We start from the raw sequence: 126780 nt of genomic DNA on the forward strand, positions 1-126780 counted from the left end.
TGTAACACATGAGTTTACCTGTGGGTCAAGTGGGTTTGGGCCAAAACTCGTACAATGTATTCAGGTCACGGTAGGGTTTTGGCGGAGCTCTTCCTGCTGCCCTTCCCACCTGCGACCTAACTGTGACCCACTTCCGCATCCAGTGGTGTCTATTTATAGATGTGGTACTTGCCCTGCCCCCTCCATGACATCAGAGATGGGGTAGGGCGGGTTTGCAGCGGGCAGTTAGGGTCGGACAGGGTTCATTTAGGGTTGTGACACATGGGGAGATTAGTCGCGGGTGACTAATCTCCCCGAAATGCCATCCCACCAACTAGAATGTAAGTCGCTGGTGGGATGACTTAGGCGGCGCCGCAATTTGCCGGAGTCGCGGAAGTTGCCTTGAGAAGAAACTTTGGCAAGTCGCGGCGCCACGTATGCCATCCCACCAGCGATTTACACAGGGTCAGACTGGGGGGTGTGGGGCCCACCAGGGCTCCCGCCCCGGGGGGCCCACACCCCCAAGGTACGTGCCCCCTGCAGGGGCCCCTGCTGCGCACCCCTAACTCCCCCCCGGACACCCTCCCCTGAATGCGTGTTTGTGAACGCATTCAGGGGAGGACATCGGCGGCAAGAGAAGCGCCAACAGGGTCGGGTCTGGGTCGCTGGGGCCCACAACTCCCCCCCAGACACCCTCCCCTGAATGCGTGTTTGTGAACGCATTCAGGGGAGGACATCGGCGGCAAGAGAATCGCCAACAGGGTCGGGTCTGGGTCGCTGGGGCCCACCGGGTCTATTCCCGGTGTCCTGGTGGCCCAGTCCGACCCTGGATTTACATTCTAGCCGGTGGGATGGCATTTCGGGGAGATTAGTTGCCCACGACAAGGGAGATTTGTCGCGCGGCGACTAATCTCCCCATGTGTCACAGCCCTTATCAACATTGGGCAAATTTGCACATGGGCAGTAGACCATAGCAACCAATCGGTGACTTTTTTTTCAGGCAGTTGCAGGTTGAAGAGTGAAGGCAAACATCTGATTGGTTGCCGTGGGTTACTGCCTAGGTGCAAGTGTTTATAAATGAGCCCCAGTATGTCTATTGCACATTCCCTCTTGTTTGTTACACAGGGCAAGTAGCCCAAACTAACACCCTTAGTTCTTTTTATTGAATTATTTTTCATTTGAAACTGTTTTAATATCTCGGTTGCCCCTAAGCTGGGGCTTAACTGGAATAATAGCGACCACTTTGGGAAGAAGTAACACCAAAACAGTGAGATCGGTATTTATATTGGGAAACGTACGATGCCTTCAGCCTTAACGGTCAAATGTTCTGTTTTGCTTCCAAATAAACCCTGAACTGTGTTCTTTTTGTCTGTCTTTTTAATTGTTTTTTAAAAAAGAATCATCCAAGTGCCATTATGGGAAGAAGAAACCACTTGAAAACACCCTGTTGGGATGAACCTATTATTCTCTCAATATTTGATTGATTCTATCTGATCATTTGGAAACTGGTGAAGAAACTTGGAGGACATTTGATCCTGGGAGCTCCTTGTTGCTGGCTGCTCCCTCTAACAACTAGGCCAGGAGAGCAGCCAGCAAGTTCTCAGCTCCCTTTCATGTGGATCCCAGGCTATATCACCCAAACAACCTTATTGGTGGGGTGGAGTCAGCCAATCAGTGCTGCCCTATATAAGCCTAGCCCTCCTTACATCCTGTGCCTGCGCATTGGCCTTGGTTTCCTAAGGACTGGGGCACAATCCTGGCTCTCTATTTCTTATCCTGGCTCTTCTATTTGTCCTGCCGTTGTTCTCAACCCTGTTCCTGCTAAGTTCCTTTGCCTGCTCCGCCCTATTCCTGCTCAGTTCCTTTGCCTGCTCCGCCCTATTCCTGCTCAGTTCCTTTGCCTGCTCCGCCCTATTCCTGCTCAGTTCCTTTGCCTGCTCTGCCCTATTCCTGCTCAGTTCCTTTGCCTGCTGCGCCCTATTCCTGCTCAGTTCCTTTGACTGCTCCGCCATATTCCTGCTCATTTCCTTTGCCTGCTCCGCCCTATTCCTGCTCATTTCCTTTGCCTGCTCCGCCCTATTCCTGCTTGGAATCATTTATAGAAAACACATAATTATAAATACAAGAACATTCACCAATGAGAATTCTACTTCATTATAGATGCAAGAGAGCTGACCAATGAGGATGCTGATTCCCAGCACTGTGTCAGGCCCCTTGCTGGTACCTTACATATAGAGATAATGATGTCATTTTCCCGTCATTATATGGCACAGGAATCAGACATGGGGATAAAGGGACAGACTTGTTCAGTGCTGGGAAACTGTGTTTAATGCTCCCAACTAGTGATGGGCGAAATGTTTCACCAGGCATGGATTCGCAGCGAATTTCCATGTTTCGCCATTGGTGGATTGTTTTGCGAAATGGATGAAAAAATTTGCCGCAGAAAAATTTGCTACACGTCCAAAAATTGTCGCCGGCGTCAGAAAAGAATAGTCGCGCGTGGCGAAATAATAGCTGCGGGCGACAAAAGAATGGCCGTGCGACAAAATAATAGCTGTGGGCGACGAAATAATAGACGCGCGACAAAAGAATAGCCGCGGGCAACAAAAGAATAGCCGTAGGAGACAAAAGAATAGCCGTGCGACAAAAGAATAGCCGTTGGAGACAAAAGAATAGCCGTGCGACAAAAAAATAGCCGTGAGCAACAAAATAATAGCCGTGGGCGACAAAATAATAGCCGCGGGCGCCAAAATAATAGCCGTGGGCGACAAAAGAATGGCTGTGCGACAAAATAATAGCTGTGGGCGACAAAATAATAGCCGCGCGACAAAAGAATAGCCATATTAGACAAAAGAATAGCCATGCGACAAAAGAATAGCCTAGGGGACAAAAGAATAGCCGTGCGACAAAAGAATAGCTGTAGGAGACAAAAGAATAGCCGTGCGACAAAATAATAGCCGTGGGCGACAAAATAATAGCCATGGGCGACAAAATAATAGCCGAGGGAGACAAAATAATAGCCGCGGGCGACAAAAGAATAGTCGCAGGCAACAATTTTTTTTGCCGCACGACATTTTCACTGTTTCGCTTCGCCGAAAAATTCACAAATCTTTCAAAAGATCCGTGAAATGGTGAAAATGTCGTGCAGCAAAAAAAATTATTGCCTGCGACTATTCTTTTGTTGCCCGCGGCTATTATTTTGTCGCCCTCGGCTATTATTTTGTCGCCCACAGATTCGCTCATCACTACTCCCAATTCCAATTGCAGGAACAGAGAACAGGGAGCCAGATTTATACAGATCAGCTGGGATTCTCATTGGAGGATTCTTTTGCATTTCAATGCTGCCAATGCGGGCCCTAGAGAGCTGGGAAAGTTTTATTGTGCAATATTGCTTTAAGAATACAACCCCGATGTTGCTGGACTACAATAATATCAATCTAATGAATGAATTGAAGAGGATTAATGAGTTGAGTCGGGGAGACCCAGAATTAGATGTATGGGCAGCCCAGGCCTGACTATATGAATCACCGGTACCGGTATCAGTACTGATATGAACCCTCAGCACCGCCGACATTACTAACATAATATTTACATTGCTTCTTCGGAAAAAACTCACAACCACAACCGAGTGTGCCGCTTTGTCTCGGAAGTAGAGAAATGAACACACGTCGGACTTTCCATTGTAGAAGAAAATATTGAGTTTACTGGGTTTAAATGGGGAGAACTTTACGTCTATGAAGGGGATCGTTGCCGTGTAGTTGTACAGAGCCGTGTAGTTGTACAGAGCCGTGTGGTTGTGCGGAGCCGTGTAGTTGTACAGAGCCGTGTAGTTGTACAGAGCCGTGTAGTTGTACAGAGCCGTGTGGTTGTGCGGAGCCGTGTAGTTGTACAGAGCCGTGTAGTTGTACAGAGCCGTGTAGTTGTACAGAGCCGTGTAGTTGTACAGAGCCGTGTAGTTGTACAGAGCCGTGTGGTTGTGCGGAGCCGTGTAGTTGTACAGAGCCGTGTAGTTGTGCGGAGCCGTGTAGTTGTACAGAGCCGTGTAGTTGTACAGAGCCGTGTGGTTGTACAGAGCCGTGTGGTTGTGCGGAGCCGCTGTAGTTGTACAGAGCCGTGTAGTTTACAGGAGCCGTGTAGTTGTACAGAGCCGTGTAGTTGTACAGAGCCGTGTAGTTGTACAGAGCCGTGTGGTTGTGCGGAGCCGTGTAGTTGTACAGAGCCGTGTAGTTGTGCGGAGCCGTGTAGTTGTACAGAGCCGTGTAGTTGTACAGAGCCGTGTGGTTGTACAGAGCCGTGTGGTTGTACAGAGCCGTGTAGTTGTACAGAGCTTGGCAGAGAGATGAATGAAGAATATTAATAGACGTTTCACACATGGAATTTAATGGAATTTTTGGTGCCAAGTTCCGGGTCAATGGAATGCCAGTCTGACTGAAGCAACCTGCCCTGGGTGTGTGGCAACTAAAGGGGGTGGAGTCAGAAAAAAAAAAAAAAAGGGGAAATAAAGGATTCATTCACAATTTTAGATTTGTATTTAAAGGGACACTAAACCCAACCGTAAAGCTGTCCCACTGCGCCCCCTAGTTCTCTATTAAAAACGTAATTACACACACTGGGGTTTTTAGGGCTCACTGGGCAGTGTCGGACTGGCCCACAGGGATACCAGGAAAACTCCCGGTGGGCCCAGGTGTCAGTGGGTCCCCCTGCCTCTTACCATTTGGCCTAATTCATAGTCATTTCCTATTTCGGAACAAAGATACTAAATATAAAGAATAGATTATAGAATGTAAAGAAAAAAAACTAGGAGAATATAGAGGTTGAGTGAGAAATGGATGAAAAATAGTTTGTAGAGTGGCCCCACGCTCAAAGGCTTTCTGGTGGGCCCCTGGGGTCCCAGTCCCACACTGCCACTGGGGCTGCCATCCCCCGTTGTGGCCCCCACATCACCAACGGGACCCATACTGCTCACCCAAACCCCTTACCCCCTCCGAGTGTGCATCCATTATCCTTATTTTCTGCGCAGTGATTGGGTGAGGGAGATCAGCTGGGGGGGGGTCAAATTTTGGGTGGGCAGGGCCCACAAGGGCCGGGGCCCACAGGGTCTTTACCAGGTGCCCCTCTGGCTCAGTCCAACCCTGAACTTTAATGAACACCATGTGGAATAATTTCTGGCCCCCACTGCAGAAAGTACGGGGCGCAACTGGGACTGCTTTGATTTCAAGAGGGTGGCATATAGGGCGGGGGGTTTTATTTAGGGGTGAGGGTAAACAACCATTCACATGTCCCAATAGCAGCCAATCCCACGCCTTCAAATTGCACGGCAGTTAGAAAACTCTATTCCAATGTCAAACATGACTGGGTTTCATCCAACTAAAACACATGTACTTGCCCTAGTACTTGCCCTTGTACTTGCCCCTGCTATTCACACAGTTCCCTCCGCCCCCGCCGATATATTTGTGTGTGTGTCCCGCCCCTCCGACACTTCCTCTGCACCGGTTCCTACTCACTTCAGTCTGGTTTGACGAGTCTGAGTTATTGTGGAAATTCCCAGGGCAGGTTTTTCTCCCTGAATAGCATTGTATGGACATAATATCTGAGCACCTCAGGCTTGTGTCAATATGCAGGGATGGTTATAGGTCTGGGCAAGGACTAGTCCCCCACCCCTAGCCAACACTTCTTGGCAAGTTCAGATTTGATCAAACCCACAGAGCCGAACAGAATCCCAACCCTAAAAGTTATGTGATGTTAAAGCTCCTCAGATGTGAAGGCCACACATGTCTTTTAAAGCATCCAATGGGCCCCATTGCTTATGGTTGGACAACTGGTGGGTGATAAAACAACAGATACTGGATTTATTGGTGGGACTTGGTGGTAGAGATGTTACAGATCTTGATTTTTTCAAATTGTTCAACCTCAGATAGGAGAGCCCTTACAGACAGTCGTACTCACTCAGTGGTCACAGCCCCAATGTCCTCCAAGGTGCAGTCTAAGGAATTATTCTCCACTCACACTTGAGTTCCTACACTAATGGACCTTACAATGTCTCTAGTCCTTCTACTGAGCATAAGGTCCACCAGGGAGAGTAGAAGGACTAGAAACATTGTAAGGTCCATTAGTGTAGGAACTCAAGTGTGAGTGGAGAATAATTCCTTAGACTGCACCTTGGAGGACAATGAGGCTTTGACCAATGGGGCTGTTTACCCCAATGTATAGCTAGCCACTTGGTTTCTTCCCTTCCCAATAATAGCTAGCCACTTGGTTTCTTCCCTCCATTCAGAGAGACCTCTACCTCAATGGGCTTCACTAAGTCCTGGAATTATCCACCCTCCCCCATTAGTATATTTCAAGAGGCCTAACATGGTTATCCCAACCTTAACTGCCACTAGGAGGAAACCAAAAACCAACCACGTACCAGTGTAGCCCTTTGGTCAGGCTGCTAAGCTTCAAATAGGTGTGCTGTGTGCTATCCTAAATGCACCTTGAAGCCCAGCTTGAAGGTCATTTAGGCTAATTTGCTGTCCTAGATATTTTTGAACAATTATCTGTTAGTTATTAATTAGCAGCTATTTATATCGGCACTTTACTGAGATTATACACCATCGACATCTGGCTCATAGGGATTCCCCTGTACTAAGCACAATTCAGCAGGAACAGCCCCCTAAGTTTGCTCATAGCCTGTACAGAGAGATACCATAAAACTATGGCACATAGGGATTCCCCTGTACTAAGCACAATTCAGCAGGAACAGCCCCCTAAGTTTGCTCATAGCCTGTACAGAGAGATACCATAAAACTATGGCACATAGGAATTCCCCTGTACTAAGCACAATTCAGCAGGAACAGCCCCCTGGGTTTGCTCATAGCCTGTACAGAGAGATACCATAAAACTATGGCACATAGGGATTCCCCTGTACTAAGCACAATTCAGCAGGAACAGCCCCCTAAGTTTGCTCATAGCCTGTACAGAGAGATACCATAAAACTATGGCACATAGGGATTCCCCTGTACTAAGCACAATTCAGCAGGAACAGCCCCCTAAGTTTGCTCATAGCCTGTACAGAGAGATACCATAAAACTATGGCACATAGGAATTCCCCTGTACTAAGCACAATTCAGCAGGAACAGCCCCCTGGGTTTGCTCATAGCCTGTACAGAGAGATACCATAAAACTATGGCACATAGGGATTCCCCTGTACTAAGCACAATTCAGCAGGAACAGCCCCCTAAGTTTGCTCATAGCCTGTACAGAGAGATACCATAAAACTATGGCACATAGGGATTCCCCTGTACTAAGCACAATTCAGCAGGAACAGCCCCCTAAGTTTGCTCATAGCCTGTACAGAGCGATACCATAAAACTATGGCACATAGGGATTCCCCTGTACTAAGCACAATTCAGCAGGAACAGCCCCCTAAGTTTGCTCATAGCCTGTACAGAGAGATACCATAAAACTATGGCACATAGGAATTCCCCTGTACTAAGCACAATTCAGCAGGAACAGCCCCCTGGGTTTGCTCATAGCCTGTACAGAGAGATACCATAAAACTATGGCACATAGGGATTCCCCTGTACTAAGCACAATTCAGCAGGAACAGCCCCCTGGGTTTGCTCATAGCCTGTACAGAGAGATACCATAAAACTATGGCACATAGGGATTCCCCTGTACTAAGCACAATTCAGCAGGAACAGCCCCCTGGGTTTGCTCATAGCCCAGGTAGAGCTGATCACAAGTGTTTGAAAGATCTTTATAAAACCCAGGGAAACCCTGACACAAATATCACTGAAATCATAAATATTTCCTTTCCAATGCAAAAAAAATTTTTTTTTTCAAATGTCAGCGACTGCCGCTTTATCTGTTGCCATTTAACCTCCCCCCACGTCTTTAATAGAAGAGGTAATTTCCCATGTGACGAAAAAAACCCAGCTGACTGCATTCTCTGGGGCTAAAGATTTCCAGAGCTCACTTCCTGCTAGAGACTGAGAAAGGGAAGGGACTGCATGTGACAGAGAGAGACAGACGCTGAGAGAGACGCCACCGGAGGGGCTGCCTGGGAGAACTACAAAAAGAGACGGTGACTGAGACTGGAAGGGACAGCGGAGGGCAATGAGACAGGACTTACAGAAGAGCAGAAGGTACAACACTATGTAATTACATAAAGGAGACAGCCAGGGAGGAAAGAAGACTGTCTGTGCAGCGTCTCATCCAGGTGAGTCTCTCTAAGGTAGATTAAACCGGCAACAAGTCTCCTACTGTCATATTACTGTCGTTAGCTCATTGCCCTCTGTCTGTTGTTGAACTAAAACTCCCAGTAGATGGAGCCCAAGTACAGAAGCAGATTTAGACCTAGACTAGACTCAGACCTAGACCAAGACCTAGACTAGACTCAGACCTAGACCGAGACTAGACTCAGACCTAGACTCAGACCTAGACCAAGACCTAGACTAGACTCAGACCTAGACCTAGACTAGACTCAGACCTAGACTCAGACCTAGACTCAAACCTAGACTCAGACCTAAACCTAGACCAAGACCTAGACCAAGACCTAGTCCTAGTCAGGGGCTGCATTGTGCAGCTATGTGGGTCTAGCACATTTACAGCCAGGTTCTTTAGGTTTAAAATGGATCATCTACTGGGATTGGGCTCCAACAGAACAGCAGGGGGGGCTAAATATATTTGGCTATGAGTGTTGGCAGCTCCCAGGGGCAGGCCAAGCCGACTGGGTGCCCTAGGTAACTCCTCCCCCTCCGTGTGTGTGTACAGTGCAATTGCGGGGAGGGGGGTCATAGCCCCTCTGGGCAATGAAAAGTGCCCGGGGCAATGACAGGGGAGTGCAAACAAGGGGTAGGCAGAAAATGTATCTGTGTTCCCCGCCCCCATTGCACCCTAGGCAGGTTCCTCTTCTACCTACCCCTAGTTCTTGCCCTGCCAGCTCCTACCTGGGACCATCCAAGGGCAGGTACTCAGAGTAGGGCAACCCTAGTTACCCTGGAGGCGGAGCAATAACAAAGGGGGTGTGATCAGGCAATCTGTGGGGCTGCTGTAAGATGCCATAGACACTATTATGTGCCATAGTCTCTATTGGGCCCCTATGTAGGATCTATTTTGAATGCCAGTCCAGACATGGGTGTGATTTGGGTTGTAAAGTTAGAATGAAAGAGGGGGGTATGAGTTTGGGGGAAGGGGTGGGTCCAACCTTTGTTACTGAGCCAATCAATCAAATGATCGTAAACCAGTTACGATAAAGGCTCCAGTGATACCAAAATGGAGAAGTACAGGGGCCACTGGCCCAACTGTCATTGTATTTATCTTCTCCACGGCCCAGTCCAACCCTGCCCAAGCCAACTTCTCCTTTGGCTACTATGTACATGATATAGACCAGCAACTCCACAAGGGGGCAATATGGGAGGTTCTGGTTCCAAGTGATTGCTCCATATGTACAATCATGTACTAAACTTCCGCATCCAACGCAATAAACCACAAGCTTCTTCTACTTCCCATCATGTCTACTGACCCCTACTGACTCCTTGTGTGACTCATGAAACCACTCTCACTTCCCTGTAGTATCAGCCAGTTACTGGGTCACAACCTAAATCCCCTGTGTACATCCCAAGCCCCCCCGGGGTAAATCTCTCAACCCCAGGGAACAGCCACACCTTGAGGACCCTATAAGAGATCCCATAAGGCTTGGCCTCCTAGGAGACCCTGGAGTGTTGGGTTCAAAGGACATCTTCAAGAAAGGTTGAAGGCAACGTCTTCTTTTTCCCATTGTGCCTCACTGTCACTTTTATCTGTGTAACTGCCAGGCATCTGGGGCCAATTATGGAGAGCGACATCCTAGATTATTCCCTTTCCGAACTGGATGATGTGGACAAGGACTTTGAATCGGACTGGATCGGAAATGGAGAGTCTCCTTATGAAATGGACCAGTGAGTGTTGAGGGAGGGAACGTGAGCCAATGAGAAGATCTGGATCAATGGAATCAGTGGCCATGTTTAATCCATAGATGATTAAGAAGGTTCTATGGGCAGTTACCCTTGAAATGAATGTTTGGTGGGGGCGTATTTATAAACATTGGAGAGAAACATGTTGCCCATAACAACCAATCAGATTTTTGCTTTCGTTTTCAAAGTTGTAGGTGACCATTAAAATCTAATTGCTGATTGGTGACGTTTGTCTCCAATGGTAATAAATACACCCCTGAGAGATCTTAGTAGACAGTGTTAATGTCACCATATAAGCTTCATTTGATTGGCCAATCACTTTCTCCTCCCCGGCGTATGCAGGGTTCATGGCACCGCCCCTGAGGTTCCCCTGGCAGGGGATAGGCTGGATTCCGAGGGTCAGAGGACTGTGATTACGGAGAGTATGTCTGTCACTGAGTCCGACGAGGAGAAACTCCAACTGCTGAACAAGAACACGGAGCTGCGCCGACTCAACGCAGAGGTGGCTCCCTGTCTGTGTGCAATGCCCAGGCCTCTGTATGAAACTGTGTTTGCAGCAGTCCTGCCCTGCTTTATGGCTGGGATCAATATCAATATCTAATTTTCCTTTGCAGCTGATGAAACTGAATCAACAATGGGATGAGATTTATCGCTCCACCACGCAGAACCTGCAGCACACAGCGCGGGCCCTGCAGAGCGAGGCGCACAGCCTGAGGCAGCACATTGACAAGCTCAGTGTGAAGCTGGAACATGAACAGGTGACTATGGGCCCAGTTGGCCAACTTATCTCCCTGGTTCCAAGGATCTAGGCAGTTTGGCCAGTAGATGTGTTTGTGCCTCCTTGGGGGGTAATGGGTCACTCAAACAGAAGAAACCAAGGGGCACAAACACAAATCTACTGGCCAAGCTGCCTAGATCCTTGGAACCAGGCAGATAAGTTGGCCAACTGGGCCTTGTATGATGTAGACCTTGATATTCTCAGACTATTGCAGATGTCCCCCATGTAGAAAATGGTATGGCTCATTTGTTAACACTTTAATAACATTATTGCTGGATAAACAATCCATGCAGCTATCGGATTGGTTACCAGTGAGTTATCCACGTGTGGCAATAGGCCAATTGCATTGGGTGATGGACCCTATGGTTTCTGCTCATGTAGAAGGTCCAAGACAGTTGCCCCTGGGCCCAACCATGAGAAAGAAGGGGGCGACTAGTTGCCAATGTCTCTGATTTCTTCACAGCACAAACGGGAGTTCTACGAGAGTTCGCTGCTTCAGGAGATGAAGAGGAACCAGAAGCTTCAGGAAGACGTTCGGCGCCTGGAGAGGGCTCTGCACTACAAGGTCCTATCCCAGCAGCAGCCGGGGCCCCACAGTGTAAGCAGCTCAGCATCTCCTGGAACCTCAGGGGCATTGGGGCATATTGGCATTGGTGCATATTGGCATTGGTGCATATTGGCATTGGTGCATATTGGTGGTATGACGTGGTCCCATCAATCTATGGAAGCCTCTCTCCTACACCAGCAAATGTGTAGAAAGAGCTACAGAGCCCCACCTAGTGCCAGGGGCCGGTATTGCAGATATGGTGACCTGTTAATGTAACTATCGTGTATCTCTTTCTTATTCCCCACCAGGCTGCCAGTATCTCCAGAGCCCACAGCCAATCAGATCTTTCCAGTGCCACCCACACTGCCTTCATGCCGCCACACCCCACCTATAAAAGGAGCCCGTCTCAGCCCGAAGATAAAATAGGGCAGGTTTCCAAAAGTCACAAACCTGCAAGAAACACACAGTCTACGAGCAACATCTCCCGGGGCCACAACAGTCTCGGCCTGAGCCTGGAAATCACCGACACCGAGCAGGATGTCAATCAGCTGAAGGACCAGCTCAAAGCTCTGAAATGTCAGGTACGAGACACCTTCAGCTCTACTGCCTGATACCATTGTGTAGTAATGATGTCATCAATACCTGTGTGATATCATGTGGGCTCCTAGCAACATGTAGAACCTTCCCAGAGGCTATTATCCCCCCACTGCTACTATAGGCACCATCTCTCCCTACTATACCTGCTATCCCACAGCCCCAGTCCCTTCCCAGAGGCTATTATCCCACTGCTACTATAGGCACCATCTCTCCCTACTATACCTGCTATCCCACAGCCCCAGTCCCTTCCCAGAGGCTATTATCCCCCCACTGCTACTATAGGCACCATCTCTCCCTACTATACCTGCTATCCCACAGCCCCAGTCCCTTCCCAGAGGCTATTATCCCCCACTGCTACTATAGGCACCATCTCTCCCTACTATACCTACTATCCCACAGCCCCAGTCCCTTCCCAGAGGCTATTATCCCCCCACTGCTACTATAGGCACCATCTCTCCCTACTATACCTGCTATCCCACAGCCCCAGTCCCTTCCCAGAGGCTATTATCCCCCCACTGCTACTATAGGCACCATCTCTCCCTACTATACCTGCTATCCCACAGCCCCAGTCCCTTCCCAGAGGCTATTATCCCCCCACTGCTACTATAGGCACCATCTCTCCCTACTATACCTGCTATCCCACAGCCCCAGTCCCTTCCCAGAGGCTATTATCCCCCCACTGCTACTATAGGCACCATCTCTCCCTACTATACCTGCTATCCCACAGCCCCAGTCCCTTCCCAGAGGTTATTATCCCCCCACTGCTACTATAGGCACCATCTCTCCCTACTATACCTGCTATCCCACAGCCCCAGTCCCTTCCCAGAGGCTATTATCCCCCCACTGCTACTATAGGCACCATCTCTCCCTACTATACCTGCTATCCCACAGCCCCAGTCCCTTCCCAGAGGCTATTATCCCCCCACTGCTACTATAGGCACCATCTCTCCCTACTATACCTGCTATCCCACAGCCCCAGCCCCTTCCCAGAGGCTATTATCCCCCCACTGCTACTATAGGCACCATCTCTCCCTACTATACCTGCTATCCCACAGCCCCAGTCCCTTCCCAGAGGCTATTATCCCCCCACTGCTACTATAGGCACCATCTCTCCCTACTATACCTGCTATCCCACAGCCCCAGTCCCTTCCCAGAGGCTATTATCCCCCCACTGCTACTATAGGCACCATCTCTCCCTACTATACCTGCTATCCCACAGCCCCAGTCCCTTCCCAGAGGTTATTATCCCCCCACTGCTACTATAGGCACCATCTCTCCCTACTATACCTGCTATCCCACAGCCCCAGTCCCTTCCCAGAGGCTATTATCCCCCCACTGCTACTATAGGCACCATCTCTCCCTACTATACCTGCTATCCCACAGCCCCAGTCCCTTCCCAGAGGCTATTATCCCCCCACTGCTACTATAGGCACCATCTCTCCCTACTATACCTGCTATCCCACAGCCCCAGTCCCTTCCCAGAGGCTATTATCCCCCCACTGCTACTATAGGCACCATCTCTCCCTACTATACCTGCTATCCCACAGCCACATACATATGGTCTATGAATAAAGTGCTCTCGGTTTGTTATGGAGGTACAGAGAGAATTAGTTGCACACTCACACACAGACACAACTGCTCTTGCCCCCCCACACAGACAGAGATATACGCAGCCGATTACAAGACGGAACACTCAGACCGCGAGAGAATGAAAACAGAGAATAACAAGTTGAGGCAAAAGGAGAAGGAAATGAGGGAGCAGATGCTGATCCTGCAGGAACAGGTAGGGGGCGCATTTGTGACATTTGACACTGACATTTCATCTATCATTTATCTATCTATCTATCTCTATCTGTCTGTCTGTCTATCTATTATCTATTCATCGGTCTGTCTATATCTATCTATCTATCATCTATATATCTGTCTGTCTATCTATCTGTCTATCTATCTGTCTATTATTTATGTCTGTCTGTCTGTCATATATCTCTCTATCTATCTCTGTCTGTCTATCTGTCTGTCTGTCTGTTATCTATGCATTTGTCTGTCTATATCTATCTATCTCTGTCTGTCTGTCTATCTATTATCTATGTCTGTCTGTCTGTCATCTATCTCTCTATCTATCTATCTATCTGTCTGTCTGTCTGTCTATCTATCTCTGTCTATCTATCTGTCTATCTATTATCTATGTCTGTCTGTCTGTCTATCTATCTATTATCTATTCATCGGTCTGTCTATATCTATCTATCTATCATCTATATATCTGTCTGTCTATCTATCTATTATTTATGTCTGTCTGTCTGTCATATATCTCTCTATCTATCTCTGTCTGTCTATCTGTCTGTCTGTCTATTATCTATGCATTTGTCTGTCTATATCTATCTATCTCTGTCTGTCTGTCTATCTATTATCTATGTCTGTCTGTCTGTCTGTCATCTATCTCTCTATCTATCTATCTGTCTGTCTGTCTGTCTATCTATCTCTGTCTATCTATCTATCTGTCTATCTATTATCTATGTCTGTCTGTCTGTCTATCTATCTATTATCTATTCATCTGTCTGTCTATATCTATCTATCATCTATCTATCTATTTATCTGTCTGTCTATCTATCTGTCTATTATTTATGTCTGTCTGTCATTTATCTCTCTATCTATCTCTGTCTGTCTATCTGTCTATTATCTATGCATTTGTCTGTCTATATCTATCTATCTGACTATCTATCTATCTATCTCTGTCTGTCTATCTATTATCTATGTCTGTCTGTCATCTATCTATCTATCTATCTATCTATCTGTCTGTCTGTCTGTCTGTCTATCTATTATCTATGTCTGTCTGTCTATCTATCTATTTATTATCTATTAATCTGTCTGTCTATATCTATCTATCTATCATCTATCTATCTATCTATCTATCTCTCTCTGTATCTCTGTATGTATGTGGGAGTATAATGGCTGGCTCTCCCCCTGTAGCTGAAGGTATACGAGGATGATTTCCGGAAGGAGCGCTCGGATAAGCAGGTGCTGCAGCGGCTCCTGAAGACGCGGGGTTCGGCCCGGGACCCAGTACTGGTGCATCGCTGCAATACCGGGAGCCAAGCTAAGGGGGCGCTATCGGGCGATACTGTATCTGGCACCAGGGGAAACAGAAGGGAGCAGAGGGGGGCGGATGGGGAGGGGCAGCAGTCACAGTACTGTATAGGGTACTAGGGGGGGCTATTATTTTTTGCCTAATTTATAGAGTAAATACAGTATATAAATATATATTGGTACAAGGTGATCCCTTATGTCTAATATTATTACATAGCGGCCTCAGTGAAACTGTTGGCAAAGATATAATAAACTTCTTTTTTTTTAAATTTTACTTTTTATTTCCCCTTTGGGAATCATAAAATTTCATAGAATGATCCCGGAGACAATCAGAAAGGAGATCTCACCATCAGCAAAGGAAGGGTGTTGTTACTGCAAGGGCAGGCAGGTTATGGGATACTACAGGGAAGAAGGAAGCGCCCCCTAGTGTACATTATATATATACTATACCAGTCTGAGGGAGTTTATAACAACCCCGGTGCATGATGGGAGAGCTGGGTCCTACAGAGACTCAGTACCACTCTGCTGTAAAATATAGGGACTTTATTACAAAATGCCATAGAAAAGGGAATGGTACTGTAACAGCGGGTAGTAACGTATCAGGCACTCGAGGTAAAGTCCATATCTGCCCCACAGGCAGGGTTAGAATTTGTTCTCTTCACATCGGCAGCATAGAAACGGGCTCAGATTTTGCACTTGGGGGCGGGACAAAGCGGCAGGTGGGCCCCTCCCCCTTGGGGGTGATGATAAATGCCCTGATAGGAACCTAATAACAACGGGCACCTTGGGTAACGGCTGCAGAACTATGGGAGACTGAACTGGGTGGATTTAGTGCAAAATTCAAGGGGAAGTTTACCTATAAATTAACTTTTTAACATGATGCAGGCGGTGATATTCTGAGACAATTAGAAACTGGTGTTGCTAGGGTCCGGTTTACCCTGGCAACTGGGCAGTGGTTTGAATGAGAGACTGGAAGCTATGAATTAGGGATGCACCGAATCCAGGATTCACTTCGGTATTCGTCCGAATATGTTGGGGTGGGTTTGGGGGTTCAGCTGAACCCAAAAAAGTGGGTTTGGCGCATCCCTACTAAGAATCGGCCATTCTGAAAAGTTAATCTACAGGTGAACTTCCCCTTTAAACATTAAAGGCAGATACATCTGGACATGTTTAATGTTATGTGCTTTCAGCCATGTTGGTTCCTTCGAGCACAGGCCCATAGGGGGGAGACTCAGATCCATTAACTCCTGCTTTGCCGTTGCACCGAAAAGGCAAACAACGATACCAAAGTGCGTCCGTAAACGCCCTTGGGGGGGGGGTTATGTAATCAAAGGCACTAAGTTTGCCCAGGAGCAGTAACACCATAGCAACCAATCAGCAGGTAGCATTTACCGGTCATCTTATTGGTTGCTATGGGTTAATGCTACAGGGGTAAGTGTTCTACGATGAAGGCAAAGTTTGTTGCTTGTAGTGTAAATCTCTATTATGGGATGTCGGTTGCTGCTGGGTAGGGGGGTAAGGCAGATGGTGGTATAAGGGTGTCCGGCCCACTGTGATTGGTTCGTTGGCCACCTCACGTCCCAGTTAGTTCTTCTTGCGCTTGTTCTTTTGCTTCTTGGGGGGCGCTCGGAGGGAGGCCAGGCGCTTGAGGTTGAGCAGCAGGAGGCAGAAGTTCAGGGCGTAGGTGGTGACGCAGATGACGCAGAAGTCCTCCAACACGTAGAAGAGGATGTAGGCCAAGTACAGCGAGCCGGCGATGGACACCAGCGACGTCCCCAGCAGCGCGGCGGCAGCGCCCACCGATCCGCTGAAACCTGATTGGGCAAAGATCCCTCGTTAGTGTCATATGGGCAGGAGGAGTCCCCCCATAATGCCTTGCACAAAACGCGCAGGGGATTGTGGGAACCATTTAGAGAGTAACTGACCATGACTACTGACTGACTAGTAGGTTTAAGTTGCCCTTTAAAGGAAGATGCCCAGGACAGCAGGCCCAGTAGAGCGTTTCTCTTACCCAGCAGGACCTGCAGGCCGTAGAAGAGGATCCCAAACACGCTGTTGGGCTGATTCAGGAAGCTCTGCCGGCCCAGTATCTGCTCCACCAGCCCAAAGCCTCGGCCCCACCTGAAATACAGAGCAGGAGTTAGAATGGGATTCACAGGTATTGCCCCCTAGGGACCCCCATCCCTTCCAATGCCCAGAGCCACTGGTCTCTTAGAGCTTTACTTGTCCTTTAAAGCCCTCATGTGATCACAGTGCAGCAAGTGGACAAGAAACATGGCCGCCCCCATAGAAAAGACTTTGAGGTGGACCCTTAGGCTGGGGCCATAAACTGCTACTGGTTTCTCCAGCACTGAAAGGGTAAATAGCAAATCAGTGGGGGAATCATTGGAACTGGTATGTCTGGCACTGAAAGGGTGAACTGTCCCATTCATTCCCCTGGTGCCAATCAGACAGGCAGTGTCCCATTCATTCCCCTGGTGCCAATCAGACAGGCAGTGTCCCATTCCTTTGGTGCCAATCAGACAGGCAGTGTCCCATTCATTCCCCTGGTGCCAATCAGACAGGCAGTGTCCCATTCATTCCCCTGGTGCCAATCAGACAGGCAGTGTCCCATTCCTTTGGTGCCAATCAGACAGGCAGTGTCCCATTCATTCCCCTGGTGCCAATCAGACAGGCAGTGTCCCATTCATTCCCCTGGTGCCAATCAGACAGGCAGTGTCCCATTCAGTTCCCTGGTGCCAATCAGACAGGCAGTGTCCCATTCAGTTCCCCTGGTGCCAATCAGACAGGCAGTGTCCCATTCATTCCCCTGGTGCCAATCAGACAGGCAGTGTCCCATTCATTCCCCTGGTGCCAATCAGACAGGCAGTGTCCCATTCAGTTCCTGGTGCCAATCAGACAGGCAGTGTCCCATTCAGTTCCCTGGTGCCAATCAGACAGGCAGTGTCCCATTCAGTTTCCCTGGTGCCAATCAGACAGGCAGTGTCCCATTCAGTTCCCTGGTGCCAATCAGACAGGCAGTGTCCCATTCAGTTCCCTGGTGCCAATCAGACAGGCAGTGTCCCATTCATTCCCCTGGTGCCAATCAGACAGGCAGTGTCCCATTCATTCCCCTGGTGCCAATCAGACAGGCAGTGTCCCATTCATTCCCCTGGTGCCAATCAGACAGGCAGTGTCCCATTCAGTTCCCTGGTGCCAATCAGACAGGCAGTGTCCCCATTCAGTTCCCTGGTGCCAATCAGACAGGCAGTGTCCCATTCAGTTCCCTGGTGCCAATCAGACAGGCAGTGTCCCATTCATTCCCCTGGTGCCAATCGACAGGCAGTGTCCCATTCCTTTTGGTGCCAATCAGACAGGCAGTGTCCCATTCATTCCCCTGGTGCCAATCAGACAGGCAGTGTCCCATTCATTCCCCTGGTGCCAATCAGACAGGCAGTGTCCCATTCCTTTGGTGCCAATCAGACAGGCAGTGTCCCATTCCTTTGGTGCCAATCAGACAGCAGTGTCCCATTCCTTTGGTGCCAATCAGACAGGCAGTGTCCCATTCATTCCCCTGGTGCCAATCAGACAGGCAGTGTCCCATTCATTCCCCTGGTGCCAATCAGACAGGCAGTGTCCCATTCATTCCCCTGGTGCCAATCAGACAGGCAGTGTCCCATTCATTCCTCTGGTGCCAATCAGACAGGCAGTGTCCCATTCATTCCCCTGGTGCCAATCAGACAGGCAGTGTCCCATTCATTCCCCTGGTGCCAATCAGACAGGCAGTGTCCCATTCATTCCCCTGGTGCCAATCAGACAGGCAGTGTCCCATTCATTCCCCTGGTGCCAATCAGACAGGCAGTGTCCCATTCAGTTCCCTGGTGCCAATCAGACAGGCAGTGTCCCATTCAGTTCCCTGGTGCCAATCAGACAGGCAGTGTCCCATTCAGTTCCCTGGTGCCAATCAGACAGGCAGTGTCCCATTCATTCCCCTGGTGCCAATCAGACAGGCAGTGTCCCATTCCTTGGTGCCAATCATACAGGCAGTGTCCCATTCATTCCCCTGGTGCCAATCAGACAGGCAGTGTCCATTCATTCCCCTGGTGCCAATCAGACAGGCAGTGTCCCATTCATTCCCCTGGTGCCAATCAGACAGGCAGTGTCCCATTCATTCCCCTGGTGCCAATCAGACAGGCAGTGTCCCATTCAGTCCCCTGGTGCCAATCAGGCAGGCAGTGTCCCATTCATTCCCCTGGTGCCAATCAGACAGGCAGTGTCCCATTCATTCCCCTGGTGCCAATCAGACAGGCAGTGTCCCATTCAGTCCCCTGGTGCCAATCAGGCAGGCAGTGTCCCATTCATTCCCCTGGTGCCAATCAGACAGGCAGTGTCCCATTCATTCCCCTGGTGCCAATCAGACAGGCAGTGTCCCATTCCTTTGGTGCCAATCAGACAGGCAGTGTCCCATTCCTTTGGTGCCAATCAGACAGGCAGTGTCCCATTCAGTCCCCTGGTGCCAATCAGACAGGCAGTGTCCCATTCATTCCCCTGGTGCCAATCAGACAGGCAGTGTCCCATTCAGTTCCCTGGTGCCAATCAGACAGGCAGTGTCCCATTCCTTTGGTGCCAATCAGACAGGCAGTGTCCCATTCCTTTGGTGCCAATCAGACAGGCAGTGTCCCATTCCTTTGGTGCCAATCAGACAGGCAGTGTCCCATTCCTTTGGTGCCAATCAGACAGGCAGTGTCCCATTCATTCCCCTGGTGCCAATCAGACAGGCAGTGTCCCATTCATTCCCCTGGTGCCAATCAGACAGGCAGTGTCCCATTCATTCCCCTGGTGCCAATCAGACAGGCAGTGTCCCATTCATTCCCCTGGTGCCAATCAGACAGGCAGTGTCCCATTCATTCCCCTGGTGCCAATCAGACAGGCAGTGTCCCATTCATTCCCCTGGTGCCAATCAGACAGGCAGTGTACCATTCCCCTGGTGCCAATCAGACAGGCAGTGTCCCATTCATTCCCCTGGTGCCAATCAGACAGGCAGTGTCCCATTCAGTTCCCTGGTGCCAATCAGACAGGCAGTGTCCCATTCAGTTCCCTGGTGCCAATCAGACAGGCAGTGTCCCATTCATTCCCCTGGTGCCAATCAGACAGGCAGTGTACCATTCCCCTGGTGCCAATCAGACAGGCAGTGTCCCATTCATTCCCCTGGTGCCAATCAGACGGCAGTGTCCCATTCATTCCCCTGCTGCCAATCAGACAGGCAGTGTCCCATTCCTTTGGTGCCAATCAGACAGGCAGTGTCCCATTCCTTTGGTGCCAATCAGACAGGCAGTGTCCCATTCATTCCCCTGCTGCCAATCAGACAGGCAGTGTCCCATTCCTTTGGTGCCAATCAGACAGGCAGTGTCCCATTCATTCCCCTGGTGCCAATCAGACAGGCCCATCATCCCTGGTGCCATCAACAGCCATTCATTCCCCTGGTGCCAATCAGACAGGCAGTGTCCCATTCATTCCCCTGGTGCCAATCAGACAGGCAGTGTCCCATTCATTCCCCTGGTGCCAATCAGACAGGCAGTGTCCCATTCATTCCCCTGGTGCCAATCAGACAGGGCAGTGTCCCATTCATTCCCCTGGTGCCAATCAGACAGGCAGTGTCCCATTCATTCCCCTGGTGCCAATCAGACAGGCAGTGTCCCATTCATTCCCCTGGTGCCAATCAGACAGGCAGTGTCCCATTCAGTCCCCTGGTGCCAATCAGACAGGCAGTGTCCCATTCAGTTCCCCTGGTGCCAATCAGACAGGCAGTGTCCCATTCATTCCCCTGGTGCCAATCAGACAGGCAGTGTCCCATTCATTCCCCTGGTGCCAATCAGACAGGCAGTGTCCCATTCCTTTGGTGCCAATCAGACAGGCAGTGTCCCATTCCTTTGGTGCCAATCAGACAGGCAGTGTCCCATTCCTTTGGTGCCAATCAGACAGGCAGTGTCCCATTCCTTTGGTGCCAATCAGACAGGCAGTGTCCCATTCATTCCCCTGGTGCCAATCAGACAGGCAGTGTCCCATTCATTCCCCTGGTGCCAATCAGACAGGCAGTGTCCCATTCATTCCCCTGGTGCCAATCAGACAGGCAGTGTCCCATTCATTCCCCTGGTGCCGATCAGACAGGCAGTGTCCCATTCATTCCCCTGGTGCCAATCAGACAGGCAGTGTCCCATTCATTCCCCTGGTGCCAATCAGACAGGCAGTGTACCATTCCCCTGGTGCCAATCAGACAGGCAGTGTCCCATTCATTCCCCTGGTGCCAATCAGACAGGCAGTGTCCCATTCAGTTCCCTGGTGCCAATCAGACAGGCAGTGTCCCATTCAGTTCCCTGGTGCCAATCAGACAGGCAGTGTCCCATTCATTCCCCTGGTGCCAATCAGACAGGCAGTGTACCATTCCCCTGGTGCCAATCAGACAGGCAGTGTCCCATTCATTCCCCTGGTGCCAATCAGACAGGCAGTGTCCCATTCATTCCCCTGCTGCCAATCAGACAGGCAGTGTCCCATTCCTTTGGTGCCAATCAGACAGGCAGTGTCCCATTCCTTTGGTGCCAATCAGACAGGCAGTGTCCCATTCCTTTGGTGCCAATCAGACAGGCAGTGTCCCATTCATTCCCCTGCTGCCAATCAGACAGGCAGTGTCCCATTCCTTTGGTGCCAATCAGACAGGCAGTGTCCCATTCATTCCCCTGGTGCCAATCAGACAGGCAGTGTCCCATTCATTCCCCTGGTGCCAATCAGACAGGCAGTGTCCCATTCATTCCCCTGGTGCCAATCAGACAGGCAGTGTCCCATTCATTCCCCTGGTGCCAATCAGACAGGCAGTGTCCCATTCATTCCCCTGGTGCCAATCAGACAGGCAGTGTCCCATTCATTTCCCTGGTGCCAATCAGACAGGCAGTGTCCCATTCATTCCCCTGGTGCCAATCAGACAGGCAGTGTCCCATTCATTCCCCTGGTGCCAATCAGACAGGCAGTGTCCCATTCAGTCCCCTGGTGCCAATCAGACAGGCAGTGTCCCATTCATTCCCCTGGTGCCAATCAGACAGGCAGTGTCCCATTCATTCCCCTGCTGCCAATCAGACAGGCAGTGTCCCATTCCTTTGGTGCCAATCAGACAGGCAGTGTCCCATTCCTTTGGTGCCAATCAGACAGGCAGTGTCCCATTCAGTCCCCTGGTGCCAATCAGACAGGCAGTGTCCCATTCCTTTGGTGCCAATCAGACAGGCAGTGTCCCATTCCTTTGGTGCCAATCAGACAGGCAGTGTCCCATTCATTCCCCTGGTGCCAATCAGACAGGCAGTGTCCCATTCCTTTGGTGCCAATCAGACAGGCAGTGTCCCATTCAGTCCCCTGGTGCCAATCAGACAGGCAGTGTCCCATTCCTTTGGTGCCAATCAGACAGGCAGTGTCCCATTCATTCCCCTGGTGCCAATCAGACAGGCAGTGTCCCATTCCTTTGGTGCCAATCAGACAGGCAGTGTCCCATTCATTCCCCTGGTGCCAATCAGACAGGCAGTGTCCCATTCATTCCCCTGGTGCCAATCAGACAGGCAGTGTCCCATTCAGTTCCCTGGTGCCAATCAGACAGGCAGTGTCCCATTCATTCCCCTGGTGCCAATCAGACAGGCAGTGTCCCATTCATCCCCTGGTGCCAATCAGACAGGCAGTGTCCCATTCCTTTGGTGCCAATCAGACAGGCAGTGTCCCATTCCTTTGGTGCCAATCAGACAGGCAGTGTCCCATTCCTTTGGTGCCAGACAGGCAGTGTCCCATTCCTTTGGTGCCAATCAGACAGGCAGTGTCCCATTCCTTTGGTGCCAATCAGACAGGCAGTGTCCCATTCCTTTGGTGCCAATCAGACAGGCAGTGTCCCATTCCTTTGGTGCCAATCAGACAGGCAGTGTCCCATTCCTTTGGTGCCAATCAGACAGGCAGTGTCCCATTCATTCCCCTGGTGCCAATCAGACAGGCAGTGTCCCATTCCTTTGGTGCCAATCAGACAGGCAGTGTCCCATTCCTTTGGTGCCAATCAGACAGGCAGTGTCCCATTCCTTTGGTGCCAATCAGACAGGCAGTGTCCCATTCCTTTGGTGCCAATCAGACAGGCAGTGTCCCATTCAGTTCCCTGGTGCCAATCAGACAGGCAGTGTCCCATTCATTCCCCTGGTGCCAATCAGACAGGCAGTGTCCCATTCATTCCCCTGGTGCCAATCAGACAGGGCAGTGTCCCATTCATTCCCCTGGTGCCAATCAGACAGGCAGTGTCCCATTCATTCCCCTGGTGCCAATCAGACAGGCAGTGTCCCATTCATTCCCTGGTGCCAATCAGACAGGCAGTGTCCCATTCATTCCCCTGGTGCCAATCAGACAGGCAGTGTCCCATTCAGTCCCCTGGTGCCAATCAGACAGGCAGTGTCCCATTCATTCCCCTGCTGCCAATCAGACAGGCAGTGTCCCATTCCTTTGGTGCCAATCAGACAGGCAGTGTCCCATTCCTTTGGTGCCAATCAGACAGGCAGTGTCCCATTCAGTCCCCTGGTGCCAATCAGACAGGCAGTGTCCCATTCCTTTGGTGCCAATCAGACAGGCAGTGTCCCATTCATTCCCCTGGTGCCAATCAGACAGGCAGTGTCCCATTCCTTTGGTGCCAATCAGACAGGCAGTGTCCCATTCAGTCCCTGGTGCCAATCAGACAGGCAGTGTCCCATTCCTTTGGTGCCAATCAGACAGGCAGTGTCCCATTCAGTCCCCTGGTGCCAATCAGACAGGCAGTGTCCCATTCCTTTGGTGCCAATCAGACAGGCAGTGTCCCATTCATTCCCCTGGTGCCAATCAGACAGGCAGTGTCCCATTCCTTTTGGTGCCAATCAGACAGGCAGTGTCCCATTCAGTCCCCTGGTGCCAATCAGACAGGCAGTGTCCCATTCCTTTGGTGCCAATCAGACAGGCAGTTACCCATTCATTCCCCTGGTGCCAATCAGACAGGCAGTGTCCCATTCCTTTGGTGCCAATCAGACAGGCAGTGTCCCATTCATTCCCCTGGTGCCAATCAGACAGGCAGTGTCCCATTCATTCCCCTGGTGCCAATCAGACAGGCAGTGTCCCATTCCTTTGGTGCCAATCAGACAGGCAGTGTCCCATTCATTCCCCTGGTGCCAATCAGACAGGCAGTGTCCCATTCCTTTGGTGCCAATCAGACAGGCAGTGTCCCATTCAGTCCCCTGGTGCCAATCAGACAGGCAGTGTCCCATTCCTTTGGTGCCAATCAGACAGGCAGTGTCCCATTCAGTCCCCTGGTGCCAATCAGACAGGCAGTGTCCCATTCCTTTGGTGCCAATCAGACAGGCAGTGTCCCATTCATTCCCCTGGTGCCAATCAGACAGGCAGTGTCCCATTCCTTTGGTGCCAATCAGACAGGCAGTGTCCCATTCAGTCCCCTGGTGCCAATCAGACAGGCAGTGTCCCATTCCTTTGGTGCCAATCAGACAGGCAGTTACCCATTCATTCCCCTGGTGCCAATCAGACAGGCAGTGTCCCATTCCTTTGGTGCCAATCAGACAGGCAGTGTCCCATTCATTCCCCTGGTGCCAATCAGACAGGCAGTGTCCCATTCATTCCCCTGGTGCCAATCAGACAGGCAGTGTCCCATTCAGTTCCCTGGTGCCAATCAGACAGGCAGTGTCCCATTCATTCCCTGGTGCCAATCAGACAGGCAGTGTCCCATTCATCCCCCTGGTGCCAATCAGACAGGCAGTGTCCCATTCCTTTGGTGCCAATCAGACAGGCAGTGTCCCATTCCTTTGGTGCCAATCAGACAGGCAGTGTCCCATTCCTTTGGTGCCAGACAGGCAGTGTCCCATTCCTTTGGTGCCAATCAGACAGGCAGTGTCCCATTCCTTTGGTGCCAATCAGACAGGCAGTGTCCCATTCCTTTGGTGCCAATCAGACAGGCAGTGTCCCATTCCTTTGGTGCCAATCAGACAGGCAGTGTCCCATTCCTTTGGTGCCAATCAGACAGGCAGTGTCCCATTCCTTTGGTGCCAATCAGACAGGCAGTGTCCCATTCATTCCCCTGGTGCCAATCAGACAGGCAGTGTCCCATTCCTTTGGTGCCAATCAGACAGGCAGTGTCCCATTCCTTTGGTGCCAATCAGACAGGCAGTGTCCCATTCCTTTGGTGCCAATCAGACAGGCAGTGTCCCATTCCTTTGGTGCCAATCAGACAGGCAGTGTCCCATTCAGTTCCCTGGTGCCAATCAGACAGGCAGTGTCCCATTCATTCCCCTGGTGCCAATCAGACAGGCAGTGTCCCATTCATTCCCCTGGTGCCAATCAGACAGGCAGTGTCCCATTCATTCCCCTGGTGCCAATCAGACAGGCAGTGTCCCATTCATTCCCCTGGTGCCAATCAGACAGGCAGTGTCCCATTCATTCCCCTGGTGCCAATCAGACAGGCAGTGTCCCATTCAGTTCCCTGGTGCCAATCAGACAGGCAGTGTCCCATTCATTCCCCTGGTGCCAATCAGACAGGCAGTGTCCCATTCATTCCCCTGGTGCCAATCAGACAGGCAGTGTCCCATTCATTCCCCTGGTGCCAATCAGACAGACAAGATGCCCCCTTAGCCCAATTAACCCCCAAGTACGCACCTGGAAGTGAAGACCTTGGAGCAGCTGATGGAGGGGTTAATATCGCACAGGGCAGTGTAGTTGGCATCTCTCTCCCTGGAAGTCTCCACATGGTAGGCATAGACTGACAGGGCAATACCCACACCGCACAGCAGCAGCCGCACTGCCCTCTCCCAGCCTGGCACAGCCATCAGGTAGTGAGGTATTAGCAGCACCCAGGCAGGTAGGTATATGCAGCAGCACCCAGGCAGGTAGGTATATGCAGCAGCACCCAGGCAGGTAGGTATATGCAGCAGCACCCAGGCAGGTAGGTATATGCAGCAGCACCCAGGCAGGTAGGTATATGCAGCAGCACCCAGGCAGGTAGGTATATGCAGCAGCACCCAGGCAGGTAGGTATATGCAGCAGCACCCAGGTAGGTAGGTATATGCAGCAGCACCCAGGTAGGTAGGTATATGCAGCAGCACCCAGGTAGGTAGGTATATGCAGCAGCACCCAGGTAGGTAGGTATATGCAGCAGCACCCAGGCAGGTAGGTATATGCAGCAGCACCCAGGCAGGTAGTTATATGAAGGGATCAGCAGCACCCAGGCAGGTAGGTATATGCAGGGATCAGCAGCACCCAGGTAGGTAGGTATATGCAGGGATCAGCAGCACCCAGCACCCAGCACCCAGCGATAGCCACGTATAGCACCCAGGGGCGGACACCGCTCGGAATGACCACTCAGCAGCCACAGAGCCCTTATCCCACCGGGAGAGCTGACGTGGGCATCACAGAGAGACCAGCTGCCCATTTAAACGGGGAGCTATGCCATTGGGTGGGAGATCCGGGGAGCTATGCCATTGGGTGGGAGACCCGGAAGAGGCGGGACGCTATGGAACAATGCATGCTGGGAATTGTAGTTTGTGCCGTTAGGATGGAACTAATCAGCAGTAGGGAGAGCGCAGAATACAAGGGGCAGCCTCTGTACAGCGAGCTGGGGGCTGGGGGGTATTTCATTCAGATCCCCCCATGGGGCTACTCCTCTAGCTTATTCCCCTCTACCCCTGTGCCAGTTAGATTGTAAGCTCTTCTGCCCCCCATGGGGCTACTCCTCTAGCTTATTCCCCTCTACCCCTGTGCCAGTTAGATTGTAAGCTCTTCTGCCCCCCATGGGGCTACTCCTCTAGCTTATTCCCCTCTACCGCTGTGCCAGTTAGATTGTAAGCTCTTCTGCCCCCCATGGGGCTACTCCTCTAGCTTATTCCCCTCTACCCCTGTGCCAGTTAGATTGTAAGCTCTTCTGCCCCCCATGGGACTACTCCTCTAGCTTATTCCCCTCTACCCCTGTGCCAGTTAGATTGTAAGCTCTTCTGCCCCCATGGGGCTACCCCTCTAGCTTATTCCCCTCTACCCCTGTGCCAGTTAGATTGTAAGCTCTTCTGCCCCCCATGGGGCTACCCCTCTAGCTTATTCCCCTCTACCGCTGTGCCAGTTAGATTGTAAGCTCTTCTGCCCCCCATGGGGCTACTCCTCTAGCTTATTCCCCTCTACCCTGTGCCAGTAGATTGTAAGCTCTTCTGCCCCCCATGGACTACTCCTCTAGCTTATTCCCCTCTACCCCTGTGCCAGTTAGATTGTAAGCTCTTCTGCCCCCCATGGGGCTACCCCTCTAGCTTATTCCCCTCTACCGCTGTGCCAGTTAGATTGTAAGCTCTTCTGCCCCCCATGGGGCTACCCCTCTAGCTTATTCCCCTCTACCCTGTGCCAGTTAGATTGTAAGCTCTTCTGTCCCCCATGGGGCTACTCCTCTAGCTTATTCCCCTCTACCCCTGTGCCAGTTAGATTGTAAGCTCTTCTGCCCCCCATGGGACTACTCCTCTAGCTTATTCCCCTCTACCCCTGTGCCAGTTAGATTGTAAGCTCTTCTGCCCCCCATGGGGCTTACTCCTCTAGCTTATTCCCCTCTACCCCTGTGCCAGTTAGATTGTAAGCTCTTCTGCCCCCCATGGGGCTACTCCTCTAGCTTATTCCCCTCTACCCCTGTGCCAGTTAGATTGTAAGCTCTTCTGCCCCCCATGGGGCTACCCCTCTAGCTTATTCCCCTCTACCCCTGTGCCAGTTAGATTGTAAGCTCTTCTGCCCCCATGGGGCTACTCCTCTAGCTTATTCCCCTCTACCCCTGTGCCAGTTAGATTGTAAGCTCTTCTGCCCCCCATGGGGCTACCCCTCTAGCTTATTCCCCTCTACCCCTGTGCCAGTTAGATTGTAAGCTCTTCTGCCCCCCATGGGGCTACCCCTCTAGCTTATTCCCCTCTACCCCTGTGCCAGTTAGATTGTAAGCTCTTCTGCCCCCCATGGGGCTACCCCTCTAGCTTATTCCCCTCTACCCCTGTGCCAGTTAGATTGTAAGCTCTTCTGCCCCCCCATGGGGCTACCCCTCTAGCTTATTCCCCTCTACCCCTGTGCCAGTTAGATTGTAAGCTCTTCTGCCCCCCATGGGGCTACTCCTCTAGCTTATTCCCCTCTACCCCTGTGCCAGTTAGATTGTAAGCTCTTCTGCCCCCCATGGGGCTACTCCTCTAGCTTATTCCCCTCTACCCCTGTGCCAGTTAGATTGTAAGCTCTTCTGCCCCCCATGGGGCTACCCCTCTAGCTTATTCCCCTCTACCCCTGTGCCAGTTAGATTGTAAGCTCTTCTGCCCCCCATGGGGCTACTCCTCTAGCTTATTCCCCTCTACCCCTGTGCCAGTTAGATTGTAAGCTCTTCTGCCCCCCATGGGGCTACCCCTCTAGCTTATTCCCCTCTACCCCTGTGCCAGTTAGATTGTAAGCTCTTCTGCCCCCCATGGGACTACTCCTCTAGCTTATTCCCCTCTACCCCTGTGCCAGTTAGATTGTAAGCTCTTCTGCCCCCCATGGGACTACTCCTCTAGCTTATTCCCCTCTACCCCTGTGCCAGTTAGATTGTAAGCTCTTCTGCCCCCCATGGGGCTACCCCTCTAGCTTATTCCCCTCTACCCCTGTGCCAGTTAGATTGTAAGCTCTTCTGCCCCCCATGGGGCTACCCCTCTAGCTTATTCCCCTCTACCCCTGTGCCAGTTAGATTGTAAGCTCTTCTGCCCCCCATGGGGCTACCCCTCTAGCTTATTCCCCTCTACCCCTGTGCCAGTTAGATTGTAAGCTCTTCTGCCCCCCATGGGGCTACCCCTCTAGCTTATTCCCCTCTACCCCTGTGCCAGTTAGATTGTAAGCTCTTCTGCCCCCCATGGGGCTACTCCTCTAGCTTATTCCCCTCTACCCCTGTGCCAGTTAGATTGTAAGCTCTTCTGCCCCCCATGGGGCTACTCCTCTAGCTTATTCCCCTCTACCCCTGTGCCAGTTAGATTGTAAGCTCTTCTGCCCCCATGGGGCTACCCCTCTAGCTTATTCCCCTCTACCCCTGTGCCAGTTAGATTGTAAGCTCTTCTGCCCCCCATGGGGCTACTCCTCTAGCTTATTCCCCTCTACCCCTGTGCCAGTTAGATTGTAAGCTCTTCTGCCCCCCATGGGGCTACCCCTCTAGCTTATTCCCCTCTACCCCTGTGCCAGTTAGATTGTAAGCTCTTCTGCCCCCCATGGGACTACTCCTCTAGCTTATTCCCCTCTACCCCTGTGCCAGTTAGATTGTAAGCTCTTCTGCCCCCCATGGGGCTACCCCTCTAGCTTATTCCCCTCTACCCCTGTGCCAGTTAGATTGTAAGCTCTTCTGCCCCCCATGGGGCTACCCCTCTAGCTTATTCCCCTCTACCGCTGTGCCAGTTAGATTGTAAGCTCTTCTGCCCCCCATGGGGCTACTCCTCTAGCTTATTCCCCTCTACCGCTGTGCCAGTTAGATTGTAAGCTCTTCTGCCCCCCATGGGGCTACTCCTCTAGCTTATTCCCCTCTACCCCTGTGCCAGTTAGAGTGTAAGCTCTTCTGCCCCCCATGGGGCTACCCCTCTAGCTTATTCCCCTCTACCCCTGTGCCAGTTAGATTGTAAGCTCTTCTGCCCCCCATGGGGCTACCCCTCTAGCTTATTCCCCTCTACCCCTGTGCCAGTTAGATTGTAAGCTCTTCTGCCCCCCATGGGGCTACCCCTCTAGCTTATTCCCCTCTACCCCTGTGCCAGTTAGAGTGTAAGCTCTTCTGCTAGGCCGGGCCTTACAACTGTCACATCTACTTCCCTTTTACTATCCATAGCCATTATTGTTCATTAACACTTTCAGTGCCAGAGATACCGGTAGCAGTTTGCCTTTAACCACTTCAGTGCCAGATACCAGAATTAATTTGCCATTCACTCTTTCACTGCCAATGGTACCAGTATCAGTTTGCTGTTAACCCTCTCAGTGCCAATGGTACCAATATCAGTTTGCCATTAACCCTCTCAGTGCCAATGGTACCAATATCAGTTTGCTGTTAACCCTCTCAGTGCCAATGGTACCAATATCAGTTTGCTGTTAACCCTCTCACTGCCAAAGGCACCAGTATGTTTGCCGTTAACCCTCTCAGTGCCCGTGGTACCAGTATCAGTTTGCTGCTAACCCTCTCACTGCTAAAGGCACCAGTATCAGTTTGCCAGTTAACCCCCTCAGTGCCAGAGATACCGCGCCTACTGGAGATCAGACCGGGGGTGAATCTGACCCGTTGATATGAGCAAACGCAGTGGGACGGAGGCCACGATACCACAGGAATATAAAACAGACATTTATTGGCAGTAATTACAAACTTACATTATAAAAGAGAAGTGACCGCCCACGAGTCTCCGCCCCTTCCTGCCCCACGGGTTGCCCCTCCCCTGCTCTCATCCTTCCCAGGTCACATTGCTGTTTCCTCCATAGTCCCTGACCCCCAGCCCGTATGTTCTCTCTCTCTGTGCCAGGCCCGCTGCTTTGTGCTGGCAGGAAATGGGCATCATTACAAGGAATGCTGGGATGGGAAAACATGTTTGTTACAAACCCGTCAGTTAATCGAGTTTCCCCAGCAGAATCCTGCAGTGTAAACTGCTCCCGCACTCATCTAGAATGGCTGCCGTAAAGCAAAATGGCACTGCTGTTTGCGATAAAGGAAGTGACTCATTTTCTAAAACAAAAATGAAATCACTAAAACTAAACTAAACTGCATATTGGGACCGTATCCCTTTAACCGACGGTGCATTGAGTGCGCCACGTGCATTAAAGGGGCGGTTCACCTTTAAGTTAACTTTTAGTTACTTTGCAATTGGTCTTCATTATTTATTATTCGCCTTCTTCTTCTTCTCTTTGCAGCTTTCAAATGGGGGTCACTGACCCCGGCAGCCAGAAAACTATTGCTTTGTGAGGCTCCAGTTTTATTGTTGCTGCTATATATGACTTATCTTTCTATGTAGGCCCTTCTCTATTCCTATCCCTGTTCCCTTTACAAGCCGCTGCCTGGTTACTAGGTTAAACAGAGCCCTAGCAACCACGAGGCTGCTGCGATTCCAAACTGGAGAGCTGCTGTAATATTTCAAAATAAAAAATGACGACCAATTGCAAGTTGTCTCGGCAGAGGCACTCTCTACATCATACTAAACGTTCATTCAAAGGGTTAATAGGGTTCTGCCCCATCCATGAATAAGATGCACTGCAAGGTCAGTACATGAAGCCCATTGGGTGGGTGGGATTATGGGCTGTCGGGTCGGTATCGGTACCAAGTAAGAAAAGGACAAGAGCATCGTGTTTTCTCCAATATCGATCTAACCAATGACGATGAAGCGCAGAGGTCACATGATCCTTTTATTACAGAACTGGGAGCCAATCCCAGGCTGGTTCTGTTTCACTCACATCCAGCGCCGACACGGACTAACGGACAAGTTGGATTTTGGCACTTACAGGGTTACAAAACACTGGCAAGTCTTTTCCGACTGTTTATTGGCAAGTTCTGGAAGACGCTGTATGATTGGCCCAAACATCCACACGCTCTCCGGGTCCAACCAAGTGACTGAGAGTGCAGGGGTTCCTTGTATTCCCCCCGTGTTAGGTGTCCTGTAGGTCGGGGATGTCGGAGAGACTCATGGGGGAGCCCAGCTGCAGATCCTCCTGTAGGGAAGCCATGTCCGCCGGGTTCATGCTGTGAATGTCCAGCCAGTCGGCCAGTAGCGACGCAGAAAGGGGGGCGGAGTCCACGTGGCTGAAAAGGGATAAAGCGGGAGTTTATTAGAGAAGACAGAGAAGGCACTACTGCTGTGCGTCGGCTCAATGTCAGTCTGCAGTATAAAGCATCTATAGATCTAAGTGCCACATAGAACTGCCACCTGGGGCTTTAGTGTTTATGGGGTGGTTCAACTATTCCTTTGGAACTACACTAAATTGTTTATTGCTACTTTTCAGTACTTATTTTTCTATTCGGGCCCTCTCCTTATTCATATATCAGTATTGTATTCAAACCACACCCTGGTTGCTAAGGTCATTTGGATCCAAGCAACCAGATTGCTGCTAAAAATGCCAAAACGGGAAAACTGCTGAACAAAAACTGAAATATTTGCTAAACTACAAACAATAAATAATGAAGACCAACTGAAAACTGTCTCAGAATTTTACTCTACATCATAGTAAAAACGAACTCAAAGGTGAACAAGCCCTTTAATAGGATGGCAACTACAGGCAACCCCACCCCCACCCAAACTACACCAGTTATACTGTATATATCCCCTCCGTTCACCAGTACCATCACATTTTCCTATAACATATAGCAGCTTTCACCCGGCGACCATTTTCCCTCTGACACATTATCAGTTAAGAATGCAGGCTTACACAGGCAGAACTTGCTCTGATAAAAATATCTGCTTTGTCTCAGCACTGTAATGGTTAAGCTGAGCTCTGGAGAGGAGATTAGGACAGCTAGAGCAGATTCAATGGAAACCAGCCGTGCCAGCTTTTCATTGGCTGCTAGGCTGGAGGGTGTGTTTAGTAACCTGAGTTGAAAGAACTGAGCATGCTCAGTAGCCAAGAGCCAAAGTCAGTTCCTAATGGAGGGGGCAGAGGAGGGAATAAGGGGTGCTGCAGCCTAAGTATTAACCTTTAAACAACCAGAGTGGCAAATATTTAAAGAGGCTTGGAAGTAGGCAAAGTAAATCATACAGACAAAGATGGGGGGGGGGGGACGGGATCCAAACAAATCAGGTCTCGGTACCTTTCCCGGTTCTCTGCTGCCATATCAAAGGACTGATTGAGAAATTCTTCCAGATCGAACCCCACTCCGTACCCGGCTCCGCTTCCTTTCGGAGTGACCGAGAAAACTGGAGGAAGGATATCTTCAACCTAAAAGGGTCAGAGTGTGAAGAATACGTTACAGGTATGGCAGCTACTACCCGAAATGGGGTCCAATCATAGTATAGAGCACCCTGATAGGAGGGGCTTTGGGTTGGGATTATGAGGAATATGGCAGAGATGCAAACGTTACTAAACGGACTACAAATCCCAGAATAATGTAACATATAATGAAGGGTGAGGCATTCTGGGAGCTGTAGTCCAGCAACATCAGGGTTGTATTCTTAAAGCAATATTGCACAATAAAACTTTCCCAGCTCTCTAGGGCCCGCATTGGCAGCATTGAAATGCAAAAGAATCCTCCAATGAGAATCCCAGCTGATCTGTATAAATCCGGCTCCCTGTTCTCTGTTCCTGCAATTGGAGTTGGGAGCATTAAGCACAGTTTCCCAGCACTGAACAAGTCTGTCCCTTTATCCCCATGTCTGATTCCTGTGCCATATAATGACGGGAAAATGACATCATTATCTCTATATGTAAGGTACCAGCAAGGGGCCTGACACAGTGCTGGGAATCAGCATTCTCATTGGTCACTTCTCTTGCATCTATAATTAAGTTTTGGGTCAGTAGAATTCTCATTGGTGAATTGGTTTCCATGTGTAATTACGTTTTTCAGAGAGCTAGGGGGCGCAGTGGGGCAGCTTTACGGTTGGGTTTAGTAAGAATAAAGTTGCGATGATCTGACCTGGGATTTGGAAAGTTGCTGAGTCACCAAGTTGATGTCTGGAGATGTTGCCTGGGGGGCGTTGGCGCTGCTGTACGACGTGGGCGGAAGAGGTGGGAAACTTTTGTGCTGTTCCGGGTTCTGGAAGACGGATCCATTAGAATATGCAAGTCCTGGGACTCCTCCCTGTGGCTGTTGGAGGTCGGGGGGCTTATGGAGGAAGAGGGAAGTGTCCACGCTCTTGCAATCCACTCTGTTTGCCCCAGACCAGCCCTCCTGAGCTACACACCGGGGCCAAGGGGGATTCATTCGTGGGGGCGTGGGAAAGTTATTGGTCAGGACTTGTCCTCTGCTAACGAATGAGACATCGGCCGGCAGCTGGGCAGCTATGGGATTGGAGTCTTGCTTCGCTTGGGCGGTCAGCATAACGGAACTAATCTGAAAGCCCGCAGAGGAGGGCGGGACATAATGGAGCAGGTTGGTCACGGCGCAAGGGTTCAGACACCTCGGAATGAACTGGATGGTAGGCGGTACCGCTGGGGCAGCAATAGTACCGTTCTGTTGCCTCCCAACCTCTATAAGAGGAGCTAAGTTGGCCACACCAAACACAGACTGCTGCAGCGGCTGAGCCACGGTGCAAATGTTAACGGCTGAATTGGAATGACCGGGCCCGGTTATCTGAGCAGGAGGAACGGCCGGCTGCAGCTGGGTCTGGTCGACCATTCGACTCCAGCGTTCCAACAAATTCTTATCGTTCTCGCTCAGCACCAGGCCTCCGAAGCCTTCTATCTTCTTCACTTCCCGACGCTCCTTCTCTTTCTGCTTTTTCTCCCGCTCCCTGGCGCGTTCGTGGCGCCGCCTTCGCTTCTCCTCCCGCTCCCGCTGTCGCTCCTGAGCCGTGACTGGTTTCCGGGTTTCGGGAACCTCAGGGACGGAAGTGGGTGCATCTGGGGGGAAAAAAAAGCACGTTAGCGTTTGGGGCTAATTTAGGAAGAGTAAAGCTGGCCATACACGCTAGTGATGTGCGGGTTCAGGCCGACCTCGGAACATCACTTGCAGGTCGTGGGTGGGTTTGGGGTGAGCTCTTCCACTCGTCCTCCCCGCCCCATGACCTAATACTGCCGGTGTCCTCTTCCGGTTTGTGAATTAGGGTAGGGTAGGGTTAGGAACGGATGGGTTAGGGTCGGGGGTCACACCAATATTATTATATGGAATGAGGTTTCGTATGGTGGATTGACGAGGCAACCAATATCGCAAAATCCTTGGGATATAGGTCGTCGATTGAAGGCGCCCAAACAAAGGCAAGTGTTTAGGGTTGAACCATCAGATAGGGGGTCAAATTCCTATTGTTTCTACCTCCATATCGGACGATTGAGCCCTGAATGTTAGTGAAGATCATACTTGTATCGTGTATGGCCAAGTCAAACTTTGTCTGTTTTCCAAATGACTTAAACATAAGACCCGTCCCACTTATTACCTTTACTCTTGTTCCGTAAAGCTGACTTCAAGAGAGCGGCCTTAAGCGCTGCTTTAGTATCCTCCGATATTGCCCCTTCTCGCTTTGGCAAGGGCTCCGGTTCAGCTTTAACCACTAGGGTTTCTTCTTTGCCTTCATGATCGTCCCCCAGCACCTCTGTCTCTTCCTTCTCCACAGGAGAGGTGAGATCGATGGTCTCTGTGTTCTCTGCAACCCGGGGAGACTCCATTGGGAAATCTGCCTTGTCCCGAGCCGAATTGGCACTGGGCATCTCTATATCCAATCCCTCGGTGGGTGGGGGTAGTGGTGGCGATTGGAAGGCATCTTCTTGAATAGGTCCGTCCCCGATGGGCCCTTCCACGGCTGGTCTGAGTGCTGGTTTAAAGCTGATCTGCCGTCGTATGCCCTCCCTTCTACGGTGAAAGCCGTCTATCTCCGCCGTTATAGCCTCTTTTATTTGGTCCTTTGTGAGAATCTTTTTATCGAATCCAAAATCAAAGGCCGGGACGCATTCTGGTTCGTCGTCGGGGTCGTGATATTTGGACAGGAAAGGGTGCCGAAGTGCCTCTGCTACGGAAATGCGGTCACGTGGGTCAAAACGTAGCATTTTTGACAGCAGATCCAGAGCCTTCTTGCCAGCTTGGGGGTAGAGGGTTGCCCAAGGCACTGGTTGGCGCGAGGGAAGACTTTGGATATAAGCCCTCACTCTCTCCGCCCCAATGGCTCGGATCACCTGACTGGAGGGTGTGCCCAGCACAGTCATGATGAGATGTAGCTGGTGGAGGTAGTTTTTGCCTGGAAAGAGAGGCTTACGTCCCAACATTTCAGCAAATATGCACCCCACAGACCACATATCAATGGCCTGCGTGTACTCGTGGAGAGACAACATCAGTTCAGGGGGCCGATACCACCGAGTGGCCACATACTCGGTCATGAAATACTTGTACTCGTCCGGCTTGGTGCAGAGCCCCCGGGCCATTCCGAAATCCCCGATCTTCAGCTCACAGTTCTCGTTAATCAGAAGGTTGCTGGGCTTCAGGTCCCGGTGCAAAACATTGGCCGAGTGGATGTATTTCAGGCCGCGCAGAAGCTGGTACAGGAAGTAGCGGGCGTGTTCGAGGGTAAGTGGCTGCGACGAGTGGATGATTTGGTGCAAATCGCTCTCCATAAGGTCCAACACCACATATCTGAAATGGAAACAGGTTATAGAATCTTGATCCTCATATACATAACAAACCCCCCTAACTATATGGTATGGAGAATACTGAACATGATTGGTGCATTTTATATTACTGGTAGCACCGGCATTAAAATATGTGTGACTTACCAAATTGCTTGACTATTATTATGGAGGAGATATTTCTATGGGAACTAAGTTGTCAGTTTATTACTCCCTACATTCAGCCTCAGGGCCGCCATCAGGGGGGCACAGGGGGGACTGGTGTCCCGGGCGATCTTTCGCTTTAAAGGGGGCCCAGCTGTGATACAGTTTTTAAGCTCGGGCCCCATTTAAAGAATTACGGGCCCTGTCATTGGTGGCTAGGGGGGAGCTGGAGGATGCTGAGGGGGAAAGCTGGAGGATGCTGGGGGGGAAAGCTGGAGGATGCTGGGGGGGAAAGCTGGAGGATGCTGGGGAGGAGCTGGAGGATGCTGGGGGGAAGCTGGAGGATGCTGGGGGAGAAGCTGGAGGATGCTGGGGGAGAAGCTGGAGGATGCTGGGGGAGAAGCTGGAGGATGCTGGGGGAAAAGCTGGAGGATGTAGGGGGAACAGGATGCAATGGGGGGAGGGCCATAGTATGAGGACACTGGGGGAGGACCAGCAATGTTTTAGGGGGCCCTGGGTTGGCTATCAATGTATTAGGGGGTCCCTGGCTACCAATGTCTGTGTCCTTTGTACAGATGAGAGGGGCCATTGAGGGTCGGGGTGTGGGAGGAGGAGGGCCCAGAAAATTTTGTTGTGAGGGGCCCTGTGATTTCTGATGGCGGCCCTGTTCAACCTCCCCTACGGCAGGCTATAAAAGAAAAAACTCTGTCTCCTCCTACCAAGTAGTTTGCTGGTCATGTGATGTACAGGTCATAAGGCCCTCCCACTACGTCACTGCCCCCAAGCAGCACATAATAAAAAGGCCCCTACACAGATCTGAAGTCGTTGTAAGGCACAGACGGCTTTAAGATGTCCTTTATGGCAATGATGTTGTCGTGCTTGAAATGCTTCAGGATCTTAAGTTCCCGCAGGGTGCGCTTGGCGTTCGTAACCACGTCGAAGGCGTTGGGGATTTTCTTAATGGCGACCCTTTGCCCTGGGGGGGTAACAAACAGGGGTCATTATACAAGTGCTGAATACAGTGTCATATAATAAACATTAAAGGGAAACTAAACCCAACCGTAAAGCTGTCCCACTGCGCCCCCTAGTTCCCTACAGAAGTTGATGAAGAACGTAATTACACATGGAAACCAATTCACCAATAAGACCGAAAACTTAATTATAGATGCAAGAGAATTGACCAATGAGAATGCGGATTCCCAGCACTATGTATGTTTCTTTATACAAGGGGCGATTGCAACAAAAGCCCCCCTTGCTGGGCTGAAGAGACGGCAGTGTATTTCATTAGGCCACAAGGTTCTCACCACAGCCTTTCCGCCTGGCCGAGGACACCACCCCGTAAGCGCCGACGCCGATGGTTTCGATGATCTCGTACTCGTCCCCAACTTCGAAGTTGACGTCGAAGGAGCGCTCTTTGAGTATGGAGAAGCCCTTGGCTGGCATGGAGGTGCTGCCACCTGGGTCCAGTTTGGTGCCCGATCCATCTGGTACCTCCTCTGGCTCTTTCCTTGGCTCCGCCATGGCTGCCTGGAGAGTGGAGACCGTAATGAAAATATGGCAATAAGCAGATAGAGAAGGACAAGTTACCAGGATACATCTACAGACTGGCAATATTAATAGATGAATATATCATTATTTCCTTGGGGTTGGTTTTTACTAGTGGTGCAACTTAGTACGGGGCCAGTACAGGGCAGGGCCTAATGAGGGGTGGGCGTGTCCAGAAGCACAGTCGGAGGGGGATAGCCAATCACAGCCCTGCAGGCACACAAGCACAGACAGAAGGAGGCAGCAGGAAGTGGCACAGACGGGCGGGGCTAGTGGGGTTTTTGGAGAAATTTCCAATAAATCAGCCCAAAACACTACTTTTTAAAGCTCATTCCTTCTATATTTAGATGGGTACAATTCATTGGCACAATATTGTTTTTCACACAAAAAGTTCAAAAATCTGCTCAGAATTACACCCACTAGGACTTTTGCAGACACACAGAGGGCCCCCCCTCCCCCCTACGTACCGGGCAGCTACTAATGAGCAGTGCCAATATGGCAGACACGGCCAATACCATATATATCAGGGCTTGCTGATAGCCACACACAAGGTGACTTTGATGTGAGCAAACATAGGTGCAGCCCAGTAACTCCCATTCCGGCACCTCCAGGTATTGCCCCTGCCACTGATGTACCCCCCACGGCCTTCCCAGTAATGGCGCCAGGAACACAGTGGCCTAGCAGCATTGCCCATAGTGCCCCTTCTTCATGAGTCAGAGATGCAGGTAGCCCCCTCACATGATTCAGCCTGGCATTACATGGCTCTGCCCTATATACGCCCCCTCAGCCTGGCATTACATGGCTCTGCCCTATATACGCCCCCTCAGCCTGGCATTACATGGTTCTGCCCTATATACGCCCCCCAGCCTGGCATTACATGGTTCTGCCCTATATACGCCCCCTCAGCCTGGCATTACATGGTTCTGCCCTATATACGCCCCCTCAGCCTGGCATTACATGGCTCTGCCCTATATACGCCCCCTCAGCCTGGCATTACATGGTTCTGCCCTATATACACCCTCTCAGCCTGGCATTACATGGTTCTGCCCTATATAGCCCCCTCAGCCTGGCATTACATGGTTCTGCCCTATATACACCCCCTCAGCCTGGCATTAAATGGCTCTGCCCTATATACCCCCCTCAGCCTGGCATTACTTGGTTCTGCCCAGTATTACCCCAGCCCCAGTCTGGCATTAGATGGTTCAGCCCAGTATTACCCCCCCTCAGCCTGGCATTACATGGCTCTGCCCTATATACGCCCCCTCAGCCTGGCATTACATGGTTCTGCCCAGTATTACCCCAGCCCCAGTCTGGCATTAGATGGTTCAGCCCAGTATTACCCCCCCTCAGCCTGGCATTACATGGCTCTGCCCTATATACGCCCCCTCAGCCTGGCATTACATGGCTCTGCCCAGTATTACCCCAGCCCCAGTCTGGCATTAAATGGTTCAGCCCAGTATTACCCCCCTCAGCCTGGCATTACATGGTTCTGCCCTATATACGCCCTCTCAGCCTGGCATTACATGGTTCTGCCCTATATAGCCCCCCTCAGCCTGGCATTAGATGGTTCAGCCCAGTATTACCCCCTCAGCCTGGCATTACATGGCTCTGCCCTATATACGCCCCCTCAGCCTGGCATTACATGGTTCTGCCCAGTATTACCCCAGCCCCAGTCTGGCATTAGATGGTTCAGCCCAGTATTACCCCCCCTCAGCCTGGCATTACATGGCTCTGCCCTATATACGCCCCCTCAGCCTGGCATTACATGGCTCTGCCCAGTATTACCCCAGCCCCAGTCTGGCATTAAATGGTTCAGCCCAGTATTACCCCCCTCAGCCTGGCATTACATGGTTCTGCCCTATATACGCCCTCTCAGCCTGGCATTACATGGTTCTGCCCTATATAGCCCCCCTCAGCCTGGCATTACATGGTTCAGCCCAGTATTACCCCAGCCTGGCATTAGATGGTTCAGCCCAGTATTACCCCAGCCTGGCATTACATGGTTCAGCCCAGTATTACCCCCTCAGCCTGGCATTACATGGTTCAGCCCAGTATTACCCCCTCAGCCTGGCATTACATGGTTCAGCCCAGTATTAACCCCTCAGCCTGGCATTACATGGTTCAGCCCAGTATTACCCCCTCAGCCTGGCATTAGATGGTTCAGCCCAGTATTGCCCCCACCGCCTGGCATTAGATGGTTCAGCCCAGTATTACCCCAGCCTGGCATTAGATGGTTCAGCCCAGTATTGCCCCAGCCCCAGGTTATGATGGGACCCGCCCAGTATTGCCCCCCCAGCCTGGCATTAGATGGTTCAGCCCAGTATTGCCCCCTCAGCCTGGCATTAGATGGTTCAGCCCAGTATTGCCCCCTCAGCCTGGCATTAGATGGTTCAGCCCAGTATTACCCCCTCAGCCTGGCATTAGATGGTTCAGCCCAGTATTACCCCCTCAGCCTGGCATTAGATGGTTCAGCCCAGTATTACCCCCTCAGCCTGGCATTAGATGGTTCAGCCCAGTATTGCCCCAGCCTGGCATTAGATGGTTCAGCCCAGTATTCCCCCAGCCTGGCATTAGATGGTTCAGCCCAGTATTGCCCCCTCAGCCTGGCATTACATGGTTCAGCCCAGTATTCCCCCTCAGCCTGGCATTACATGGTTCAGCCCAGTATTCCCCCAGCCTGGCATTACATGGTTCAGCCCAGTATTGCCCCCTCAGCCTGGCATTACATGGTTCAGCCCAGTATTCCCCCAGCCTGGCATTAGATGGTTCAGCCCAGTATTGCCCCCTCAGCCTGGCATTACATGGTTCAGCCCAGTATTCCCCCCTCAGCCTGGCATTACATGGTTCAGCCCAGTATTGCCCCCTCAGCCTGGCATTACATGGTTCAGCCCAGTATTGCCCCCTCAGCCTGGCATTACATGGTTCAGCCCAGTATTACCCCCTCAGCCTGGCATTAGATGGTTCAGCCCAGTATTCCCCCAGCCTGGCATTAGATGATTCAGCCCAGTATTACCCCCTCAGCCTGGCATTAGATGGTTCAGCCCAGTATTAACCCCTCAGCCTGGCATTAGATGGTTCAGCCCAGTATTCCCCCAGCCTGGCATTAGATGATTCAGCCCAGTATTACCCCCTCAGCCTGGCATTACATGGTTCAGCCCAGTATTACCCCCTCAGCCTGGCATTAGATGGTTCAGCCCAGTATTACCCCCTCAGCCTGGCATTAGATGGTTCAGCCCAGTATTACCCCAGCCTGGCATTAGATGGTTCAGCCCAGTATTACCCCCTCAGCCTGGCATTAGATGGTTCAGCCCAGTATTCCCCCCCTCAGCCTGGCATTACATGGTTCAGCCCAGTATTCCCCCCTCAGCCTGGCATTAGATGGTTCAGCCCAGTATTCCCCCCTCAGCCTGGCATTAGATGGTTCAGCCCAGTATTGCCCCCTCAGCCTGGCATTACATGGTTCAGCCCAGTATTCCCCCCTCAGCCTGGCATTACATGGTTCAGCCCAGTATTGCCCCAGCCCCAGGTTATGATGGGACCCGCCCAGTATTGCCCCCCCAGCCTGGCATTAGATGGTTCAGCCCAGTATTGCCCCCTCAGCCTGGCATTAGATGGTTCAGCCCAGTATTGCCCCCTCAGCCTGGCATTAGATGGTTCAGCCCAGTATTACCCCCTCAGCCTGGCATTAGATGGTTCAGCCCAGTATTACCCCCTCAGCCTGGCATTAGATGGTTCAGCCCAGTATTACCCCCTCAGCCTGGCATTAGATGGTTCAGCCCAGTATTGCCCCAGCCTGGCATTAGATGGTTCAGCCCAGTATTCCCCCAGCCTGGCATTAGATGGTTCAGCCCAGTATTGCCCCCTCAGCCTGGCATTACATGGTTCAGCCCAGTATTCCCCCCTCAGCCTGGCATTACATGGTTCAGCCCAGTATTCCCCCAGCCTGGCATTACATGGTTCAGCCCAGTATTGCCCCCTCAGCCTGGCATTACATGGTTCAGCCCAGTATTCCCCCAGCCTGGCATTAGATGGTTCAGCCCAGTATTGCCCCCTCAGCCTGGCATTACATGGTTCAGCCCAGTATTCCCCCCTCAGCCTGGCATTACATGGTTCAGCCCAGTATTGCCCCCTCAGCCTGGCATTACATGGTTCAGCCCAGTATTGCCCCCTCAGCCTGGCATTACATGGTTCAGCCAGTATTACCCCCTCAGCCTGGCATTAGATGGTTCAGCCCAGTATTCCCCCAGCCTGGCATTAGATGATTCAGCCCAGTATTACCCCCTCAGCCTGGCATTAGATGGTTCAGCCCAGTATTAACCCCTCAGCCTGGCATTAGATGGTTCAGCCCAGTATTCCCCCAGCCTGGCATTAGATGATTCAGCCCAGTATTACCCCCTCAGCCTGGCATTACATGGTTCAGCCCAGTATTATCCCCTCAGCCTGGCATTAGATGGTTCAGCCCAGTATTACCCCCTCAGCCTGGCATTAGATGGTTCAGCCCAGTATTACCCCAGCCTGGCATTAGATGGTTCAGCCCAGTATTACCCCCTCAGCCTGGCATTAGATGGTTCAGCCCAGTATTCCCCCCCTCAGCCTGGCATTACATGGTTCAGCCCAGTATTCCCCCCTCAGCCTGGCATTAGATGGTTCAGCCCAGTATTCCCCCCTCAGCCTGGCATTAGATGGTTCAGCCCAGTATTGCCCCCTCAGCCTGGCATTACATGGTTCAGCCCAGTATTCCCCCCTCAGCCTGGCATTACATGGTTCAGCCCAGTATTGCCCCAGCCCCAGGTTATGATGGGACCCGCCCAGTATTGCCTCCCCAGCCTGGCATTAGATGGTTCAGCCCAGTATTGCCCCCTCAGCCTGGCATTAGATGGTTCAGCCCAGTATTGCCCCCTCAGCCTGGCATTAGATGGTTCAGCCCAGTATTACCCCCTCAGCCTGGCATTAGATGGTTCAGCCCAGTATTACCCCCTCAGCCTGGCATTAGATGGTTCAGCCCAGTATTACCCCCTCAGCCTGGCATTAGATGGTTCAGCCCAGTATTGCCCCAGCCTGGCATTAGATGGTTCAGCCCAGTATTCCCCCAGCCTGGCATTAGATGGTTCAGCCCAGTATTGCCCCCTCAGCCTGGCATTACATGGTTCAGCCCAGTATTCCCCCCTCAGCCTGGCATTACATGGTTCAGCCCAGTATTCCCCCAGCCTGGCATTACATGGTTCAGCCCAGTATTGCCCCCTCAGCCTGGCATTACATGGTTCAGCCCAGTATTCCCCCAGCCTGGCATTAGATGGTTCAGCCCAGTATTGCCCCCTCAGCCTGGCATTACATGGTTCAGCCCAGTATTCCCCCCTCAGCCTGGCATTACATGGTTCAGCCCAGTATTGCCCCCTCAGCCTGGCATTACATGGTTCAGCCCAGTATTGCCCCCTCAGCCTGGCATTACATGGTTCAGCCCAGTATTACCCCCTCAGCCTGGCATTAGATGGTTCAGCCCAGTATTCCCCCAGCCTGGCATTAGATGATTCAGCCCAGTATTACCCCCTCAGCCTGGCATTAGATGGTTCAGCCCAGTATTAACCCCTCAGCCTGGCATTAGATGGTTCAGCCCAGTATTCCCCCAGCCTGGCATTAGATGATTCAGCCCAGTATTACCCCCTCAGCCTGGCATTAGATGGTTCAGCCCAGTATTCCCCCCTCAGCCTGGCATTAGATGGTTCAGCCCAGTATTACCCCAGCCTGGCATTAGATGGTTCAGCCCAGTATTACCCCCTCAGCCTGGCATTAGATGGTTCAGCCCAGTATTCCCCCCCTCAGCCTGGCATTACATGGTTCAGCCCAGTATTCCCCCCTCAGCCTGGCATTAGATGGTTCAGCCCAGTATTCCCCCCTCAGCCTGGCATTAGATGGTTCAGCCCAGTATTGCCCCCTCAGCCTGGCATTACATGGTTCAGCCCAGTATTCCCCCCTCAGCCTGGCATTACATGGTTCAGCCCAGTATTCCCCCCTCAGCCTGGCATTACATGGTTCAGCCCAGTATTGCCCCAGCCCCAGTCTGGCATTAGATGGTTCAGCCCAGTATTACCCCCCCAGCCTGGCATTAGATGGTTCAGCCCAGTATTCCCCCAGCCTGGCATTAGATGGTTCAGCCCAGTATTACCCCCCCAGCCTGGCATTAGATGGTTCAGCCCAGTATTCCCCCAGCCTGGCATTAGATGGTTCAGCCCAGTATTACCCCCTCAGCCTGGCATTAGATGGTTCAGCCCAGTATTCCCCCAGCCCCAGGTTATGATGGGACCCGCCCAGCCCACAGACAGGCCAGACAGCTCCAGTGTTCAGCCCGCAGCCCTGCCAGGCACAGTGCCCCCGGATAATCGCCCAACCCGGAAGTAGGTGACACACCGGCCCCTTTAAGGCTGGTTACCTGGTTCCTGTCCCGCTGCGGGGTCCCCGGATGTAATACGGGTCTCAGGAGTAGGGAAGGTGCAGCCCAATCCTGCGCTGCCTGGGAGCGGAGCGGCCAGCCAATAGGAACGGGGCGGGATAACTGCTGCGAACTGAGGCGGGCCGACGCCAGTGTCCTCTGTTGCCTAGCAACAGGAGATTACGTTCAGTAACCCATAGAGGAAGTACAGAGAGGGCTAGTGATTTAACCCCGCCCCTGTGTAATTCCCCTCACTGCTTACTCTCACAAGAGAGATGGGCGCTGTTGGCCCGGGGCGATGAAATACTGATCAGAAGCGGGACCGGACGCCTAGCGCAAAGTTACGTAAATTGCGTGAAGACGCATTAAACAGCAACGGTGAAATATACGCCAATTGCCTGGAAGCTTGCGTAACTTGCGTTGGAAGCGGTGACGGCGGAGCGTAAGGCACAAAGTGGGAGGGGCAAAGCCCGCTGTTCCTCAGTGACTAATTAGCGCATTCATTAAAGTACAAGTTTCTCATGGAATCACCTCATCCCCATTCCCTCGGCGCTCCGGGGAAGCCCTCACATCACTATGGGGCCCTCACATACCCAGTGTGACAGGAATGCCCGGCACTAGCCTTCCCAGCAGGTCACATGATAGCCATCTGGCCAATGGGTGAGTGAGGTCCCTGTGCCCTTACTCTGCCCATTTGTTACACTGGCTGTGGGTAAATATGGATAAATCACGTACAGCTGCAGCCCCGCCCTCACTCCGCTTTAACCAAATCACTTAAGGCTTTACGTACTATCCGGGGGCCTCACGTACTATCCGGGGGCCCCGCACCAATCACATTGAGGCTATTAGGAAGGCTACAATAATGATGCCACAGTATTATATCACCCTGACTCCTTCCCTGGGTGCCACTCCCCGGGGGGCTCCCTCCTCCCCTACCCATTCCTCCCCCTTTTCCCATTTCCCAGCAGCCCAGCGCCCCCTTCCCTGCCCCTCCCACTGCAGCTCCTCCCTTCCCCGCCCCTCCCACTGCAGCTCCTCCCTTCCCCGCCCCTCCCACTGCAGCTCCTCCCATCCCCGGACAGGTAACCCTCTCACTGCCGGACGCACCGCCGAAGCCAATGCAGTTTCCCGCCCTTTGTCAGCCTCGTCCCCTTTAAATCCGAGCTGAATGCCTCAGTGCGGCTCGCTGATTGGCTGTCACCTCAGAGGCCCAGAGCAATGCTGTATCCTGTGCTGGGAGTATCAGTAGATAAAGGGCCTGAGTGCTGCAGTTCAGCAGCAGAGATTTCCCAGCCCCCTCCCGTCTAACTGCTGCCCCCTCCTCTCCCTTCCCTGCTCCCTCCCCCTCGCCATTCCCCTCCCTCCTATCCCCCCCCCTGGCCATTCTTTCTCTCCCTTCCGCCCCTTTTCTTTCTGTCATCCCCCCTTCCTCCCCCCTCTCATTCACATCGTTCCCCCTGCCCCCCCCTCCTCCTCTTCCTCGGCTCCCTCCCCCATTCTCCTGTGTTCTCCCTCCCCCACTCCTCATGCAGCTTGGAGAGACAGACGCATGAGAGAGACAGGCAGGGAGGAGAGAGGGAAATAGAGACAGCCAGGAAGTGGCAGAAGGGGCAAGAGACAGCCAGGGGAACAATAGAGAGACTGCACAGCTCCAAGGCCTGGCCTGGATGCCTGGGGTGTAAGAGACATTCAGGGAGTGGAGAGGAAAAAGGGTGTGGGCAGGGGAAGCCATTCACTGAGGTCAAAGAGACAGTAAGAGACAGCCTGAGGTCACATACATTACCCATAGGCAGGAAGAGACAGCTTGGGGTTGGTGAGAAGGATCAGTGACCAATCAGATTTAAAGAGACAGCCTAGGGTTAGACTGAGCTAAACAGGCAAAAAAAGAGACTGCTCTGGAGTAGAAATATTGGTCAGGAAGAGACAGTTGGCACATTTGGGGTAAATAGGAAAGAAAGATCAGGTGAAAAAGTGACCGCCTTGTAGCGGGAATGAACAATAGGAACTAGGAGACAGTTTGGGGGTCAGAGAGAGGTTTGGGCGTCGGGCGAGGCGGGCACAGAAGTGGCACAAACAGGTGAGGTTAGTGAGAGGTTCCACACACAGGCACAGCGCCACAGGCGTGGTTTATGGGTAAGGGCCCAGGGCTGTGACTGAGGCAAGCGAGACAGCAGTTGGCATCTGATTGGCACTAACAGGCGAGACAGACAGGTGCCCGCCATGGCCTCTAGCCCAGTCCCACTGCCCCTGCTGCCCTCTCTCAGCTGCATTCTGTGCCACGATGTGCCCCGGGAGCCGGTCACCCTAAGCTGCGGCCACTGCCTGTGCCGGGGATGCTTGGAGCGGGCATGGAGGGGGCAAGAGGCCTACCCTACCTGCCCCAAGTGCCGGCCCCCTTCTGTGCCCACCCCCGACGGAGTGCAGCGGGGCGCCTGTGCGGAACACGGGGAGAAGCTGCATTTATTCTCCACCCAGGATGGGAGGCTGATGTGCCCCTCCTGCAGGGATGGCACCGAACAGCACCCCCCTCATACGCTCGTGCCCCTACAGGAGGCAGTGGGGGGCTACAAGGTATGTAACTAAACATAGAGCTATGGGGTCATATACTGCCCTCAGTTACCCTACTCACACTCCACTAACCTCCTTTATTTGCCCCCCAGGATGAACTCATCTCAGCACTCGCCCCGCTGGAGGCCCGGCTCAAGGAACTGCAGCAAATGCAATGTGCCCAGGAGCAGATGATTGCCCAGCACCGGGTAAGTCCCACAGTGCCCCCAAGATACCCCCCTATGGGGCACCTCAGGGCAGTAGCCCAGGGGCAAATTCGCCATTTCCGCTGCTGATCTGTACGCCCCCCCTCCGCTTTCTCTTCTCTACAGGGGAACCTGCTCAGCACCAAGCACCATGTCAATATGGAGTTTGAGAAGCTGCACCAGTACCTGCGGGAGAGGGAGGAGAGGCTCCTGCGGGAGCTGCAACAGGAGGGAGATGTCATCCTGGCCGAGATGGAGGAGAGTCTCAACAAGATCAAGCAGAACTGTCAGGGGATCCTACAGACCATCAGCACCACCCAACCCAGACTGTACGAGCAGGACTCCATCTCCTTCCTTACTGTAAGTGCCCCTCTGTATTACACCCAGCCCAGGCTGTACCAGCAGGATCCCCCCCCCTTACTGTAAGTGCCCCTCTGTATTACACCCAGCCCAGGCTGTACCAGCAGGATCCCCCCCCCTTACTGTAAGTGCCCTCTGTATTACACCCAGCCCAGGCTGTACCAGCAGGATCCCCCCCCCTTACTGTAAGTGTCCCTCTGTATTACACCCAGCCCAGGCTGTACCAGCAAGATCCCCCCCCCTTACTGTAAGTGTCCCTCTGTATTACACCCAGCCCAGGCTGTACCAGCAGGATCCCCCCCCCCTTACTGTAAGTGTCCCTCTGTATTACACCCAGCCCAGGCTGTACCAGCAAGATCCCCCCCCCCTTACTGTAAGTGTCCCTCTGTATTACACCCAGCCCAGGCTGTACCAGCAGGATCCCCCCCCCTTACTGTAAGTGTCCCTCTGTATTACACCCAGCCAGGCTGTACCAGCAAGATCCCCCCCCTTACTGTAAGTGTCCCTCTGTATTACACCAGCCCAGGCTGTACAACAGGATCCCCCCCCTTACTGTAAGGCCCCTCTGTATTACACCCAGCCCAAGGCTGGTACCAGCAGGATCCCCCCCGCCCCCTTACTGTAAGTGTCCCTCTGTATTACACCCAGCCCAGGCTGTACCAGCAGGATCCCCCCCCCCTTTACTGTAAGTGTCCCTCTGTATTACACCCAGCCCAGGCTGTACCAGCAGGATCCCCCCCCTTACTGTAAGTGTCCCTCTGTATTACACCCAGCCCAGGCTGTACCAGCAGGATCCCCCCCCTTACTGTAAGTGCCCCTCTGTATTACACCCAGCCCAGGCTGTACCAGCAGGATCCCCCCCCTTCTTACTGTAAGTGCCCCTCTGTATTACACCCAGCCCAGGCTGTACCAGCAGGATCCCCCCCCCTTACTGTAAGTGTCCCTCTGTATTACACCCAGCCCAGGCTGTACCAGCAGGATCCCCCCCCCTTACTGTAAGTGCCCCTCTGTATTACACCCAGCCCAGGCTGTACCAGCAAGATCCCCCCCCCCCTTACTGTAAGTGTCCCTCTGTATTACACCCAGCCCAGGCTGTACCAGCAAGATCCCCCCCCCCTTACTGTAAGTGTCCCTCTGTATTACACCCAGCCCAGGCTGTACCAGCAAGATCCCCCCCCCTTACTGTAAGTGTCCCTCTGTATTACACCCAGCCCAGGCTGTACCAGCAGGACCCCCCCCCTTACTGTAAGTGTCCCTCTGTATTACACCCAGCCCAGGCTGTACCAGCAGGATCCCCCCCCCCTTACTGTAAGTGCCCCTCTGTATTACACCCAGCCCAGGCTGTACCAGCAGGATCCCCCCCCCCTTACTGTAAGTGCCCCTCTGTATTACACCCAGCCCAGGCTGTACCAGCAAGATCCCCCCCTCTTACTGTAAGTGCCCCTCTGTATTACACCCAGCCCAGGCTGTACCAGCAGGATCCCCCCCCTTACTGTAAGTGCCCCTCTGTATTACACCCAGCCCAGGCTGTACCAGCAAGATCCCCCCCCCCTCTTACTGTAAGTGCCCCCCTGTATTACACCCAGCCCAGGCTGTACCAGCAAGATCCCCCCCCCTCTTACTGTAAGTGCCCCCCTGTATTACACCCAGCCCAGGCTGTACCAGCAAGATCCCCCCCCTTACTGTAAGTGCCCCTCTGTATTACACCCAGCCCAGGCTGTACCAGCAAGATTCCATCCCCCCCCTTACTGTAAGTGCCCCTCTGTATTACACCCAGCCCAGGCTGTACCAGCAGGATCCCCCCCCCTTACTGTAAGTGCCCCTCTGTATTACACCCAGCCCAGGCTGTACCAGCAAGATCCCCCCCCCCTTACTGTAAGTGTCCCTCTGTATTACACCCAGCCCAGGCTGTACCAGCAGGACCCCCCCCCCTTACTGTAAGTGTCCCTCTGTATTACACCCAGCCCAGGCTGTACCAGCAGGATCCCCCCCCTTACTGTAAGTGCCCCTCTGTATTACACCCAGCCCAGGCTGTACCAGCAGGATCCCCCCCCCCTTACTGTAAGTGCCCCTCTGTATTACACCCAGCCCAGGCTGTACCAGCAAGATCCCCCCCTCTTACTGTAAGTGCCCCTCTGTATTACACCCAGCCCAGGCTGTACCAGCAAGATCCCCCCCCCCCTCTTACTGTAAGTGCCCCCCTGTATTACACCCAGCCCAGGCTGTACCAGCAAGATCCCCCCCCCCTTACTGTAAGTGCCCCTCTGTATTACACCCAGCCCAGGCTGTACCAGCAAGATCCCCCCCCCCCCTTACTGTAAGTGCCCCTCTGTATTACACCCAGCCCAGGCTGTACCAGCAAGATTCCATCCCCCCCCTTACTGTAAGTGCCCCTCTGTATTACACCCAGCCCAGGCTGTACCAGCAAGATCCCAACCCCCCCCCCCCCTTACTGTAAGTGCCCCTCTGTATTACACCCAGCCCAGGCTGTACCAGCAGGATCCCCCCCCCTTACTGTAAGTGCCCCTCTGTATTACACCCAGCCCAGGCTGTACCAGCAGGATCCCCCCCCCTTACTGTAAGTGCCCCTCTGTATTACACCCAGCCCAGGCTGTACCAGCAGGATCCCCCCCCCTTACTGTAAGTGTCCCTCTGTATTACACCCAGCCCAGGCTGTACCAGCAAGATTCCATCCCCCCCCTTACTGTAAGTGCCCCTCTGTATTACACCCAGCCCAGGCTGTACCAGCAGGATCCCCCCCCCCTTACTGTAAGTGCCCCTCTGTATTACACCCAGCCCAGGCTGTACCAGCAGGATCCCCCCCCCCTTACTGTAAGTGCCCCTCTGTATTACACCCAGCCCAGGCTGTACCAGCAGGATCCCCCCCCCCCTTACTGTAAGTGCCCCTCTGTATTACACCCAGCCCAGGCTGTACCAGCAGGATCCCCCCCCCTTACTGTAAGTGCCCCTCTGTATTACACCCAGCCCAGGCTGTACCAGCAGGATCCCCCCCCCTTACTGTAAGTGCCCCTCTGTATTACACCCAGCCCAGGCTGTACCAGCAAGATCCCCCCCCCCCCTTACTGTAAGTGTCCCTCTGTATTACACCCAGCCCAGGCTGTACCAGCAAGATCCCCCCCCCTCTTACTGTAAGTGCCCCTCTGTATTACACCCAGCCCAGGCTGTACCAGCAAGATCCCCCCCCCTTACTGTAAGTGCCCCTCTGTATTACTCCCAGCCCAGGCTGTACCAGCAAGATCCCCCCCCCCCTTACTGTAAGTGCCCCTCTGTATTACACCCAGCCCAGGCTGTACCAGCAAGATCCCCCCCCCTTACTGTAAGTGCCCCTCTGTATTACACCCAGCCCAGGCTGTACCAGCAAGATCCTCCCCCCCTTACTGTAAGTGTCCCTCTGTATTACACCCAGCCCAGGCTGTACCAGCAGGATCCCCCCCCCTTACTGTAAGTGCCCCTCTGTATTACACCCAGCCCAGGCTGTACCAGCAAGATCCTCCCCCCCTTACTGTAAGTGTCCCTCTGTATTACACCCAGCCCAGGCTGTACCAGCAGGATCCCCCCCCTTACTGTAAGTGTCCCTCTGTATTACACCCAGCCCAGGCTGTACCAGCAAGATCCCCCCCCCCTTACTGTAAGTGCCCCTCTGTATTACACCCAGCCCAGGCTGTACCAGCAGGATCCCCCCCCCTTACTGTAAGTGTCCCTCTGTATTACACCCAGCCCAGGCTGTACCAGCAAGATCCCCCCCCCCCCTTACTGTAAGTGCCCCTCTGTATTACACCCAGCCCAGGCTGTACCAGCAAGATCCCCCCCCCCTTACTGTAAGTGCCCCTCTGTATTACACCCAGCCCAGGCTGTACCAGCAAGATCCCCCCCCCCTCTTACTGTAAGTGCCCCCCTGTATTACACCCAGCCCAGGCTGTACCAGCAAGATCCCCCCCCCCTCTTACTGTAAGTGCCCCCCTGTATTACACCCAGCCCAGGCTGTACCAGCAAGATCCCCCCCCCCTTACTGTAAGTGCCCCTCTGTATTACACCCAGCCCAGGCTGTACCAGCAAGATTCCATCCCCCCCCTTACTGTAAGTGCCCCTCTGTATTACACCCAGCCCAGGCTGTACCAGCAGGATCCCCCCCCCTTACTGTAAGTGCCCCTCTGTATTACACCCAGCCCAGGCTGTACCAGCAAGATCCCCCCCCCCTTACTGTAAGTGTCCCTCTGTATTACACCCAGCCCAGGCTGTACCAGCAGGACCCCCCCCCCTTACTGTAAGTGTCCCTCTGTATTACACCCAGCCCAGGCTGTACCAGCAGGATCCCCCCCCCTTACTGTAAGTGCCCCTCTGTATTACACCCAGCCCAGGCTGTACCAGCAGGATCCCCCCCCCCTTACTGTAAGTGCCCCTCTGTATTACACCCAGCCCAGGCTGTACCAGCAAGATCCCCCCCCTCTTACTGTAAGTGCCCCTCTGTATTACACCCAGCCCAGGCTGTACCAGCAAGATCCCCCCCCCCCTCTTACTGTAAGTGCCCCCCTGTATTACACCCAGCCCAGGCTGTACCAGCAAGATCCCCCCCCCCTTACTGTAAGTGCCCCTCTGTATTACACCCAGCCCAGGCTGTACCAGCAAGATCCCCCCCCCCCTTACTGTAAGTGCCCCTCTGTATTACACCCAGCCCAGGCTGTACCAGCAAGATTCCATCCCCCCCCTTACTGTAAGTGCCCCTCTGTATTACACCCAGCCCAGGCTGTACCAGCAAGATCCCAACCCCCCCCCCCCCCTTACTGTAAGTGCCCCTCTGTATTACACCCAGCCCAGGCTGTACCAGCAGGATCCCCCCCCCTTACTGTAAGTGCCCCTCTGTATTACACCCAGCCCAGGCTGTACCAGCAGGATCCCCCCCCCTTACTGTAAGTGCCCCTCTGTATTACACCCAGCCCAGGCTGTACCAGCAGGATCCCCCCCCCTTACTGTAAGTGTCCCTCTGTATTACACCCAGCCCAGGCTGTACCAGCAAGATTCCATCCCCCCCCTTACTGTAAGTGCCCCTCTGTATTACACCCAGCCCAGGCTGTACCAGCAGGATCCCCCCCCCCTTACTGTAAGTGCCCCTCTGTATTACACCCAGCCCAGGCTGTACCAGCAGGATCCCCCCCCCCTTACTGTAAGTGCCCCTCTGTATTACACCCAGCCCAGGCTGTACCAGCAGGATCCCCCCCCCCTTACTGTAAGTGCCCCTCTGTATTACACCCAGCCCAGGCTGTACCAGCAGGATCCCCCCCCCTTACTGTAAGTGCCCCTCTGTATTACACCCAGCCCAGGCTGTACCAGCAGGATCCCCCCCCCTTACTGTAAGTGCCCCTCTGTATTACACCCAGCCCAGGCTGTACCAGCAAGATCCCCCCCCCCCCTTACTGTAAGTGTCCCTCTGTATTACACCCAGCCCAGGCTGTACCAGCAAGATCCCCCCCCCTCTTACTGTAAGTGCCCCTCTGTATTACACCCAGCCCAGGCTGTACCAGCAAGATCCCCCCCCTTACTGTAAGTGCCCCTCTGTATTACTCCCAGCCCAGGCTGTACCAGCAAGATCCCCCCCCCCTTACTGTAAGTGCCCCTCTGTATTACACCCAGCCCAGGCTGTACCAGCAAGATCCCCCCCCCTTACTGTAAGTGCCCCTCTGTATTACACCCAGCCCAGGCTGTACCAGCAAGATCCTCCCCCCCTTACTGTAAGTGTCCCTCTGTATTACACCCAGCCCAGGCTGTACCAGCAGGATCCCCCCCCTTACTGTAAGTGCCCCTCTGTATTACACCCAGCCCAGGCTGTACCAGCAAGATCCTCCCCCCCTTACTGTAAGTGTCCCTCTGTATTACACCCAGCCCAGGCTGTACCAGCAGGATCCCCCCCCTTACTGTAAGTGTCCCTCTGTATTACACCCAGCCCAGGCTGTACCAGCAAGATCCCCCCCCCCTTACTGTAAGTGCCCCTCTGTATTACACCCAGCCCAGGCTGTACCAGCAGGATCCCCCCCCCTTACTGTAAGTGCCCCTCTGTATTACACCCAGCCCAGGCTGTACCAGCAAGATCCCCCCCCCCCTTACTGTAAGTGCCCCTCTGTATTACACCCAGCCCAGGCTGTACCAGCAAGATCCCATCCCCTCCCTCCCCCAGTACAAATAACATATTTTATATTAACTGCCAATTTTTATTCCTTTCTTCCAGGACATAAAGTCGTGCATGGAGATGTGAGTATCTTCCTCTGAATTTGTATTTATTGATAGATCGGAGCTGCCATACTGTAACTTACACAGTTAAAATGATCAGAATGCTCCATACAGTCCAGTGAACAGCGCCCACTAGTGGCCAAACAGGAGAATAATATTTGCACAGCAGGAATGTATTACGGACATTAATTCATGCCCCGCCTCCCCCATCCCAAGGGCCTAGCTTTGCATTATGGGAGTGGTAGTTTAAAACTCTTATAACAGGGGGGTCTGTACCAACTACCAGAGTATGAACTTTTGCTTTCTGCCCCCAGATGCTACGCGGGTTACAGAGACGGCTTCCCGACCCAGAATGTGGTGGCCCCAAGGGACTTTGGCTTTGGAGCAGTGAAGGATCTGATTCAGTACACAGCCTGGAAAGATATGAAATCCTACATCAGCCCAGGTAAGTGACCCTGCCGGATTGCTCCTGTGTGGCCCACTAGGGGCATGCTTTCATTGCGCTTTAACCATTTAAAGGCTGCAAAAGTCTCCTTTATTGATAGTTTTATGGCATCTTTCGGCTGTTCCTGCTGAATTGTGCTTACTACAGGGAAATCCCTATTTGCCATAGTTTTATGGTATCTCTCTGTACAGGCTATGGGCAAACTTAGGGGGCTGTTCCTGCTGAATTGTGCTTAGTACAGGGGAATCCCTATGTGTCATAGTTTTATGGTATCTCTCTGTACAGGCTATGAGCAAACTTAGGGGGCTGTTCCTGCTGAATTGTGCTTAGTACAGGGGAATCCCTATGCTGCCATAGTTTTATGGTATCTCTCTGTACAGGCTATGAGCAAACTTAGGGGGCTGTTCCTGCTGAATTGTGCTTAGTACAGGGGAATCCCTATGTGCCATAGTTTTAATTAGTAAAGAAGTCTTTGAATCCAGAAACTGCCATTTCTGGTCTTTTTACCATTAAAAAAAACTCCACAAACCCCTACTTGGAAGTTCAGTCCATCTTCAGGCAGGCCGGGGTCCCAAACACAAGGTCACAAGGTAAAGTAACACAACAGGGCAATAGGGTGAATGGCCGGCAATGGCCCCGTCACAACCAACAATCCAACTGATATTCTCTGTGCACGCTAAGGTCCTCCCCATTGCGGGCTAAGGTCCTCCCCATTGCGGGCTAAGGTCCTCCCCATTGCGGGCTAAGGTCCTCCCCATTGCACGCTAAGGTCCTCCCCATTGCGCACCAAGGATAGCTATGAGATATTTTGAGATAAAGTGGTCCATTTGCATTTGAAAATGTTGAGTTTAATCTGTTGGTAGGGTGTCTGACCCTAGCAACCTGGCTGTGGTTAAAGGACATGCAAACCTTACATTTTCCACCCACACCGCATCATTTGCCCTGCATATATCCCCTCCGTTTGCTAGCACCATCACATTTTCCTAAAGCAAATAGCAACTTTCACCCGGCAGCCATTTTCCCTCACATTTCCCTGACATCTCCCTGACATCATCAGTAAAGGTGATGCAATAAAGAATGCAGGCTTACACAGGCAGAACTTACTTTTGATAAAATCCTGCTTCGATTGAGCACTGTAATGGTTAAGCTGTGCCCTGGAGAGGAGGTTAGGAGACAGAGTGCACAGCTAGAGTAGAGTTTCTATGGAAACCAGCAATGCCATCTCTTCATTGGCTGCTAGACTGGAGGGTATGTTTAGTAACCTGAGTTCAGACAAACTGAGCACGCTCAGTAGCCAAGAGCCAAAGATAATACCTAAGGAGGGGGCCAAGTGGGTTTGAGGAGGAGAAGGAATCTAAAGTGGTTAAGGGGACGTTGCAGCCTCACTATAAACCTTTGAACAACCACAGTTCACCGATTAAATTTTTTGTGGTGGTTTTACTTGTCCTTTAAACAACAGCCTGGACGAAGGTGAGAAAGTTTGACAAAATCTAATCTGCTTTCTGACCATTTCCGCAGCCCTGCCCGATATAATCATGGACCCCAGCACGGCGCATCTCAACCTGATCCTCTCCGAAGACCTGACCAGTGTCCGATACAGCGACACCAAGCAGAATCTGCCCGAGAACCCCCGGCGTTTCGATTACTGTTGCTGCGTGCTGGGTACGGAGGGCTTCACGTCCGGAAGACACTACTGGGCCGTGGACATCTGCAACAAAACAAAGTGGAACCTGGGGGTGGCTAAGGAATCGGTGAACAGGCGCGGTGGGATCACCCTATCCCCCGAGAATGGGTTTTGGATACTCTGGCTTCGAAATGGCCACGAGTTCAAGGCATTGGATGTCCCGTACCGGACTCTCACCTTGCGAAGCAAACCGCAACGGTTGGGCATCTTCCTAGACTACGAAGGGGGCGTCCTGTCCTTCTACAACGCCGACGACATGACCCACATCTACACCTTCGTCACTTCCTTCTCCGAGACCATCTACCCTTATTTCTGTCCCTGCCTCAACGACTCGGGGAAGAACGGCGGCCCCCTGAAAGTCCTCCACCATATACCGTGAGAAGCGGTTGGCGTTGCGCGAATGTCGAAGAAGGAATCATTCCAGCCAAAATACCTTTTACCACTATTGTGTGTCCTATTTCTGTAATCTAGATGATGATCCCTAGCGAGCCAAGGGGCGGGACTGGGACTTAATGCTTTAGTCGTACTCCTTTTACTAAAAGTATTCATTGTGATGAAGGAAACCGGTCCAAGTGTGGGTTTCATTACTGCCCCCCCCCCCATCTACGTCATTCATAGGGTCTGTTCCGCTTTAGTAACTTCAGCTCTTATCACTTTGCATCTTCCCCCGATACTAAGCTGCAAAACGGAAATTTAATGTATTTCATGTTATCATCCAAGTACGACCTTCAATAAACTCGCAACTGGAACCAAATGGCGGTGTCTTGGTACAAAGTGACTTCATTGAAGGCAAACAGGGGGCAGGGCTTTGGGTATGGGGTTACCCATGATGGTAGCCACTAAGAAAAACTGCCATTGCTGTCCAACTGGAGACTTGTAGGCCAGATGTGGCCACCATGCTGCCTCAAAGTACCATTGACCTTCCTACATGGCAGTGGTTGTCCAACCCTAGGTATTGGCTCATTATTATTCTCAAGAGCCAAAAATAACCCACATATATTATAGTGCAAATTATACCCCCTATTTTAAAATATATGGATATTATAAGCCACCGAGGAGTTCCATTGCTAGAACAGCTGTAGGCTCTTTAGAGCACCATAGTATGAAGAACACAGCTTTATGACGTATGAGCCAGAAATAACCCACATATTTTATATAGTGCAAATTATACCCCCTATTTTAAAATATATGGTTATTATAAGCCACCGAGGAGTTCCATAGCTTGAACAGCTGTAGGCTCTTTAGAGCACCATAGTATGAAGAACACAGCTTTATGACGTAAGCAGCCATCAATAAGGCTCCTCTATCAGTTGATAGTTGTATATTTATGCAAAAGATGCAGGTCGCCTTTGGACTTTGACACCTCAACTTCTGGGTTTTGGGGAGGGGGGTTTCTACCTGAGCTCATGATTAATCTGGGTCACGTTATGATGTTATCCGGTAGATATGTGGGAATTTGGAGACTTGTATAGGAGTTCGTCTACAGATAGAGCCATGTTGGTCTAAGGATTGTACATGAAAGCTGCCATACTGCTTTCTCAGCCAATGCAAACAAGAAACAACGTCACAGTGCCTCTAGTGGCCATACTATTGTAAAACATTGCCCTTGTTTAGCCCTGTATAAAAGAAGAATTGCTTTTAAAACACACAGGTCAGTATGTCTTTTTAATAAGGCACAAAACATAGAAGAGGCTATTAGTACACGGTCAGCTCAATAACCGTTGGGTCAGTATAATAGCAAGTACTGATTTTCCTCCTTAAACAGACAGAAACAGGCCCAGACCCCTAATTCAAAGCCTAAAGCCTCCGCATCATCATCTGACTTGCCCTGAGGGTCTCTGGGTATTCCACCCATGTTACCCAGGAGAAGCCATGTTGTGGACTCTTCAAAGTATTGGGGTTGATGTAGCGTGCGTTGAGCCCAGCATCGGCGCAGCCATTGGAATAATACCAGAACCCGCCCCCCCAGTACTCCGCGCAGTTCTGAATGTCGTTTATTTGGTCGTTGTCGTAAGTGGAGAACCTCTGTCCTACGTGCACACTCAGTGAGTCTCCTGCAGGGAAAACATGGTGGAGTTTGGGTTAGAACTCATTCAATTGGCTGAGGTAACAAAGAAACTTGAGGCACATTGATATCAAGCTGTGGTTTTATGGTCTGCATATACTCTCTCTCTCTGTTAAAAAAGCACTAAGGGCCAAAACTCAAGGGCCCTCATTTGTCAAGGGACATTTTCATGCAGGGGAGCTAAGTTCCAGACAAAAAAAAAATCATGGGGCTTTTTATGGCCTAGGTTTACTGTGAGATAGTCTAGTATGGTGGTTCTCAACCTTCCTAATGCCGCGACCCTTTAATACAGTTCCTCATGTTGTGGTGACCCCCAACCATAAAATTATTCCTAAGACCATCGGAAATATGTGTTTTCCGATGGTCTTAGGCGACCCCTGTGAAATTGTCGTTCGACCCCAAAAGGGGTCCTGACCCACAGGTTGAGAACCGCTGGTCTAGTAGGCCAGTCTACACTGGTTTCAGGTGATAGAGCTAGGTCAGGCCTGTTTTGGCCCCTTGAATGGTGACCAATCTCTGTGCAGTTCTATGGAATATGTCAGTGACATATAAATAAAGAGAAGTAATAATCAGTTTTGAGTAACATTGTGTGATACAAAAGCCCACTGTCTCTCGTTTGTCTGCCTTCTACTGTACAGGGGTTCTCCAAAACCCCATAGATAATACAGGTAGACCTATATTACCTGCACCACCATCTGTAAATCCATCGACATACAGTTTGTATCCATCATGCTCTGCATTCAGCGCTTGGGGTGACAGGCTGAAGTTGGAGTAAAAGGCGTAGACTTTCTGGCCATTAAAGTTCTCCAGTTCCACCCTCAGTTCATATCGGCCAGTCATGGTCAGACGCTGGATGTTCTGCAGCCCTAGAATGAAGTGAGCAGAACCTCAGCAGACAACATATCAGAGATATGATTCACTGGAGGTTTAATTATACTGTCAAGATATAATAATTTGTAGCACAGACATAAGTGAAGCATCCTGGGTGGTTAAAAACCACTGGGCTATACTAAATGTAAGAAGAACAAGGAAATGGGTTAGATGGTTACCCAGCCAGTATTCGTAATCGGCATTTCCAAATCCCATCACGTAGTCCTGCCAGTTTTGGTTGAAGTCAGTGGAGCCATCAAACCTCTTCTGAAATACCTGTCGGTGGTACAGTCCAGTCAATGCTATGTTCAAAATGATGGTATCTACTACTACTAGAAAGATCTTATATCTTAAAGAAGCATTGGCAAACCTGTTAATCTTCAGCTGGTAAACCTCATGACTCATTTTGGTAACCTTCTAGGACCTTCTAGGACTCATTTTGGTAACCTTCTAGGACAGCGGTTCTCAGCCTGTGGGTCAGGACCCCTTTGGGGGTTGAACGACCCTTTCACAGGGGTCGCCTAAGACCAATGGAAAACACATATTTCCGATGGTCTTAGAAATAATTTTATGGTTGGGGGTCACCACAACTGTATTAAAGGGTTGCGGCGTTAGGAAGGTTGAGAACCACTGTTCTAGGGGATATCACAGCAGGAAGCCCAACTAAAGGGAAACTCCACCCAAAAAGATTGTTTGTTTGGTTTTTTTTGCATGATGAAAGATGTAATTCTAAGCAACCTTTTTTTTAATGGGTTTAACAGACTTCCAACTCATTATCATCTTCCATGTACCTTCTAAGCCTTCTTGGGCTTAAACTTGACCAACCCCTTTTTGTTTTTTTATGAATCTTCTCCATCATAGATCTTTGTACTTTTTGGAGGAGGCAGCTTTTTAGGGTAAGAACCTACAGAGCAGTTGAGTTGCCTCCGATAGATCTCTGCTATCGCGGGTGACAAACAGCTCCTAAGGGATTTCCACCGGCAACAATAGGAGTCACCGGTGGAAAGCCCTTCACATCGGTTCAGTAATCCGAAGTCATGCAAAGTTTCCTTCTGCAGGCAACTTCTCATGACTTTGGATAAAGAAGCGATGCAAAGGACTTTCCACCGGCGACTCCTGTTGTTGCTGGTGGAAAGCCCTTTGGGAGTGGTTTGTCGTCCGTGATAGTAGAGATCTATCGTGGGCGACTCAACTGCTCCATGGGTTCTTACCCTTGATCTTCAAAGCAGTTCTAGCTGTAAACATTCTTCACAGATGGGGTGAAGCCCACTGTGTGGTTTATGTGGCTATGACTTGTGTATGCCCCCTACCTCCCAGTTTAATGATCTAAATATACAGTAATTAGTCACTTTCTGAATACCTTGAGAGGCAACCCAAGAGATTGTCCCCATTGACCCTAGATGTGGCCTCTATGATAGGATCATCAAGACTGTAAAAAGAAGATTGTCATTTGCTTTTCCACATCACTTACTGTCCAGGGCATCCCATTGGTGGTCATGTCACAGTATACAGGCAGAGGGTGCTGGGGGCCTTGTGGGTAAATGAGGTACTCGCCATCAGACCGAAAACCTTTGTCCCACAGGTCTTGGCAGTCAAGGGGTGGGATTTTGTGCAGAACTGGAGATAGGGGGAAAAAATGAAATCTTTTGATACAGAAAGAGAGGAAACCAAAGGAAATGAAAGATTATTTTATGTTTGAAAGACTGGGCTTTATGGTGGTGTATTCTGGCTTGATTATACTGTATGATTTATTTAAGCCTCTGTTTCTGGATATCTGCCTATCCACCTATACCTATATATGTATACTGTATATATATCTAGACTTCTGTATTGGAGACATCCAGGACTCACGATAGCTAGGTCTCTCTGTATGGAATATCTAGACCTAATTACTTGATATATCAAGAACTCTATCTGGGAGATATCTAGTTGGAGGGCTCTATATTTGACATATCTACAAGTGAGAAACTATCCAGGCAGATGACATTATATTAGTCTCAGAATATTATCACTGATAGATCAGCTCATATTCTTTTAATAACGTTTAATTGCTTTAAATATGATTGCCTTGACCGAGATTTTTCCTGAAACGTTAGAGCAGGGTGGTCCATTTGGAGGTCAATAGGCTAGATGTGGCTTCCCAAAGGATTTCTATGGCCCCCAGTCTACTCAAAGGCTCCATAGACTTCACTGTAAGGCAACATCATTTTAATTACATTTGGTTTGGAACATACTCTATGACAAATGATTGACCCACTTCATGTTATACATACAAGGCACATTTTTGGTAAGTTCAAACTATATGCTACAGATATCATGAAGTTATGCAGCTTTAGGGTTGATGTGCTGAGACAGGTGTTAATTAAAGTAGAAGTGAAAAACTCGATAATGGCTTTAGGGGTTTAGGGAGCTCAGAATGGCACAAGGGTTTAGGGAAATGGCTCAGCATGCGAAATACAACTAAAGTGGGTAAGTAACAGAGAAGGCAAATGGGATAAGAAGAAAGTCAGAAAAGTGAGAATGGCTCATTGGGAGGGAGAAGACCTTTACGGGGAAGAGAGTGGGATAATGCAGCATAAAGAAGTGAGAAGATAAAAGAAGCGAAATAGATGAGAGTTACCGATGGAGAAATAAAAGGGGATAAGAAGACAGTCAGAAAGGTGAGAATGGCTTATTGGGAGGAGAAGACCTTAATGGGATAAGAAGAAAGTCAGAAAAGTGATAATGGCTTATTGGGAGGGAGAAGACCTTAATGGGATAAGAAGAAAGTCAGAAAAGTGATAATGGCTTATTGGGAGGGAGAAGACCTTAATGGGATAAGAAGAAAGTCAGAAAAGTGAGAATAACTTATTGGGAGGGAGAAGACCTTAATAAGATAAGAAGAAAGTCAGAAAAGTGAGATTGGCTTATTGGGAGGGAGAGGACCTTTACGGGGAAGAGAGTGGGATAATGCAGCATAAAGAAGTGAGAAGATAAAAGAAGGGAAAGAGATGAGAGTTAATGATGGAGAAAGAAAAGGGGATAAGAACAAAGTCAGAAAAGTGAGAATGGCTTATTGGGAGGGAGAAGACCTTAATGGGATAAGAAGAAAGTCAGAAAAGTAAGCTTATTGGGAGGGAGAAGACCTTTACGGGGAATAATGCAGCATAAAGATGTGAAAAGATAAAAGAAGGGAAAGAGATGAGAGTTACTGATGGAGAAAGGAAAGGGGATATGAGGACATGAATGAAATATGAATGTTGTATGTAGACGTTTAGCAAAGGAGTGACAGAGAAGAGAATGGCACATGGGGAAAGAAGGAATAAGAAAGATACAATGGCATAAGGAGAAGTAAGGGGAAAGGAGGGATGAGTTGGCATGTGGGGTGGAATGGAAAAGGGGGGAGAGAGATGCTGGGTATTAAAGAGTTGGGATCAGAAAAGGACATAAGGAAAGTGCAAATAATGGGAGGGGAGAATGGTAAAATACACAACTTCAAAATTGTTAATAGGCATTATACAGCAAATACTAAAAACAACATGGCCATACTTGGGGTGCCCTATGTCTGCTTAGCCAAGGCTACCATGTTCCCCTACAAGTTTTCTGTGCAACTGGATTGGCATCTGGCCTGTTGGTGCCCATGAGTGTTATAATAATAATAACAATAACACCTTTCAAAGCAATTATTAGCAAGCACTCAGTCATTCCCTTGGGAATATGTCACTAAAAAAAATACTTACCCAATGTGTCCAGTGATTCTGATTGTGAGATAATGGGACTTATCAGAGACAACGGTCCAATCAGGATCAAAAGAAGGATCTACAAATAAAATCAGGTTGTATAAAAGCAAAGCCATGGGGGAGAGATTACAGAGCTGTGGTAAGATCATCCTACCGCCATTGTCATATAGGGATTCAATCGACTCTCTCTGGTCCTCAGTCCATCAATGGTGCCAGCAGCAAGATCTCTACAATGCAAGGATGGATTCCCTTTTATACCCAAAGAGTTACATGTAGAGGAGGAACTCTCTGTAAGAAAATTGGGGATTACCAGAGATTTGGAAAGAGTCTACAAAAAAATTGAAGCTTTGTTGTAACAAAAACATAATTCTCCTTTTTTGCTTCCCCAGTCACATTCTTTTATATTATACATGGGTGGATCATCTGAAGGAGGCTCAGATCAAACATTAATGTAGGTTGTCTTCTGCAAGTGATCCTTGGTCTTTATCGCCTAGGTATCTCTTTTTTATTTTAGGTTTTGGTAACATACTTAAAGATCGTCTTGTCTTAGGTGTGCTTAGGGCAAACATAGGGCAATCCTAGTTTGATTCCCATAGAATCACTTGTGGACGCAGTGAATGAGGACTTGCCAATGGAAGGGCAACTTGTCTTGTGTAGGTACTCTAAGAGCATGAGTTGGTTAGGTTGTAGAGCAGGGTTTTTCAAAGTTCTTGAGGTCCAACTTCTCCCGGGGCAAGGGAGGGAAGTTTGACCTCAAGAACTTGGAAAAACCCTGCTCTACCACCTAACCAACCCATTTTTAGGTTCTACTGGGTCTTAACCAGGGACTTTCTGATTGTTGGCTGCTCTCCCTAACTATTGAGCCAGGAGAGCAGCTGCCAAGAGTTCGTTGCTCATGTATCCTCCTATGCATTCTCCCTCCTATACTGGGCTTTATGAGATCACTCCAGCAGCCTTATTGGTTAGGTGTGGCCAGCCAATCAGGGCTAACTCTGCCCTATATAAGCCCAGTCCTCCTCTCACTCCTTGCCTGAGCATTTTGTAAGGCAGTGTTCCCCAACCAGTGGCTCGGGGGCAAATGTTGCTCCCCAACCCCTTGGATGTTGCTCTCAGTGCCCCCAAATCAGGGAGTTATTTTTGAATTCCTGACTTGGGGGCAAGTTTTGGTTGAATAAAAACAAGATTTCCTACCAAATAAAGCCCCTGTAAGCTGATAGGGTGCATAGAGACTGCCTAATAGCCAATCACAGCCCTTATTTGGCTCCTCCATGAACTTTTACGGTGCTTGTGTTGCTCTCCAAGTCTTTTTACATTTGACTGTGGCTCACGAGTAAGAAAGGTTGGGGATCCCTGCTGTAAGGGAAAGCTAGGGGGCACTAAAGAGGAGAAGGAAAGTGAAGTCTTTAGGCAAGAACTGATACTGCACAGACAAGGAAAGGGGCAAGGGCAGGACAGAGCAGGCAAAGGCTGGAGCGAGAACAGCACTGAAGTTGGCAAAAACTGGAGCATGAACAGGACGGATCGGGTGAAGGCTAGAGCAAGAACAGTAACAGGACTGGAGCAGGCGAAGACTGGAGCAAGAACAGGACTGGTGCAAGAGCAGGAACAGGACAGAGCTAGAGCAGAATAAGTGTAGGAACAGGAGCCAGAACAGGGAACTAGGAGCTAGCCACAGTGCTATATATAGGGCAAAGTTAGCCTTGATTGGCTGGCGACACGTAACCAATAAGTCTGCTGGGGTATTTCACAAAGCCCAGTATAGGAGGTAGAATGCATGGAAGGATAAATGAGCAATGAACTCTTGCCAGCTGCTCTCCTGGCTCAATGGTTAGTGAGAGCAGCCAACAATCAGGACGTTCCTGGTTCAAGACCCAGCAGAACCTCACACTCATGCTTTTAGAGTATCCAAACAATTTTGAAGCTCAAATTTGGCTGGAGCTGAAAACATGACTGTATGAGCCTTGTTGCCCTACTTACAAAAATATCTAGTGCAGCAGTGTTCAACCTGCATCTCACTCTAATGGACCTTTCAACTAAGATTTCAAAAGTAAATCTCCAGGAGCAAATCCATCCTAATTGGCCTTTAGTCCGGACTTTCCAGCCAAGGATCTGGGGCCCCTTCACAGTTTGGGAACCACTTGTGTAGAGTGAGGCTCCAAGATGAAGCAGTACAGGTTCTGGTGGTGCCAGTATTGGTCCTCAGAGATTATATTGTTGTGATGGTGTAGATGGAATGTTTAATACTGTCCTATTGTCAAAAACCATCATAAAGGAAGAACCTGACTGAAGTATAATGGCTATTAATAAATGTTTCATACAAAGAAGAAACCCACATGTTGCTGTTACTGCATTTCCTTTTTCTAAATAGAAAATATAACAAAGAGCTTAAGGTTCCTTTATGTCCGTGGAAACCCCCTGCCTGTTTATAAGGAGTAGGTTTGGGTTGGGTTCCCTTTCCCTACATTGGCGACTCCAATAAAGTGACAATGACACTCATACTCAGATGGCCCTATGTACTCTGTGTGGGTGGATAGATTGTAGGTCTAACCTTTGGTCAGGGACCCAGTTAGGGCACAGGTATTAGTAAATGTCTGTGTATCAGTCATTTTACCATAGTTCCAAAACACCAATAACATTTTTATCCAAACTGACCTCTAAACTGGGCTTTCAGGTGTATCTAGGAGAGGTATTTTTTCCAAATCTCATCCTAACTGGCCTTTATCTTGACCTCCCCCCCCCCCGCTACTTTTTAATGCTCCCTAAGTGGTTAGCCCCACAGTTTGGGAACCACTGCTCTAGTCTGAGCCCCACAGTTTGGGAACCACTGCTCTAGTCTGAGCCCCACAGTTTGGGAACCACTGCTCTAGTCTGAGCCCCACAGTTTGGGAACCACTGCTCTAGTCTGAGCCTCACAGTTTGGGAACCACTGCTCTAGTCTGAGCCCCACAGTTTGGGAACCACTGCTCTAGTCTGAGCCCACTGGGCAGTCTGCCCACAGTTTGGGAACCACTGCTCTAGTCTGAGCCCCACAGTTTGGGAACCACTGCTCTAGCCTGAGCCCCACAGTTTGGGAACCACTGCTCTAGTCTGAGCCCCACAGTTTGGGAACCACTGCTCTAGCCTGAGCCCCACAGTGTGGGAACCACTGCTCTAGCCTGAGCCCCACAGTTTGGGAACCACTGCTCTAGTCTGAGCCCCACAGTTTGGGAACCACTGCTCTAGTCTGAGCCCCACAGTTTGGGAACCACTGCTCTAGTCTGAGACCCACAGTTTGGGAACCACTGCTCTAGCCTGAGCCCCACAGTTTGGGAACCACTGCTCTAGCCTGAGCCCCACAGTTTGGGAACCACTGCTCTAGCCTGAGCCCCACAGTTTGGGAACCACTGCTCTAGCCTGAGCCCCACAGTTTGGGAACCACTGCTCTAGCCTGAGCCCCACAGTTTGGGAACCACTGCTCTAGCCTGAGCCCCACAGTTTGGGAACCACTGCTCTAGCCTGAGCCCCACAGTTTGGGAACCACTGCTCTAGCCTGAGCCCCACAGTTTGGGAACCACTGCTCTAGCCTGAGCCCCACAGTTTGGGAACCACTGCTCTAGCCTGAGCCCCACAGTTTGGGAACCACTGCTCTAGCCTGAGCCTCACAGTTTGGGAACCACTGCTCTAGCCTGAGCCCCACAGTGTGGGAACCACTGCTCTAGTCTGAGGCCCTCTTCATCACAGCTCTATCAGCAGATTCGTGGCCTCATGAAATTTGTGTGCCAATGTTATTAATAGCAAAGGACTACTGCACTAGCTAGTGCTGAAGAAGAAGCTTCTAAAAGATGACAATGTCTGTGTGAGTGAACAGACAGATAAGGCTTATTTGTATTGGGCAGATCAGAGGGTAAGTGGGTGTGGCCATGTTTTGGATCAAGATGTAGCCTAAAGTATGCAGATCTTTCTTCATCCAACCCAGAGAGCTGTTGCATTGCTGTCTCATTCAGGAAGGCCAATTCTAGTCTAGGCAGAGTGTTTCTAAAGAACTCCTGGATACTCTTCAAGTTGTATTTGAATAGGTAACATGTTTGTGATTCACTGTGCCCTCTTTGAAATTATGGACCAAGTTTGAGGCCATTGCTGGGTATCAGTATGGGTAAATGTATCCGGAAAACAATGCTGTAGGACTTGCCTATGGAGAATGCTTCAGCCAACCAAAATGGCAGCTCGTTGTTTTTGTACAAACAATAAAGTGTGCACTTTTGTATACTTAATAAATGAAAGAAACTGCAATCATAAATATATCTTTATATACTGTATGAGATATGTGAGATAAAAGAATTGTGTTTTAGAATTGCACAGCACCCCAACTTGTAGACCTTCAAGCAGATGTTGATGCAACCCTTCCAGTGTTGAGTGGAAAATTAAATCCAACAGCAGATGGCAAAGCATTGGTTGACTCCATGGCATCTATCTGGGAGTGTAGACTTACGGTTTAGACCGTGCTATCTTCATTTCACTCCGTTTCAGGGAATAGTTGTGTCCCTTCCAGCTGTTCCACACAAGACCCACAGCGTACTGGTTGTTGTGGCCTCCTAAATATCTGCCGTTGAGGTTAGAGGCATGGCAATGGCGATACCAAAACCCTCCTTTATAGCTGTTTGCACAGTTCTCTGTGGTATTATCTCTATCATTGTCAAAAGTGGAAAATGGCATCCCATTATGCCACCCGAACGAATCCCCTGTTGAGAGAAAAGAAATGTCTCAGTTCTGCCATCAGGAAACCTAGAACCTAGGAAAAGGGACAAATTAATCAGTGTTGGCATCGGCAACCCTGTATCTGTTTGGCACGCACCTATTGGATTAGATTTATCGCCCTCCTCAAATCCAGCAATATTCAGTCTGTATCCATCCTCCTCGGGGGAGATGGCAAAGCGAGAAAGAGAGAAATCCTTGTAGGTCGCGAAACGCGTATTGTTCTCAAAATCTTCCAGGTCAATCCGGAGCCAACTTGGTTTAGTCAGGGTGAGAAGGTAAATATTGTGCAAACCTGGAGCAGGAACAAGAGTTTCTTATAAATATCAAACATTCTCATTAAAAGCCCTGCCTATATGGTTTCTTTAGCTGGTCTGATTTCATTATGTGTCTTTCTACCAGGTCGATAGAGGGTTAATAGTGCATTTTCAAAAATGTCTCTCATTCTGCACAGAATATCCTGCAAATCATTTACCCAACCAATATTCTTTGTTTGCTTGTCCAAAGCCAGACTGATATTCCCGCCAACCTCGGAAAAAGTTCACAGAGCCGTCAAATCTTTTCTGAAATACCTGAAATGAAGGTCAAATGAAAGTAATGTCATTTGGAAGGGTTGAACTTGATGGACTTCTGCCTATTTTCAAGCCAAATCAACAGTGTATGTTACTATGAATAGCTCAGATACAGCTAATATATGTATATGAGAAAGATGACAAAATGAGAAGGTGGACTAACAACCAATACAGTGAAAGATAGGTAGTAATGGTAAGTAATGTGGGATCCACTCTTCTGAAAAGGTTGCTCTGATCTGATAGTTTGGCCCTTAAGCCAGGGATCAAGCCATAATGCTAGCCCATCAGAAGAGGTCCACATCAGCTTGATGATGGAGTATTTGCCCAATGGGATTCTCTAACACGCCCCAAAGATATCTAATTGATATTTAGCAGTTAGATAGTAAAATGCAGATATACTCACTGTCCAGGGCCCTCCTGAGCTGCTCATGTCGCAGTATACAGAGACTGGGTTGGAGTAAGGTCCAGCAGGGTATATTAAATAAACCCCATCTGAGGTGATTCCTTCTTCATACACATCAGAACAGTCAAAAGGGTGGCAGGTGTGCTGGCAAAGATGGACTGAAAATAATGGAACATGTTAACCTAAAATTGTGTTTATTATGTGGATCCAACTACATAGAGATCTATAGGAATCATTTCATCCTAGACCCTGATTTGGCAATATCCTATTCATTGCTGCTTTTTCCGTACTAGTGTTGTATGCGGAAGTCAACTACCCACGTGGCCTATTTCATCTACTTTTTCCACAAAAATAATTCTCTGTAGAATATCTCTTAAAACATGACCTTGACTTGGCTAGACTGTAAGTTAGGCAAACCAGGAAAGAACTTTGATGACCAAGAAAGAACTTTGATGACCAAGAAAAATCTTTGATGACCAGGAAAGAACTTTGATGACCAAGAAAAATCTTTGATGACCAGGAAAGAACTTTGTTGACCAAGAAAGATCTTTGATGACCAGGAAAAATCTTTGATGACCAGGAAAGATCTTTGATGATCAGGAAAGAACTTTGATGACCAGGAAAGAATATTGATGACCAACAAAGAACTTTGATGACCAGGAAAGAATTTTGATGACCAAGAAAGAACTTTGATGACCAGGAAAGAACTTTGATGACCAAGAAAGAACTTTGATGACCAGGAAAGAACTTTGATGACCAGGAAAGAACTTTGATGACCAAGAAAGAACTTTGATGACCAAGAAAGATCTTTGACGACCAGGAAAGAACTTTGATGACCAGGAAAGAACTTTGATGACCAAGAAATATCGTTGATGACCTTGCCAAGCAAAAGGATCTTTCCTTGTATGCCCCTGCACTAGGCTGGATTTGCCTATATACATACTGCATGTATTTGTATTTCTCACTTATGGCCATGCTTCTTCCATCTGCATGTCTGTCCGAGGGGAGGAGAGGTCTACTCACCACTGTTGGCATTTTTTGCGAGTGAGTCTGCTCTCCCATGTTCTGCCCTCAGGGCTATAAACAAAGCAAGATACAGCAGCAGCTTCTAATTGGTGGAAAGGAAACAGCATCAGCATTTATATGAGGTTCAACCATTTCCTCTTTCTATCTAAAAAAAATAAAAAAACAGCCTCATCCCCAGGCATCCATTAAATCAGATTGATTCTTGATGCCCACTTTTTATCTGCAAGAATAGAGAGAGTAATGTATTATGGTATTAATGTGGCACGGCTTTCCACTTATATAAAGGTACTTGCAGATTCTGAACTGGTACCCCCACCCCTATAATCCAGTCTTTGCTGATGCCCTACGGTTGCTATGGAAATATAGAGCTATCAATGCTTCTTATAGGAACCCCTCTATCCGTATCCGCATGCAACACTATCCCATTAAATGCGGTAACGCCATATAAGAACAAGACTATAATACATTACTAGTATATAGTACATTTACCTGCATGATGGCAGCCTTGGACGACTAAAATTAGGCGTCTGTCGAAATCGGAACTTTATATGCTCTCTCTTTATCTCTATTGTGGACCCACGCCCATTCATACTGACATTTCTTGAGTAGAAATAAAAAGTGGGCTTGTGTAGCCTTTAATTAAACAATATCTATTTGTTTTTCCCAAATTGCTCACGTTATCTTCGTTAAAACGAGGCGTCTGCTGTTCCTGGGAAATGATTTTGCTCGATAACATTTGCAGGGTATTGATGATGTTGATGATGTTTGTTTATGAGGAGTGGTACCACTCCCAGGGATGTGACTGCACTTTCTGTGAAACAAAATAATTCTCTGTAGAATATCTCTTGACTTGGCTAGACTGTAAGTTGGGCATACTAGGAAAGAACTATAATGACCAGGAAAGAACTTTGATGACCAGGAAATAACTTTGATGACCAGGAAAGAACATTGATGCCCAAGAAAGATCTTTGATGACCAAGAAAGAACTTTGATGGCCAGGAAAGATCTTCGATGACCAGGAAAGAACTATGATGGCCAAGAAAGAACTTTGATGACCAAGAAAGATCTTTGATGACCAGGAAAGAACATTGATGCCCAAGAAAGATCTTTGATGACCAGGAAAGAACTGTGATGGCCAAGAAAGAACTTTGATGACCTTGCCAAGCGAAAGGATCTTTCCTTATATGCCCCTGCAATTGGCTGGATTTGCCGATATACATACTGCATGAATTTGTATTTCTCACTTATGGCCATGTTATGCTCATGTTATCTTCGTTAAAACGAGGCATTTGCTGTTCCTGTGAAATTATTTTGTTTGATAACAATTCCAGGGTATTGATGATGATGATGATGATGATGATGATGATGATGATGATGATGATGATGATGATGATGATGATGATGATGATGATGATGATGATGATGATGATTGTTTATGAGGAGTGGTACCACTCCCAGGGATGTGACTGCACTTTCTGTACATGGTACATTCCCATCCTGCATGGGTCATTCCCAATCCATATAGATGCATTATACACTTTCTATTGGTTCAAGTGCAGCTTTATAAAATGCTGATTAAGGTGGATAGGTGTCCAAATATCATGCTTATTCGTAAAATTAGCGTGAAATTTAAACACCTAAGCAATATTATTATTAACAATTTCAGTTACTCTGTGGCATGTGTATTGCCACTATGGCATTGGGCAGGGATCCCCAAACTTTTTTTACTCATGAACCTCACTCCGAAGTAAAGTTTTGGTGAGCTACACAAGCATGAAATAGTTCTTTGGGGGCGCCAAATAAGGGCTGTGATTGGCTATTTGGTAGCCCCATGTGGACTGCTAGCCCGTAGGAAGATCTGCTTGGAAAATGGGCACCTACTTTGAGGTCATTGGGAGCAACCATTGGTTGGGGATCACTGCTATTGGGTATATATCACTAATGTGCTTCAGTTGCCATCGCTGTTTTCTCTTTTGCCATATAGACACTTCAGTAGAGGAGCCTTGTAGACACTTCAGTAGAGGAGCCTTGTAGTAATGACTTGTAAATATTAGCAGAGAAGTGTTTTTCCAGATGTCCTGCAGGCCTGTAAATAGGTCTAAGCACGTGAAATAAATTGGAGGAGTGGGTATATTATTACTGTGCAATAAAATATACCAAACCACAGGTTTACAACTGCTATAATCACAATATTCCAGGCCAAACCCAACAGGAACCTAGCCAGTACTCCAACAGTAAACCTCTGTGCACTACTGCACTTGTAAATCATATCCATGGCAACTGGTTTCTGTTAAAAAAAAGTACAATATGAGTCCTATACCCTCTGTATGTAGATACTATTTAAGCTAATAGGTTCCATAAAGGTTCATTTCTCTTAATGATTCTGGTTACATTGCCTAAATGTTCCACTAAATCCACAAGGAATAAGAGACTTGATAATGAAAATTATAAAGGAAATTACAAGGAACCTTTGACCTCACTTTGATCTCAATAACCATAGCCTACAGGTTATATTGTCACGGAAACGTCTAATATCCTTATAACAGGGGGTTAAATATCTACATCTAGTTGATCAAAGTAAGAAGAAAACAAGACTGACATGGCACATTTTATTAGTGGACATCATTGATTAAATAATAAGAAACACAATCCAACGAAAGAGAGAGGCTACAATGGGTAAGGATGCAGAGAGAGAGAGGTCACAATGGAATTACAGTTAGTAACAGCCAATAAACAACAGGGTGAAGTAAAGTCTATTTATTTGAGCAATTTTGACACATTTCCACACGTCGTATCTTTATCTCAGTCGTTTTGAGGGAGTAGTTAAAACCCTTCCAGCGAGTCCAAGTGATGCCATTGCCAGAGGACGTGTAGGTGGCATCCTGCAGGTATGGCCCATTTATGTTGGCCAAGTGACAGCCCTTAAACCAAAAGCCACTGGAATAGAGGAATGCACAGTTCTGCTGGTAAGTGTCCTGGTCGTGGTCGAAGGTGGAGAACTTCATCCCGTTGTGAAAAGTCAGAGAATCTCCTGGGAAAAATTCAAAATAAACAAGTATGTTGTTATGGAGGGAGCGTATTCTGAACAAAGAGCACCCAGAAGATTCTACATTTAATGTTTATACCAAACACGTTGGATGGATGAGTTCCAACCACTGTAATTTTAGTGCAGTGGTTCTTGAGGAGGTATCTCTGGTTCCTTGGGTCTTGAGGAGGTGCCTACTCAAGAACCCTTCCATGTATATACCAAACACGTTGGATGGATGAGTTCCAACCATTGTAATTTTGGTACAGTGGTTCTTGAGGAGGTATCTCTGGTTCCTTGGGTCTTGAGGAGGTGCCTACTCAAGAACCCTTCCATGTTTACACCAAATACATTGGATGGATGAGTTCCAACCATTGTAACTTTGGTACAGTGGTTCTTGAGGAGGTATCTCTGGTACTTTGGTTCTTGAGGAGGTGCCTACTCAAGAACCCTTTCATGTTTATACCAAACACATTGGATGGATGAGTTCCAACCATTGTAATTTTGGTACAGTGGTTCTTGAGGAGGTATCTCTGGTTCTTTGGGTCTTGAGGAGGTGCCTACTCAAGAACCCTTCCATGTATATACCAAACACGTTGGATGGATGAGTTCCAACCACTGTAATTTTGGTACAGTGGTTCTTGAGGAGGTATCTCTGGTTCTTGAGGAGGTACCTTCTCAAGAACACATATTTACTGTGTGTGGGATGGGGCTAGAACTGAGCTCACGTGCCTCTTCCATGAGTACACATTACATCTTCTCCTTTTCTACCTCTCTTTACTCCACTATCTTTTCTGCTCTGCCTTTCTATTGCCCTTTTCTCAGTATTGTTTATGGCTTTGTTCTCCCATAAACTTTGTTTGTATGTCCTGTTCCCCCCGCTAGTTTAGGCTAAAGTCATGCTAAAAGGAGACCTGGACTGTTCTAGTTCACTTTATTAAATACTTTATTCTAAATAGTATCATTGTCTGCTGGGCATTAAGTGAAAAAATGATTGGCAACCTACCTGCACCTCCATCAATGAATCCATCCACAAAAAGAGTGTACCCATCATCCTCTGGGTTAATTGCATTGGGCGAGAGGGAGAAGTCAGTATATTCTGCATGGGCCGTGTTGTTCTCAAAATCTCCTAGTTCAATCCTCAGCATATATTTCTTCTGCAGGGTTAGCTGGTAAATGTTATGGAGCCCTAAGGGGGAAACAAATCAGGGGGAACCAATCAACATGTAGCTCAGGCAGATGTAGGTTTGGTAGTTTAGAGAGATTGGTGGGTACTGACAAGGGTAACTCCACATGGAATCTAATGGCAAGGGGACAGGACAGGTCTCATCTTCACACACAGCGAAGACTCACCAAGCCAGTACTCTTCATCTGCCCGGCCGAAACCCAACTTATAGTCGGTCCAACCACGGGAGAAGCTCAGGGAGCCATCAAACCTCTTCTGTATAACCTGAGAATAGACTGGTTTTAGATCTCACAGACTTCTAAACAGAAAACCTTTCATGCATAGTGACTATACTTTTGCACCTTGGAATTCTGGGTGACCGTTTGCAAATATAATTATTATTAGACATTAATTCCAGTAGCTCTAAGCCAACTGAACAGCTGCTATGTATATTGTATAGTTGAGACCTTATATGTACATCTTACAGATGTTGATGGTTTCAGACAGCCCCTGGAGGGTTGGGAAATGAACCCTGCAGTCTGGGTGTGGCTAAAAGTAACTGGTCCCCACAGCAAAATCTCTTAAGACCCTTAACACTCAAAGCTTTAAAAAAGATAATATGGTTTGGAATTGTACATGGATAAAAAAGCACCGGGCCCAACATGTTTTTGGGCATCTATCAGCTCACTGAGTTTTCTGTCCATAATTACAGCACCACCACCAACCCCTGTTGCAGTTGTGGTTGGCTAAAAGAACTGGCCTATTGTGGGCACCCCTGGGGCTGCTTAACCCAGCCTTGTGCTTATTGCACGGCCTGCTATGGAGATCCCTTTAAAGAGATCTCAATGGACAAGAAATGGCATCTCACCGTCCACTTGGCTTCATCGGTAGTCATGTCACAGTATACGGGCAAAGCACTTGAAGATCCAGCAGGGTAGATAATGTACACTCCATCTTCCTTTGATCCCAGAGCATATACATCTTCACAGTCGGCAGGGAATGGGCCTGTGCCTGGAATATGATAAAGGAAGGTTGAGTATCTGGTAATGGTCTGGCACAGGGGAACTGCTCGTTACCAGTGCCTGGGGTGCAAGGTGGCAGGGAGAGAATCTGGGGCAAGGGAATGATCTGGCACAGGGGAACTGCTCATTATCAGTGCCTGGGGTGTAAGGTGGCAGGGAGAGAATCTGGTGCAAGGGAAGGATCTGGCACAGGGGAACTGCTCGTTACCAGTGTCTGGGGTGCAAGGTGGCAGGGAGAGAATCTGGTGCAAGGGAAGGATCTGGCACAGGGGAACTGCTCGTTACCAGTGTCTGGGGTGCAAGGTGGCAGGGAGAGAATCTGGTGGAAAGGAAGGATCTGGCACAGGGGAACTGCTCATTACCAGTGTCTGGGGTGCAAGGTGGCAGGGAGAGAATCTGGTGCAAGGGAAGGATCTGGCACAGGGGAACTGCTCATTACCAGTGTCTGGGGTGCAAGCTGGGTTACCATATTCCCACTCACCAATGTCCGACTGTCTCTTTAATTTCTGTCCCCAAACAGAGGCACAAGCCAACAACAGAAGCGCGCAGTGTCCGAGGGGCCCCATTGCCTGGAACAGAACAAACCTTGTAACTAGAACAGCTGGCCAATCAGATGTCCCCCATTCCTTCTGAGTTTATATTATACATTTAAGAGGCCAACCCCCATCTGTACCCTGATCCTACCTTCAGTCCCGTAGCAGATTGTTTGACGTTTTGGATGAATGCACTTGTATTTATATGGTTCAGAGCTTATAATATAAGGGGGGGACTCTGATGTACGGGAAGAATGGGGGCGAGGAGGATTAGGGATAATGATTAACAAAGAAATTCCCATGATAAGGGGGGGGTTACATATCCTGAACACGCAATGCGTAATGTCAAAATAGTGTCCTTGGACTGGGAAATCCGAGAAGAGACTGGGATAGTGGGAAGGGGGTGGGGATGTACCTGGAAATGGATTATATTGCTTTTTAAGCCAAATACCTGCAACCCCCCCTCCCATGCTGAATGGGTCAGTAGTACTTGGTTTATATCCATTGTGCTTCACAAAATCCAGTGCAGTCTAAACTGCCAATTAGCCACGCTGGAGGCAGGTTAGATATGTGTCCAGCTTTAACATGGTGGCAATTTAACATTGGGGATTTCATGAACCTGAACATGAACCTTCTGGATTTAGGAAGAGATACCAGAGGGAGGGAGAAGGACTGGAGAACAGTGGGGTAACTGGGGAATTGAGGGTGGCTTGCCTAGGGGGTTGCCATTCCAACTTGGCATGGCCAGTGTTACACCCAGGATTGGGACAAGAAAACCAAGTGGCATATTCAGTCTGGTGTCAATGTAAATAGACGGCACATCTACAGGATTTAGATAATACAGGTCCCAAGATGGCAGCCCAGTATGGGGCCCACTGGCAAGCCTGCCCCACTGATATCTGGCCAAAAATCAATTGGGCAGGTTTGAAAATTCCACCAGACAAGGACCTCATTGGCAAGTTCCCATTGGTGCCCATTGATGCAGCCCTCAGCTGACAGTCCTCTGTAGGCCCAATGTATTATCCTATTGTTGGCCCATGATTGAAAGAGCTCAATTTGGTCATGCACACTTGTTGGTGACCTCACCAAAGAGCAAATATGACAGTGTTCACTACTTGTAACCCATAGCATCCAATCAGCAGGCAGCAGTTACTGAAACACCGGATTGACTATATATGCATGGTCTGTCCCCTACTAAGTCATCCTACTCATGCCAACTATCTTGGCATTGGATCCAGTGGAACATTTGGAACTTCAGGCAGCCTGGCACTTTTCTTCAGAAACAGGACTGTCACGGCAGTGGTGCAGTTAGAAAATGGTTTTAATTAAAGAGTAGTTATCCTTAGGTGTTTCCTGCCTAAGAAGGCACTTAATTATAGGCAGCCATGGCCTTACTTGGAACGCCTCTACCAACCTTTACCAATCAACTGAAAATACATTGCCTACCATATTCATTTTGCTCATAGACTTTCAATAGCAATAGCAATAGCAAGACTCAGTTTGTGATCTTAGAATTATCTCCCAGTGATTCCTATAAGAAATCCTTTTCGAAAAGTCATGGTCCTTTAGAAAGAAATTGGATTCCTTGGTTGACTTTCCTAAATCAAAGCAACTCAACCCAGTTCTTTGTTTATATGTGATCTATTCATCACCTCAGCAATATTGTTGCCTCCAAGATGTCCCGTTTTATACAGGATAATACAGTGTACAGTATAATCTAATCTTTATTTTTCACATTGACATTTATTGTAACTGATGTTCTCCTACCAACCCAATGTTCCTCCTTTTTATCCTTCTTTCTTTCTTAAGATGGACAACCTATACCTTTTCTAAACCACTTTGAGAAGATGTTTTCATTGAACTCCTTAGTGACTTTAGGTATCCCTATAACTCAAATGTAGAAGATACTAGTAGTCCTAATTCCCATTTCCTTGGAGAAGAAGAAGAAGGAGAAGGAGGAGAAGAAGGAGAAGATAAAGGAGAAGGAGAAGAAGAAGAAGGAGAAGGAGAAGGAGAAGGAGAAGAAGGAGAATGAGAAGGAGAAGAAGAAGGAGAAGAAGGAGAAGGAGAAGAAGAAGAAGAAGAAGAAGAAGAAGAAGAAGAAGAAGAAGAAGAAGAAGAAGAAGAAGAAGAAGAAGAAGAAGAAGAAGAAGAAGAAGAAGAAGAAGAAGGAGGAGAAGGAGAAGAAGAAGAAGGAGAAGGAGAAGAAGAAGAAGAAGAAGGAGAAGGAGAAGGAGAAGAAGAAGAAGAAGAAGAAGAAGAAGAAGAAGAAGAAGAAGAAGAAGAAGAAGAAGAAGGAGAATGAGAATGAGGAGAAGAAGAAGAGGAGGAGGCAGAAGAAGAAGAAAGAAGCACTTTCTACTGGAAATAAAAACATAAAACTGAAATGATATGACATATTTATGAGACATATTCAAGTTACAGTATTCATTAGTGGACATCATCTACTGAATATTTAGGGTAGATACTACAGCAGGTCAGAATAATCAGAGAGGTCACAATGGAGTTATAGCAACATCAAGTGAGCCACGGGGGGGGGGGGGAGAAGTGTCATTTGGGGGCACAAGTGAAAACCATATCACAGGTGAAGGGGAAAAGCTTACAGCAGGATGACAGTAATATGATAACAGACTGTTCTACAGGTTTCAAAGCTAAATGATTTGCAGGGTCGTCACACACGTCGTATCTTCATCTCAGTACTTTTGAGGGAGTAATAAAGACCCTTCCACCCAGACCAGATGATGCCACTGCCATAGGACAGGTGGGCCCCGCGCAGGTACGGTCCATTCAGATTAGCCAGGTGACAAGCTCTGAACCAGAAGCCACCAGCAGAGAGGGAGGCACAGTTTTGCTGGTAAGTATCCCGGTCTCTGTCATAGGTGGAGAACTTCATCCCGCTGTGATAGGTCAGAGAGTCCCCTGAAAAAGACCCAAAGTGAACAAGGGTGTATTAACATGTAAACATATTGAAGGGCGAAAGTGAAGGAACTGCTGGAAGCCCTAAACTGATTAGAAGGTAGACTCTTGAATGATTGGGCTTCCATACCCATGCTATGAACAACGTACCAGCAACGTAGTTCCTATAGAATTACAGGGCGATTGCAAGGAACCTCAATGGAGAATCTGCTTTCCACTACATCTACCATCTTACACTGAGCTCCTCTGTATCTCTGGTGTCAATGACAGCATTTGCTAGCCAAATTAAAAAGGGCCATTGTCTTTTCTAGTGTCTCATCATTGGTGGGTTTATTTTTGACCATTTGGTAGCTCAGATCTGCTGAGATCCAATCATAATTCAGTGGTCATGGACCTTTGCAGTTCAGGCCCCCCCTTTCTAACGCTTGGCCAATGTTAGCTCATAACAAGGTTACCAATATAATAAAATATTAGGGTATCAGCCATTCAGCCACCGTTCCACTGCAACAAATAAGCTCCAACCCTATAATTCTACCCTAATTGACCTTTCAATTGGGCTTTCTAGAATATCTTGCAGTAAAATTGTCCGGTCTATAAATCAACTAGTTCTGTTCAGTTTTTATTTGAGCATTCTCTGTCCTGTCATTTCCAAAAAGAATTGCCCTTTGCCTTTTTGTGTTGCAGATATTGGGAAAGAAGAGCGGGAAATAGACCCTAAATAGCTGTGGCCGTTGACCCTTTTGTTTGCGTTCCCGTACTTTGCCTCATTCCCATAACAAACAGCGAAACTGTAACAATTTAGGCCCCAATTCCCCTAAGCCACGTCAATGTACATCTTGTCATACCCACCTTCTGGCACCACATTTCAGATCCAAAGGTTGGGACTTTGCCATGGTAACAGGAACAATTGGCAGCCATTCATCTGCTCTTGTCAACATTGCAGGCACAGTAGCCTTTCTTAATTCTATCTACCTGCCTGATCTTCCAAATTAGGACTCTGTTAGATTGACATGGTGATTGACCAATTGGCACGTCATAACCCCACCCCTGACATCACCGTCCCCGTCCACAATGTCACTGGCCACACCCCATGACATCACTGCCCCACCCCCCGTTCCGAATTCCGAAGGTGGCAACTGGCAACCCTACATCTTCCACTGTAGAAAGCCCTTTTCAAATATCCTTCGGCCAACCTTGATAGATTTGGAAACATCTATCATTTGTACTTTGGCAATGGGTCTTCATTTTTTATTATGTGTGGTCTCTGAATTATGTAACTTTTTGTTCAGCAGAGCTTGAGTTTGGCATTCCAGCAGGTATCTGGTTGCTAGGGTCCAAATTACCATAGCAACCAAGCTGTGGTGTAGTGAGGCCTTGGCATATGAATAAGAGAAAGCCTGAATAGAAAGGTAAGTAATTAGCACTTATCCTATGACCAACTTCTGAGGTCTTCTGAGGTCTTTTTTATTTTACTACTCTTTTTGTGTTGACAGTTGGACAATAGGTCCATATAAATGGGGCCACTAGGAGCTGCACTTGGCCTTCCTACCTGCTCCTCCGTCAGTGAATTCTTCCACATACAAAGTGTACCCATCATCCTCTGGGTTAATGGCTTTGGGCGAGAGCGAGAAGTCGCCATATTTAGCATGGACCGTGTTGTTCTCAAAGTCTCCCAGGTCGATCCTCAGCTCATACTTCCTCCTCAGGGTCAGCTGGTAGATATTGTGCAGCCCTAATGGGACATAAAGAGGGAAAGATAAGACAACTTGTAGGATGAATTGTTGATAGAGGCTTCTGGGAACTACGAGGTTCATGCGTGAAAGTAATCAGAAGGGGTCAGTTAGCTGTTGTATGGTCCAACCAGTCTGAGGAGCAAAAGGTTGGGTATGTGCCATAGATGTGTGATAGGGCCATGCGTATAGATAGCCAAATAGCATCTGGGAGAAGGAGAGATAGCCCTATCCACCCACAAAAACGTGGGTTGTGAGATAAGATTTTCAGTTTGGGCAGTCTGTCTGTGCTGGTTGGTCTTTTCTAAACTGTGGGTGATATAACTTATGGACCTTTTCCTTCTAGGACATGCTCAGGTCCAAAAGCCACAAGCTCGCTCAGCACACCAATAGCCATCATAGATGATGGATGAGTAACCTGGAAGGTCGGCATCAATAAATATACATAAAACTTTAGTTCCTGAAGGTTCTTCCTCCAAATTTGTACCCCTTCCCCCCAAACTTGACAACATATATCAAAATACAAGACCTGCCTCTCCATCTACACACAAGCCCAGGCAAGCATTAGCCTCAGACGTGCAAAGATCTCCCTGGATGAAGAAGAACAAGCACGTGGTGGGCAAAGAAGACACAAAATAAAGAAGAAGAAAGCCTAAGAGCTAGGTGCTAATACATGTCAGGGGTATCAGAGGAGCAATAGGGGTATTGGGGTTAATACTGCCTATATCTAAGGGGTATCAGAGGTTTCTCCACAAGGGCAAGGACTCACCCAGCCAGTATTCTTCATCTGCTCGACCAAAGCCCAATTTGTAGTCAGTCCAGCCGCGGAAAAAACTCAGGGTGCCGTTAAACCTTTTCTGGATCACCTGGGTGGAAACCGGTTTTAGAACTCAAAGCCACCTTCCAGAAGGTGCTTATTTTTGAATTCCTGGCTTGGGGGCAAGTTTTAGTTGCATAAAAACCCCAGTGTACAGACAAATAGAACCTCCTGTAGACCATTACACATAGGGGCTACCAACTGGCCAACCATAGTCCATATTTGGCACCCAAGGAACTTTTTTTATACTTGTGTTGCTCCCCAACTATTTTCACCTTTGAATGTGGCTCAAGGGTAAACAGGGTGGCCGCTTTTTTTCTACAAAGTATACCGGCTGGGCAGATGGGTGGGTTGACTAGGGGGCAGATTGTGATGTCATGGGGTGGAGTCAAAACGTGAAGGGGATTGTAAAGACTGGGATTAAAGGTGGCCATACACGTTAAGATCTGCAAACGGATCTTCTCCCGATATCCTCACCTACGGGTGGGCAATATTGGGTAAATTTAGGCTAATTCGGTCATTTGGCCCCGGAGCCAAACCATCGAATTAGGAGGCTGGTAATGGGCGCAGTCAGTTCGGGGACTGCATCAACGAGCCGATGCGGTCCCCGATCCGACTAAATTTTTTAACCTGCCCGATCGATATGTGGCTGATTTCAGGCCAGATGTCGGTCGGGCAGAGCCGTCGTTGGTGCCCCTACACCGCCCGATAAGCTGCCGAATCTGTCTAAGGGACCCATATCGGCTGCTACAATTGGCCTGTGTATGGCATCTATTGTAAGGGTCCTGCCTACCCCTGGGCTGAACTGTTTCTCAGGGCTGAAACATTATTACTACATGGGATGAGAGGCTCGGTGCCATATTACACAGCCTAACAGCGCCTCCTAGTGGAACATCAATGCACAACTCGCCATAGCCGTAATAGGGAAACCCTGCTGCCTCTTGTTGTGGGGACAGAGCATGTGCTCTCTAATTCCCACTCACAGCAAAATGTTCTGGGCAACCGCCCAATGCAGCCTCAGGTTTAAAGGGAAACTATACCTCCGAACAATATAAAAATATATCACATAAACAGCTCATATGTAAAACCCTGCTTCGTCTAAATAAACCATTTTCATATAAATATACTTTTTAGCAGTATGTGCCATTGGGTAATCCTAAATAGGAAACTGCCATTTTAAGTACTAAGGGCCGCCCCCTGGGATCATAGGATTTACAGGGCACACAAACAAGCCAAGGCACACATACATGCTAGGCCCCATCAGCCAATGAATGGACAGAGTTCTGCCTTTTGCTCCCACACTACTTCCTGTTACAGTTAGAGCTGCATCACTTCCTGTCAGCTGATCTCTGAGGGAACACACAGCCCATCACAAAATGGCGGCTCAAGGGAAAGGATGTAAAAGGGCAATATTTACTGATATATATATTCCAGTTTGGGGAGAATCTTTAATAGGCCACTTCACATAATATAAACTGTCTGTTGGTTACGTATTCATTCTGGGAGTGTAGTTTCCCTTTAAGGTCTACATTTCTGAACAATAAGGTTACACCATTAGATTGATACTATAATAACTCCACTAACGGCAGCCTTGGATTTCTGACTGCCCTGGTCTGTGGGTAACTAAACAACTAAACAGATCATACCAAGATCTTCATTCACTATTGCTGTACACAATGATTTATACCAGTTTATATACAAAATAATAATCAACTCACTGTCCACTTGCCGCCATCAGTAGTCATGTCACAGTACACTGGCACGGCACTCGAGGACCCAGCAGGGTAAATAACATATACCCCATCGGCTTCTGCCCCGGCAGCATGGACCTCCTCACAGTCTGCAGGGAACTGCTCAGTATCTTCCCCTGGAAAGTAAGAGGAAAGGGTTAATCTGGTGTAGGGGTAGAATCTGGGGACTGGGGCTGTGGGATAGCAGGTATAGTAGGGAGAGATGGTGCCTATAGTAGCAGTGGGGGGATAATAGCCTCTGGGAAGGGACTGGGGCTGTGGGATAGCAGGTATAGTAGGGAGAGATGGTGCCTATAGTAGCAGTGGGATAATAGCCTCTGGGAAGGGACTGGGGCTGTGGGATAGCAGGTATAGTAGGGAGAGATGGTGCCTATAGTAGCAGTGGGGGGATAATAGCCTCTGGGAAGGGATTGGGGCTGTGGGATAGCAGGTATAGTAGGGAGAGATGGTGCCTATAGTAGCAGTGGGATAATAGCCTCTGGGAAGGGACTGGGGCTGTGGATAGCAGGTATAGTAGGGAGAGATGGTGCCTATAGTAGCAGTGGGGGGATAATAGCCTCTGGGAAGGGACTGGGGCTGTGGGATAGCAGGTATAGTAGGGAGAGATGGTGCCTATAGTAGCAGTGGGATAATAGCCTCTGGGAAGGGACTGGGGCTGTGGGATAGCAGGTATAGTAGGGAGAGATGGTGCCTATAGTAGCAGTGGGGGGGATAATAGCCTCTGGGAAGGGACTGGGGCTGTGGGATAGCAGGTATAGTAGGGAGAGATGGTGCCTATAGTAGCAGTGGGGGGATAATAGCCTCTGGGAAGGGACTGGGGCTGTGGGATAGCAGGTATAGTAGGGAGAGATGGTGCCTATAGTAGCAGTGGGGGGGGATAATAGCCTCTGGGAAGGGACTGGGGCTGTGGGATAGCAGGTATAGTAGGGAGAGATGGTGCCTATAGTAGCAGTGGGGGGATAATAGCCTCTGGGAAGGGACTGGGGCTGTGGGATAGCAGGTATATTAGGGAGAGATGGTGCCTATAGTAGCAGTGGGGGGATAATAGCCTCTGGGAAGGGACTGGGGCTGTGGGATAGCAGGTATAGTAGGGAGAGATGGTGCCTATAGTAGCAGTGGGGGGATAATAGCCTCTGGGAAGGGACTGGGGCTGTGGGATAGCAGGTATAGTAGGGAGAGATGGTGCCTATAGTAGCAGTGGGGGGGATAATAGCCTCTGGGAAGGGACTGGGGCTGTGGGATAGCAGGTATAGTAGGGAGAGATGGTGCCTATAGTAGCAGTGGGGGGATAATAGCCTCTGGGAAGGGACTGGGGCTGTGGGATAGCAGGTATAGTAGGGAGAGATGGTGCCTATAGTAGCAGTGGGGGGATAATAGCCTCTGGGAAGGGGGTGTGGCTGTGGGATAGCAGGTATAGTAGGGAGAGATGGTGCCTATAGTAGCAGTAGGGGGATAATAGCCTCTGGGAAGGGACTGGGGCTGTGGGATAGCAGGTATAGTAGGGAGAGATGGTGCCTATAGTAGCAGTGGGGGGATAATAGCCTCTGGGAAGGGACTGGGGCTGTGGGATAGCAGGTATAGTAGGGAGAGATTGTGCCTATAGTAGCAGTGGGGGGATAATAGCCTCTGGGAAGGGACTGGGGCTGTGGATAGCAGGTATAGTAGGGAGAGATGGTGCCTATAGTAGCAGTGGGATAATAGCCTCTGGGAAGGGACTGGGGCTGTGGATAGCAGGTATAGTAGGGAGAGATGGTGCCTATAGTAGCAGTGGGGGGGATAATAGCCTCTGGGAAGGGACTGGGGCTGTGGGATAGCAGGTATAGTAGGGAGAGATGGTGCCTATAGTAGCAGTGGGGGGATAATAGCCTCTGGGAAGGGACTGGGGCTGTGGGATAGCAGGTATAGTAGGGAGAGATGGTGCCTATAGTAGCAGTGGGGGATAATAGCCTCTGGGAAGGGGTGTGGCTGTGGGATAGCAGGTATAGTAGGGAGAGATGGTGCCTATAGTAGCAGTAGGGGGATAATAGCCTCTGGGAAGGGACTGGGGCTGTGGGATAGCAGGTATAGTAGGGAGAGATGGTGCCTATAGTAGCAGTGGGGGGATAATAGCCTCTGGGAAGGGACTGGGGCTGTGGGATAGCAGGTATAGTAGGGAGAGATGGTGCCTATAGTAGCAGTGGGGGGATAATAGCCTCTGGGAAGGGACTGGGGCTGTGGGATAGCAGGTATAGTAGGGAGAGATGGTGCCTATAGTAGCAGTGGGGGGATAATAGCCTCTGGGAAGGGACTGGGGCTGTGGGATAGCAGGTATAGTAGGGAGAGATGGTGCCTATAGTAGCAGTGGGGGGATAATAGCCTCTGGGAAGGGACTGGGGCTGTGGGATAGCAGGTATAGTAGGGAGAGATGGTGCCTATAGTAGCAGTGGGGGGATAATAGCCTCTGGGAAGGGACTGGGGCTGTGGGATAGCAGGTATAGTAGGGAGAGATGGTGCCTATAGTAGCAGTGGGGGGGATAATAGCCTCTGGGAAGGGACTGGGGCTGTGGGATAGCAGGTATAGTAGGGAGAGATGGTGCCTATAGTAGCAGTGGGGGGATAGTAGCCTCTGGGAAGGGACTGGGGCTGTGGGATAGCAGGTATAGTAGGGAGAGATGGTGCCTATAGTAGCAGTGGGGGGATAATAGCCTCTGGGAAGGGACTGGGGCTGTGGGATAGCAGGTATAGTAGGGAGAGATGGTGCCTATAGTAGCAGTGGGGGATAATAGCCTCTGGGAAGGGACTGGGGCTGTGGGATAGCAGGTATAGTAGGGAGAGATGGTGCCTATAGTAGCAGTGGGGGGATAATAGCCTCTGGGAAGGGACTGGGGCTGTGGGATAGCAGGTATAGTAGGGAGAGATGGTGCCTATAGTAGCAGTGGGGGGATAATAGCCTCTGGGAAGGGACTGGGGCTGTGGGATAGCAGGTATAGTAGGGAGAGATGGTGCCTATAGTAGCAGTGGGGGGATAATAGCCTCTGGGAAGGGACTGGGGCTGTGGGATAGCAGGTATAGTAGGGAGAGATGGTGCCTATAGTAGCAGTGGGGGATAATAGCCTCTGGGAAGGGACTGGGGCTGTGGGATAGCAGGTATAGTAGGGAGAGATGGTGCCTATAGTAGCAGTGGGGGGATAATAGCCTCTGGGAAGGGACTGGGGCTGTGGGATAGCAGGTATAGTAGGGAGAGATGGTGCCTATAGTAGCAGTGGGGGGATAATACCTCTGGGAAGGGACTGGGGCTGTGGATAGCAGGTATAGTAGGGAGAGATGGTGCCTATAGTAGCAGTGGGGGATAATAGCCTCTGGGAAGGGACTGGGGCTGTGGGATAGCAGGTATAGTAGGGAGAGATGGTGCCTATAGTAGCAGTGGGGGATAATAGCCTCTGGGAAGGGACTGGAGCTGTGGGATAGCAGGTATAGTAGGGAGAGATGGTGCCTATAGTAGCAGTGGGGGATAATAGCCTCTGGGAAGGGACTGGGGCTGTGGGATAGCAGGTATAGTAGGGAGAGATGGTGCCTATAGTAGCAGTGGGGATAATAGCCTCTGGGAAGGGACTGGGCTGTGGATAGCAGGTATAGTAGGGAGAGATGGTGCCTATAGTAGCAGTGGGGGGAATAATAGCCTCTGGGAAGGGACTGGGCTGTGGGATAGCAGGTATAGTAGGGAGAGATGGTGCTATAGTAGCAGTGGGGGATAATAGCCTCTGGGAAGGGACTGGGGCTGTGGGATAGCAGGTATAGTAGGGAGAGATGGTGCCTATAGTAGCAGTGGGGGATAATAGCCTCTGGGAAGGGACTGGGGCTGTGGGATAGCAGGTATAGTAGGGAGAGATGGTGCCTATAGTAGCAGTGGCGGGGATAATAGCCTCTGGGAAGGGACTGGGGCTGTGGCGATAGCAGTATAGTAGGGAGAGATGGTGCCTATAGTAAGCAGTGGGGGGATAATAGCCTCTGGAAGGGACTGGGCTGTGGATAGCAGTATAGTAGGGAGAGATGGTGACCTATAGTAGCAGTGGGGGGATAATAGCCTCTGGAAGGGACTGGGGCTGTGGGATAGCAGGTATAGTAGGGAGAGATGGTGCCTATAGTAGCAGTGGGGGGATAATAGCCTCTGGGAAGGGACTGGGGCTGTGGGATAGCAGGTATAGTAGGGAGAGATGGTGCCTATAGTAGCAGTGGGGGGATAATAGCCTCTGGGAAGGGACTGGGGCTGTGGGATAGCAGGTATAGTAGGGAGAGATGGTGCCTATAGTAGCAGTGGGGGGATAATAGCCTCTGGGAAGGGACTGGGGCTGTGGGATAGCAGGTATAGTAGGGAGAGATGGTGCCTATAGTAGCAGTGGGGGGATAATAGCCTCTGGGAAGGGACTGGGGCTGTGGGATAGCAGGTATAGTAGGGAGAGATGGTGCCTATAGTAGCAGTGGGGGGATAATAGCCTCTGGGAAGGGACTGGGGCTGTGGGATAGCAGGTATAGTAGGGAGAGATGGTGCCTATAGTAGCAGTGGGGGGATAATAGCCTCTGGGAAGGGACTGGGGCTGTGGATAGCAGGTATAGTAGGGAGAGATGGTGCCTATAGTAAGCAGTGGGGGGATAATAGCCTCTGGGAAGGGACTGGGGCTGTGGGATAGCAGGTATAGTAGGGAGAGATGGTGCCTATAGTAGCAGTGGGGGATAATAGCCTCTGGGAAGGGACTGGGGCTGTGGGATAGCAGGTATAGTAGGGAGAGATGGTGCCTATAGTAGCAGTGGGGGGATAATAGCCTCTGGGAAGGGACTGGGGCTGTGGGATAGCAGGTATAGTAGGGAGAGATGGTGCCTATAGTAGCAGTGGGGGGATAATAGCCTCTGGGAAGGGACTGGGGCTGTGGGATAGCAGGTATAGTAGGAGAGATGGTGCCTATAGTAGCAGTGGGGGATAATAGCCTCTGGGAAGGGACTGGGGCTGTGGGATAGCAGGTATAGTAGGGAGAGATGGTGCCCTATAGTAGCAGTGGGGATAATAGCCTCTGGGAAGGGACTGGGGCTGTGGATAGCAGGGTATAGTAGGGAGAGATGGTGCCTATAGTAGCAGTGGGGGATAATAGCCTCTGGGAAGGGACTGGGGCTGTGGGATAGCAGGTATAGTAGGGAGAGATGGTGCCTATAGTAGCAGTGGGGATAATAGCCTCTGGGAAGGGACTGGGGCTGTGGGGATAGCAGGTATAGTAGGGAGAGATGGTGCCTATAGTAAGCAGTGGGGGGGATAATAGCCTCTGGGAAGGGACTGGGGCTGTGGGATAGCAGGTATAGTAGGGAGAGATGGTGCCTATAGTAAGCTGTGGGGGGATAATAGCCTCTGGGAGGACTGGGGCTGTGGGATAGCAGGTATAGTAGGGAGAGATGGTGCCTATAGTAGCAGTGGGGGGATAAATAGCCTCTGGGAAGGGACTGGGGCTGTGGATAGCAGGTATAGTAGGGAGAGATGGTGCCTATAGTAGCAGTGGGGGGATCATGCCTCTGGGAAAGGGACTGGGGGCTGTGGGATACGCAAGGTATATAGGGAGAGATGCGTGCCTATAGTAGCAGTGGGGGATAATAGCCTCTGGGAAGGGACTGGGGCTGTGGGATAGCAGGTATAGTAGGGAGAGATGGTGCCTATAGTAGCAGTGGGGGATAATAGCCTCTGGGAAGGGACTGGGGCTGTGGGATAGCAGGTATAGTAGGGAGAGATTGGTGCCTATAGTAGCAGTTGGGGGGGATAATAGCCTCTGGGAAGGGACTGGGGCTGTGGGATAGCAGGTATAGTAGGGAGAGATGGTGCCTATAGTAGCAGTGGGGGATAATAGCCTCTGGGAAGGGACTGGGGCTGTGGATAGCAGGTATAGTAGGGAGAGATTGGTGCCTATAGTAGCAGGTGGGGGGATAATAGCCCTCTGGAAGGGACTGGGGCTGTGGGATAGCAGGTATATAGGGAGAGATGGTGCTATAGTAGCAGTGGGGGATAATAGCCTCTGGAAGGGACTGGGGCTGTGGGATAGCAGGTATAGTAGGGAGAGATGGTGCCTATAGTAGCAGTGGGGGATAATAGCCTCTGGGAGAGGGACTGGGGCTGTGGATAGCAGGTATAGTAGGGAGAGATGGTGCCTATAGTGCGTAGGAGGAATAATACCTCTGGGAAGGGACTGGGGCTGTGGGATAGCTGTATAGTAGGGAGAGATGGTGCCTATAGTAGCAGTGGGGGGATAATAGCCTCTGGGAAGGACTGGGGCTGTGGGATAGGCAGGTATAGTAGGGAGAGATGGTGCCTATAGTAGCAAGTGGGGATAAATAGCCTCTGGGAAAGGGACTTGGGGCTGTGGATAGCAGGTATAGTCAGGGAGAGATGGTGCCTATAGTAGCAGTGGGGGGATATAGCCTCTGGGACGGGACTGGGGCTGTGGGATAGCAGCGTATAGTAGGGAGAAGATGGTGCTATAGTCAGCCAGTGGGGGGGATAATAGCCTCTGGAAATGGGACTGGGGCTAGTGGGATAGCAGGTAATGTAGGGAGCGATGGTGCCTATAGTAACAGTGGGGTGGATAAATAGCCTCTGGGGAAGGGCACTGGGGCTGTGGGATAGCAAGGTGATCAGTAGGGGAAGAGATGGGTGCCTATAGTAGCAGTGGGGGGATAATAGCCTCTGGGAAGGGACTGGGGCTGTGGGATAGCAGTATAGTAGGGAGAGATGGTGCCTATAGTAGCAGTGGGGGATAATAGCCTCTGGGAAGGGACTGGGGCTGTGGGATAGCAGGTATAGTAGGGAGAGATGGTGCCTATAGTAGCAGTGGGGGGATAATAGCCTCTGGGAAGGGACTGGGGCTGTGGGATAGCAGGTATAGTAGGGAGAGATGGTGCCTATAGTAGCAGTGGGGGGATAATAGCCTCTGGGAAGGGACTGGGGCTGTGGGATAGCAGGTATAGTAGGGAGAGATGGTGCCTATAGTAGCAGTGGGGGATAATAGCCTCTGGGAAGGGACTGGGGCTGTGGGATAGCAGGTATAGTAGGGAGAGGTGGTGCCTATAGTAGCAGTGGGGGGATAATAGCCTCTGGGAAGGGACTGGGGCTGTGGGATAGCAGGTATAGTAGGGAGAGAGTAGGCAGACAGTTAATGCCGGGACCTGACACAGAGAATGAGGTGTTTGTGGAGGAAATCGTTTCCTTCCGTCTGCTCTCGATTTGCTGATTTTATGAAATTTCCTTTCCGGATTCCACTGGAGATTTGTGTGTCTGCAATTTTAGCTCCCCCCCCCCCTCTCCTTTGTGATTGGACGTTGGGTCATGTGAGATTCTGGGATGATTTAGTTCCAGCAAGATGGGTGTTTAAAGGGAAACTAAACCCAACCGTCCCACTGCGCCCCCTAGTTCTCTATAGAACGTAATTACACATGGAAACCAATTCCCCAATGAGAATTCTACTGACCCAAAACTTCATTATAGATGCAGGAGCTTTAAGAATAGTTGCTGAACTACAGCTCCCAGCATGCCTCAACATTACATTTCCTGGGCAAAGTGTCTCCTGACCCAACCAACCAATAGGGAAGAAGCCTCAAAGACCAACACTCATTTCTAAAGGCATAAGACCATTGAATTGATGGGTTTGAGGTTCTACAACCAGTTGGAAGTCGGGTTTGTTGAACTATTACTATTTTATATAGATGAATTCCCCATCTCTGTATCTCCTCCCTAGGGAGCCAATCAGGATCTTGCATGACTTGTGTTTAGTTTGGGCAGCGGGTTGTTTGTGGAACATGTCGGTTGGGTAATGGGTAGAGGGGCGGGCACGGTGCCAGGGCTGGCAGCTCGGCATGCTGGGAATACTTGGCACGGGGCCAGGGCTGGCAGCTCGGCATGCTGGGAATACTTGGCTCAGGACTATCATACAATGTAATGCAAACATCAGGTCCCTGGGAAATGAGAAGGAGCTGGATAGGGTACGGGATACCGGCGGGGTCAAACTGCAACGGTCTGGAAGCCACTAGAGAGTGCCTGTGTGTGTGAGAGAGTGAAAGAGAGTGCCTGTGTGTGTGAGAGAGTGCAAGAGAGTGCCTGTGTGTGTGTGAGAGTGCAAGAGAGTGCCTGTGTGTGTGAGAGAGTGCAAGAGAGTGCCTGTGTGTGTGAGAGAGTGGCAAGAGAGTGCCTGTGTGTGTGAGAGAGTGCAAGAGAGTGCCTGTGTGTGTGTGAGAGTGCAAGAGAGTGTCTGTGTGTGTGTGAGAGTGCAAGAGAGTGCCTGTGTGTGTGTGAGAGTGCAAGAGAGTGCCTGTGTGTGTGTGTGAGAGAGTGCCTGTGTGTGGTGTGAGAGTGCCTGTGTGTGTGTGAGAGTGCCTGTGTGTGTGTGAGAGTGCAAGAGAGTGCCTGTGTGTGTGTGAGAGTGCAAGAGAGTGCCTGTGTGTGTGTGAGAGTGCAAGAGGTGCCTGTGTGTGTGAGAGAGTGCAAGAGAGTGCCTGTGTGTGTGAGAGAGTGCAAGAGAGTGCCTGTGTGTGAGAGAGTGCAAGAAGTGGCCTGTGTGTGTGAGAGAGTGCAAGAGAGTGCCTGTGTGGGCAAGTCCGTGTGAGAGAGTGCAAGAGAGTGCCCTGTGTGTGTGAGAGAGTGCAAGAGAGTGCCTGTGTGTGTGAGAGTGCAAGAGAGTGCCTGTGTGTGTGAGAGAGTGCAAGAGAGTGCCTGTGTGTGTGAGAGTGCAAGAGAGTGCCTGTGTGTGTGAGAGAGTGGCAAGAGAGTGCCTGTGTGTGTGAGAGTGCAAGAGAGTGCCTGTGTGTGTGAGAGTGCAAGAGAGTGCCTGTGTGTGTGTGAGTGCAAGAGAGTGCCTGTGTGTGTGAGGGAGTGCAAGAGAGTGCCTGTGTGTGTGAGAGAGTGCAAGAGAGTGCCTGTGTGTGTGAGAGAGTGCAAGAGAGTGCCTGTGTGTGTGTGAGAGTGCAAGAGAGTGTCTGTGTGTGTGTGAGAGTGCAAGAGAGTGCTGTGTGTGTGTGAGAGTGCAAGAGAGTGGCCTGTGTGTGTGTGTGAGAGAGTGCCTGTGTGTGTGTGAGAGTGCCTGTGTGTGTGTGAGAGTGCCTGTGTGTGTGTGAGAGTGCAAGAGAGTGCCTGTGTGTGTGTGAGAGTGCAAGAGAGTGCCTGTGTGTGTGTGAGAGTGCAAGAGAGTGCCTGTGTGTGTGAGAGAGTGCAAGAGAGTGCCTGTGTGTGTGAGAGAGTGCAAGAGAGTGCCTGTGTGTGAGAGAGTGCAAGAGAGAGAGTGCAAGAGAGTGAGAGTGCAAGAGAGTGCCTGTGTGTGTGAGAGAGTGCAAGAGAGTGCCTGTGTGTGTGAGAGTGCAAGAGAGTGCCTGTGTGTGTGAGAGAGTGCAAGAGAGTGCCTGTGTGTGTGAGAAGTGCAAGAGAGTGCCTGTGTGTGTGAGAGTGCAAGAGAGTGCCTGTGTGTGTGTGAGTGCAAGAGAGTGCCTGTGTGTGTGAGGGAGTGCAAGAGAGTGCCTGTGTGTGTGAGAGTGCAAGAGAGTGCCTGTGTGTGTGTGAGAGTGCAAGAGAGTGCCTGTGTGTGTGTGAGAGTGCAAGAGAGTGCCTGTGTGTGTGAGAGTGCAAGAGAGTGCCTGTGGTGTGTGAGAGTGCAAGAGAGTGCCTGTGTGTGTGTGAGAGTGCAAGAGAGTGCCTGTGTGTGTGTGAGAGTGCAAGAGAGTGCCTGTGTGGTGTGTGAGAGTGCAAGAGAGTGCCTGTGTGTGTGTGAGAGTGCAAGAGAGTGCCTGTGTGTGTGTGAGAGTGCAAGAGAGTGCCTGTGTGTGGTGTGAGAGTGCAAGAGAGTGCCTGTGTGTGTGTGAGAGTGCAAGAGAGTGCCTGTGTGTGTGTGAGAGTGCAAGAGAGTGCCTGTGTGTGTGTGAGAGTGCAAGAGAGTGCCTGTGTGTGTGTGAGAGTGCAAGAGAGTGCCTGTGTGTGTGTGAGAGTGCAAGAGAGTGCCTGTGTGTGTGTGTGTGTGTGTGAGAGTGCAAGAGAGTGCCTGTGTGTGTGTGAGAGTGCAAGAGAGTGCCTGTGTGTGTGTGAGAGTGCAAGGAGTGCCTGTGTGTGTGTGAGAGTGCAAGAGAGTGCCTGTGTGTGTGTGAGAGTGCAAGAGAGTGGCCTGTGTGTGTGTGAGAGTGCAAGAGAGTGCCTGTGTGTGTGTGAGAGTGCAAGAGAGTGCCTGTGTGTGTGTGAGAGTGCAGAGAGTGCCTGTGTGTGTGTGTGAGAGTGCAAGAGAGTGCCTGTGTGTGTGTGTGTGAGAGTGCAAGAGAGTTGCCTGTGTGTGTGTGAGAGTGCAAGAGAGTGCCTGTGTGTGTGTGAGAGTGCAAGAGAGTGCCTGTGTGTGTGTGAGAGTGGCAAGAGAGTGCCTGTGTGTGTGTGAGAGTGCAAGAGAGTGCCTGTGTGTGTGTGAGAGTGCAAGAGAGTGCCCTGTGTGTGTGTGTGTGAGAGTGCAAGAGAGTGCCTGTGTGTGTGTGAGAGTGCAAGAGAGTGCCTGTGTGTGTGTGAGAGTGCAAGAGAGTGCCTGTGTGTGTGTGAGAGTGCAAGAGAGTGCCTGTGTGTGTGTGAGAGTGCAAGAGAGTGCCTGTGTGTGTGTGAGAGTGCAAGAGAGTGCCTGTGTGTGTGAGAGAGTGCAAGAGAGTGCCTGTGTGTGTGTGAGAGTCAAGAGAGTGCCTGTGTGTGTGTGAGAGTGCAGAGAGTGCCTGTGTGTGTGTGAGAGTGCAAGAGAGTGCCTGTGTGTGTGTGAGAGTGCAAGAGAGTGCCTGTTGTGTGTGTGGAGTGCATGAGAGTGCTGTGTGTGTGTGAGAGTGCCGAGAGTGCCTGTGTGTGTGTGAGAGTGCAAGAGAGTGCCTGTGTGGTGTGTGAGAGTGCAGAGGTGCCTGTGTGTGTGTGAGAGTGCAAGAGAGTGCCTGTGTGTGTGTGAGAGTGCAAGAGAGTGCCTGTGTGTGTGTGAGAGTGCAAGAGAGTGCCTGTGTGTGTGTGTGAGAGTGCAAGAGAGTGCCTGTGTGTGTGTGAGAGTGCAAGAGAGTGCCTGTGTGTGTGAGAGTGCAAGAGAGTGCCTGTGTGTGAGAGAGTGCAAGAGAGTGCCTGTGTGTGTGAGAGTGCAAGAGAGTGCCTGTGTGTGTGTGAGAGTGCAAGAGAGTGCCTGTGTGTGTGAGAGAGTGCAAGAGAGTGCCTGTGTGTGTGTGAGATGCAAGAGAGTGCCTGTGTGTGTGTGAGAGTGCAAGAGAGTGCCTGTGTGTGTGTGAGAGTGCAAGAGAGTGCCTGTGTGTGTGTGAGAGTGCAAGAGAGTGCCTGTGTGTGTGTGAGAGTGCAAGAGAGTGCCTGTGTGTGTGAGAGAGTGCAAGAGAGTGCCTGTGTGTGTGTAAGAGAGAGAGTGCAAGAGAGTGCCTGTGTGTGTGTGAGAGTGCAAGAGAGTGCCTGTGTGTGTGTGAGAGTGCAAGAGAGTGCCTGTGTGTGGTGTGAGAGTGCAAGAGAGTGCCTGTGTGTGTGTGAGTGTGAGAGTGCAAGAGAGTGCCTGTGTGTGTGTGAGAGTGCAAGAGAGTGCCTGTGTGTGTGTGAGAGTGCAAGAGAGTGCCTGTGTGTGTGTGAGAGTGCAAGAGAGTGCCTGTGTGTGTGTGTGTGTGAGAGGTGCAAGAGAGTGCCTGTGTGTGTGTGAGAGTGCAAGAGAGTGCCTGTGTGTGTGTGAGAGTGCAAGAGAGTGCCTGTGTGTGTGTGAGAGTGCAAGAGAGTGCCTGTGTGTGTGTGAGAGTGCAAGAGAGTGCCTGTGTGTGTGTGAGAGTGCAAGAGAGTGCCTGTGTGTGTGTGAGAGTGCAAGAGAGTGCCTGTGTGTGTGTGAGAGTGCAAGAGAGTGCCTGTGTGTGTGTGAGAGTGCAAGAGAGTGCCTGTGTGTGTGTGAGAGTGCAAGAGAGTGCCTGTGTGTGTGAGAGAGTGCAAGAGAGTGCCTGTGTGTGTGTGAGAGTGCAAGAGAGTGCCTGTGTGTGTGTGAGAGTGCAGAGTGTGCCTGTGTGTGTGTAGAGTGCAAGAGAGTACCTGTGTGTGTGGGTGTGTGAAGTGCAAGAGAGTGCCTGTGTGTGTGTGAGAGTGCAAGAGAGTGCCTGTGTGTGTGTGAGAGTGCAAGAGAGTGCCTTGTGTTGTGTGTGAGAGTGCAAGAGAGTGCCTGTGTGGTGTGAGAGAGTGCAACGAGAGTGCCTGTGTGTGTTGTGAGAGTGCAAGAGAGTGCCCTGTCGTGTTGTGTGAGCCGTGCAGAGAGTGCCTGTGTGGTGTGTGAGAGTGGCAGAGAGTGCCTGTGTGTGTGTGTGAGAGTGCAAGAGAGTGCCTGTGTGTGGTGGTGAGAGTGGCAGAGAGAGTGCCTGTGTGTGTGTGAGTGCAGGGTGCCTGTGTGTGTGTGAGAGTGCAAGAGAGTGCCTGTTGTGTGTGTGAGAGTGCAAGAGAGTGCCTGTGGTGTGTGTGAGTGGCAGAGTGTGCTGGTGTGTGTGTGAGAGTGCAAAGAGAGTGCCTGTGTGTGTGTGAGAGTGCAAGAGAGTGCCTGTGTGTGTTGAGAGTGCCGTGTGTGTGTTGTTGGAGTGCAAGAGAGTGCCTGTGTGTGTGTGAGAGTGCAATGTGTGTGTGTATGAGAGTGCCTGTGTTGTGTGGGTGCAAGAGTGCCTGTGTGTGTGGAGAAGTGCCTGTGTGTGTGAGAGAGTGCAAGAGAGTGCCTGTGTGTGTGAGAGAGTGCAAGAGAGTGCCTGTGTGTGTGAGAGTGCAAGAGAGTGCCTGTGTGTGTGTGAGAGTGCAAGAGAGTGCCTGTGTGTGTGAGAGTGCAAGAGAGTGCCTGTGTGTGTGTGAGAGTGCAAGAGAGTGCCTGTGTGTGTGTGGAGAGTGCAAGAGAGTGCCTGTGTGTGTGTGAGAGTGCAAGAGAGTGCCTGTGTGTGTGTGTGAGAGTGCAAGAGAGTGCCTGTGTGTGGTGTGAGAGTGCAAGAGAGTGGCCTGTGTGTGTGTGAGAGTGCAAGAGAGTGCCTGTGTGTGTGTGAGAGTGCAAGAGAGTGCCTGTGTGTGTGAGAGAGTGCAAGAGAGTGCCTGTGTGTGTTGAGAGTGCAAGAGAGTGCCTGTGTGTGTGTGAGAGTGCAAGAGAGTGCAAGAGAGTGCCTGTGTGTGTGTGAGAGTGCAAGAGAGTGCCTGTGTGTGTGAGAGAGTGCAAGAGAGTGCCTGTGTGTGTGTGAGAGTGCAAGAGAGTGCCTGTGTGTGTGTGAGAGTGCAAGAGAGTGCCTGTGTGTGTGTGAGAGTGCAAGAGAGTGCCTGTGTGTGTGTATTCCATTAACATGACACATGATACAAATGGCTTTAGCAGGACAGGCTCGTACTCACACATCTGGCTCGGCGCACACGTCCCACTCACCATTATCCGGCTCTCGCTTGGATATCCGACCCCACACTGAGCCACAAGCCAACAGCAGGAGGGCAACGCGCCCCAGGGCCCCCAGTGCCTGCAACAGAACCGCTACATCTCAGCTCCGCTGTAATGCCCCACCATAACTGCCCCCCTGGGTCCAAACTGCCCCTACTGTGCCCTCTATGGTGCTGTGAGACTTATTAGCAATGGCCCTAGTGGGGTTCCCTCACTCTATTCTGCCAGAAGTGGTATCTTATGGCCGGGGGGCCCCCCAATGTGCCAAGGTGTCAGAGATTCCCCTGCATTGTAGGTTCAAACCAGGGCACAGACTGTGCTTCTCTGCAATTGTGTTTGTAATTGTACCTGCCCCTCAGGGTATTAATATTGCCTTCTTGCCCAAAGCTCCCCTTTGTTTGGACCCCTATGGGAATCTACACATTTATATTTGGATCGCCCAATAGCTATTTATTTAAAAAATACACAACTGCTCTTGTAAATACGCATATAAATCTGATTATTGGGTACCCTGATTGCTAGAACTTACATAAGTACCTCGTTGGTAGAACCCACATAAGTACCGCATTGGTAGAACCCACCTAAGTACCTCATTGGTAGAACCCACATAAGTACCTCATTGGTAGAACCCACATAAGTACCTCGTTGGTGGAACCCACACAAGTACCTCGTTGGTACAACCCACACAAGTACCTCGTTGGTAGAACCCACACAAGTGCCTCGTTGGTAGAACCCACACAAGTGCCTCGTTGGTAGAACCCACACAAGTGCCTCGTTGGTAGAACCCACACAAGTGCCTCGTTGGTAGAACCCACACAAGTGCCTCGTTGGTAGAACCCACATAAGTACCTCGTTGGTGGAACCCACATAAGTACCTCGTTGGTGGAACCCAAATAAGTACCTCGTTGGTAGAACCCACATAAGTACCTCGTTGGTGGAACCCACATAAGTACTTGTTGGTAGAACCCACATAAGTACCTCGTTGGCAGAACCCACTTAAGTACCTCGTTGGCGGAACCCACATAAGTACCTCGTTGGCGGAACCCACATAAGTACCTCGTTGGCGGAACCCACATAAGTACCTCGTTGGTATAACCCACATAAGTACTCCAAAAGTTTATAGTTGGGACCCAATTCCCCTTATTTTGAACATTTCCATTGTTTAATCAGGTTGGTGACATGCACAATTAATATGGTTTTTTTTATAGGGAAATCAAGTAATTAACTAAAAATGGAGGAATTTATTCCCTATGGGGGGAGGTGGGGGGTGAGAGTAAGAATTAGGTTGAACCCCCATCTGTACCCATCTCACAGCCCTGGGCTCCTACCTTCATCCCTGCAGCTGCTGCTCTGTAATTCTGCCTTTAAAGCTCTTGTATTTATATGGTGTGTCTGGTCCAGAGCTCCCTCGCCGGCCCCCCGGCCCCCCTTCCCATGTCATATAAAGGGGGGAGCGTATGGGGGCAGCTGGAATATTATTGTTACAGTAAAAAAAAAAACGACACAGGATGGGGGTGTTGGGCTTCAGCCTCCAGGGTACAAAACACACATGTTCCTGTAGCATAACAGGATGCCCAGCTGGCACCGGCGCCACTCAGGGTCTGTCAGGGTGAAAGCAACACAGTGCAACCAGCTCACAAAACCGGGAAGCCTCTTCTATTATCTCTCTATTGTGTTGTACTCTATTGTGTTGCACTGTATTGTGTTGTACTGCACTGTATTGTGTTGTACTGTACTCTATTGTATTGTGTTGTACTGTATTGTGTTGTACTGTACTCTATTGTATTGTGTTGTACTGTACTCTATTGTATTGTGTTGTACTGTATTGTGTTGAACTTTTGCTCTGCCGCACAACTCCACTTGCAATAATCATTGTATAGTGATTATCAACTTCAGCCATAGAGGTAGAGAGGGGGGTGCTGAGAAACAAGAAAGGAAAATCATAAAGGAAAGAAAACAAAAGAAAGGAAAGAAAAGGAAAGGAAAGGGAAGAAAAGAAGGAAAGGAAGGGAAGGAATGAAAGAAAGGAAAGGAAGGAAAGAAAAAAGAAGGGCAGGAAAGGAAAGGAAAGAAAGGAAAATCATAAAGTAAAGAAAAAAATAGAAAGGAAAGAAAGGAAAGGAAAAAAAAAAGAAAGGAAAGGAAGGAAGGAAGGAAGGAAGGAAAGGAAAGAAACAAAGGAAAGAAAAGAAAAAAAAGAAAAGAAGGAAAAGAAAAGAAAGGAAAGGAAGGGAAGAAATGAAAGAAAAGAATGAAAGGAAGGGAAAGAAAAGAAAGGAAAGGAAAGGAAAGAAAAGAAACAAAGGAAAGGAAAGAAAGGAAGGAAGGAGAGGAAAGAAAGGAAGGAAGGAAAGAAAGAAAGGAAAGTAAAGAAGGAAAGAAGAAAAGAAAAGAAGGGAAGGGGAAGGAAAGAAAAGAAAAGAAAGGGAAGGAAGGGAAGGAAATAAAGGAAAGAAGAGAAGGGCAGGAAAGTAAAGGAAAGAAAAGAAGGTAAGAAAGGAAAGAAATAAAAGAAGGAAAGAAAAGAAAGAAAAGAAAAGAAGGACAAAGGAATGAAAGGAAAGAGAAAAAAAAGAAAGGAAAGTAAAGAAGGAAAGAAGAAAAGAAAAGAAAGGAAGTAAAGAAAAAAAAAGGGAAGGAAGGGAAGGAAAGAAAGGAAAGAAGAGAAGGGCAGGAAAGTAAAGGAAAGAAAAGAAGGTAAGAAAGGAAAGGAAAGAAATAAAAGAAGGAATGGAAAGAAAGAAAAGAAAGACAAAGAAATGAAAGGAAAGAGAGAAAAAAAGAAAGGAAGGAAAGAAAGAAAGAAAGAAAGAAAGAAAGAAAGAAAGAAAGAAAGAAAGAAAGAAAGAAAGAAAGAAAGAAAGAAAGGAAAGAAAGGAAGGAAAGAAAGGAAAGAAAGGAAAGAAAGGAAAGAAAGGAAAGGAAGGGAAGAAAGGAAAGGAAGGGAAGAAAAGAAAGAAAAAAAGGAAAGGAAGGGAAGGAAAGAAAAGAAAGAAAGGAAAGAAAGAAAAGAATGAAATGAAAGAAAAGGAAGGAAAGAAAAGGAAAGGAAGGGAAGGACAGGAAGGAAAGAAAGGAAAGTAAAGAAAAGAAAGGAAAGGAAAGGAAAGAAGGAAAGAAGAAAAGAAAGGAAAGGAAGGAAAGGAAAGAAAAGAAAGGCAAGGAAGGGAAGGAAAGGAAGGAAAGAAAGGAAAGAAGAGAAGGGCAGGAAAGGAAAGGAAAGGAAAGAAAAGAAGGAAAGAAAAGAAAGGAAAGGAAAGAAAGGAAAGGAAAGAAAGGAAAGAAAAGAAGGACAAAGGAATGAAAGCAAAGAAAAAAAAGAAAGGAAAGAAAGAAAGGAAAGAATGGAAAGGAAGAAAAGAAAAGAAAGAAAAAAAGGAAAGGAAGGGAAGGAAAGAAAGAAAAGAATGAAATGAAAGAAAAGAAAGGAAAGGAAGGAAAGAAAGAAAAGAAAAGAAGGAAAGAAAGAAAGAAAAGAAAGGAAGGAAAGAAAGGAAAGTAAAGAAAAGAAGGAAAGAAAGGAAGGAAAGAGAAGAAAGAAAGAAAGAAAGAAAGAAAGAAAGAAGAAAGAAAGAAAGAAAGAAAGAAAGAAAGAAAGAAAGAAAGAAAGAAAGAAAGAAAGAAAGAAAGAAAGAAAGGAAAGAAAGAAAAGAAAGAAAGAAAAGAAAGGAAGGAAAGAAAGAAAGAAAGGAAAGTAAAGAAAAGAAGGAAAGAAAGGAAGGAAAGAGAAGAAAGATAAAGAAAGAAAGAAAGAAAGAAAGAAAGAAAGAAAGAAAGAAAGAAAGAAAAAGGAAAGGAGGGAAATAAAGAAAAGAAAGGAAAGAAAAGAAAAGAAAAAGAAAAGAAAAGAAAAGAAAGGAAAGGAAGGAAAGAAAGAAAAGAAAGGAAAGGAAAGGAAGGGGAAAAAAAGAAAATTGTTTTTATAGTGACAACATGGATGAGGAGAGACAACAGAAAGGAGAGGTCCAGGTAGGGTAAAGAGACAGAAGTAAAGATAGATAGTGGTAAGAAGACAGAGAAGAAAAGAGAGCAAGAAGGATAGAGCAAGTAGAGAGAGAGAGCAGGAAGATAGGAAGAAAGGGTTTATGAGAGAGTGACATAAAGAGTAAGGAATATGGAAAGAGAGTTTAAGAGAGAGAAAGGAGTGAAAGGGAGATGAGAGGGAGATTGGGAAGCAATGGAGGAAGAGAGAAAAAAGAGAAAGGGGGTGAGAAAGTGAGAGGGGGAGAGAGTTGAAGAGAGACATTTAGTGAGAGATGGTGGGAGACAGTAAGAAAGAGAGAGCAGTGAGAGAGGGAGGCAAGAGAGGATGAAAAGAGAGAGTGACAGAAGTGTAATTTCTAAACATGAGAAAGAGAGACTGACCAATAAAGAGACATACACAGAGAGAGAGACTATGGGGGAGAGAAGTTGAGACTAGAATGGGAGCCCAGGCCTCCTTCCCTACTCTGCCTTCCATCAAGCCGTTCCCCTTACACAGCGCCCGACACCCCCATAAATCACAAGTGACAGACATGGCAGGGGCCCAAAGCTTTCCCAGACTGGGCGCCTCCGGGGACTGTGTAATGTGGGAGGTGGGGGGCAAATTCTATAATCAGGCACAGGAACACCCGCACAATGCCCCAGCCTTATAGGCACTGAGCTCTCTAGGGGCAACCCCCCAGCAGGACTACTAGTTACTGGGTCCCACATTTTGCCCATTTTATGCCAATATACAATTAACATTGTGCCCGCTGGCCCTTTATTCTTAGCTGCTCTCTCAGCCTGCCATTGGTGGGTTGGGTTAGCCTATCCTGGTGTCTGCAGGGAACCAGATTGATATATAGAGTTATACATTGGCATCAGGCAGCGCTGGCACCGTCCCACTCATGTAGATTAGGGCTCACAGCTGGTGCCAATGTGACAGCACCAGTTGGCATCTCCACCTCATTCTCTCATTTTGTATTATCTCATGTATAACCAACAGGGATATTGGCCCTGGAATATGCCCTACCGGCCAGGGGCGGCACAGGTGCCAGCGGTGATCACTTGGTTCATCCATTTGCTTTTAGCAGGAATTTAATTATTGATCACTTCCTGTCCCACCTAATTAAGGGGGTAGGCTTGTGGCTTGGTGGGCATTCAATGGGCTACTCACCTGTCACATGACAAGAACAGAACCTCTGCAGGCAAGTGGGGCATTTCTCCTGGACAACCGAAGGTCCATCGTCTATGGAATTCCACTGGCAGAAGAACAAAGCTCTTATAACTCATGGGCTTAATGAGGGCTAATTATTGGTGATGTTTTCTCAAGCCAGAGGCCCCTGCATTCCTACATCTCCATGGGGCCCCTCTTATCTGTGGCCCTGGCTGCAGCCCAGGAACTGTAATGTATAGGGGAGGAAGGGGATGGTGGATTGTGCCAAGTGCAGCAAGTACACTGCCCGGCATCACTTAGGAGATAGGGAGGAGGGGTGCCCAAAGGCAGGTACCCCATTATAGCGCAGACATTAAACACATGGAGCTCTTGTGCCTGTGAGTGCCGTGATTAGTGTTGGGTGCAATAAAGTGTTAAAGTGGAGACAGGTGACCACCGGTACATGCAGAATTCAATTGCTGAAATGGAATAGCAGCACGGGACCCAGCAGATACAGAGCTGAACTGGAACAGCCGAGGGGGTCCCTGTAGATACAGAGCTGAACTGGAACAGCCGAGGGGGGACCCTGTAGATACAGAGCTGAACTGGAACAGCCGAGGGGGGACCCTGTAGATACAGAGCTGAACTGGAACAGCCGGGGGGGGACCCTGTAGATACAGAGCTGAACTGGAACAGCCGAGGGGGACCCTGTAGATACAGAGCTGAACTGGAACAGCCGAGAGGGGGGACCCTGTAGATACAGAGCTGAACTGGAAGAGCCAAGGGGGGACCCTGTAGATACAGAGCTGAACTGGAACAGCCAAGAGGGGACCCTGTAGATACAGAGCTGAACTGGAAGAGCCGAGAGGGGGGACCCTGTAGATACAGAGCTGAACTGGAAGAGCCGGGGTGGGGGGGACCCTGTAGATACAGAGCTGAACTGGAACAGCCGAGGGGGGTCCCTGTAGATACAGAGCTGAACTGGAACAGCCGAGGGGGGACCCTGTAGATACAGAGCTGAACTGGAAGAGCCGAGAGGGGGGACCCTGTAGATACAGAGCTGAACTGGAAGAGCCAGGGGGGGGGGGGACCCTGTAGATACAGAGCTGAACTGGAACAGCCGAGGGGGTCCCTGTAGATACAGAGCTGAACTGGAACAGCCGAGGGGGGACCCTGTAGATACAGAGCTGAACTGGAACAGCCGAGGGGGGACCCTGTAGATACAGAGCTGAACTGGAACAGCCGAGGGGGGACCCTGTAGATACAGAGCTGAACTGGAACAGCCGAGAGGGGGGACCCTGTAGATACAGAGCTGAACTGGAAGAGCCGAGAGGGGGGACCCTGTAGATACAGAGCTGAACTGGAACAGCCAAGGGGGGACCCTGTAGATACAGAGCTGAACTGGAACAGCCAAGGGGGGACCAAGTAGATACAGAGCTGAACTGGAAGAGCCGAGAGGGGGGACCCTGTAGATACAGAGCTGAACTGGAACAGCCGAGAGGGGGGACCCTGTAGATACAGAGCTGAACTGGAAGAGCCGAGAGGGGGGACCCTGTAGATACAGAGCTGAACTGGAAGAGCCGAGAGGGGGGACCCTGTAGATACAGAGCTGAACTGGAAGAGCCGGGGGGGGGGGGGGACCCTGTAGATACAGATCTGAACTGGAAGTGCCGAAGGGGGACCCTGTAGATACAGAGCTGAACTGGAAGAGCCGGGGGGGGACCCTGTAACATAGTAAGTTGGGTTGAAAAAAGACATACGTCCATCAAGTTCAACCATAATGCCTATATATAACCTGCCTAACTACTAGTAGCACAGACATTAAACACATGGAGCTCTTGTGCCTGTGAGTGCCGTGATTAGTGTTGGGTGCAATAAAGTGTTAAAGTGGAGACAGGTGACCACCGGTACATGCAGAATTCAATTGCTGAAATGGAATAGCAGCACGGGACCCAGTAGATACAGAGCTGAACTGGAACAGCCGAGGGGGTCCCTGTAGATACAGAGCTGAACTGGAACAGCCGAGGGGGGACCCTGTAGATACAGAGCTGAACTGGAACAGCCGAGGGGGGACCCTGTAGATACAGAGCTGAACTAGAACAGCCGAGGGGGGACCCTGTAGATACAGAGCTGAACTAGAACAGCCGAGGGGGGACCCTGTAGATACAGAGCTGAACTGGAAGAGCCGAGGGGGGACCCTGTAGATACAGAGCTGAACTGGAAGAGCCGAGGGGGGACCCTGCAGATACAGAGCTGAACTGGAACAGCCGAGGGGGGACCCTGCAGATACAGAGCTGAACTGGAACAGCCGAGGGGGGACCCTGCAGATACAGAGCTGAACTGGAAGAGCCGAGGGTGCTTGCGTGTGGCTTGCTGGATCCAGTTTCCCCATACACCTGTTTCCTATTTCCAGACCGAGTCCAATCTCTCTCTTTGCTTAGTACATCCCTCCGTCCCACACGGATTGGCACCGTCTCCCACATACTCTGCACTTCCCTGGCAAACTGAGCTGCCAATGTCCAGAGTCAGTCCTGGCACAGGTGCTGTTTGTGGGGTATGAGGGACGGACCGTGTGTAGAATGTGGGTAACTCCCTGCACCCCGTGGGTAATAGCCTGAGTGTTACTGAGCCTTCTCGGCAGTGTGGCCCCCTCAAGATGCAGGAACACAGTGGGGGTTCAGGTACAGGGGCTGGCACCCAGTGGGTTAAGGCCTGAGCATACTTTAACAGATCTCTGGCATAGAACAGGTTAAGTAAGCAGGCAGCGAGCGCCGCAGAACATGATGTCATCGGGAACCAGCATCCAAGTGTCTGGGAACTCGGCCCAGACTAAACAGCGAGCGTATTCCTGAGTGTGAACTCACAAACACACACAGCTACACACTTACCCACAACTGCACTGGGGGGGCACGTGGGTATCCCCCAACAATCCTGGTATGTGTATTGTGGAATCAATAACATATTGCCTGTCTGCATATAACACCGTGGCCACTCCTTGCCTGCAGAGCGTACAGTCTGGATCACAGGGACGTGGCCTCCAAGTAGGTCTTTGCTTTCATTTCTTTTACTTGACTGATAATAGCAAATTACTGATTGGTTGAATAACATTTATTAATGGATGCCAGAATATCCTGTTCAATAAAACTATACACATTGTGCTACGCCCCTCAACGGAAAAACCTGCCAAGCATTGCAACCATTCCAGTTTTGAGCATCGAAACCGCTCCTGATGCAACCTCCATAGCAACAGCCCTCCCTCCTGTTGCCACGACGGGCTGCGTTGCCAGCACTACAGTTCCTCTGGCTGCTGCGGCTCCTAGGACTCCATACACCCCGAGGCCCGCGGTGATGCCAACCCCGACGGCGTTCATTGTGAAACGCGTGGTGAAGTCGCTACAGAACTTCTCTTGTCTCTTCAGCAGAGCCACTTCTAGGTCCATCAACATGGCCTCGCGACTCGAGGTGCTGTTGCCCAGTAGAGACTGCTGGTATTTCACGAGGAGTTCTGAGTATTTTTCCGACGCTTTCACCCGCAGGGTGGGAGGCAACGTGAGAGAAGACTGAGAATGAGACAGACGGCCGTTAGTGGGGTTGGCGGGAGCACCAAACAGGACAACGAGACACACAAATGTAACACTAAACAAGTTGTCTATAGAGTTAGAATTCCTCATATCTACAAATGTGTAAAAAAAATCAACTCAAATCAGGTTCCCACAGTTCCGTGTTTCACTATGAAGATGGTAGAACGTTCTTATTCCATTCATAAATGACCCCATGACTTTATATTTGGTAACCTCCCCTCCTTTCTACATCTCTCTACTGACAGTTTGGTCTACTCTTCTTCTACAAACGTCTCCAGTTCTTCTAGATTTGAAGGAAGCAGTCTCCCACCTGCAGTTTTATTTATATCTCCACAAGCGTACCTTGGTTTTAGATCTGGACTCCTTGGTGGCCACAGCAGAGTAGAACAGTTCTGTGACTCCCTATGGCCCAATAACCTCAGCATTTCACAACACACCATTCACAGTATTTCTGAACGTAGTGGGCCCAGTGTTACATGGAACCATGGCCCCTTCATTTCATGACACAGTTGTCATTGTCCTAGAAAACTTTCTAGAACAGTGGTTCTCAACCTTCCTAATGCCGCAACCCTTTAATACAGTTCCTCATGTTTTGGAGACCCCCAACCATAGAGGAGCGGTGTCTCGGTTCCTAAGACCATTGGAAATATGTGTTTTCTGATGGTCTTAGGCAACCCCCTGTGAAAGGGTCGTTCGACCCCAAAAGGGGTCCCAACCCACAGGTTGAGAACCTCTGTTCTAGAAGAAGCTAGAAGACCCATGGTCTGTTAGACGGAGACTGCTTTCTGAGACTGGGTTCTCTGAAAGGTTCTAGGTAATCTTATGATTTCATTATCCCATGCACAGACTAAAGGCCCCAAGTCTCAGAGGCTGCAAAGCAACATTAAAAATCAGGGAACCATCTCCATGACTGTAGGGTTGGTCTTTTTTTCTGAAGGCTTTCCGGTGAACAAAATAATGCTGTGCTTTACCAAACAGCTCTCATTCTGGCAGAAGGATTTAGGCTTGTCCAAGTGCGTTTTGGTAAACGCCAATCAGGCGAGCCGACATTGATGATGTGAGCTGAATCTGTTGTAACTTGGGTCTGAAGGTCAGTCTGTCTAGCAGCTGATGAAGGTTTTATTCACTGCAAGTGAAACAGTCCTTCTCTGCAACCTTTGATCAATATTTCTTTTGAGTCCACATCCCGGGAGACTGGCTACAGTCCCATGAGCCTCAAACCTCTTGGGCACAAGTACCTAACAGTCTCTGTTGTACCAGTCTAGAACTAGGATATCTAGATGATGGAATACATGGGATGGGGAGAAGGGAGGGCAAACCTATTGTACACAGGAACTTAATGGTCTCTGTTGTACTAAGCTCAAACCAGGATACCCAGATGATGGAATACATAGAATGGGAGAAGGGAGTGCAAACCTCATTGACACAGGAACCTAATGGTCTCTGTTGTACTAAGCTCAAACCAGAACATCTAGATGATGGAATACATAGAATGGGAGAAGGGAGTGCAAACCTCATGGACACAGGAACCTAATGGTCTATGTTGTACTACGCTCAACCCAGGATATCCTGATGGTGGAATACATAGAATGGGAGAAGGGAGTGCAAACCTCATGGACACAGAAACCTGATGGTCTCTGTTGTACTAAGCTCAAACCAGGATATCCTGATGGTGAAATACATGGGATGGGGGAAAAGGGAATGCAGACCTCTTGGACACAGGAACCTAATAGTCTATGTTGTACTAAGCTTAAACTAGTATATCCAAATGATAGAATACATGAAATGGGGAGAGGAGGCAAACCTCTTGGACACAATAATTTAATTGTCTCTGTTGTACTAAGCTCAACCAGGATATTTAGATGATGGAAAACATGGAATTGGGAGAAGGGAGGGCAAACCTCTTGGAAACAGAAAACATATAGTCTCTGTTGTACTAAGCTCAAACCAGGATATCTAGATGATGGAATACATGGAATGGGGAGAAGGGAGTGCAAACCTCATGGACACAGGAACTAAATGGTCTCTGGACACAATGGATGAAGATTGTCCATGTCCATATCTTATAAGTTTTTGTCTCACCTCCTCAGTCCTTCTCATCTTTCTTTTCTCCATGTTCGGTGGAGACAACACCGACACAAACACAGCAGAATATTTCTTACAGCTTTTTAAAAGCAACACTAACTTGACCATTTTAGGATTTCTGCAATAAGGTCAAACTGATCAAAGTTCTCACTATTTCTTATGCTGCCCTACTGCAAACAAATGAAATACATATGTGAATACCAAAGCATGGACAATTTCCAGAAAAGTTCTGGCAGAACTGGAACATTATTGCAAAACAGCGAGAAGGTGCCAATATTATTGGCCACGATACGAGGTGCGTTTCCTGCACCGATTCCGTTACACCACCTGACATTATAAACCTATGGAAGGTAAGTGGGCGGGGCTTCTTTCAGGGCACACACAGGCAATCGTACTGAACAACAACTGGAACACAACATGAATGAGCAGACCGATTTCTGAGCAGAAAACGATATATTCTCATTTTTTCTGTCACCCACCTGATTTTTCAAAAACTCCTCAAACTCATTTTCGATGTCTCCCATGAGCCTTTGGTTCTTGATGGCGTAAAACATCTGTAAATGAGGAGCAGGAGAAGGATTCAAAAAAATTTGAAATAAAAAGAATGGAATAATCTGATATGTTCTTGTCTTACTAAAACGTCATATTAGGGGTTGAACCAATCAGTGAGTAGAATTTACCGGTCGCCTGTTTGAAAGCAAACATCTGAGTGGCTACGAGATAGCATATTAGTGGTTGAACCAATCAGCGAGTAGAATTTACCGGTTGCCTCGACAATCATTGCCTCTTTACTTCCGTTACCCATGAAGGATTCTTTAAGCCAGGGCATTATAGAATGTGATTGTGCTTTTTCTTTTGAAGGTTCCATTGCCCTCTAGTGGAGACCCTCTTGGTTGTCGCTTAGACATCTTACTATCGTACCTAGACGGGACCCACCACAGATATTATCCAAGGGTTTCTTAAAACTAATAGCTACAGACTCACTGTAGGTTTTTCTCATTCTCTAGGGGGCCCAACTACAAGAATTGGTTTCCATATCCAATACCCACCTCCATTGGTGAAGAAAAGCCGTATTTTTGCCGATCAAGAACTTCCATAAACTCCTGGATAACAAATAAATAATAAAGACACGTCAACAAAACTGATACCCCTCTACTACAGTGAATGACGGTGTTCCATCTCTATACCGACCTTTAACATGGAAAATATGTGAGCCGAGGTCAATATCTCCCCATATACGTTCAGCTTAATGTGCGTGCAGACCACTCTGATTACTTCGTACACATAGCTCCTCAGGCTTTCCTGGAAGTCTTCATCCATGTCTGAGAAGGAGAAGGAGACAAATTGCTTGATATGGAGGTTCTTGGGATCATCCAGCCCATCTGGGTAGAGACTTTTTGGTCTCTAGTGGCTGGGGAATATGCTCAATCAGCAAGAGGTTGACTGAACTGGAGCTGAGGTCCATATCTATCTATCATATCTATCACCCATGCCAAGAGACCCAATTGTACTGGGATACCTTGCAGCCTCCCCTTGCTCTCTCCAGTTATCCCCTTGCCTGGATGGGGCAGCAAGAAGCAGCGTGTTTGATTGCTCTTCAGACTCCATAAAACTTTGGGGTAACTGTTACGTTGTTGTAGGTTCTACAAGAGAAAGAAACACCGAGAACGTTCGGTGCAACCCCCGTAACATGTATAACATATAAATATATAATAATGTACCAGGCATGATGGACATTATAGACAGTTACAGTACCTCGATTTCTCGGCTGATATAGAAATGAGCCACGTCTCGGTCCCACTTCTTTGAGTTGTACCAATCACGAACCAGGATATCCAGATGCTGGGATGGGGGAGAAGGGAGTGGGGGTAAGATTTAGGGGTTTGTTGACCCTGCCTTTGCTTAGCATTCATAAGACTGCAGGACAGGACTGTTGCTTTTAAAAAAAAGAATGTATAAATGTAAACACAGTCTGATGTCTTCTCGAGCAACTACATTTTCCTGCTTTGGCAATGCCTTTGATTGTGTGGAATGAATCATCTGTCTGGCATGTAGATTTTACTGATGCATCTGGCGCACCCCATACACATTCCGTCCCATTTGGTTTCGGCTATCGGATGACAAGGGAAGTATCCATTTTCCAACGTAGTGAAAGATTCCAAAATAGTGAAGGAAAAGCCAAAGTAATGCACTAATGCTGGCTGGCTGCACAGTCCAAACTCGATTCTCTAGAGCTCCCCTTTCCTGCCCAATCTGATCAGCCCAATGTAATCACAGATTATTTATTTAGTCAGGGGTGGCCAATACGTCGATCATGGTCCACCAGTCAATCCCCAATGGATTTCTGGTGGACCGTGATCAAGCCCGGGATGTGGAAGTTCTGCGTGAATGCATACTTCCGCATTCCGCGTCGGTCCGGTCGATCGCGACTGGACCGAGTCTGGCCACCCCTGTCTAAGTATTATGGAACAAGCCTAAGAACAGCCAGGCTATTTCTAAAGGTGGCCATACAAGTTAAGATCCACTTGTTTGGGAGCTGTAGTCCAGCAACATCAGGGTTGTATTCTTAAAGCAATATTGCACAATAAAACTTTCCCAGCTCTCTATTGGCAGCATTGAAATGCAAAAGAATCCTCCAATGAGAATCCCAGCTGATCTGTATAAATCTGGCTCCCTGTTCTCTGTTCCTGCTATTGGAGTTGGGAGCATTAAGCACAGTTTCCCAGCACTGAACAAGTCTGTCCCTTTATCCCCATGTCTGATTCCTGTGCCATATAATGACGGGAAAATGCCATCATTATCTCTATATGTAAGGTACCAGCAAGGGGCCTGACACAGTGCTGGGAATCAGCATTCTCATTGGTCACTTCTCTTGCATTTATAATGAGGTTTTTCCATCAGTAGAATTCTCATTGGTGAACTTTCTTGCACCTATAATTACATTTTTTGGCAACTTCTATAGCAAAACTAAGGGGGCGCAATGGGGCAGTATTGTGGTTGGGTTTACAAGTAAGAATGCACACAGAGCCCACTGGGTAAATGAGTATACAGAGTGTCTTACCTGCAGGTTCTGGGTCCCATATTCCTCGCCCATATTCAGGTACATCTAATAAAAGATTAACCTTATTACTACCATTGTCCCAACAATACCCACCCCTGCCCATCCCCCCCAGACCCAAACTGCCAGGAACTCATTACCTCCATATAGTCCAGCTCTGTTTCCTTTAGATTGGAAGCCACGTTAAAAATCTGCCAGATTCCGATAAGAAACGACAGTGAGTAGGCCATCTCATTGCCACCTTATGGTACAAGTTACATCTATAATTTCGGGGGCAAATGCTTACCAAGTGCGAGCTGAGGAACAAGGATAACGCTGAGAGCTTAATGCAGGTTTCTCGGTCGCTCCCAATATCCAAGGAGCCCTCTGTATCCAGGAGAAAGACTGCAGTCTAGAAAAGAGAACAGAGATTTTGGTGGCAGAGGTCAGAGGTCAGGCGTGGTAGAACATGGTGGAAAGCGTGGTAGAACATGGTGGAAAGCGTGGTAGAACATGGTGGGAAGCGTGGTAGAACATGGTGGGAAGCGTGGTAGAACATGGTGGGAAGCGTGGTAGAACATGGTGGGAAGCGTGGTAGAACGCACGTTGGAACGCGTGGTGGAACGCATGGTGTCACTAGTGCTGGCTTCTTACCTTCCCCCCTTTATGATCCAGTATGAAAGGCCGGTTCCACATCCAGATGCCCTTTGTGGTGCTTTCAGTTCCAGGACTCCATTCGAAACCTTTCAAGGCTTCATCATCTGCCCCCAAGGTGAACTCCTCGCCCATCTCCTGAATGTGCCAAAAAATGTAACCAGTGAACAGCCTCTTTGAAATATTTCGATACCTGCAACTCTGGTTGTTCAGTAACCCACTTGGCCCCTCCCTCAGGAATTTGCTTTGGCTCTTGGCTCCTGGGCATGCTCAGTTCTTCTCTGCTCAGACTACTAAACACACCCTCCAGTCTAGCAGCCAATGAAGAGATGGCATTGCTGGTTCCTATTGAAACTAAGCTCTAGCTGTCTGCTCCTATATTATTCTCCTAACCTCCTCTCCTGAGCTCAGCTTAATCATTACAGCGCTCAAACGAAGCAGAACACTTTATCAAAGACAGTTCTGCCTGTGTAAGCCTGCATTCTTAATGAAATGTATGCTGAATGAGGTCGATATATCCCAAAAACCCCCAGTATCAAATGATGTATAATAAATATACAAATGAACTAGAGCTGCTTGTATATAGGGACAGTCTGAATAAATCGTACCATCAAAATCGCTAAGGTTCGGGTGTACAAACCCCGAACCTCTCCAAGAAGTCACAAGCCCCAAAGCATTAAAGATATTAAAACAGTATAGATGCGCTCATCGAAGTCCAGAGGTGGTCCGGGTGCTCGGGGCCCCGAACCTGTAGCTAAAGGGGAGAATCATAAACGAAAACCAAAAGTAACTCCGAACACACCGGATGAAGAAGTCTGGTAAAAGCCGGTCTTTATTAATCCATTTAACGCACGAAACGTGTTAGGCACTTGTTTTTAAATGGATTAATAATGACTTCTTCTTCAGTGTGTTTGGAGTTCCTTTGGTTTTCGTTTATGCTGAATGAGGGTCTTAGTGCATTTTTTAAATATAACTGATGTGTGGCCAACCGTAGCTACGGTAGCCCGAGGGGTCCCCGAGGTGCCCCCACACTCACCATGCTTCTCAGTGCCCGCATAATGTAGTTCATCAGAAAGGACTTGCCCCGCCGTTTCTCCCCAATGATGCAGAGAAGGAAGACCGGGTAATGGGAGTATTGCGTGTTTAAGAAGCAGTCGCAAGCCTCGGATTGATTTAAATTCAGGCGACCGCTCCTGTCCGCCCAGACCAACTGAATAGGGTGATCCGGCTCCATGGCCAAAAGATGCTCCTAAACGTTGAAATAAATGGAATTTAAAAATAAATATTTCAATGCAAACGTATCAGCTCACTCTCTTCCTGTCTAAACCTTCATTAGATCCACTTCCAGTAGATGATATGGCGCCATTTTGCAGCAAAAGTCTCTTTTTTTTTTCCCTTGACAAAGGGCCCTATTTGTGAGGAAATCACGGCGAGAAAAAAAAAGTCAAATTTTTCCAATTTTTGTTCGAGGTTTGTCAGTCAAAAAAAACCAAACAAACTGAAAACAGCAAGAAAATTTTCAAAAATATCTACAAGGAATTCTGGGAAGTAATCACAAAGAGCTCCAGGGTTTTTAAAGCAGAGGCCAGGATAATAGCTGATCAGTGGATAAGCTTTAGCCTATAGGATAAACCCATGTAAACGGGGTTTTTTTGGGGTTCTTTGGGTTTAGTTCCCAGAATGCATTTGGTCTATTTGCATACATACGAGATGGTCTCCCCAACCTTTATATTTGTCTGTGGATCCACACCCCTGGCTCTGCCAAAAACTGCCCATACACTGGCCAATTTTAGCTGCTGATATCGGTTCCTTAGACCTTAACTCAGCAGCTTATCGGGCTGTGTATGGGCAATAATGATGGGCATTCCCTACCAATATCTGGCCTGAGACTGGGCAGGTTTAAAAAAATTTTATCAGGTGCCAGTGCGGTGCCCTAACTGACTGGGTCTACACCTGTTGTTCCCCAGGGACAGATGACCCAATTAGCCTGATATTGCCCACCCATAGGTGTGGAAATCGGGAGAAGATCCGCTCGCTTGAGTGATGACGGAGCTGATCTGTAGTTGGGAATCAGCTATTACCCTGGCTTCTGCTTTAAAACCCCAGTGGATGAGCTTTAGCCTATCCCTATGGGATAAAGCCATGTAAATGGGTTTTTTTGGAGCTCTTTGGGATTAGTTCCCAGAATTCATTTTGTCTATTTGCATACATATGAAAAAGGTCTCCTCAACCTTTTGATTTGTCTGTGGATCCACACCCCTGGCTCTGCCTTAAGGTGGCCATAACTGGGCCGAATTCTAGTTGCCAATATTGGTCCTTTAGACCAACTTGGCAGTTTATCGGGCTGTGTATGGGCATTAACGACCAATATCTGGCCTGAGATTGGGCAGATATTGATTGGGCAGGTTTAGTCACATTGGGCTTGATGTGGTCCCCTAACCGACTGCGTCTATACCCGTCGTTCCCCTGGGTAAAACAACTGAATTAGCCCGATATCGCCCAACCGTTGGTGTGGAAACTGGGAGAAGATCCGCTCACTTGGGTGATCTTCCTGATGAGCCCCAAGAAGGGTGGAACTGATCTGTAGTTGGGAATCCAATCAGCTATTACCCCGCCTTCTGCTTTAAACCCCCAGTGGGAGAGCTTTAGCCTAGCCCTATAGGATAAGCCTAAATGGATTCTTTTTTGGAGTGCTTTGGGATTAGTTCCCAGAATTCCTTGTGTTTATTTGCATATGAATGAGGTGCTCTCCTCAACCCTTTTGTCAAAAATATCTGAAAATTCAGTTTTAAGGTACAGTTAAAGACTGTTTTCTTAATTTTCCTTTTTTTGCTGAAAATTAAGAACCAAAATTCACATTTTGAAATCTTATTCTGTTGGTTACGAATCGAATGACCCAAAAATTAAAAAAAGTGAACATAATGTATTTTTAAAGACTGGTTTGAAGGTGGGTCAGGAAATCCCAGGTTTGTGCCATTTCTGACTTCACGGGGGATTAAATATGGAAAAGCCGGAACTCCTCAGGATGGATCTTGTCACATGGACCAATAAGGACGCTCGGAAGCTAACCAATTAGACAAGGCTTTCAGGGAAGCTGCGAGCTGTACATACTAGACCCAAAAAAAGCCAAAACTAGGAGGTACTAGTTCTCCACTAATACTATTCTCCATCACCCTACGACCTATCCCTAAGCTCTAGATTTGGCTTCATGGCGAGCACCATTCCCACCAGCAGTAGAACCTTCCTGCCTCAGCATCTGATAGCCCATTGGCTGCCAGCGTTCCCTCACCTGCATTGCGTTTCTCTCCTGTATGCCCTGCTTGATCTTGGAGACGAGATTTCCCAGCCTGTAGTCGGGAACAATATGATTTCTGGGGCACGATGCCCGACATTCCGGGCAAAGGTATCCGTGTGGGTGTGGGGTGCCCCAGTGGGTAGTTATGCAGCCCCGGCAGAAGGTGTGCCCACAGGCGATGTACACAGGGTCGGTCAGGTCGTCCAGGCAGATGGAACAGGTAATATCCTCCGTCAAAGAAGAGAAACTATCTTCTCTGTACTGGGGCTGCTGGGCACTGCTGGGAAGAGCAAGAGATTAACCCAACAGTACTCAATAGACCCGCCTTGCTTCTGATATCCAGAACCCCACTGAGATGAATAACACAAAATGGATGAACCTTTTTTTTTTTTTTTTTTTTTAACAGGTGTTATCTACCAGTTGGTCTAGAACTGTAAATGTTCTAACTCTATAACTGGTTACAAGTTAAGTTGTTATACTATGATTGGCTAGAAGCTGGCCTTCCTTGGATAATTATGGTGTTACAACATTATCCAAGCAAGGCCAACTTGTAGCCAACCACAGGGCTAGAACATTATCCAAGCAAGGCCAACTTGTAGCCAACCACAGGGCTAGAACATTATCCAAGCATGGCCAACTTGGAGCCAACCACAGGGCTAGAACATTATCCAAGCATGGCCAACTTGGAGCCAACCACAGGGCTAGAACATTATCCAAGCAAGGCCAACTTGTAGCCAACCACAGCGTTAGCACATTATCCAAGCAAGGCCAACTTGGAGCCAACCACAGGGCTAGAACATTACCCAAGCAAGGCCAACTTGTAGCCAACCACAGCATTAGCACATTATCCAAGCAAGGCCAACTTGTAGCCAACCACAGCGTTAGCACATTATCCAAGCAAGGCCAACTTGGAGCCAACCACAGGGCTAGAACATTATCCAAGCAAGGCCAACTTGGAGCCAACCACAGGGCTAGAACATTATCCAAGCAAGGCCAACTTGGAGCCAACCACAGCGCTAGAACATTATCCAAGCAAGGCCAACTTGGAGCCAACCACAGGGCTAGAACATTATCCAAGCAAGGCCAACTTGTAGCCAACCACAGCGCTAGAACATTATCCAAGCAAGGCCAACTTGTAGCCAACCACAGCGCTAGAACATTATCCAAGCAAGGCCAACTTGTAGCCAACCACAGCGCTAGAACATTATCCAAGCAAGGTCAACTTGTAGCCAACCACAGCGCTAGTTTAAGTAACAAGAAAAGGCACACACACTTAATCAAGGCACTTCTTATAAATGATAAAATCAACTATACTTTATTGAATTACTTCTAAAAGTTGTTAAAAAACACACACAAGGAATGGAAAGGTTAAAAAGGAAACAATCCTATGTTTGTTGAGATTGAAACTATTTCACTTTCTATATTGCAACATTATAATCATGTCGCAAATAGGGATTTTTTTTCACCATAATTGTTACAGAGGGACATATAATTGTATCGCGCTGTATCAGTTAGTAAGTTGCAGCATGTGCTGGGAAAGATTCAACAATATCCAGGATGAGTAGAGATTTAATCTCAATAATACCTCAGGAGTCTGAACCAACCATGCAACATTCACACTTAACTCAATATTTGAGTGAGTTATAGTTCGCATAGATGCAGCGTGTCCACATCAACAGCGAGCTTTATCACTACAACGTAGGTGGAGAGTAGTTATTACAATAGATGCACATCAGTTTGGCCTTTGTCTTAGAACCCGGCTGTACGAGTCAAACTATTATTTGCCAGGCGGTCACCTTTAGAGTGTAATTTCAACTACTGGTAGGCGGAGTTTACCATATCACATCAGCTATATTTCTAGGCTTGAAGGTAAGTATCGTAAAAGTCAATTCACTATACCATATCCATACCAACAGCGAACTTTATCACTACAACGTAGGTGGTGGGTAGGTATTACAAATAGATGCACATCCGTTTGGCCTTTATTTCGGAACCCGGCTGTACGAGTCAAACTATTGCTTACCAAGCGGTCACCTTTATAATGTATATACAACTACTGATAAGCGGAATTTACCCTATCAAATCGGCTGTATTTCTAAACTTAAGGGTAAGTATCATAAAAGTCAGCTCACTATACCATATCCAGTACCACGTGGTACAAAGAACTGGCTAGTGGTATGTTCACTTAACCCACGCGACCCTCCGAGTCATTTAATATTAAAGGCGCCTTATCCGTGTTTTAACAGGATAGTTCTCCGTGTTGTTCTAAAAGTTGAATCAAGGATACTAGGCAAATTCAAGTCATAAACCTATTGCCGCTACCAAGAGCTACCAATTTGCCCGAAATTACTATCTTTACCGCTTGTGCCGGTCGGCAGTCTGCCAATTACATACCATAGGGCTCGGCCCCGACTTCGGTATTTGTTTTTCTACTTATAAGTACATCAATGCTTTCTCCCGTTAGTGATGTTCAAGCCAAACCATGTGCAGATACTATCTCTCCCCTTAGTGTTTATATACCAAGCGGAAAAACTGATATTCATGTCCCTTGGCAGTCATAAGTTGGTGCCGTCAACATTAGCTGTCCCTATTAGTTCTAAAGCTCATTATTGTCATTAGTTAACCATGACACCAACCCAACAAACATAAGATTTAACGCCGACGCGCGTTTCGCATAATGATGCTTTGTCAAGGCGAACATCAGAGCTTCCGTGGGGGTTGTTTAAATATATTCCCCCACCAATCATAATCATTTGTCATTTTCACGTGAGATGCCGATGCTCTTAAGAGATAGTTGTTAGCGCAAGAACGATGCAAGCCCTCCCATCAGTATGGCTCTTACATTTTTTATACATAAATACTTTGTAGTTTATGTAATTTGAATATCCATATTTCAGTCCCGGATTTTTGGGTCCAACTATTTATTAACTGGATACTTGTATTTTAGTATTTTGTTTGTTGATTATTTTATTTATCTTATTCTAAGAGGGGTAAAGTGCCCTCTACTGACGAGAAAGAATTTTTAGAAAGTTACCTGTCTAACAGTTTGGGGGATTATTTATAAATAATGTGTCATAATTTCATGAGTCAGTAAATAAAACAAGGGGTGAGTGTGAGAAGAAAGGGAAGGATTTACTGAACTGGTGCAATTGTGATTAATGTGTTACAAAATCACGGGGTTTATGACCCGAAATAAATTGATGTGTACAATAAAGTGATCAGTTGCTGATTACAGCAATTAAACAGATTGTGCAATTTCTGTCCCTAAATCAAGAGTGGGGGTATATAATAAAGTGCAGTGATGTATCAATCAATAAAAAATAAAAAAGTGGGGCTCTCTATTGGTTCAAGTGTACATATAGTGAGCAAATTAATGTGTAACTAACTGTAACAATCTCAAGTTAGTTAATAAAGAGATATAATCGATTGATATTCATGTGTCTATTTGTTGAAGTTGTGATTCTCGCTGATATAAAATTCCCAAATCAAAGCTATTTTAATTATCAGTGATTTCTGACATAGTCAGATGATCATCTTAAGAAGGTAGAGAAATCAATTTTCTCATTGAGTCCTGCCGGGGCTAAGGTATTTAATGTGAAAATCCATTTGCTTTCCCGTTTTAAGAGGAGTTCTGAGATGTTCCCTCCTCTGATGCCAAGAGACACATGTTCAATTCCCCAGAACTGTAGTTTTTCTGGGTTGGCATTATGAAACCTTAAGAAATGACTTGCTACTGAGCTTAAGATTTTATTCTTTTTCAAATCCTCTTTTGCCATATTAATGGTGCTTACATGTTTTTGTATCCTTTTATTTAGTTTTTGTGTTGTCATACCAACGTACTTTTTGTTGCAGGGACATTCAATACAGTATATCACATTTTGTGTCCTACAGTTAATGTAGTCATTTATATGCTGTATGTTCCCAAAACGATCAATGAACGAATTCTGATTTTTTACCATACTGCAAGAAACACAACTACCACATCTAAATGTTCCTTTAGCTGGAGGTTGGCGTTTCCTTCCAAAGAAGTGGCTTCTAGTGAGATAATCCCCTAAGTTTTGACATCTTCTATAACAGAAAGAAACTTTTTCGGGCAGTATAGATTGTAAATCTGGGTCTTGGCGAATTATTGGCCATAATTGCTGAATTAACTGTTGTACCTTATATGTTTGTGGGCCATATGTAGTTATAAATCTTAGTTGTTGATCATCTTGAGATTTCACCAATTTATTTTTGAGAAGGTTATCTCTATTTGTGGTGAGTGCTCTATGGTAGGCTTGTTTCAAGGTTTTATTAGAATAACCTCTCTCTTTTAGTCTGATTTTTAACTGCTCTGCTCTTAAACGAAAAGTTTCGAGGGATGTGCAGTTGCGTCTAAGTCTCAGGAATTCTCCAGTTGGTACCGATCTTTTTACAGTATTCTTATGATAGCTCTCAAAATGTAAAATTGTATTGGTAGATGTTTCTTTTCTATATAGGTCAGTAGTGATGTTCAAATTTTCATCTATACCTATTGTTAAATCCAAGAAGGGAACCATTTTTTGGGAAATATTTTGGGTGAGTCGAATATTGAAATTATTAATATTCAGAATACTGATAAAATCATTCAGAAGGTTTTTAATTGCTGTAATCAGCAACTGATCACTTTATTGTACACATCAATTTATTTCGGGTCATAAACCCCGTGATTTTGTAACACATTAATCACAATTGCACCAGTTCAGTAAATCCTTCCCTTTCTTCTCACACTCACCCCTTGTTTTATTTACTGACTCATGAAATTATGACACATTATTTATAAATAATCCCCCAAACTGTTAGACAGGTAACTTTCTAAAAATTCTTTCTCGTCAGTAGAGGGCACTTTACCCCTCTTAGAATAAGATAAATAAAATAATCAACAAACAAAATACTAAAATACAAGTATCCAGTTAATAAATAGTTGGACCCAAAAATCCGGGACTGAAATATGGATATTCAAATTACATAAACTACAAAGTATTTATGTATAAAAAATGTAAGAGCCATACTGATGGGAGGGCTTGCATCGTTCTTGCGCTAACAACTATCTCTTAAGAGCATCGGCATCTCACGTGAAAATGACAAATGATTATGATTGGTGGGGGAATATATTTAAACAACCCCCACGGAAGCTCTGATGTTCGCCTTGACAAAGCATCATTATGCGAAACGCGCGTCGGCGTTAAATCTTATGTTTGTTGGGTTGGTGTCATGGTTAACTAATGACAATAATGAGCTTTAGAACTAATAGGGACAGCTAATGTTGACGGCACCAACTTATGACTGCCAAGGGACATGAATATCAGTTTTTCCGCTTGGTATATAAACACTAAGGGGAGAGATAGTATCTGCACATGGTTTGGCTTGAACATCACTAACGGGAGAAAGCATTGATGTACTTATAAGTAGAAAAACAAATACCGAAGTCGGGGCCGAGCCCTATGGTATGTAATTGGCAGACTGCCGACCGGCACAAGCGGTAAAGATAGTAATTTCGGGCAAATTGGTAGCTCTTGGTAGCGGCAATAGGTTTATGACTTGAATTTGCCTAGTATCCTTGATTCAACTTTTAGAACAACACGGAGAACTATCCTGTTAAAACACGGATAAGGCGCCTTTAATATTAAATGACTCGGAGGGTCGCGTGGGTTAAGTGAACATACCACTAGCCAGTTCTTTGTACCACGTGGTACTGGATATGGTATAGTGAGCTGACTTTTATGATACTTACCCTTAAGTTTAGAAATACAGCCGATTTGATAGGGTAAATTCCGCTTATCAGTAGTTGTATATACATTATAAAGGTGACCGCTTGGTAAGCAATAGTTTGACTCGTACAGCCGGGTTCCGAAATAAAGGCCAAACGGATGTGCATCTATTTGTAATACCTACCCACCACCTACGTTGTAGTGATAAAGTTCGCTGTTGGTATGGATATGGTATAGTGAATTGACTTTTACGATACTTACCTTCAAGCCTAGAAATATAGCTGATGTGATATGGTAAACTCCGCCTACCAGTAGTTGAAATTACACTCTAAAGGTGACCGCCTGGCAAATAATAGTTTGACTCGTACAGCCGGGTTCTAAGACAAAGGCCAAACTGATGTGCATCTATTGTAATAACTACTCTCCACCTACGTTGTAGTGATAAAGCTCGCTGTTGATGTGGACACGCTGCATCTATGCGAACTATAACTCACTCAAATATTGAGTTAAGTGTGAATGTTGCATGGTTGGTTCAGACTCCTGAGGTATTATTGAGATTAAATCTCTACTCATCCTGGATATTGTTGAATCTTTCCCAGCACATGCTGCAACTTACTAACTGATACAGCGCGATACAATTATATGTCCCTCTGTAACAATTATGGTGAAAAAAAATCCCTATTTGCGACATGATTATAATGTTGCAATATAGAAAGTGAAATAGTTTCAATCTCAACAAACATAGGATTGTTTCCTTTTTAACCTTTCCATTCCTTGTGTGTGTTTTTTAACAACTTTTAGAAGTAATTCAATAAAGTATAGTTGATTTTATCATTTATAAGAAGTGCCTTGATTAAGTGTGTGCCTTTTCTTGTTACTTAAATTAGTTTCTTACTACATTCAAGTGCACCCTAAGAGGAAGCTATAGTGCGAGGTTTAACTTCTGGTGCGAACCACAGCGCTAGAACATTATCCAAGCAAGGTCAACACTGTATAAATGCTATGATTGGCTACAAGTTGGCCTAGTTTGGAGAATGTTCTAACGCTATGATTGGCTACCAGTTGGTTTAGCCAGGTGAAGGTTGTCTTGCACTGATTGGCTACAGGTTGGTATAGCACTGTGACTGCTCTAACAGCAATCAATGGGCAAGTTGTGCTCACCACTACATTTTAAACCAATAGGCAGGGGGCAATGTGACCAGTAATTGCATATACACAACAACAACAACAAACCCTCTGCCCCCCCCCCCCCAGCTGAATCTATTGCAATACAGAAACACTGTGGCTAATATGTCAGGAAAATGGCAACTAAGGGGTGAGAGGAAGGGATCCTGCTGTGGGCGCTGCTCCTCAGAGTATGTGTAGAATCCCTGCAAGGCCCCACTGCTGGAGACACCTGATCACCAGGAAGCTGCCCAATCAGCAGTGGCAGAAAGTAAAGGCAACGTTGCTTTGGGGCAAGAGTAAAGGTAACCATGGTGTCGGTGAGTGGGTGCCCAGTGAGGAGGCGACATGGCAGCTCCGGGCACAGTCTGTGCCACTCACCTGGCAGCCCCTGAATCTCCAGCCCCAGCGGGGTTTTTGGGTTTCCTCTGCCTCCTCTTCCCTCTTCTGTTCTGAGTAGCACCGCCGCCCCTTCTGCCTCCCTCCCCTCCTGCTGCCCCGCTGGGCCGCTCCATGTTTGTATTATAGGCCAACAACCACTGCCATTAGTCCCTCGGCCTGCTCCAGCCTGGCCCCTCCCACTGTCAGCTTCATCCCCTTGCTTCCTTCCCTCTGCCCCGCCCCTTCCCTACTGCCTACACTAAGCAACGCCCCCTCTCTGCCCCGCCCCTTCCCTACTGCCTACACTAAGCAACGCCCCCTCTCTGCCCTTTCCCTACTGCCTGCACTAAGCAACGCCCCCTCTCTGCCCCGCCCCGCCCCTACTGCCTGGACTAAGCAACGCCCCCTCTCTGCCCGCCCCTTCCCTACTGCCTGGACTAAGCAACGCCCCCTCTCTGCCCCGCTCCTCCCCTCCCCCTGCCCGTGTTATTCCGGACGGTCTGTGTCAGTGCGGTGTGTGTTAGTGCGGTGTGTGTTAGTGCGGTGCGGAAAGGCCAGCGGGTACAGGTGCCACACACTACAGTTCAGGGGTGGGAGACACACTGTTATTAGCGAATTATTTAGCGCTTCTACAGCGTGTGCAACGTCACGTATTTTGAAGGGGATTGTGGGGAAGTCCGGAGAGCGCACACTAACCCCCAGCCTGTATAGGCCCCGCCCCGTGTATGCTCCTCCCTCTCATTCTGCCCCCAACGTGTTTAGCCTGTATAGGCCCCGCCCCGTGTATGCTCCTCCCTCTCATTCTGCCCCCAACGTGTTTAGCCTGTATAGGCCCCGCCCTGTTCCTGTTGCTGTTTCGTTTCTGCTCTAATCCCTCCTCCCAGCGCGGTATTTATCAGCCTGACTCACTCTCCAATACTGCCCTAACCCAGGGCTTTCTCCCAGCATGCTCAGCAGTCTCTAATCCCCCCCCATCAGTATCTCCCAGCATGCTCAGCAGTCTCTAATCCCCCCCCATCAGTATCTCCCAGCATGCTCAGCAGTCTCTAATCCCCCCTATCAGTATCTCCCCAGCATGCTCAGCAGTCTCTAATCCCCCCCCATCAGTATCTCCCAGCATGCTCAGCAGTCTCTAATCCCCCCCTATCAGTATCTCCCAGCATGCTCAGCAGTCTCTAATCCCCCCTATCAGTATCTCCCAGCATGCTCAGCAGTCTCTAATCCCCCCCTATCAGTATCTCCCAGCATGCTCAGCAGTCTCTAATCCCCCCCCATCAGTATTCTCCCAGCATGCTCAGCAGTCTCTAATCCCCCCCCCATCAGTATCTCCCAGCATGCTCAGCAGTCTCTAATCCCCCCCTATCAGTATCTCCCAGCATGCTCAGCAGTCTCTAATCCCCCCCATCAGTATCTCCCAGCATGCTCAGCAGTCTCTAATCCCCCCCTATCAGTATCTCCCAGCATGCTCAGCAGTCTCTAATCCCCCCCTATCAGTATCTCCCAGCATGCTCAGCAGTCTCTAATCCCCCCCATCAGTATCTCCAGCATGCTCAGCAGTCTCTAATCCCCCCCCATCAGTATCTCCCAGCATGCTCAGCAGTCTCTAATCCCACCCCCCCCATCAGTATCTCCCAGCATGCTCAGCAGTCTCTAATCCCCCCCCATCAGTATCTCCCAGCATGCTCAGCAGTCTCTAATCCCCCCCATCAGTATCTCCCAGCATGCTCAGCAGTCTCTAATCCCCACCCATCAGTATCTCCCAGCATGCTCAGCAGTCTCTAATCCCCCCCCATCAGTATCTCCCAGCATGCTCAGCAGTCTCTAATCCCCCCATCAGTATCTCCCAGCATGCCCAGCTCTAATCCCCCCATCAGTATCTCCCAGCATGCTCAGCAGTCTCTAATCCCCCTCCATCAGTATCTCCCAGCATGCTCCAGCAGTCTCTAATCCCACCGCCATCAGTATCTCCCAGCATGCTCAGCATTCTCTAATCCCCCCCCATCAGTATCTCCCAGCATGCTCAGCAGTCTCTAATCCCACCCCATCAGTATCTCCCAGCATGCTCATCCAGTCTCTAATCCCCCCCCCATCAGTATCTCCCAGCATGCTCAGCAGTCTCTAATCTCCCCCCATCAGTATCTCCCAGCATGCTCAGCAGTCTCTAATCCCCCCCCATCAGTATCTCCCAGCATGCTCAGCAGTCTCTAATCCCACCCCATCAGTATCTCCCAGCATGCTCAGCAGTCTCTAATCCCCCCCCATCAGTATCTCCCAGCATGCTCAGCCAGTCTCTAATCTCCCCCCATCAGTATCTCCCAGCATGCTCAGCAGTCCTCTAATCCCCCCCCATCAGTATCTCCCAGCATGCTCAGCAGTCTCTAATCCCCCCCCATCAGTATCTCCCAGCATGCTCAGCAGTCTCTAATCCCCCCCATCAGTATCTCATAGCATGCTCAGCAGTCTCTAATCCCACCCCATCAGTATCTCCCAGCATGCTCAGCAGTCTCTAATCCCCCCCCATCAGTATCTCCCAGCATGCTCAGCAGTCTCTAATCCCCCCCCATCAGTATCTCCCAGCATGCTCAGCAGTCTCTAATCCCCCCCCATCAGTATCTCCCAGCATGCTCAGCAGTCTCTAATCCCCCCCCATCGTAATCTCCCAGCATGCTCAGCAGTCTTCTAATCCCCCCCATCAGTATCTCCCAGCATGCTCAGCAGTCTCTAATCCCCCCCATCAGTATCTCCCAGCATGCTCAGCAGTCTCTAATCCCCCCCCCCCCATTCAGTATGCCCAGCATGCTCAGCAGTCTCTAATCCCCATCAGTATCTCCCAGCATGCTCAGCAGTCTCTAATCCCCCCCCATCAGTATCTCCCAGCATGCTCAGCAGTCTCTAATCCCCCACATCAGTATCTCCCAGCATGCTCAGCAGTCTCTAATCCCCCCATCAGTATCTCCCAGCATGCTCAGCACAGTCTCTAATCCCCCCCCATCAGTATCTCCCAGCATGCTCAGCAGTCTCTAATCCCCCCCCATCAGTATCTCCCAGCATGCTCAGCAGTCTCTAATCCCCCCCCCCCAGTATCTCCCAGTCAGTACTCCCAGCATGCTCAGCAGTCTCTAATCCCCCCATCAGTATCTCCCAGCATGCTCAGCATTCTCTAATCCCCCCCATCAGTATCTCCCAGCATGCTCAGCAGTCCCTAATCCCACCCCATCAGTATCTCCAGCATGCTCAGCAGTCTCTAATCCCCCCCATCAGTATCTCCAGCATGCTCATCAGTCTCTAATCCCCCCCATCAGTATCTCCCAGCATGCTCAGCAGTCTCTAATCCCCCCCATCAGTATCTCCCAGCATGCTCAGCAGTCTCTAATCCCCCCCCATCAGTATCTCCCAGCATGCTCAGCAGTCTCTAATCCCCCCCAATCAGTATCTCCCAGCATGCTCAGCAGTCTCTAATCCCCCCCATCAGTATCTCCCAGCATGCTCATCAGTCTCTAATCCCCCCCATCAGTATCTCCCAGCATGCTCAGCAGTCTCTAATCCCCCCCCCATCAGTATCTCCCAGCATGCTCAGCAGTCTCTAATCCCCCCCCATCAGTATCTCCCAGCATGCTCAGCAGTCTCTAAATCCCACCCCATCAGTATCTCCCAGCATGCCTCAGCAGTCTCTAATCCCCCCCCATCAGTATCTCCCAGCATGCTCATCAGTCCTCTAATCCCCCCCCATCAGTATCTCCCAGCATGCTCAGCAAGTCTCTAATCCCCCCCCATCAGTATCTCCCAGCATGCTCAGCAGTCTCTAATCCTCCCCATCAGTATCTCATAGCAATCTCAGCAGTCTCTAATCCCCCCCCATCAGTATCTCCCAGCATCCTCAGCAGTCTCTAATCCCACCCCATCAGTATCTCCCAGCATGCTCAGCAGTCTCTAATCCCCCCCCATCAGTATCTCCCAGCATGCTCAGGCAGTCTCTAATCCCCCCCCATCAGTATCTCCCAGCATGCTCAGCAGTCTCTAATCCCACCCCATCAGTATCTCCCAGCATGCTCAGCAGTCTCTAATCCCCCCATCAGTATCTCCCAGCATGCTCAGCAGTCTCTAATCTCCCCCATCAGTATCTCCCAGCATGCTCAGCAGTCTCTAATCCCCCCCCAATCAGTATCTCATAGCATGCTCATCAGTCTCTAATCCCCCCCTATCAGTATCTCCCAGCATGCTCAGCAGTCTCTAATCCCCCCCCATCAGTATCTCCCAGCATGCTCAGCAGTCTCCTAATCCCCCCCATCAGTAATCTCCCAGCATGCTCAGCAGTCTCTAATCCCACCCCATCAGTATCTCCAGCATGCTCATCAGTCTCTAATCCCACCCCCCATCAGTATTCCCAGCATGCTCGCAGTCTCTAATCCCCCCCATCAGTATCTCATAGCATGCTCATCAGTCTCTAATCCCCCCCTATCAGTATCTCCCAGCATGCTCAGCAGTCTCTAATCCCCCCCATCAGTATCTCCCCAGCATGCTCAGCAGTCTCTAATCCCCCCCCATCAGTATCTCCCAGCATGCTCAGCAGTCTCTAATCCCCCCCCATCAGTATCTCCCAGCATGCTCAGCAGTCTCTAATCCCCCCATCAGATCTCATAGCAATCTCAGCAGTCTCTAATCCCCCCCATCAGTATCTCCCAGCATGCTCAGCAGTCTCTAATCCCCCCCATCAGCATCTCCCAGCATGCCTCAGCAGTCTCTAATCCCACCCCATCAGTATCTCCCAGCATGCTCATCAGTCTCTAATCCCCCCCATCAGTATCTCCCAGCATGCTCAGCAGTCTCTAATCCCCCCCCATCAGTATCTCCCAGCATGCTCAGCAGTCTCTAATCCCACCCCATCAGTATCTCCCAGCATGCTCAGCAGTCTCTAATCCCACCCCATCAGTATCTCCCAGCATGCTCAGCATTCTCTAATCCCCCCCATCAGTATCTCCCAGCATGCTCAGCAGTCCCTAATCCCACCCCATCAGTATCTCCCAGCATGCTCAGCAGTCTCTAATCCCCCCCCATCAGTATCTCCCAGCATGCTCAGCAGTCCTCTAATCCCCCCCCATCAGTATCTCCCAGCATGCTCAGCAGTCTCTAATCCCCCCCCATCAGTATCTCCCAGCATGCTCAGCAGTCTCTAATCCCCCCCCATCAGTATCTCCCAGCATGCTCAGCAGTCTCTATCTCCCCCCATCAGTATCTCCCAGCATGCTCAGCAGTCTCTAATCCCCCCCCATCAGTATCTCCCAGCATGCTCAGCAGTCTCTAATCCCCCCCCATCAGTATCTCCCAGCATGCTCAACAGTCTCTAATCCCCCCCATCAGTATCTCCCAGCATGCTCCAGCAGTCTCTAATCCCCCCCCATCAGTATCTCCCAGCATGCTCAGCAGTCTCTAATCCCCCCCATCAGTATCTCCCAGCATGCTCCAGCAGTCTCTAATCCCACCCCATCAGTATCTCCAGCATGCTCAGCAGTCTCTAATCCCCACCCCATCAGTATCTCCCAGCATGCTCAGCAGTCTCTAATCCCCCCCATCAGTATCTCCCAGCATGCTCAGCAGTCTCTAATCCCAACCCCATCAGTATCTCCCAGCATGCTCATCAGTCTCTAATCCCCCCCCATCAGTATCTCCCCAGCATGCTCAGCAGTCTCTTAATCCCCCGCCCCAGTTGCCAGATGCTCAGCCAGTCTCTAATCCACCCCATCAGTATCTCCCAGCATGCTCAGCAGTCTCTAATCCCACCCCATCAGTATCTCCCCAGCATGCTCAGCATTCTCTAATCCCCCCCCATCAGTATCTCCCAGCATGCCTCAGCAGTCCCTAATCCCACCCCATCAGTATCTCCCAGCATGCTCAGCAGTCTCTAATCCCCCCCATCAGTATCTCCCAGCATGCTCATCAGTCTCTAATCCCCCCCCATCAGTATCTCCCAGCATGCTCAGCAGTCTCTAATCCCCCCCCATCAGTATCTCATAGCATGCTCATCAGTCTCTAATCCCCCCCCATCAGTATCTCCCAGCATGCTCAGCAGTCTCTAATCTCCCCCCATCAGTATCTCCAGCATGCTCAGCAGTCTCTAATCCCCCCCCATCAGTATCTCCCAGCATGCTCAGCAGTCTCTAATCCCCCCCCATCAGTATCTCCCAGCATGCTCAGC

The 126780-nt window shown here is 49.2% G+C and overlaps 9 protein-coding genes across 13 annotated transcripts; 2 read left to right on the plus strand and 7 right to left on the minus strand.

Annotated features, from left to right (window-relative positions):
* Positions 1–7931: 7931 nt before the first annotated feature.
* On the plus strand, positions 7932–15195 carry LOC108645141. Its single transcript, XM_031893266.1, has 8 exons — positions 7932–8182; positions 9780–9902; positions 10260–10419; positions 10532–10675; positions 11159–11293; positions 11551–11823; positions 13497–13622; positions 14807–15195. The coding sequence occupies exons 2-8, from the start codon at positions 9796–9798 to the stop codon at positions 15041–15043; spliced, it is 1182 nt and encodes a 393-aa protein (XP_031749126.1). The 5' UTR covers positions 7932–8182; positions 9780–9795; the 3' UTR covers positions 15044–15195.
* A 256-nt stretch (positions 15196–15451) lies between these two features.
* Positions 15452–26279, minus strand: vkorc1 (vitamin K epoxide reductase complex, subunit 1). Of its 2 annotated transcripts, NM_001006927.1 has the most exon segments (4): positions 15452–16737; positions 16935–17044; positions 25598–25903; positions 25988–26279. In NM_001006927.1, coding segments are annotated over 3 exon segments (510 nt in total). In that variant the 5' UTR covers positions 25768–25903; positions 25988–26279; the 3' UTR covers positions 15452–16507.
* Positions 26280–30268: 3989 nt separating this feature from the next.
* On the minus strand, positions 30269–45613 carry mapk7 (mitogen-activated protein kinase 7). 3 transcript variants are annotated; one of them, XM_012970541.3, is made up of 7 exons: positions 45408–45613; positions 37633–37855; positions 37139–37304; positions 35005–36191; positions 33549–34474; positions 32727–32854; positions 30269–31724 (listed from the first exon to the last, which is right to left on the minus strand). In XM_012970541.3, exons 2-7 carry the CDS (start codon positions 37847–37849, stop codon positions 31571–31573), a joined length of 2778 nt encoding a protein of 925 aa, XP_012825995.1. In that variant the 5' UTR covers positions 37850–37855; positions 45408–45613; the 3' UTR covers positions 30269–31570.
* Positions 45614–45881: 268 nt separating this feature from the next.
* MGC147490 (uncharacterized protein) lies at positions 45882–56539 on the plus strand. The gene is given in 6 exon segments (NM_001079405.1): positions 45882–46871; positions 46961–47056; positions 47180–47413; positions 53655–53677; positions 53971–54101; positions 55620–56539. Coding segments are annotated over 6 exon segments (1380 nt in total). The 5' UTR covers positions 45882–46520; the 3' UTR covers positions 56165–56539.
* A 903-nt stretch (positions 56540–57442) lies between these two features.
* On the minus strand, positions 57443–62599 carry LOC100488177 (microfibril-associated glycoprotein 4-like). The gene is made up of 6 exons (XM_012970770.3): positions 62594–62599; positions 62440–62518; positions 60192–60337; positions 58900–58996; positions 58534–58716; positions 57443–57839 (listed from the first exon to the last, which is right to left on the minus strand). The coding sequence occupies exons 1-6, from the start codon at positions 62597–62599 to the stop codon at positions 57583–57585; spliced, it is 768 nt and encodes a 255-aa protein (XP_012826224.3). The 3' UTR covers positions 57443–57582.
* Positions 62600–66903: 4304 nt separating this feature from the next.
* Positions 66904–69120, minus strand: LOC100488486 (microfibril-associated glycoprotein 4-like). Its single transcript, XM_012970769.3, has 5 exons — positions 69111–69120; positions 68146–68303; positions 67646–67742; positions 67271–67465; positions 66904–67157 (listed from the first exon to the last, which is right to left on the minus strand). The coding sequence occupies exons 1-5, from the start codon at positions 69118–69120 to the stop codon at positions 66904–66906; spliced, it is 714 nt and encodes a 237-aa protein (XP_012826223.1).
* A 2646-nt stretch (positions 69121–71766) lies between these two features.
* mfap4.2 (microfibril associated protein 4 gene 2) lies at positions 71767–75158 on the minus strand. Its single transcript, XM_012971439.2, has 6 exons — positions 75068–75158; positions 74865–74952; positions 74230–74372; positions 73550–73646; positions 73203–73385; positions 71767–72202 (listed from the first exon to the last, which is right to left on the minus strand). Exons 2-6 carry the CDS (start codon positions 74947–74949, stop codon positions 71925–71927), a joined length of 786 nt encoding a protein of 261 aa, XP_012826893.1. The 5' UTR covers positions 74950–74952; positions 75068–75158; the 3' UTR covers positions 71767–71924.
* A 2140-nt stretch (positions 75159–77298) lies between these two features.
* Positions 77299–96967, minus strand: mfap4.1 (microfibril associated protein 4 gene 1). Its single transcript, XM_012971456.3, has 6 exons — positions 96874–96967; positions 95537–95624; positions 82098–82246; positions 80332–80428; positions 79382–79564; positions 77299–77835 (listed from the first exon to the last, which is right to left on the minus strand). Exons 1-6 carry the CDS (start codon positions 96877–96879, stop codon positions 77588–77590), a joined length of 771 nt encoding a protein of 256 aa, XP_012826910.1. The 5' UTR covers positions 96880–96967; the 3' UTR covers positions 77299–77587.
* Positions 96968–103751: 6784 nt separating this feature from the next.
* On the minus strand, positions 103752–120797 carry rnf112 (ring finger protein 112). 2 transcript variants are annotated; one of them, XM_012970392.3, is made up of 13 exons: positions 120588–120797; positions 113308–113593; positions 111055–111267; positions 110019–110156; positions 109672–109776; positions 109526–109576; positions 109389–109433; positions 108083–108169; positions 107847–107970; positions 107519–107649; positions 107377–107430; positions 106807–106881; positions 103752–104221 (listed from the first exon to the last, which is right to left on the minus strand). In XM_012970392.3, the coding sequence occupies exons 1-13, from the start codon at positions 120719–120721 to the stop codon at positions 103829–103831; spliced, it is 1836 nt and encodes a 611-aa protein (XP_012825846.2). In that variant the 5' UTR covers positions 120722–120797; the 3' UTR covers positions 103752–103828. The 2 variants fall into 2 exon arrangements, with proteins under 2 accessions (XP_012825846.2, NP_001015868.1); NM_001015868.1 differs by having other exon boundaries at positions 103755–104221; positions 113308–113590; positions 120588–120758.
* Between the last annotated feature and the right edge of the window lie 5983 nt (positions 120798–126780).

This window comes from Xenopus tropicalis, chromosome 9, assembly GCF_000004195.4.
Source record: "Xenopus tropicalis strain Nigerian chromosome 9, UCB_Xtro_10.0, whole genome shotgun sequence".
NCBI classification, from domain to species: Eukaryota; Metazoa; Chordata; class Amphibia; order Anura; family Pipidae; genus Xenopus; species Xenopus tropicalis.

Excerpts from the sequence above, each read along its gene's own strand:
- LOC108645141 (XM_031893266.1), top strand. The coding sequence starts at position 9,796 with ATGGAGAGCGACATCCTAGATTATTCCCTTTCCGAACTGGATGATGTG. Across the intron at positions 9,903-10,259 it reads TCTCCTTATGAAATGGACCA|GGTTCATGGCACCGCCCCTG; the intron begins GTGAGTGTTGAG and ends CGGCGTATGCAG. Across the intron at positions 11,294-11,550 it reads AGCAGCCGGGGCCCCACAGT|GCTGCCAGTATCTCCAGAGC; the intron begins GTAAGCAGCTCA and ends ATTCCCCACCAG.
- vkorc1 (XM_031892609.1), bottom strand. The coding sequence starts at position 25,767 with ATGGCTGTGCCAGGCTGGGAGAGGGCAGTGCGGCTGCTGCTGTGCGGT. Across the intron at positions 17,045-25,597 it reads TCCAAGGTCTTCACTTCCAG|GTGGGGCCGAGGCTTTGGGC; the intron begins GTGCGTACTTGG and ends TCTGTATTTCAG. Across the intron at positions 16,738-16,934 it reads CGGCCTGCAGGTCCTGCTGG|GTTTCAGCGGATCGGTGGGC; the intron begins GTAAGAGAAACG and ends TTGCCCAATCAG.
- mapk7 (XM_012970541.3), bottom strand. The coding sequence starts at position 37,849 with ATGGCGGAGCCAAGGAAAGAGCCAGAGGAGGTACCAGATGGATCGGGC. Across the intron at positions 37,305-37,632 it reads GGCCAGGCGGAAAGGCTGTG|GGCAAAGGGTCGCCATTAAG; the intron begins GTGAGAACCTTG and ends TTACCCCCCCAG. Across the intron at positions 36,192-37,138 it reads TACAACGACTTCAGATCTGT|ATATGTGGTGTTGGACCTTA; the intron begins GTAGGGGCCTTT and ends TTTCCATTTCAG.
- LOC100488177 (XM_012970770.3), bottom strand. Across the intron at positions 60,338-62,439 it reads AGAATCACTGGACACATTGG|TTCTGCACAAAATCCCACCC; the intron begins GTAAGTATTTTT and ends CCCTATCTCCAG. Across the intron at positions 58,997-60,191 it reads CCAATGGGATGCCCTGGACA|GTATTTCAGAAGAGGTTTGA; the intron begins GTAAGTGATGTG and ends TACCACCGACAG.
- LOC100488486 (XM_012970769.3), bottom strand. Across the intron at positions 67,466-67,645 it reads AAACAAAGAATATTGGTTGG|GTTTGCACAATATTTACCTT; the intron begins GTAAATGATTTG and ends TTCCTGCTCCAG. Across the intron at positions 67,158-67,270 it reads CGATAAATCTAATCCAATAG|GGGATTCGTTCGGGTGGCAT; the intron begins GTGCGTGCCAAA and ends TTCTCTCAACAG.
- mfap4.2 (XM_012971439.2), bottom strand. The coding sequence starts at position 74,949 with ATGGGGCCCCTCGGACACTGCGCGCTTCTGTTGTTGGCTTGTGCCTCT. Across the intron at positions 74,373-74,864 it reads AAAGAGACAGTCGGACATTG|GCACAGGCCCATTCCCTGCC; the intron begins GTGAGTGGGAAT and ends ATCATATTCCAG. Across the intron at positions 73,386-73,549 it reads AGATGAAGAGTACTGGCTTG|GGCTCCATAACATTTACCAG; the intron begins GTGAGTCTTCGC and ends TTTCCCCCTTAG.
- mfap4.1 (XM_012971456.3), bottom strand. Across the intron at positions 79,565-80,331 it reads AGATGAAGAATACTGGCTGG|GGCTGCACAATATCTACCAG; the intron begins GTGAGTCCTTGC and ends ATGTCCCATTAG. Across the intron at positions 77,836-79,381 it reads ATTCACTGACGGAGGAGCAG|GGGACTCTCTGACCTATCAC; the intron begins GTAGGAAGGCCA and ends GGTCTTTTTCAG.
- rnf112 (XM_012970392.3), bottom strand. The coding sequence starts at position 120,721 with ATGGAGCGGCCCAGCGGGGCAGCAGGAGGGGAGGGAGGCAGAAGGGGC. Across the intron at positions 113,594-120,587 it reads GGAGATTCAGGGGCTGCCAG|CAGTGCCCAGCAGCCCCAGT; the intron begins GTGAGTGGCACA and ends TGCTCTTCCCAG. Across the intron at positions 106,882-107,376 it reads GCTTTTCTTCACCAATGGAG|ATGTTTTACGCCATCAAGAA; the intron begins GTGGGTATTGGA and ends CCTCATTTACAG.